Below are 144,179 nucleotides of genomic sequence, written 5' to 3'. Positions count from 1 at the left end.
ACAGGAAGCTACCATTCGAATAGATCAAACATCAGCAATATATTAAAATATCAGTGATTTCACACGCTCAAGATTATTTTTTAAAAATAAAAAGAGAACAGAATTGATTTAATTTCTAGGCCAGCAACCAAAGAAAAAGCAAGGAATGGAAGATTTTACAATTATATAGTAATAGCAAGATCTTGCATTTCTATTGAGCTTTAAAGATTACAAAACACATCAATATACATTGCCTTGTTTGACCTTTAAACAACCCTATAACTGTAATTAATATATCTAAAAATTAACTATTGAGAAATCCAAGACGAAATAAATGAAGCCTAAACACAGCTTTAATTTGGCAAGTAACGGGTGGAGAAGGGATCGGAATCCGGGCTGACTGACCCCACATCCTCTACTTCCATGACGTAAAAGAAGTCAGCCAGGACAAAACCTTGGGAAGGACCTGAGATAGAGGCAGTGGGAAAAGAGCAGAGTCAAGGATGATCTATAAACAGAGGTAAAAGAAGGAACGTCTTAAATACAAAAACATGTGTCCACAGAGCTGGGAGTTGTATGAAGCCGTGTAATTAGAGAACATCATGTTGACAGCAGACTCTTGACCTAGGGGAAAACGTTCACGACACTGACTCCAAGAAGGATAAACTTGAAGGATTCCAGATGTGAGGCAGTCAAACCCTCACTTGGAAGCACTGTACAAATGTTCATGTTAAGAACTGAAATGCATTTATACCCACATAAAACTACATGTAGGGAAAGGCTTACTTTGTAAGATGTTTCTGGACCCTACAGTAGCAGCTGTGCCGCACACACTTACACAACACACACACAGGCCAGCCTGTCACCTGGGCAGCTGGAGTGTTAGCCTGGACAGGGCGATGACAGTCTCCCCCGAACCCTTCCTTCTCGTCTGTGACTGAATCCTATTCACATGCTACAAGGACCATGCGCTTGTGGAATCCAACTCAGCTCCCTTTGGAACCAAAGGATGCCTCTGACACATGCAGAAATGACTTCCTTTTCATTTTCGTTCAGTTTGTAGGAAGAGAACAGCTGCAAGAGAGAGAAAGAAAATGTACACAGTGGCTCGGTGGAGACGGCACCTGAAGAGCAACCCTCATGTTTAGCCCCCACAGTTTGTAAACATTCATGCGGTGATTAAAGATATTCCCCAAAACCAGAAAACACAACGGAGTCAGCTTCTGTTAGTGAGCTTCACGCTGCAACCCAGAGGCCAGATGTCCCTGGAAAAGATCAGAGACATAACACATCACGGCCTCTGTTTATGCAGCTTACTGAAGTTTACACGGAATCTCCATGCCCTCCCTGCGTTTAAGCCTTCTATGCAAATGACAGAGACTCTCACTAGAGAAGGAGTAGTAGATTCTCGTCCAGTTCCATGAGTCAACACCTGCATTGCCTCACTCCCCATGTTGATGGCTGCAGAGGGCTTTCCATTCTCTGCCCCTACTGCCTCCAGAAACACCGTTTTTACATTGCCATAGCTAATATTAACACCTCCTAGAATAAAGGGGGAGTCACCACCGAGTGTCAGTTCTGGTTCAGACTCTGGAAGAGGGTGTTACTCTTCTTGCATGTAATGCAGTGACTCCACGTTGACCAGTGGCTTGGTCAAGAAAGACAAAATTTCTAGGGAATTAGCGTTGATTATTTTTAGATATCATAACCGTGGCTTTATTGACACCTTATATTAAACGGATCTCACTTGCCAAATGCCACAGGATGCCGACAGACAGGCTCTGAGGGCTCTTGTGAGGCGGAACTGTCATATAAGCAAAACCACGAGACGGAGAACACTGCCCACGTCCAACACAGCATAGCCACCCTGAAAGCCTCAGCGTGTAACCTTTCGTGGCACCACCCTTTCTTCTAGAAATGTGTTTAGATTTTATAGACTTTTGCTAGATTTTGTTATGTAAGCTTTATGCACTGAAAGGTCTTAATTAAAGATTTTTAAATGTTGAGTGAAATGTTCACCAGTATAGTTTGTAATATAGATATAACAAACCTGTCATATAATTTATTTTCTTTAAAAACAAGGCCCTTATACAAATTGCCCATGGAACTTTTATTTAGAATTTAAGGTCATTTGGGGCTTAGTGCCATGTAAACAAAATTCTCCCCATTGCTCGGGTCCTCTTGGGGTGCTGCATTCCTGCAGGCCATGATCATGCCAGGCTTTGTCAGCGATTGGAAAAACAGATCCTTCTCCGTCTGGGAGCTCAAATGCCTCGGGTTATGCTAGATCAAGTTTTCATTACTGAGTCATACATTCCTAAATTCAGTGTATCACAGAAAAGCAGACATACCTTTAACTCTAACAACAGTCTAACCTGACAAAGGTCTCAAATACTTCTTTGCAATAAAATTGTGAAAAGGCTATCTTGCTAGAGATCTCTGACTCTCAGAAGAAAGTGAAGGCTGGGCCCAGTGGCTCACGCCTGTAATCCCAGCACTTTGGAGGTGGAGGCAGGTGGATCACTTGATGTCAGAAGTTCGAGAGCAGCCTGGGAAACACAGTGAAACCCTGTCTCTACTAAACTACAAAGGTTATCTGGGCGTGGTGGTGCTTGCCTGTAGTGCCAGCTACTTGGGAGGCTCAAGCTGAACCGCTTGAACCTGGGAGGTGGAGGCTGCAGTGAGCCAAGATTGAGCCATCACATTCCAGCCGGGGTGACAGAGTGAGACTCTTTCTCCAAAAAAAAAAAAGCCAAATAAATCAGAGCTAGAAGAAAGTGAAGAATCTCAGTGACTACAGTGTTTAGAAACAGAATTTCCTTCAGGGAGGATCAGGGCGCTGAGTATAAAAAGCAGCAGTGGAAAAAAATCGCACAAACCCCTTTTCCATGCACTAGGTCTTAGGGTATAACTTTTATGAACTTTAATTTCCTTCTAGTTGAATAAAGATCACAATATCTACTTGATGTGTTGCCTTGTACTTTGTGTATAAAGAGCCTAGAATGACGATTGACCCAAAAAAGGAGTCAGTATTTTGATCCATTCACTCTTGAGTGCTGGGATCCTCAGGGCATAGGCAGGGGGCACAGCTGGAAAGCCACTGGTGGGTGCACAGGTGCCGCTGGAGAGCAGAGTGAAGGAGGAAATAGGACAGGTGCTAAGGAACATGCAAGTTCAGCTGGAGGACAGAGTGCAAGAGGGAATAGGCCAGGTGCTAAGGAAAACACAGGGCAGCTGAGGGACAGAGTGAAGGAGAGAATAGGACAGGTGCTAACGAGAACACAGGGGAACCTGGGGTTTAGAGTAAAGGAGGGAATAGGCAGGTGCTAAGCATAATGCAGGTGCAGCTAGAAAGCAGAGTGCACAAGGAAACTAGACGAGATGCTACAGGAGCACACTGAGACAGGTCCTGAGGGGTCCACTGAACCATACTTATCACTACATTTCAGAGTTCTTTCTTCTCATGCATCTATTTAAAAGGTGATCATTTGTGCACACGTTCTATTCTGCAGTGCAGCCATTTTAAGTATTCCTGACTAAACTGAGAGCAATTTAAGAACAGATGTCTTCTTGCACACACGTTTATAGCAGCAAAAGTCACAGTTACAAAAATATGGAGCCAGCTTAAATGCCCATCAACCAAGTGAATAAATAAAATGTTACACACACACACACACACACACACACACACACACACACACCATGGCATACTACTCAGTCACAAAAAGTAAATAAAATGGCATTCACAGCAACCTGGATGGAGTTTCAGACCATTGTTGTAAGTGAAGTAACTCCGAAATGGAAAAGCGAATCCTGTATGTTTTCACTTATAGGTGGGACCTAAGCTATGAGGATTTGAAGGCATAAGAATGATAAATGGACTTTGGGGACTTAGAGGAAAGGTGAGAGGGGGTGAGGGATAAAAGACTACACATTGGGTATAGTGTACACTGCTTGGGTGATGGGTGCACCAAAATCTCAGAAACCATCACTAAAGAACTTACGCATGTAAACAAAAACCACCTGTTCCCCACAACGATTGAAATAAAATAAAATAATAAAATAAAATAAAAATAATAGATATATTATTCCTTTGGTAGTCCCCAGGGCCTAGCTCAAGAATTTACTAAATGTTTGTGAAATATAAGAATAAATGGAACAACTGCGTAAACACAGCTCATGCAGAGACGTCTGGTCATTTCAGAAGTGTTAAGGTTCAGAGCAGTGGTCCCTGTGCAGGTCCTGGGGTATGACATTTTCGGGGAGGCACTGCCATCTCAAGCCTCTTGTTTGTGGTGTGTGTTCTAACCCTCACACAGCACAAGATTGTCTTTAAAAATATCAAGGTGAAATGAGCCACATATTAATCTAGGGCAATTAGAGAACCCACATAATTTAGTCATATAATAGTGAACTTCTGCTGCATATTTAAAGGAAAATAGATAACAGACCCCTTTTTTAACCAAAAAAACATGAAAATCATTCCACTATTTCTGAATACTCACTGCTTCCTATTGGAGAAGACGTAACATAAATTACCACCCCATCTTGAGAAACAATTGTTTCCCTTTTTTAGACCTGAAAATTTAGACCTGAAATGATTAACCTGCAACTATAGAGTTAAATAGAGTCCTCTGAAGCTCTCTGTGTCTATTTCTTCATTTTCTTTTTTGCCTGCTTTGAATATGCTACATAGTTATTAAGCTCCTGGTGTTGAGATAAAGCTCACTACAGTACTACGAATTCAAGGTTATTTGGATTTTTAAATACAGTTATCCAGTCCTTTTCGTTTTCCCTTTTTTCTATTCTGGGCTTTTCATAATGCTTAACTCTCATGATTTACTTAGAGAACTCCAGGAACCGACCTTAAAAGATTAAGCATAGAATCAAGGTTGCAGACTACCCTGCCCTGGGAAGAATTCTGAGCAGTGAGTCCGTATTCCTGTCGCAATCAAGCTGATGCCCGGCAGACCATCAGATGGCCGTTGCTCAAGACAGTCATGGAGACCACACACACTGACCCACAAATAGTCAAGCCCTGCACATGATTTCTCCACATCGCCCCCCATAAAAACCTTCCAGCCAGCCTGAGAAACTTGAGATGGTCTTTGCAACACTAGTCCGCCATCTTCTCAGATTGTCAGCTTCTGGGTAAACCCACTTTTCTTCCCATCAACTCTTGTCTCTTGAGTTTGGTTTTCAAGCAGCAAGCAGCCAAACCTGGGTTCAATGACAATTTATGGCACCCAGCATGGTGCTGCGCACCTCAGGTGATCTAGCCTGCCTAGTTTCCAGTAGGTGGAGAAATTGCCCTCAGCAGCATGTCAGAGCTTACCCATGCATGCTACTGGGCAGAGCAACAACTTGCTCAAGAGTGCCAGCTGATCATGGCTATCTGACCCTGTGGCTGAGGCCAAGATTCCAGGAACATCCCAGCAGCTACCAAGAACTCTTTTTCTTGGAGATTTTCCCTTCTCAGCCCTACGTGGCATCAGCTGCCTGCAGCTCCCAGCTGGTGGAAGAAAAAGCAGTATCTGAGGAATCGATGGCTTCAAGACTGGGTAAGTCAAGCTAATGTGCATGTTAGGACTCTATCTCTGACACTGGAGCTTTAGTGCCATTTGGACCTAGCACAGGTCATTTGTGGTACCCGATTGTGAGAGATAATATTCCAGAAACATCTCTCCTGTCTCTCTTTTTGAGAATTAGTTTGGGAGTCCTCCATTTGTGTCAGTTTCCATGTGTTTGTTATTTAATGATCTAAAAACATGGGCAAATTCAAAGGCATGCTGGGTTTTTTCTTTTTGCACATGTTTTAAAACTAATGGGCAAATTACAGTAAGAAAAATTTAGACCTGAAATGATTAACCTGCAACTATAGAGTTAAATAGAGTCCTCTGAAGCTATGTCTATTTCTTCATTTTCTTTTCTGCCTGCGTTGAATATGCTACGTAGTTAACAAGCTCCTGGTGTTGAGATAAAGCTCACTACAGTACTACTAATTCAAGGTTATTTGGATTTTTAAATACAGTTATCCAGTTCAAGCTAAAAGGCAAACATTAAAAGCTCATTTAAAACAGAAAAGAAGAGTTAAAAAGATTTTTAAAAATTGAACTGCCATGAAAACTGCTTTACCCAAAATTGTGGTCCACAGCTTTTATAGGATTTACCCATTTGGGTGAACAAAAATTAGCCATTTGGACAGGTCCCAATTTTGTCAAAAATAATTTGGGTTCATATATCTTTTATATGTTGGTGAGTTTGTGATACTATCTCATGGCTAGAGTTCCAAGCTAAAAGCTACTGGATCTTTGCTAGTGTGTGTATACATGTTTAAATGTGTTGATGTATATGTATGTGTATTACATTGTGTGTTGTATCTAGCATGGACCAAATTAGATTATAAATAAATGCTCATAAATCAAACGAATAAGTTCAAATGCTTCAATGACTTAAGTAAATCTTTAATAAATAAAATGCTTTTTAAATTATTGGTAAAGTAAAAATAGAACTGTATTTAGAATATCAGCATATGTTTTTGCCTGGGTTTAATGATTATTTTGTATTTGCCTTTGCTGGATATTTTAGGATGTCATTGTTTGGCATGTGAGTTATAGGACTGTAAACCCAGCCAAAAACAGAATAATCTTTGTTTCTGTGATTGTTTCTTGACAAATAAGATTGATTTAAAATTGTTGGCTCAATAAAACAGCAGAATCTTCTGAGTTATCAGCAAAATACCAATGTCCTTAACTGTAGGATTCTTACTTTGGTAAACACTTGATGTTCACAGGCTTTATAAATGGTTAACAGAAATAACTTTAAATAATCCCTAGATTTTTTATAAGATCTTAATTTTCAGAAGTATTCTAGATACGCTGTTAAAAATAAAAGAATTGAGTACACATAAATGAGATAAATGCTTGTAGGTAAACTTTCTGTGTAACTTAAAATCTTCAAATTATTTTCAATTAAATGATGGATGCTCATTGGATGTCTGGGTCACGTTCAATTAAGAAAGGGTTACAATATAGAGAAACACATTTCTAAAATTGTAGAGTGGTTGTGTCTGTAAAATCCTAGCATCTGATAGACAGTTCAGGATTTCTTGCTTCCTGGTTTGCACTAAAATTTAAAGTTACTAAAATAAGAATTATAGTTAATATATAATTATGTAAGTTGTGTTCTTATTACAAATAATAATTTTGTGTAATTTGGAGGTTAAGAATTATTTATAAAAAAGATAAAAAGAAATCAGTGGGTAGAAGAGTTGTGAAAAAAATTATAGATATGAAGATGTATTTTTGGTAAGGACGGTTATTAAAAAGAGAATAATTTTGTGTGAAAAAGAATCTTGTATGGCAAATTTTTGTTCTGAAGTAAAATAACTGATTGTTTTAAAAAGAGGAACATGTAGAACACATCAAGAAGTCCAAGCATGTTGTCAATGGTCTGCATAAGTCATAATGCAGACAATAAGTTTTGTAAAAGAAAATTTACAAAACAAATTTTATATGTAATTAAGTTGGCCACAACGAAAAGAAAATTATTTATAATAGTCTTTCTCAGATTGGTCCCCTAATATTAAAACATGGTTTTCTTAAGTTATTAACTTACTCTTAATAAAATCACAAGAGGTTTTGATTTTAATTATATAACCTGTTTCCTTTTGAAAATTTCTCAGATTCGTATCTCAGAAGTTCAACTGTTATTGTATCTTGCTGTTTTCAGCTATTTCTCCCTTTAGAAGCCCTAACATAACTCTTTCCTTCAACTTTTTCATCAGCACCAGTAATTTTTCCTCCAGTTCTAACTGTTGTTGTGGCCTAATGCTGAAATATTTTATCTTAAATGTCTAAGAAAGCAATGTTTTACTGCAGTATAACTTGCTTTTGTACTTTTGGCTTTTCTTGATATGTCTGAATTGTTCCATGTAACCAGAAAACACCTCCTACAGTCACTAAGAGTCATGTATTTCTCTGTTATACTCATAACTTTGAACACTCTCTTCCTGTGTCTTATTAAATTCAAGTACTCTTTTCATCACATTTGACATCCAGGTTATCTAAATGGGCTTCCCATAAAGAGAAGTAATCACACTTCAGGTTTTTCTTTGCCTTTTTAATAACTGACCTAAATAATAAAGATTTTACATTTTATCAAAATAATTTCTATGTTATATTTGAAGGTTTTTATTGCTTAAGAAAATTGAGATTTAAAAGGATTAAAGTTTTTACATCCATGAAACTTTCCGTCTTGTTTTTAAAATATTTTAATTATCACTCTTGGCTAAAAGAATAACTATTATTCTGTTTTGACAAAATGTTTTGAGCCTTTTAACATCTCTGATAAATGTTCTCAAAATACATATTCTAAACTAATTCTTTGACCTAGACTTATTACTCAGGACTTACCAAAGCTATGAAAATTAATCACTACAACATTGTAGAATCGTTTTACACCTTCCAGTCAGGTCATAGACTCCAGTATCATTATCTCTAGCCCCTTGAAAGGGTTCCTATCAGGTGCTATTGACTAATCCTTGTCCTGTTAAGCAACAGGGTTTTGATTCCTGGGTATAGCTATCTCATCTAAAAAGGTACCAACTATTGCTAAATCTTAAATGTTGACACCAGGGTCTGACACCAGACTCATTAACCAAAGCTTTTTCTCCAGACCTGGGAGAAGTAAACTGCTTTTATGAGATGCAGAGAGGAGCCTGTATTCAAATATATTAAGACTCATTTAATAATTTTGCCTCTATCTGAATGCTTGATACTAGATAATTTAAATGTTTAGCTACCTACGAGCTTTCTTCTCCTGCCTTTATCAAAACTAGGGCTTATGACCTTTTTTATTTGAAATGTTGCTAATTCTTTATGTTTTGTTCTTCCAGAGGCAATAAAACTTATTTTTTTCTTTTTGTGCTATTTGAGAATTTGTTTTCTATTTGAGCTTACAGAAATTGGGTAAAACGACAAAGATTACCTTTCTCTCTCCACCTAATATCTCCAGAATTGGAAAGCTGTTCAATCTCACTGGGATAACCTGTTTTGCATTATGCATACACTGCTGCTAAAGCTGTACAATTAAGCACCCTCCCTCTAAGCTGAGGGACTATTACGGAAGAGGTGGGAGCATGAGATTGTAAGGACTCGTTTTGAGGGATAAAATTAGTTAAGACCTGCCAAATCAAAGACTGGTGCCTAAACAACCAATGGCTCAACACATGAAACTTACAAACAAGTCAGTCTTGTAACTTTGCTTTTTGGCTTTTGATTTGGGGCTCTTATGTTGCCATTCTCATCTGGGCTAGAATGTTCCATTGGCTATAAGTCTTTTGACCCAAAGGGGTCCCACTGAGGGACATGATAGACCTGGGGCAGGTAGCATATCACCCTCATATCAAAATGGGACAAAATAAAAGTTTGGCTAGCTATACTACCTCTGGCATATCTTAACAGAAAAGGTGAAATGTAAACTGAAAAACAAAATGCTAAGCCCCCCCGGCTCACTGACTGAATAAACCCCCTCTTGGCCAAAAGAACTCCAGAAAAATAATCTTAAGAACTTAGTTCCCATCCATGATGGGACAAAAGGTCAGACATGTCTCATTATATCCTCTTCCTTTTATGTTTTAGACACAACTGAACATTAATGTTAAAATATAGATCATAAGACTGACAGAATCAACTCTTTGTGGCAATAAGATACCAAATTGTAAATGGGACTTATGGCCATTCCAGGGAAGGATTAAATCACTGATTCAGTTTGGCTATGTCTGCACTCAAATCTTATCTTGAATTATAGTTCCCATAATCCCCATGTGTCGTGGGAGGGACCTGGTGGGAGGTAATTGCCATGATGGATGGGGTGGTTTCCTCCATGCTGCTCTTGTGATGTAAGTGAGTTCTTATGAGATCTGATGGTTTATAAGGGACCGCAGACCCTGGCCGAGCGCCGGATGAAAAAATATCTGCAAACACAGGTTTTTTCATCTGGTCATGTGGCCAGGGGACCGGGCCACTCAAGACACCAAGGAGGGTTCTGTAAGGAGTCATAGCAGCTTCAGAGCCAACAAGCTGGCCCTGTGGGCATTTATTTAGTACAGATTTAATGACAAAGGCTTTGAATCAACACAACTTGTTGGTAATTAACATTGTCACCCCCCTCCACCCTCAACGCCCCCTGGAGAGAGCAGTCCAGTGCACCCACTGATGATTAAAGGCCAGGTTCCGAGGCCTAAGTAAATTAACTTATCCAGATCAATTCCCTTACATACTTGTTATCTACCTATTTTTCTCAGACTCTGGATAAGAGAATTTGGCTGCCTTCAGTCAAATCATCTTTCAAAGCTTTTGCAAAACCTCCCGGCCTTCCAAGAAGGTTTGCATCTTTTCCTATAATTTCTTCTTATAATTTATCCCACCGTCCTGACCCAGCTCCTACAAGCTTTTATTTCCTCTTTAGATTTGTGCATGGAATCATGTGGTCAACTTATCAAAGTTACAGGATGTTGAAAACACTGCCATCATTTCATCCAGGGTAACAATATCTACTAAAAAAGAAGCCTGGCCAGGCATGGTGGCTCGTGTCTGTAACCCCAGCATTTTGGGAGAGGCAGAGGCAGGTGGATTGTTTGAGCTCAGGAGTTTGAGACTAGCCTGGGCAACATGTGAAAGAAAAAGAAAGAGAAAGAGAAAGAACCCCAATTGACATAAAGAAAAATCGCACAAGACAAAAGCATTAGGCAGTATTATGTTATAAACTGAGTTATTAGTTTTAGTTTGGAAAATCTGCTTCTTTGTTGAACAGACCATTGTTATGAGCCACAATGTGTTCATCTTTATACCCATATCTCTATAATTCCAAAAACAGCATTCCTCTTTGTGATGTTTTGGAAACATGTCACATTGGGAATATTTATTTCCACTGGTGAACAAATCTGTGCAACTTGTTAAAGAAACGATTTGGCAATATATATAAAAAGTTTTAAAATATAGCTTTTGATTTATCATTTTAGAAATTTCTCTGGACACCTTGGGTGCCACAAGAAAACTGAAACACAAACATGTTTATAAGGGTGAAAATTTTGAATAATCCATGTATACAAAACCAAGAAATGGTTTAGCAAACAGAGGAAAATAGAAAATCATGCAATAATTAAAATTATGTTTATGGATAATTTTTTAAACAGGAAAAAGATAAAATTTTAAAAGTAATATATAAAATGTATTGCACAATATAATCTCAATCACTTTTTAATTTGTAAAAAGACTTGTAGGAAACATCGTGTTTTTCTTTATACTATTATATATTTCCAAATCAGCCTGTGAAAGAATGATAGACACATACATATACTAAGAATATACAATAATACATAACACTCCACTATCTAGTAGGAAAAATGAGAATGGTTTACCTGATATTTTCTTTAATAATTAAGGCAATTAAGAAGAAGTTGTGTTAAAAAGCATTTGGTAAACTATAGACTTTATTTGCTAAAGTCAGCACCAGGGAAAAGTCGAAAAGAGAGGTTTTGTTGTCATTCTTAAAGAATATGTGTTCATGCTGAAATTCGAAAGCAATTACCTAGAGTTTGTTTTTTAAAGGGTATTTATAAATGGTCTAGAGAGAGATATTTTATTTTTATATTCTTACAGTACACACGTGAAATAGAATCAAAATATCAAGCTAGTTGTTTTGTGAAAAAAAATTGTATGTGCATATGGGTGGGCTTCAAATAGCGTCTTGATAAGATTTTTACAGCAGAAATGACATTTAAGGTCCTCTAAAGTATCAACATCTTCCCCTAAAGCCATTTGTATCCCAGAAGTTGAAGCAACAGCGAATCTTCAGAAGGAGATTTAGCGCAGAAGATCGCCTTCACTCCGTTGTGCAGTGTTGTTCGGGTGGGAACGGAGAAGCCTGACAGTGCTGGATAATGCCCAGAATAACAAGTCCGAGACTTTGGTGACACGACTACTCCTCATCCTTCCACAAAACCACGAAGTCAGTGGTTTTCCACCAGGGACGATTCTGCCATCTTAGAACATGCAGCGATGACCAGAGCTGGGGCATCTGGTGGGTGGGGGGCCATTTGTAATCTCACAGACACCTCACAGCTCACAGAAAAGCCCCCACCACAAAGAACTGTTCTGTTCCAAATGTTGGTTGTGCTGAGGTTGAGAAATCCCATACTAAATAAAACTCCAAAATATCCTTTTTCTTCTTTTCTACTTGTACATACTCCCTAACTTCAGTCCCCAGATTTTAGGCATACATATCAATCACTTAAGGGGAAAAAGATCACCAGACTTCTCCATTAGCTTATGTCATTCGTGTCATTTCAAAGCATGTGTGTGTCAACAATCACAAAATAACAATCTGATTAGAAAATGGGCAAAGGGCTTGGATAGACAATTTTTCAAAGAAGATCTAAAAATGGCCAACAAACCACATTAAAAGATGCTCAGCATCACTAATTATTAGAGAAATGCAAATCAAAACCACAGTGAGATACTACTTCACACTCATTAGTATGGCCACTATCAAAAGAACAGAAGCTGCTGTATGATTCCACTAATATGAAGTATCTCAAGTAGTCAAAGTTATAGAAACAGAAAGTAGAGAGGTGATTGCCAAGGGCTTGGGGGTTGGAGGAAGAAAGAGAATTAGTGCTTAGTGGGCATAAAGTTTCAGTTCTGCAAAATGAAAAAGTTCTAGATATCTGTTGCACAACAGTGTAAATATACTTGACAGTGCTGAACTGTTCACTTAAAAAGTTTAAAACGGTAAATTTCATGTTATATGATTGTGACTACCATTAAAAATAATAAAAATTTTAAAAGCACGTGTGTGCTTGCCTACTTTGGGACATAATTACCCAGAATAGTAGAAGCTTTATGACACCAGGTTAAAAAAATAATAGCGAAACTGAGGGTCCTCTGGTTTCCATCCCTGAACTGCCCTCATCAGTTTCAGGTTGCTACGTGCGCTGCCCGGTGACAGCCGCTCTTCTTTCTGTTCCCCTGCACTTGCTTCCCTCCCTCCTCCCTCCCTCCCTCCCTTCCTTCCTTCTTTCCTTCCTTCCTTCCTTCTTCTTTCTTCCTTTCTTCTTTCTTTCTTTTCTTTCTTCTTCTTTCTCTTTCTTTTCTTTCTTTTTCTTTTTTCCTTCTTTTCCTTCTTTCTTTCTTTCCTCCCTCCCTTCCTTCCTTTCCTTCTTCTTTCTTCCTTTCTTCTCTTTCCTTCCTTCTCTCTTTCTTTTCCTTCTTTCCTTCTTTCTTTCCTCCCTCCCTTCTTTCCTTGCTTCCTTCCTTCCTTCTTTCTTTTTCTTTTTTTAATTGAGACAGAGTCTCCCATGTTCAAGCAATTCTCCTGCCTCAGCCTCCCAAGTACCTGGGACTACAGGCACGCACCACCATGCCTGGCTAATTTTTGTATTTTTAGTAAAGACAGGGTTTCACCATGTTGGTCAGGATGGTCTCAAACTCCTGACCTTGCGATCCACCTGCCTTGGCCTCCCAAAGTGCTGGGATTACAGGCATGAGCCACTGCGCCCGGCCTACTGCACCTGTTTCTATTGGCGTCTTCCCCAGTCCCCATCCCATACTCCGATCAGCCACTGCTACGCTGCCGTAACTGATACAGCCAAAGTCACTCGATGAAGGCAGACAGCTGTGTGCTCTGCCAGGCTACCCAGGGGAAAGTTGGGTGGGCTTGAGGATGGAGCGTAGTGGCCAGATTTGTGATTGGTGAAGATATTAGAAAACTAAGCCAGAGAGAATTTGTGTTGTTGTAACTATCATGGAAGAAAAATAAAGAAAATTCGGCATGTTTTCTCGTCCAGAGACTAACACAGAAAGAGGAAACACATATCTAACACCTGCCTTTATTTTTTTAATATGCCTTTGTGCTCTGTGAAGAAACCCGGTGATCTGTTATGGAAAGAGATTTGCCTGAGGCCACCTGGCTGCCGTCAATGGGGCACTCGAGTCTTCCCAAATCTGAACTCTGCACGTTTTCCATGTTTCCACACTAAGGGTCTTTAGCTCTTTGAACACCTTAGCAAGTTCTCCATTTTAACCAAATGGTGCAAGACCAGGGAGGGTGCTGTGATGTTAACACGTTTACCACAGAACACGTCACAGCCGACGTCTGTTCATTCCGTGGTGATGCTTGGGGTTTTCCAGTTCTCGCTCCTGGAAAATTAGCTGTAAAGGTTTTCTTGCTTGTGGTGGCAGCCGAGGCCGTGTCAGACGTGTCAGCCAGACGCAGAAACTGACTTGCGCCTCATCTGGCAGCCTGTGTGGGCACCTCCAGGCTGTTTTCTGCCCCGAAATCCGTCAGCCATCCCTGCGTTTTTGGCCAGCCCTCCGTGGGCCAGCAGAGGCCTGTGAAGAATTTAAATCCGTAACCGTGCTGATGCCTGCAGGCTTCCAGAAGCCCCGTCCAGCTGCGTCTCACCCGGAGCCCAGGGCAACTAGAAATAGGCCACAGAGGCCAAGTTCTGCTGCTCAAAACGACAGCTCCTGCCTGGGACACTGTTTCCCTTCTGAAAACATCTGGCTCCCAGCGCTTTCTAGCTTTGGGGGAAGCAAAGAAAGAGAGGGATATTTTAGAAAATTTTTTAACCTTCCAATTTTACATGGTCTTGGCCCTTCGGTGGCCTGTATATGGACATTTTCCCATAACTAAGGACATACCATAAGCCTGAGGAGAAGGTCGCTTTTTATAAAAAATAGTCACTAAGCCTCCAAAAGTACTTTGTTTCTTGCTAGCTCACAACCTGTGTTTCATGGATAACAAAACAAATAGAAATTAATTCTTAACCACTGCCCCTGTGGGTGTTTTGCTTGGCTCTGGGTACACAGGGAAGGGAGAGCTGGGCAAAGACGGAGGCAGCGGTTCCTGGACCACCAAACCACGCACGCTGGAGACCACACCTACCAAATGTGTCCCCGTCACACTACAGCACGAGCAGCTTCTTTCCAGGTTAGGGAGCCTGAAAAGGAAGAACCTTCTGCTGTCGACACGGGCAAATGTGTGACTGCAAATGTCCCAGGAGCCTGTATGGTTCTTCTTCTTGCCCATCTCTGACATTGTACCGCACGTCACATGCTCCTTTAATACATCTAGAGGCTGCACGTTTAGAACTTTACAAATCATCTAGTGCAGAAACAATAATATAAAACCAAACCCAAACCTCAGAATTCTTTTTTAAAAAATCAATGTTAACATTCTTTCTACACTGAGATCATTTGCTTGTGTTTTCCCACCCACACATTCAGTTTGTGATCATATGTGTGACATGTTTTCCTTCATTCTGATCATCGTTTAGAAAAATACTCTGGCATGTAATTTATTTCACTTTTTATTATAAGCATGTTAATGTGTTGCTTCATAATCGACATTTTATTTTGATTATTGAACAAGATCCTAAAGCTTGACTGCAAGACTCTTACATTTACTACTATTGTTGGATATTTTATTATAGTTTTCTCCTTCTCTTTAGATTATTTTTTTGAGATAAATTTTCATATGTCCATATATTTAAGCAAGTAGTGTTAGAGACAGTTACTGTGTTTTTACTAACTACTGTTTACTTGGAAGCCTTGAAATAATGTGAGCTGAAGCATCCTCATTCCTGAGTTAGAGGAAAACTGTCCCTCAAGATATCTGTGCCTTCACACATCCCTTCCTCTTCCCAGCTCTCTCAGCGGCACCGTGTGTCTCCGGTGCAAGGGCAAAGGCCTCTGTTTCTCCTCTCAAAGCACCCCCACCCGGCTGGCCTTCCCCGCTGCCGTCTGCTTCCAGGCTCCTTGCTGCATTCCCTGAGAGGGGAAACGGCCCCTGTGGGGCAAAGCCACGATGCTTTCCGATCACAAATAACCAAAGAATCACCTCTGACTTGGGTCAAGTAATTTGACAATGCTATGAATAAACGATGCATTTTTCAGAGCCTCCCGTTAATCATCGGGAACTTTTCTGGGCTCAGGGTCGGCCTCACTGCAGCTCCTGCAGAAGTTACTGGCCAGGCCCAACCAGACACTGGCTTCCTCTAACTTCTTGACTCAGCTCTCAGAGGCCACTCAGAAAGGCACGACCTTCCCCGAAAACCACCTTCCCAGGCTCCACAGCTGGAGCAACTCAGATCTCACTTTCCTGGGAGAGTCTCCTGGAGGCCTGGAACGTGGCCCAGGCCTGTCGTTAAAGAGTTTTGCCCCAAAGAGGCGTGTGTTTGCTTCCGCCTGGTACTGATCTTTCCATTCTAGAATTAGGGTTCCTGGGCCACAGAGACAGTGTGGACTGAACCCCAAATCAAAGCACTGAGTTGAGGGAGTCTCTGGGGTGATATTTTCGGTCTCATTTCCCCTCCACCAGAATTCAGAGTATCCTGAGGGCCTGTCCCTTTTTCCCATGCGGTAATTGTTCCCTTTGCAGGACTTAAACTTACCCTCAGGTGAGACCTGTGAAACCCCATGTCTCGGCCACATTTTCCTTCTGGGAAAATCACAGGCTCGGCCAATCAAGGCTGCCTGTTCTTACAGATTCAGACCTCCAAGACTCACCTTATTTTTCTACTTACGCAATCATAAATTTTAAAATGTTCTGTGTTTTTATTTTTCTGGCATTTTCTGTGCTGGGAGGGCTTCCCTAGTTCACAGGTTCTCCATGTTGCCAGAACGTGGGGCCCTGTCTCTTGTCCGTTTTCCATTGTTATTAAGGACTTAGAGTAGTTCTCAGCCGGTGTAGTGTCTGTCCTCTGTGTCTTCTCTGTGTTTCAGTGAAACACAAATGCAGACTCAGGTAAGCAGAGACTTTACCTGAAGTTCTCATTTCGAGAGAGGGAGAGGACTTCATGACCCAGGGTGAATGCTTTGACCCCAAGACCTTCAAGCATCTCAGGCAGAAAAGCACTTTTGTTTTAGGAGGAGGGGGTAACCAAGTCTAGAACACCTGGGTGAGGCATGGAGGGGCCCGTGGCGCAGTGGACAGTGGGCAGGAAATGGGTCAGTCACTGGGAAGAGATGGAGGGGAGCGTGGGGTCCTTGTTCCAGCACTCGTGGGTGGGCATGGCCAAGAGGAGAAGCTGAGTCGAAGTTTGGCTAACAAGTAATTTTTTAAAGATAGATCAGGGAGACCAAACCGTTCAGCTATACATCTGTGGGACAAAGAATGGGAATTCAGAGGGTCTGATTCTGGCCCTGTCGCTGGTGAGTCTTGTCTGTGTCAAGTGGGGAAGGTGGCTCTTTACTTTCCCTCTTTTCCCCATCACAGGGCAGGGGGACGTCCAATGTTGGCAGTAGTTACTGAAACAGATTTTTGTCCAGGGCGGATTTCATTCCGTGTCCAGAGTTTAATTGTTGGGAATTCTCTATGCTACAGTTTCGTCGAGTTCATGTTTCAGGGGCCCGGCTGCTGAGCACGGTGGCCTTCAGCCAGGACGTGTCTTGGTCCTGGCGGTGACAGCCATCCAGGCTGGGTCAGGCTGTGCCCACCTCAGAGGTGGGGCCAAGGACCTCTGTCTTCTCTGCTGCAAAGAGCCCTTCTCAGGGTCTAAACAGAAACATGGAAGCTTCTGTGAAACCATTATAGTCTCCTGGGAACAGAAGTTTAAGGGTTTTAGGCTCTTGATTTTTACTATTAAGGAGTTTGGGATTGTATGCATACATCAAGAACTCAGTCTTTCTTGGCTATATATTTTATAGCATTTAAAACTCCTATGTTAAAGAACCCTTCCAATACTGTTGAAAATGAAAAACCTGGACCAAATGGACCCCAACTAAGTACTGCAGCCACCCCTGCTGGGGGCAAGCCAGAGCCCACCAAAGCAGTGCATTTGGCCTACATTTACGGGCGGTTTAAATAATTCTAAGCAACAGATGTGTATACTGATTTGGAAGGTTTTGCAGAAAATTGTGTTTCAGTACTTAAATAGCATACTGTAAATGCTGACCTTGATCCAAGGGTCACAAATGTCACCTCATCGGCAGGTAGGTGTCTTCTCCGGTGTCTGCATCATAATTATGATCTCCTTGGAAGCACCAGGGGAGAAATGCCAGATGGCTTTGCAAATGTTAGCAAGGATAAAGTGAGAGCAAATGAACATCCAGGTTATGTATTCCTACTCTTCGAAAAAAATTAATTTCTACTTGAACTCATTTTTAATGTGTTATTATTAATATTAAGAAAATAAGACATGATATAAAGTGTTGGAAAAGAAAACCCTGACTGCACTCCCCCAGCCCTGTAACACGCCGAGCGTTTTCCCTCTGTCTTCCCTTCCAGCCTCTTAACATAGTAACACGCCGAGCGTTTTCCCTTCTGTCTTCCTTCCAGCCTCTTAACATAGTAACACGCCGAGCGTTTTCCCTCTGTCTTCCCTTCCAGCCTCTTAACATAGTAACACGCCGAGCGTTTTCCCTCTGTCTTCCCTTCCAGCCTCTTAACATAGTAACACGCCGAGTGTTTTCCCTCTGTCTTCCCTTCCAGCCTCTTAACATAGTAACACGCCGAGCGTTTTCCCTCTGTCTTCCCTTCCAGCCTCTTAACATAGTAACACGCCGAGCGTTTTCCCTCTGTCTTCCCTTCCAGCCTCTTAACATAGTAACACGCCGAGCGTTTTCCCTCTGTCTTCCCTTCCAGCCTCTTGACATAGTAACACGCCGAGCGTTTTCCCTCTGTCTTCCCTTCCAGCCTCTTGACATAGTAACACGCCGAGCGTTTTCCCTCTGTCTTCCCTTCCAGCCTCTTGACATAGTAACACGCCGAGCGTTTTCCCTCTGTCTTCCCTTCCAGCCTCTTGACATAGTAACACGCCGAGCGTTTTCCCTCTGTCTTCCCTTCCAGCCTCTTGACATAGTAACACGCCGAGCGTTTTCCCTCTGTCTTCCCTTCCAGCCTCTTGACATAGTAACACGCCGAGCGTTTTCCCTCTGTCTTCCCTTCCAGCCTCTTGACATAGTAACATAGTGAGCGTTTTCCCTCTGTCTTCCCTTCCAGCCTCTTAACATAGTAACACGCCGAGCGTTTTCCCTTCTGTCTTCCCTTCCAGCCTCTTAACATAGTAACACGCCGAGCGTTTTCCCTCTGTCTTCCCTTCCAGCCTCTTGACATAGTAACATAGTGAGTGTTTTCCCTTCTGTCCTCCTTTCTGGCCTGTTGACGTAGTAACATGCTGAGCGTTTTCCCTCTGTCTTCCCTTCCAGCCTCTTGACATAGTAACACGCCGAGCGTTTTCCCTCTGTCTTCCCTTCCAGCCTCTTAACATAGTAACATAGTGAGTGTTTTCCCTTCTGTCTTCCCTTCCAGTCTCTTAACATAGTAACACGCCGAGCGTTTTCCCTTCTGTCTTCCCTTCCAGCCTCTTGACATAGTAACATGCTGAGCATTTTCCCTCTGTCTTCCCTTCCAGCCTCTTAACATAGTAACACGCCGAGCGTTTTCCCTCTGTCTTCCCTTCCAGCCTCTTGACATAGTAACATGCTGAGCATTTTCCCTCTGTCTTCCCTTCCAGCCTCTTAACATAGTAACACGCCGAGCGTTTTCCCTCTGTCTTCCCTTCCAGCCTCTTAACATAGTAACACGCCGAGCGTTTTCCCTCTGTCTTCCCTTCCAGCCTCTTGACATAGTAACATAGTGAGCGTTTTCCCTTCTGTCTTCCCTTCCAGCCTCTTAACATAGTAACATAGTGAGTGTTTTCCCTTCTGTCCTCCTTTCCGGCCTGTTGACATAGTAACACGCCGAGCGTTTTCCCTTCAATCCTCCTTTCCGACCTGTTGACGTAGTCCACTTTTACTCAGCTCCTGTCATAGTGCTTGTAAGATCGTGTATCCTGAATTTTCTCTAAATGATGTATCTTCTCTATGTTGTCATTTAGTTGTAGTAATCAACATTTTAATGGCTAAGTGATATTTCAGAGCATTTAAACATTCCTGAATAAAATGATGATATGGCCATAAAAACAATGAGATTGTACCACAATGGAAGAAATACAACTCCAGTCTTTAGGAAAGAAACGTTACTGCCTGTGTGGCCGACAGTTGCTGCTTTTCTCTATGTTTCTCATACTTTGGAATGAATTAGCTCTAGATGGAGTCAGCACATTGTGTCTGAGTCCTGACCTTCCGGCTGGCGGACACACATCTCGGTTGTGTGCAGCTCTCTTGCTGGCCGAGTAGAGCATCACAGAGACACTGAGCTCATTCTGGCTTTCTCTGTTGTCCAGCCTGGCCCCCGCATTCCCACAGCTTAAAGTTTATTTTAAACTTTATTCTTTCCCACGTCCTTTGTTTCTTTTAGATAACGTTCATGTAATTATGAAAATAAATTCGGAGCAAGGCTGTCTTTCTGAGGGCAGTGATGCGTCGGGAGCAGCTGAGGTCTGCTGGGGGTAGGGCTCCTCCTCGGCCAGTGCTTGTTCTGTGGGAATAAAGCAACACGATCCTTCTAGAATAATTAGGGGAAAAGCACAAAACACTGAGGGCAAATTAGCTCTGCCAATCTGGTGGCCATCCCGTGTTCAGCAAACACGCACCCGTATGTATCTGTGTCTTGTTACTGCACTGATTTGGTTTTCAACTTCTTTGCAAGAACACAAGCTACAGGGAGCCTGGCTCCTCGGTAGAGCCCGTGTTCACTGACGTGGGCTGTGGTAACAGCGAGGACAAGGCAGCAGTTTATCTTTTTAATTCTCTGCTTCGCTGGCATAGCCGTGACTGGCACAGAGTAGCTATTCAATAAATATGGTACTTCTATTGATTGAACCGATGATCGTATTGTCATTTAACACAGTAGATTCTGATATTAGACTTTTAATATACAGTGGTCTTAATATATACGTAGGTGTAACAATTAAAATGGGAATTAGAAAGCTTACCTAACTCCCATTTGTCAACAGCATTTCTTCAATAAAAGTGTATTTTAGTGCTTACGACACACCAGTTAGCAGGCTCAGCTCTGAAGACACCATGTCAGCTTCTCTCTTTTCGGGGAGTTGATTGCTGTCTGGTGGGACATACAGAGTGGAGGCAGGCACAGGCAATACCGTGCATTAAAGGTAGGCTCAGATTGAGTGGAGCAACTTTAAAGGACTACGTGTGTGGCCAGTCTTCAATAAACATGAAACTAAAGTTAGAACCAAAAAGTATCCAAGAAATCACCTGGTGCAGCAACACCGGAACTGACAGCCTGCAGGACACTCAGTGGGCTCCTGGTTCCATGACGCAGACATCTACTGAGGACCATGCTAGACAGTGGCAAAGGCCAAAAAGAGCTCCACGACTTGACTTCAGCTGGAATCCAAGCAATCAGATGTGCTTCTACATGTCAATTGTATGCAAACCACCAGTGCAAGTTTGAAGTGTTATGTGGCAAGAGTAGTAGGAGTCACCTTCAATAATGCTTAGGGAGCATTCGCACGGGCCCAGCACCCCACAAGACCACCTGTATGCATGATCTTGCTTTGTGCCATTTGGCAGTGGAGAAACCTGAGATTCAAAGACGGCAGCCGCTCAGACAAGGTCAGGGAGCTGGTAGCCGCAGGGCCAGGGTCCAGCCCCGACAGCCGAGCTCCAGCTCTGGCATTTGACCACCCTGCAAATCCTCTTATATCACTTGACCTAAAATTCATGTGAAAATGCAGAAATTACTTCACGCTCAGGACTCGGAGGATTATTATCAAAGGCCCCTGCGGGTAGGTGATTGAGAGTCATGGCTGGGAAGAGCTGAACTCCTCACGTTCTCATGGCTGATCCGAGACCCCTGGGTTTGGAAGCAGAACAGCCACCTGTTTAGAGCTGTGATTCTTTCACTTCCTAGGGGTGTGATGCTGGGAATTAACCAAGTTTTTTCACCAGTAATATTTGCACAATAACCCCGTCCTCATTCCGTTGTGAGGATTCAGTGAGAGAATGGTGTGGAAAGTACCTGGTAAACCAGGAGGCCTGAAGCACACGTGTACTATTTTCATTTGACTTAAATGAAAGCATGGCTATTTTTAAAGTTTAAAGAAAAAGTTCACCATTTTAAACTCATGTAAAATCATTACATAAAATTATTGCTTTTAACTGAGTTCTTGAGTCATTTTCTTCTTAACTCAAACAAGTCATTATTCTGTGACCAGTAGGAATTTTTGAGATCGGTCTATTGCCTACTAAATTTGTCTGTACTTGGGACTTCATTCAAGAGGAATGCCAGCTTTCCTGTGTGGAACTAGAGGCAGTCGAGGCCTGAGCCAGCAGCACCACCTGATCAAGGAACAGGTGCACTGAGAAAACAGAGAGAAGCCACTCAAGACTGTTAACTTTTTGTTTGAAACCGGCATCAAAGTCTGGGTAGCCTTCCCAGAAATACTATTAGGTACGTGAGCACAGCAGCCTGGGACCTGCAGGGCTCCACAGGTGACTCTGGCTAACTCCACTGGAAGGGCCCCGCCTCCAGCAATGTCTTGCTCAGTTTCTACCTTCTGTCCTTTGCTGATTTAGTCCCACAAGAACTTGGGTCTGAAGACAGCTCTGTTTTCACTGCTGTGATAACAAAAACACAATTATGAAATAATGTAAACGCGCATGCAAAAACACACAGAAAAGCCAAACACAACAGTGGCCCAGCCAAGCTCTGCGAGCTTAGTCCTGTGGGCTGGGAATGCCCTGGGCCCCTCCGGATGCCAAGTGCCGTGGGCTCAGGCCTTAAAGGAATTTTCAAGCAACACTTTAAATATACGCATTTCAAACAGCGGCTTGTACACAGAATGCAAGTGTGATGGTGTACCTTTTGTTATTTTTACTAACTAGAATATAGGGCTTGTGCACATTTCACAAATTTGTTTTGCTTTAGCCTTTTGTCATCCCATCAAATCACTGTCAGAGTCACCAGGCCGGTCCTTTTCCTCCTGCCTGCTGTGTGTATGTGATATGCATTCTCTAAAACAGGTGTGTGGAATGGGTTTTGTTCTCATTGTTTTGCTTTTATGTTCTTTGAGATGGTTAAACCTATGTTTTGTTTACATGGTGGCTGACGTGGTTTGGTTCTTACTCCTGCTCAAATCTCATGTCAAATTGTAATCCCTGGTGTTGGAGGAGGGTGCTGGTGGGAGGTGACTGAACCATGGGCTGCATGTCCCCCTTGCTGTTCTCGTGATAGGGCTCTCGTGAGATGTGGTTGTTTGAAAGTGAGCAGCACCTTCCCCGTTGCTCTCTCTCTCCCGCTTCGCCATGTGAAGAAGGTGCTGCTTCCCCTTCCTTCTGCCATGATCATAAGTTCCCTGAGGTCTCCTTACCATGCTTCCTGTACAACCTGTTTCTTCCTAGACTACCCAGTATCCGTTAGTTCTTCACAGCAGTGTGAGAATGGACCAATGCAGTGGCTCTCCAAAACCGCAGGTGAGTGTAGAGGCAAGTCACTCTTAGCAGCCGAATGTCATAGTCACAGCACCTTCGATGCACACGGGGTCCTGGTGTGAGGCGGAGGCACTTCCCAAACACTGCAGCCAAGACCAGACTGCAGCAGACAGCCCTGTGTCACTCGAGACACACAGCCAGACATCATCATAGCTCCCCAGCTGTTTCCAGAAATGCCTAAAGCACCCACTACGTTTGGTCATTACTGCTATATAAAGAAATTCACTTGTATTCGTCTTTTTTTTTTTTCTTGTTATTCCCTGGATGTTCCATTAGTAATTTCACAATTGGGGATCTCTGTGAACAGTGTGCAGTAGCTTCACATTCCTAGGGAGACATGAAGGATAAAATTCTGGGTCCACGGTCCGGCATGCCAGGTGAGCAAGCTTCTCATGTTTAGTGAATGTGAGTTTCCTCCTGCCCAGCTCCGTGCTCACGAGAGCCTCTCAGAGCACCAGGAACATGTGGGAGGTTATCAAGGTTCTGTCTCACTCCCCAGATTTCACTTCCAATTTTTCATCTTGTCTATTGTCAGGCTACCCAGGATCTCAGCCTCAGCCGCTGTGACCCTGCCATGCACCAGGCATGGGTTTTTTGTGCAGCCTCCTGTCAGCTTGCCGCATGCCTTTGGTTAATTTTCAGAGTTCTGAAATGGTTGTTTTTGGCAGTTCTGTCAAGCTGTCCCATTGCTTTCTGAAGCAGGGATTGGCTGAACTTCTTACTGTGCCATTTTGGGAATCCCCAGACAGCACAATGACTCCTCCCGACCTAAGATGGACATTTCACTGAAGGTTTGCATGAGTTAGGGCACGGAAATCCTCAATTCCCTACGTTTTGCTATTTTAAACGATTCCTTTCTCACTTGTATGTAATCAGTTTGGGCAGTGGGTTGTGAGGAGGGGAAATGCTGACTCGTCTATTCTGATTGAATTATATTAGATCTGTGCCTTTGTTCTAATTTATAGAGACATTTAGAACTTCCATTTTACATAACTATAATCCCTGACAAATTTGCCTAGTCTAAAAATATGATACTCAGGACTTTAATATTGAAACCCAACATGCTGATGAAAATCTAGGGCAGGAGTAGTCCCTGAAGGACCAAAGATTATTCTAACCTTTTATCGCATCTGATATGTTGGAATCTGTGTCCCCACCCAAATCTCATGGCCAGTTGTTATCCCCAGTGTTGGAGGAGTGACCTGGTGGGAGGTGACTGGCTCACGGGCACGGATTTCCCCCTTGCTGTCTCATGATTGAATGAGTTATCACGAGATCTGGTTGTTTAAAAGCATGTAGCACCTTCCGCTTCTATCTCTTTCTCCTGCTCTGGCCAAGGGAGGACGTGCCTGCTTCCCCTTTGCCTTCTGCCGTGATTGTAAGTTTCCTGAGGCCTCCCCAGCTATGCTTTCTGTACGGTCTGTGGAACTGTGAGCCAATAACCCTCTTTTCTTTACAAATTACCAGTCTCAGATGTTTCTTTATAGCAGTACAAGAATGAACTAATGCACATCAGAACAGAATCAGTAGCAACGCATTTCTCAGCTCATGTTTATTTTATAAGCCCCCCAAATTTAATATAAGTGAAATTCAATCAACAACATGTTTCATTGATTTCAGACATAGCATCATTTATTTTATAGCTTATAAAAGCTCAAACCACAGAACTTGACTTTCAAATTGTTCTATGTCAATTTTTATGGAATTGTCTAAAACAATTCTACTGCCTGTATTAGCATTTCTCTTCCATAATGCCGGCTTTAAGAATCTCATGAATCACAGATATTTGGCATATTTTCTTAAAAGCAGGTGCCTAACTCTCTTATAGTACCACTTTTGAAATATCAGTCATTCATGTATAATTTCACATTTTTTCATACGAGAGAATCACATTCTCTTCATCTTTTTCAAAAGGAAATCTTATACTGGTAACTTAAATGAAACATTGGTATAATTTGAAATAAATAAAAACTAACTAAAATATTTACATGTAACTGGGGGCTTATATGTGTCATTTAACAAAAATAAATAGAAGCATAACCCAAAAGTAAAATTCTAAGCCCCCCAACCATCTGAAGGAACCCTGTCTCTCCATAAAAGGCATTCCAAAGTTAACCCAGAAAACTATTTCAGGCCGTGATGGGAAGGTGGGGGTCAGACATGCTTCATTATGCTCTCCCCCCTTTTGGAATTCAGGAAAAGCTGACCAGCATTAACATTAATACAGATCTTAAGTCTTTACAATCTGTTCTCTCTGAAGCCTGCTACGAAGGCTTCATCTGCATGATAAAACCTTGGTCTCCACAACCCCTTATCTTAACCCAGACAGTCCTTTCTTTGATTCCAAGTCTTTAGATAATAACTTAATTCTTTCAATGAATTGCCAATCAGAAAATCTTTTAATCTACCTGTAACCTGGAAGCCCCTGCTTCCAGTCGTCCCACCCTTCTGGACCAAACCAATGTAGATCTCACATGTATCGACTAACGTCTCATGTCTCCCTAAAATGTGTAAAACCAAGTTGTGGCCTGACCGTCATGGGTGCAAGTTTTCAGGATCTCCTGAGGGCTGGGTTACAGCCCATTGGTCACTTATTTGGCTCAGAATAAATCTCTTAAAATATTTTAGAATTTGACTCTTTTCATTGTCAGAAGAATTGAACATACCTTAATATACATGTTGGATTTTACAAAATGAAACTTTAAAGATAGTTTCCGAATGAAAAAAAAATGGAGATTTATAATGTGTTAGCAACAAATGGATATTTGAGTAGATGTCATTTAGGCTAGGATGAGGATAAATTGGTTTCCATTTCAGAAGACAATTTAGTGTTTTGGTTTTTTATGCTAAGCCCTTCTCCAAATACCACCTCTTATATTTGAAAAAATCACAATTATTTCACTATTTTCTCATGCTAATTTCTTAACAAAATTAAGACAGTAACTATTTTTTCAATATACCTTTGTTTCCAAACGCCTTCATGAGCAATATACTGTTCTCTTGCTGGGTATTGTTATTTCATCATGTACAGAAAGAGTACGAAAAGGTTTGTTTTTCACCACTCCACCACCTGTTTCGAAAGGAAATTTACAGAGTCCCAATTTCAAATGTTTCATGTGACTTTCTATAAAACTGAGAATGCAGTACTCTGCCCTTAAACATAATTGACAATTTTCACTGTCATATTAAAAATTCAGCATAATTTCAACGGCAAAGGTATAGTCCTTTGTAACAGTAAGGACATTTTTATTGTGTAACTGTTACTGTAGCAACAGTAAGGACGTTTTTATTGTGAAACAACTTGAACATTTATGATAAAAACCATCCACATCCAGATTTGATGTTTCACATATCATGGTATAGATCTCAATCATGGGCATGGAACGGAATCTTGGAAAATATACATTTTTAATTTATTTTGTTCATATTACCCCAAATTCAAAACATATGTAGCAGCTGATTCAATTGCTGAAGTTTTCAAATATTTACATGTATTCTTAAATGTACTTGCTTATAGTTTGTGTAATCTACATAAAGTACAATTAAAATTACTATGTTTTATCTTACCCTAACTAACTCTATTCGGAAAACAATGAGTTTGATGTGACAGTTGTATATGTTTTCTAAGTCACACAAAAATGTCGCCCCATTAAAATTTGAACAGGTCAATGCAGACTTGCAGAATGAATATTGCTGAAGAAGTTGGCATTCTCTTCTCTCTTCCCAGAAATCAGTGAAAAACACCATGGTAATACATTTGTTTTAAGTGACTGAAAACTCCATTATCAGCAAAACAAGGATCAGGTGTTAATATAATCCTCAGACTCCACATGAATTCTAAGGGCTGTCAGACCCAGCTGAGGTCAGGTACGAGCTGTGTGGGAAGAATCAGAAACTAGAGAAACCCCAGTGACCAGAGACCCAGGACTGTGAGGGTGCTACATGCTGAGGGCCAAAGCCACATCCCTTGCATGGGAAAGAGGGAAATTGGGGTCGGGGAAATACTAGTTGATACAAAGGATCAAAGATAAACCATATTTGCATAAAGCAGTGTCTGTCGCAGAAGGAGAATCTTTGCGTTGTGAAAACTACATAAGGAACAATCCGGACTTCTCCAAGTTCATAGGAAACTGGAAAATATTGGCATGAGGAACGCAAACTCATTCAATGATTAAGACCATAAAAGGAAATAGAAAATTCATAAGAAAGACAGAAAAAAGAAAAAGGAAGAAAGGAAGGAAGAAAGGGGGGAAGGAAGGAAGGAACAAACGAAGGAAAGTTGTAGAACTAAGTAGCATCCAAAATTGTTTCCACAAAATAAATAATACAATTAAATATTTCATCAACCACAAAAATTAACGCAGCCATTACTACTATAAAAGAAGATTACAAATCCAGAACGCAGCATTTCAAGGGAGAGATGGTGAGACACAAGAAGACAATGAAGCATGAACTGATAGAAGTCAGAAAATAAATAGAAGAAAAGCAGACTTATCTCCCAAAGGGTAACAAACACAGATACAGGCCCACGAAGAGCTATTGCAGGAAACTCCTTAGAAAACAGAAAATGAAAACAAAGCAAACTAACACAACAAAACTGAAATAAAGGGTCTGTTGTGAGCTAAATGTTTGTCTTCCCCCCAAACTCCTAAGTTGAAGTCTACTCCCCAGTTTGATGGTGTTAGGAGGGGCGTTAGGGAGGTGACGAGGTCTGGAGGGGAGCCCCCATGGATGGGATCAGAGCCCTTATAAAAGAGGCCCCAGAGATACCTCACTCCTCACACCACGTGAGGGAACAGCAGGAAGGCACTGCCTGCGGCCCAGAACAGGTGCTCATCAGAACACGACCACGCTGGCACCTTGATCTTGGACCTCCAATGAGTATCTGCGTTTACAGCCACCGAGTCTATGGCAGTTTGCTGTAGCAGCTTGAACTAAGGGTTAAAAAGAGTCTGTTTCCAACAGTAAGCCAGATTTTATACTTTTAGTAACTATGTCCATTAAAACACAGGAGGAAATAGATATTTTTAAAAGCAATGCTGAGCTGGCACAAAAATTAGGAATGCAGAGAGCAAAAACAAAGTGAAGGCAGGAATCCTGTAAGATAATGCCTAACCCAGATTGGGTGCAGATTGCAGACTGGACTCTACTTTGAAGGCTACGCTGGATACGAAATCCGGGAGAAAAAGTCAAGGGCTGTGTAAGGTGGGAAAACGAATCAGAGATCCCCAAATAATCTGAGACTCCGAAGGCCATGCACTCTGTGTAAGAATAAAAAGAAACAAACTTTACACACAAGAGAAAAAATGGGAAACAGTCCTATATCAGTGCTGGCATAGGTCACACACACAGGCTCGTGGTCCAAAACCCCGTTAGATGCACCAACGTGAAGCAGTTCTGGGTTACTCGAGCCCCAAAGCAACTGGCAGAAACAAGTTTCATCTGGAAATCTGCAACATTAAACCCAGACATAATTATAGTACTCAGGAAATTGATCAGTTTCCTATAAAAATGACAACAAATAAAGAAGCAAGGCACCAGGAGAGAGAAACAGCAAAGAAACGCTCAGGCTCTGCAGGGCTCGGGATGGGGTTACCAGACATGAAACACAAAACAATTGTGTCTCGTATGGCTACAGAAATAACAGGAAAAAAACCTGAAAATATAAGCAAGAACAAGAGACAATAAAGGGATAATATTTGAAAAAGACACTAGAACTTTCACAAATAAAAGCTGTAATAACTGACATTTAAAACCCAATGAATATTAAAAAGCAAATTAGAGACACTTGAAGGTGAATCAGAAAACTGGAAGATATGTCTAAATTATCCAGAATATTGTCCCATGAGACAAAAAGAAAATATAAAAGAGTGTAAAAAATATGATGGTCAAAGTGAGAGGGCATCATAAATGTTTAATTAGGTTTAAAAGGAATAAAAGAGAGAAAGTGGGAAGATGCATAGAATCCACTCAATTCTCACCATCTCCATCCTTTCTTCTTACAGCTGATTTTCAACACTGCAGCCAGGAAGAGCCTCCTGAAAGATAAATCAGATGGCAACACTTCTCAGCTCAAAACCTCAACAGCTGTAGCTCATTCGGAGTAACACTCAGAGCCCTCCAGCCGCCTCACATGCCCTCCCTTCCTCTCCTCTCTTGCCTCTCTGCCCCTCCCTGCCCCAGGCACAGGGCAGGGAAGGCTCAGCTGATCCCCGCACTGCAGAGTGGCCTGAGCCTGGGCTCCTGCTGCTTGAGATGTCTCCTGAGGACCCCATTTTAAACAGCAAGCCTCCCTCTACACATCTTCCTCCCCCTCCAATTTATGTTTCTCCAGAGCAGTTCTCAGATCTTGATATGCTGTAATCAGACTTTTGTTTGTTGTGTATTATGCTCTGCGATAAAATGTCGTCGTCTCCTTTGTTCACTTCTGTATTCCCAGCACCCAGAACAGGGCTTGACGCATAGTCGATACTAATGGGATATCTGCTGAGAGATGGGTGGATGGATGAGGACAAATTCCAAAACGTAGGGCAGAAAGTTGGAATGTGCCTGGGTTTCTGCTCCATCAGTGCCAGCCTCCAAGCTTTGGGTTTTGTATCTCCCTACTTTTTGTTACACAAGAAAAAGAAATTTCTGATATGTTTAGTCTAATATTTTCATGTCTTCTATTACTGTTATTTGCAGTGGCAGAATTATTAAAGCACATTTCTGTCTCATTTCACAAGGGTTATCTGTGCCCACATGCCTGGGAGGGGTGCAGCAGGTCAGAACAGCCCAGGAGTAGGGAGTGACCAGGCCAGGGCCCTCCCCACACTCAGTGCAGGACTGTGCCCTCATTTCTCACATACACTCACCTCCCAGTGTGCAAATCTGGCATTAGCCTTTAGGGTGTGAGGACAGAGCATAATCTCATAGTGTATTTTAGTTGTTCCTAACTTGTTCTTATTTCACTAACACACATTTCTGTTTCCCGAATTTCGCTCTGAGATACACAGCTAACATTCTGTACTGGCTCTTCTAATGGGCAAATCTGGAAGCATTCCAAGTTGCTAGGTCTTCTGTCCTGACAGCAGGGTCATTTCCTCAAAAGCCAGTGAGCACCCCACCCCCAGAGCTCTGCCCCTAAAGATGAGGCTTCATCTCCCCCCATCGAGCCCTCCCAGTCTACATGGGACAGCAGTGACAGCCCACAGAGCAGGGACCACCAGCAGGTGTTTACGTTCTGAGCTGGAGGCAGCTCTGTTTAGACAGGCCTCCGCGGTGGGGCTGGCTCCCTGCACACGTGCACACTGGGCAAGAGGAATGCAGGCAGCAGGACTTGTAATTGATGATGTCCCAGGTGACAGGTGAGAGTGCTCTGGAGGCAGCTCTGCACTCCGAGTCAGTCAGGCCTCCGCTCCCTCCTGCTCCACCTTCCCCTTCATCAGATGCCTGGTGAGTGAGGCAGCCCCTGACTCAGAGGACAAGGTGTCGCCCTTCCTGGGGAACTTCAAGACTGTTCTGAGCATTGAGGACCTGGAAGCCTGTGGAGATGTAAAGGAATCCATCTGAGCTGCTGTGGGGGCAGAGGGCTTGGCAGATTTGGGTCAGGGCTGCTGCTGTGCCCTCCCCAGCTGTGTGGTCCGTCTCCCAGGGCCACCTGCGCAGACGTAAGACAGCAAGGATATGCCAGCCTCGCTGCCATCAGCCCCTCGGGCACTTCTGTGACCAGCAAATCTGTTTTCTTCTCTCCTTCATAGGATACTGGATAGGAGACCTGGTCCCCTGTTTGTTCATGGGTGGCTTGTCAAACAGATTTCTATTTTTAATAACTATTTTTATTAATAAATATTCAGTTATAGTTGATTAACACCATGAAGATTAACTAGCTCTAACCATTTTAGCAGTTTGAGTTCATGCTTTCAATTCTTTCTGTTAAATGTACATTTTAAAAATAAATCACATTGATATATTTGGAACTCTGATTTTTAAAATTCTGTAACATATCATACCATCTTTCCAGATTATTATTTTCATCATCTTAGTATGTAAACTTTACTGTGTCAAGCACGGAACATATTCGATCATATTTAATCATCACCACGATACCTGGAGGCACCTCTTAGGGCCCCTGTTTTTAAATTGAGGAAGGTGAGCCCAGAAATGTTATTTTGGCTGAAATCACCCAACTGATCCTTGGCACAAGCAGGGTTTACGTCCAGACTGCCTGGTCTACAGCAAACAGTTTTCCATAGTAACTTAGGCTATTTTTATAATTTATTGTTATACACAAGTGGCACTAAAATAGTAATCAATATGATTTCTAACCAGTCTTGCACCTTTCAGAGCCCTACATGTTTTTCAATTGCTGAACTTAAAATGAAACAAGCTTTCTTGAGATTATAGTGAAAGCTTTAAAAATTGTGCGGTTTCACCTGCTGACTTCCCACTAAGATTTCTTTTAAGGAACTAATAAGAACGTAAACACAGAGGTGGCACAGAGACTCTGACCTGCTCCACACACTTCTACAGCGTGTTTTCTCCCAGCCGCCTCCGTCTCAGGCTCAGCCAAGGACCCCACTTCCAAATTCATGGAATTCCCACATCTTCCTCCAGATCCGCCTCCATCAGTGCTGCCTGTTTTCCATCCTCTTGGGACTTTGGTGCCTACACTTGGCGCTATTTCTGATGTCTTTTTTGACATGGGAAACTGCTTCCATCTCTTGGGTCACTCCCCTGGGCACCGAGAGGCTCCTTCCAGCTCTTTCCCTGCCTTTCAGGCACACTCTTCTCAAGGACGGGAGGTGCTCCACCCTCACATCAGAGCTTCCCCTCCCCTCTCTTCATGTTTGACCACAAACAACCTGCGCAGCAACTGTTCCCAAAGCTGCTCCCAAACTTCTGTTCATGTTGATCTTGTGACCCCTTCCCCTGAGTCATGAACATTCTGAATGGCATCTAGAACAGTGAATCCTTTCCACAAGGTTTTCAATTGACTTTGCCCAGATCCATCAGAGGAATCACTGTCTATGGCAGATGTAGCCTAATGAAATATATTTCTTAAATAATAAGGCTAAAAAGTCACAATTACTCCTTGATGCATGGGGTTGCAGAGTGGATGTTGTGTCAGCAGACATGAAAACAACATGCATCTTCTTGTACATCTCCATCAGCATTGTCAATGAAAAATATTTTGGAAGGATTTTTTTCCCTAAGCAGTAGGTCTCAACATTAGGCTTAAAATATTCAATAAACCATGCCATAAACAGATGTGCTGTTATCCAGGCTTTGTTATTCCATTTGCAGAGCACAGGCAGAGTGCATTTAGCATAATTCTTAAGGACTCTGGGATCTGGGGAATAGTAAATCGGTATTGACTTTAACCAAAAGTCATCAGCTGCACTAGCCCCTAATAAGAGAGTCACCCTGTCCTTTGAAGCTTTGAAGCCAGGCATTGACTTCTCCAGCTAGGAAAGTCCTAGATGGCATCTGCTTTCCAATAGCAGGCTGTTTCATCTACATGGAAATTCTTTGTTTACTGGAGCCACCTTCATCAATGATCTTAGCTGCATCTTCTGCAGAACTTGCTGCAGCTTCTCCATCAGCACTTGCTGCTTCTCCTTGCACTTCTATCCTGTGGAGTTGGTTTCTTTCCTTAAACTTCATGAACCAACTTCTGCCAGCTTCAAACTTCTTCTTCAGCTTCCCCATGCCCACTTCATAGAATGGAAGAAAATTAGGGTCTTGCTCTGGATTAGGTTTTGGCTTAAGGGAATGTTATGGCTGGTTTGAGTTTCTATCCAGCCACTAAAACTTTCTACCCCAGAGAGTAGCTAACTACAGGTAGCTCTGTGAGTCATCCTTAGAGCATTCTCAACCCGTTACTTATAACTTTCTTGAGAAGTTTAAACTACATGACATAAATATGAGGGTTTGAATCTTGAAAACAGACGCCAATGCTGTCATATGAAAGTGGAAGCTATATTTTTTCTTTAATGATAAACATTTTATTTATAAGTGGATTAAATTATAAGATCAAATGGTAGTTTCAGATAATATTTTTTAATTAATAGACTTCATTTTTGGAACAGTGCAGGTTTACAGAAAGAACTGAGCTGCGAGTACAGGAGTCCCCATATCCTCTGTCATCACCTCAAATTTCCCTTATTTTTAACATTTCACATTAGTGGTGACATATTTGTTAACAATTCTATTTTATGGCTGTGAATAGACTGGATCTTCTCTGTAGTGCTGTAAAATTCATTTATTTTTACTTTCTAACCAGGAAATGAGCTGTTACATCCATAGTAAAAGACACGACAGTTACTTCATTTGGGATGACTCTGACTGTAGGGAGGTTCTGCAGTGTGAGGGCTGCTTTTATTAAGGGACAACCTTCTGTTGGTAAATGTGAGGCTTTTCCTTATGTAATGTGAGAATTATTTAGTCAGTTTCTAATTTAGCTAAACAAATAAATAAGTAAATGTCCGGGTTACCTTTTCATGGAAATTGGTATGTGCCCTGTAAGAGTCAAGCTTGCGTGGCAAGTTTTGTGTTACTCTAGGGAAGAATCAGGAGCACTTACAAAGCAGGGACGCTTGGCCTCCTTCCTCCCGAGGCCCCTGGGAATCCCAGCATGTGGGTGCTTTACAGACGAGGCTGGGGGTTGAGGCCGCGTGAATCTCCCCGTCTGTGCAGCGGGAGCAGCACGGGCCTCGGACTGAGCACTCCAGAGCCCGTGGTCCGCCCACACCACCAGTCAGAAGTAAGTGGGAATCCGACTCAAGGCCGGATTCACATTTCAGACTTTTGAGAAGTGTGACCGCCCAACACACTCTCTGTGGCAGTGGATTGAAAACTGCGCCATTTCCAGGCCGCGTATCTGACGTTTGCTGTGCAAAGTCCGTGGCTCTTTGGAGAACGCACAGCGCAGCTGCTGGGCCTGTGCTGGGCCGTCCCGGCTCACAGGCCCCGGCCGCCCCCGGCTCACAGGCCCCGGCCGTCCCGGCTCACAGGCCCCGGCCGTCCCGGCTCACAGGCCCCGGCCGCCCCCGGCTCACAGGCCCCGGCCGTCCCGGCTCACAGGCCCCGGGGTGCCCCGGCTCACAGGCCCCGGCCGCCCCGGCTCACAGGCCCCGGCTCACAGGCCCCGGCCGCCCCGGCTCACAGGCCCAGGGGTGCCCCCGCTCACAGGCCCCGGCCGCCCCGGCTCACAGGCCCCGGGGTGCCCCGGCTCACAGGCCCCGGCCGCCCCGGCTCACAGGCCCCGGCTCACAGGCCCCGGCCGCCCCGGCTCACAGGCCCAGGGGTGCCCCCGCTCACAGGCCCCGGCCGCCCCGGCTCACAGGCCCAGGGGTGCCCCGGCTCACAGGCCCCGGCCGCCCCGGCTCACAGGCCCCGGCTCACAGGCCCCGGCCGCCCCGGCTCACAGGCCCCGGCCGTCCCGGCTCACAGGCCCCGGGGTGCCCCGGCTCACAGGCCCCGGCCGTCCCGGCTCACAGGCCCCGGCCGCCCCCGGCTCACAGGCCCCGGCCGTCCCGGCTCACAGGCCCCGGCCGGCCCCGCCTCACAGGCCCAGGGGTGCCCCGGCTCACAGGCCCCGGCCGGCCCCGCCTCACAGGCCCAGGGGTGCCCCGGCTCACAGGCCCCGGCCGTCCCGGCTCACAGGCCCCGGCCGCCCCCGCTCACAGGCCCCGGCCGCCCCGGCTCACAGGCCCAGGGGTGCCCCGGCTAACAGGTTTCCTTTCTTGGAGATGTCAGAAAATCCCTATGGCCTCATTTTAACTTTCTTGGAAGCAGTTAGGAAATACCACATTTACACAAAATTAAGACAGCTGCGGAAGGAAGTGGTTTGGTTAGGAACATTTGGGGAGTAGTTAAAATTTAATCCGCATCTTCGTGAACGTCCGTGGCTCTGCCCCATTACACTCAGCGTTGAGTCTGTAGAGCCCTGACCAACTCAGTGTGGCCTTCAGTGGATCTGGTGATCAAATCAGCAGGCAGCTGAGGACCCTGAAATGGAAGACAGGGAGGCACGGTCTGTACTCTATATGGCAAGAGACCGAATTCGAAAGAGTTAGTGCCACTAGCGGCTTTTTCTCAAGCATTTTTAATTTTATTTGAAACCCTCAATAAACTTCTGAATGGTAGATAACACTGAAGACACATATCTGAGTATTTTGGATGAGGAAGACTATCTTTTTTACAAAAGTGGACTGTTAGTGATGTTTAAAATGTAGGACAAACATCTTATGATACATGAATAATGTTTGGAGAATTTGGCTTGATTCCATTAAATATAGAATATTTCTACAGATTCAGAAGAATGTGTCTTAAGTTCTCGACTTTCAAGAGTATGCAGCCCTTGTCAAACTGCTCAATTTTCCTATGCTTTGTCTCTCTTTCTCTCCTGAGGATGATATGGTTTGGCTGCGTGTCCAGTGAGGACAGCACCTGGTAGGAGGTTTTGTGGCCGTTGCTCCCTCCCTCCCCTCAAATAGCCCCAGTGTCTGTTGTTTCCATCTTCATGTCCATGACCCAGTGTTTAGCTCTCACGTATGGGTGAGAGCAGGCAGTGTGTGGTTTTCTGTTCCTGCATTAGTTCGCTTAGGATAATGGCCTCCAGTTACATTCATGTTGCTGCAAAGGATGTGATTTCATTCTTTCTTGTGGGCATGTAGTATTCCACGGCGTGCGTCACCTCATTCCTTTCTGCAGTCCACCGCTGATGGGCACCTGGGTTGATGCCATGTCTTTGCTAGTGCTGTGATGAACATAGGAGTGCATGTGTCTTTTTGGTCAAACAATTTATTTTCCTTCGAAATGTCTCCAAACTGCTTTCCACCATGGCTGAACTAATTTACATTCCCACCCAACAGTGTACACATCTTCCATTTTCTCCACAGCCTCACCAGCACTTGCTGCCTTTTGACTTTTAGTAATAGCCATTCTGACTGGTGTGAGATGATATCTCATTGTGGTCTTGATTTGCACTTCTCTGATGATTAGTGATTTGAGCATGTCTTTTATGTTTGTTGGACGCTTGTATGTCTTCTTTTGAGAAGTGTCTGTTCATGTCTTTTGCTCACCTTTTAATGGAATTATCCACTTTTTGCTGGTTGAATTGTTTAGTTTCCTTGTAGATTCTGGATACTAGACCTTTGTCAGATGAATAGTTTGCAGATCTTTTCCCCCATCCTGTAGGTTGTCTGTGTGCTCTGTTCATAGGATGTTTTGCTGCGCAGAAGCTCTGTAGTTTAATTTGGTCTCACTTGTCCAGTTTTGTTTTGGTTTCAATTGCCTTTCAGGGTTTAGTCATAAATTTTTTCCTCAGGCTCATGTCCACAATGGTAGTTCCTAGGCTTTCTTCTAAGATTTTATAGTTGGAGGTCTTACATTTAAATCTGTAATCCATCTTCAGTTGATTTTTGTATATGGTAAAAGGGATAAGTCCAGTTTCAATATTCTGTACATGCTAACCAGTTTATCCCAGCACTGTTGATTGAATAGGGAGTCCTTTCCCCATTGCTTGTTTTTGTTGACTTTGTAAAGGTTACATGGCTGTAGGTGTGCACTTCACTTCACTTCTCAGTTCTCTGTTCTGTGCCATTCGTCTATGTGTCTGTTTTTGAAACAGCATCATGTTGTTTTGGTTACCGTAGCCTTGTAGTATAGTTTGAAGTTGAGTAATGTGATGCCTCCAGCTTTGTTCTTTAGTTTAGGATTGCTTTGGCTATTCAGGCTCTTTTTTGGTTCTACATAAATTTTAGAATAGTGTTTTCTAATTCTGTGAAAAATGACTTTGGAATTTTAATAGAAATAGCTTTGAATCTGTAGATTACTTTGGGAAGTATGGCCATTTTAATGATATTGATTATTCCAATCCAGGAGCAAGGAATGTTTTTCCATTTGTTTGTGTCATCTGATTTCTTTCAGCAGTGTTTCATAGTTCTCTTGTTTCATGGCGCCAGAATTCTTTTGCTGGTTCCTTTTCATCTGGAGATGCTGCTATCTCTAATGTAATTATTTTAGTGTGGATAGGATTTTTTTTTCTTTCTTTCTGCCTCTATAATATTACTATTTCATTTTCTCCTTCCCCTCTCCATAGGTGGGTGACTGTAGAGAGTACTGAGTAGGGTCTCTTGGCTTTGGTTCTGTAGCCCTATGTCCTTCTGTCAGTAGGTTTTATATTGGGTTGTGCAGTTTGATCTACAGGCAAGTAGATGGTGTTTATGAGTAACAGCTGGCTGTGGCCAAGTGGCTAGGTATATTCTGGATCCTTGTTTACTGGGAGAAGCTCTCTGTTGCCTCTGGCAATGGGCTGATCCATGGAGTACACAGAGGTCTGAGCTCCTTGCCCAGCCCGGGTTGGAGGAGCAAAATTGGCAGGGCTGGATCAGGCATATTTGCCTGTAGTTCCCATAATTGCAGGCACAAGCACCAGTGCCAAGGGAGAATCCAGTGGGTGGCCACTAAGTGCCCAGAGGCATGCCTAGGCATGGAGGCGGGAAGCCTTTCATCCTCAAGTTCTCTGTATGGGGAGGGGGTGTGGCTGAAACTCCTAATCCAGCAGAGTGAGTACTCCAGATCCCTGCAGACCTGACTGGGCATACAGTGGAGACAGCCCTGCTTCAACATGGTCTCTGCACAGAAAGAGTAGGGACTTCAAATGCCTGGAGATCTGGCTGGGTGTGGGGCAGAGAGGGCCCCCTGCACCAGGATCAGGTGCTCCCAGCGCCTGGAGATCTGCCTGGGTGTAGAGTGGAGAGGGCCCCGTTGCACCATGATCTATGCCCAGGAGGGGTGGGACAGCCCAGGCTTCTGATCCAGGCAAGCAGGTGCTCCAGTTGCCTGGAGTTCTGCCTTGGGGTGGAGTGCAGAGGGCCCTGCTGCATCATGCTCTCAGGAAAGCGGGCCAGGGCACCAATCACACACACACACACACACACACACACACACACACACACACACACACACACACACACACAGGTCCCAGGTTGCAAGGCTGGCCCTGGCTCCAAGTCTTGTCACCCAGGAGGAATCAGGGTTATAGCAGCTCTCCTCCTGCTCCCTGCCTGCAACGGGGGAGAGCACAATTTCGGCACCTGTTGCCAAGGTGCTTTCCATGATTCTGTCCATGGAGGTCCCTACCCTACTCCAGAGCAAGTGTTCCAGTCTCTGGCCTGAGATTAAAATGCCTGCATGGCCGCACTGCTGGGTCACCAAGGAAAGGCTGACTTTGTCTGCACCGGATTAAAAATGGCCTCTTGCTCTTGGTCCTAGGTCTAGGAAAATGCCTGCAGCTCTTCTCAGTGTGTTTCCCTCTCAGGCTCTCCAAGCCTCTCCCCAAGTCAGTTCCAGGACTTGGGAAAAACAAAGGTATGGCCTGGGTTGCTGAGGTGAGTCACAGAGGGTCTTCCTTTGCTCTCTCGTCCTGGGGCTTCACTCGATTTTATCTGCTGAGTGCCATTGTGGGGGCTGTTTGCCCTCGTCCTCTCTCCTAGGAGCTGGGGTGTCCTTCATGATTCCAGTAGATTCCCATTTTCTTTCTTGAATTAAAGCACACAGAGTTGATCTTTATGTACTATTTTGCTATTTCCAAGTGGCTGAGATAAGCTAAAAGACTCTAATCTGCCATCTCAGGAAAATAAAAAGGTGGATTTTTTTTAAATAGCAAAAAACACTGTAGAAAAACAAAAACACACTGGGAGAAGATACGTGCAACTTATAGAAAACGGTGATCATCTCTGTAATGTAAAAAAACTCAAAAATCAGGAAGAAACAGAAACTTTAACAATGGGCAAACTAAACAGCTCACATATTCAGCAGGAAACACTCATTTTCACCCTTGATCGGAGAGAAGAACTGCCCTGTGAGCTTGCTGCAGCTTTGGGGTGTGTTTCAGAGTCTGGTAGGCTCGTCATCCTATTGTTTTATTTTTTCAGAAAAAAAAAAATAGCCCAAAGAAGCTTGCTATCTTTGTGAGGTTTCTTATGCAGAATCATCTATGCTTGTCCATTTGTTTAAGCTTTGTGTCTGTACAGCGCGTCTTCCTCGTTAGGCCTTTAAATTTTTTCTATTTTATTTGTTTTTAGGTATTTAACACTTTTGGTGGCATTTTGAAATTGAGAGGTTCTTTTCATTATGTCTTCTAACTGATTGTGCTTGGTAAATATGAAAGCTTTTAATTTTGATTACTAGTTTTGAAAATTATTATATTTCTTTATTATTTATAGCACCTGTTGTTTTCTTTTTAGCTGATTCACTTGGATTTCCCAAGTAATCCATCTTCTAATCTGGAAAAAACAGTTGTTTATCTCCTCCCTGCTAACTTTTGTATTTCTCGTTTCCATCTCGTCTAATTTCACTGGCAAATGCCTCCAGGACGACACCGACTCACAGTGGTGATGGTGACTTCTGCTGACTTACCGTAAGGGGCCGTTTCTCATGTTTTCCAGTGATAGAATAAGCCTAGTTTTGTTAAGAAAGTATCTAGAACATTTTTTAAGTGTGTTTATAAAAAATGGAGTTGACCGGGCGCAGTGGCTCAAGCCTGTAATCCCAGCACTTTGGGAGGCCGAGGTGGGTGGATCATCTGAGGTGAGAAGTTCAAGAGTAGGCTCACCAACATGTTGAAACCCCATCTCTACTAAAAATACAAAACAAAATTAGCTGGGCATGGTGACGTGCGCCTGTAATCAATTTTAATATTATGAAGCAGACTTTTTATACTTTTGAATTTAATTGGAAAGGATTAAGAAACATAATCATTTCTCTTTTATTTTCTTTGATTAGGATTTTGTGTGTGTTGTGTGTGTATACACACAAACTCACTCGACACACACACAGGGGTGCGCATATATATGCCCTGAGTTATTAAGAGTTTGAAATTTTCAAGCTAGTGTGGATTTTCTTATTTGTAGTACAGAGCTAGGAAATGTTATCTATACTATTTCTTATAGTGGCATAAAAGAAGTTTTCTTTGTGGTATTATGGTCAACTTTTGGGAATATTCTGTGGATACTTGATATAAATAGGCAGCCTAAGTTCAGGGTACAGTCTCAAATCATTGGATACCTTTTATTTTTATATAGTATATATATTTATACATTTTTGTATGCTTGATCTACAGTATGCTGAGGGGTGGGTTAATCTGTTTTTTTACATTTCTCTGTTTCTGTAATATACTTTAGCTTGCTAAATATTAACAGGCCCATTGACAGCCACACACATTATGTATTTGTTTTAGATTTATTAAATTTAACATCATAAGATGTGTCCTTGTCAACCTTGGCAGTCAAGCTCTTCTTTCAACCTCTGGCACCTGGCAAATATTTATCTGCTTTTCATTATTACAATTTTTCCTTTTGAGAAATTCTATGTGAGTGGATTTATGTCGCCTTCAGCACGTGACTTCCGACACGAAGCAAAATGCTTTGAGGATGCGCCATGTTGTTGATGTGTCAACGTCCATTCCTTACTGCTGAGTAGTGTTCCGCGGGATAGGTAGAGCACGATGCTTTTCATCCATTAAACAGATGATGAACATTTGGATTTCAAGTCTGGAGTCATTATGAATAAAGCTCTTATGAACATCATATAATACTTTATGTGGACATGTACTGTTATTTCCCCTGGACAAATACCCAGGAATGAAATCTCTGGGCTAGGAGTTAAACTGCCACATTTGTTTTCCAGAGTCACCATATGCCATTTTGCATTTCCAGCCACAGTGCCTGGGAGTTTTCAGGGCTCTGTCTCCTCATTCACACTTGATAGCGTCAGTTGTTTGCATTTTAGCCATTTGGAGGTTGTGTGGCAACATCTCACTCTCAGTTCCTATTTGCTTTCCTTAATGGTTAAAGATATGGAACATATTTTCCTGTCCTTATTTGATATCCATATATGTTCATTAGTGAAATCAATGAAATCTTTGATCTATTTTTTGATTGTGTTGTTTATCACCTTAGTGATTTGTAACAGTTCTCATCTACGTTTAAAAATTGGTATATAATAGATGTGTATCTTTTTGATATACATGTGATAATCTGATGCATTCGTATAATCAAATCAGGGGCATTGGGATATTCATCACCTTGAATATTTATCTTTTCTTTATACATATGTCTTTATGTATATGTATATACATATACATAAATATATATCTTTTATATCAAATACACAAAATATGTATCTTTTCTTTATAAGAACATTCAAATTATTCTCTTTTAGCCCTTTTGAAATGTATAATCCATTAATGTTAACTGTAGTCACCCTAATGATCGATAAGCCACTTGGTCTTATTTTTTCTAAGTGTGCGTTTTTACCCATTAACCTCTGATCTACTTTTTAGATTTATCTTTGTGGTTTTTAGCAGTTTTATAACGATGTGCACATATGTGACTCTCCTTGTGTTTATTGTGCCTGGAGTTCATAGTAATTCTGCAATCTGTAGTTCAATGTCTTTTTAAAGTTTTGGAATATGCTCTGGCATTTGATCTTCATGTACAGCATCTGCCTGATTTTCTGTCTACTTTTTGACTAGAACCTTCACTACTCATTTTCTATACCTTCTTGCCTTATCCCATAGTTTCTTTTGGTTTCTCTAGTATTTTCAGTCCTTTCAACTCTCAGTCTGGATGTATGTTTCTGATCTGCCTTCAGGTCAATGATTCTTTTTTCTGCTGTGTCTAAATTACTGTCAAATCCATTGATTGTCTTCTTAGTTTATTTTACTTTTCAGTCTCACGTTTTTCATTTAGTTCTCTCTTATAGTGTCAAATTTCTGCTGAAGTTCTCCACCTTTTCTTTTAATTCCTTGAACGTATAAAGCATAGTTTCTTTACAATAAGTCCATTGTAAATGAGTGAATTTATCGTATCTTTTGTAAATTTAAAACTTTAAATTTTGTAAGTTTAAAAGCATGGAAGGAAATACCATATAGTGCTTAAGGACACAAACATATGTAGTAAAAATGTAAAGAAAAGTATAGCATTAAAAACAGCAGACTCAGGGTGATGATTCCCTTTGAGTTAGAAGGAGAAAGTGGTGATTGGAAAGGGCTCAGAAAGTAGGAAATAACTGTTTTATTCTCGCTGGGTGAAGATAACATGGATCTTCATTCTCCTTTTCCATGTCTTAAGAAGGTACAATCAATAAAAAGGCCAATGCACAGGTGTGTGTATGACATAAGGCAGTGAGGAGCGAATAGCAGGACAAACGGTGCAATGTGCACCTGCTCCTCTCAGCAGGGTTCGCTGGGTGAAGCCAGGGCTGAAGCAAGGAGTCTACGTGGGAGCTGGGGCTGAGCGGGCAGCTCACTTCAGGGTGGGCACAGGGGGAGTGCAAATATTGGGTCAGCGAGTGTCTGAAAGGCAACATAGTCTCTGGTGGATTTGACAGAGGGCATGAGATAGAAGAACGAAAGTTGGCTCTGAAGTCACTCTAAGGACCAAGGAAATCCAAGGATGGAATTTCCATTTACTGAAGAGGAACACTGTGGGAGGGGCAGGCTAAGTGAGGAGAAAGAAGAGCTTGGATTTAAACCCATGAGGGCTGAGGTGTTGTTCCTTGTCCAAATGGAGCTCTCAAGTGCATAGCTGGAGAGGGGAGTCTAGAGTTCAGGGAGGAGCTCAGGTAGCCCAAAACGGAGGTGGATTTCACCCTGCATATGAGACACAGGACCTTTGCCTACCTTACAAAAAAAATAAGAACAAAATTGAAATATTAAGTTAGTAAACTTTTAAAAATTTTATTTACAGACAAGTCTACCACATCACCATAAGTTTATGCTACTGATGGAAATGAACAAATGTAGCCCCATAAGGAAGAAAAGTTGAGGGTGTCATATGTCTAAAGACACGGTATCAGACTTCTTTGTAATCATATTTCTATGATAAATGCATAGTACAATTTTTGAAAGCATAAATATGATTTCTAAGGATTCATATTCTAGTTAATAGCTACAACTCTAAACATTACTTCATACGTCATTTAAGCTGATTTCTTTTTCTCCAGTCACTTTGCAAATGGAAATGTATGCATTGAAATTCGTGGCTCTATCCTCAAGATTCTCAAATTAAAATACAGCTACCATATACATTGCCAGATCAAATGCTTAGTGATGTTTGAAAATGTTCACAAAAGAACTATGAGCACATAAATTGTAGGATAGTCTATGGCACAGCATGTGTGATAAAGTTAGTACAAAGTATTTAAAGATATGTCAGTCAACTCTTTTTATATAGAAAAACAAGATCTTTTACATACTGAATGGAAATTGCGTAGAACAGAAGTTTTTAAAATTTATATTAAACATTGCTTAACTAGTAAATCCTGTCAGTGTAGAAATAATTTTTTTTGGTAATTCTCAAAGAAGAAAATAGTATACACTTTAATTCATGGTTACATAGTTGGCTGGAAAAATGCCAGTCTGACCTCGAAGCTTTCCTTCCCACCAATCAAAATGTGAATCTGTTTTTGATATAACTGTGATTCTGTCTCCAGCTTGAAAATTCAAATCCCCAGGCTGCTGTCCTTCAAATGAATACAGTGCTGTCACTTCTATGGGTGGATTCAAATTGCCTGAAACAAGAAAAAGTATTCACATATTTATGTTCTTTAAGGGAGAAACTGGGGTATCTGCTGGTAAGATACAAATTAACCATTTAGGGCTTGGCATGCTGGTGTCTTGGAGGCTGGCAGAAACCACAACACACAGTCTGTGTAATTTTCATCACATTATTAAACTTATTTTTCTCTGCACATTATATACCTAAGGATTTAGCACATGCTTCTGGTTATAATTTTCTAAATTTTGAATCATCTATGAGATAATACAATTTATATATTTTTCCATTTTAATAGAGTAGTCATTGCTGTAGTCTGAATGTCTGGGTCCCCCTGAGATTCAAGTGTTGAAATCCTCAACCCGAAGGTGATGGTGTTAGAAGTGGGGTCTCCAGGGGCTGATGAGGTCATTTGGTTTCCCCCTCAAGAATGGGATCAGTGTCCTTACAGACAGAGCCTGAGGGGAGCTTCTTGCAACTCCCTCCTTGTGAAGACGCAGTAAGATGGCACCAACTCTGAAGGAGAAACCAAGCCCTTGCCAGACACTGAGTCTCCTGGAACCTTGATCTTGGAATCCAGCCTCCAGAAGTGTGAGAAACAAAATTCCATTGTCTATGAGCTGCCCGGGCTATGGTGTTTTGTTACAGCAGCTGGAAGGGGCTAAGATAGCTGTGACAGTTTCATGGATGGCAGATGTGGGAGAAAGGCAGATATGTAAGCTCATGATCAAACCCTAGGGGAGTCAGCTTTAAAACCTGGCTCTTTACTCACTGGGCTTGAAGATTGCAGCCTAGTTATATTTTGCTGTTTCATCAGCAGACATTTCTTCTCCCTGGGCTTTGTGGCTGTTTACATTTCTGTGCTTAATTGATCCATCCTCTCAATATCAGAGATAAATTGGAATTAGCACAGGCAGGAGCATTTCTACATGTTTCACAAGTACTTCAATGCAATGTGTATATCCACATATTGTAGAAGGAAGAAAATACTTTGAGAATTGAGCAGTTAACATGAATAAAGGACATTAAATATTATAAACCATATAACATCATAAAAATATAATGAAACAGACAGTTTTTGAGCACTCAGCTAAATTGAGTTTGATGCTTCTACACGTCATATAATTCTGTGCATAAATTAGGCAATTAGATGCACAGACATAGAGAAAACACCAATAATCAGACTCTAGAGCCAGGTCCTATTTCAACCCATAAAACAATAATAATAATAATAAAGTGAATTTGGTCCATCCGTAAGAAATAAAAATAGTCAACACTTTAAACTACTCTGACTAAAATACTGAATTTGTAGCTCACACAAGATGGTGCTACCGTTCTGTCTTTAAAGTACGTGCCATCTAGTTGAGTTCTAAAGAAATAATCCTAATAATAATTTCACTAGAGATAATACTGGTATAACTACTTTTTTCTATAATACAAATAATTTCTGTATATTTTATTTCATCCTATATTTACTTTTAGTTTACCAATTTTAAGAAACAAGGTTAAAAGAATGTCACCAAAATAAAATTTTGACATAGTCTAGAAACAATAGAGTAAGTTAAACGTTCTGAGTATACGATTAAATTCCACACATGTTAATGAGCAGTCACTGCCAGGCACTACGAAAGGGGCTGTGCTCTGCCCTGGACGGGGCACCCTAGACAGGGCTCACGCCATGCTTCCCTGTCATCAGATCAGGATGCAAGCTCATGCTAAAGAAAAATCCATCCTGGAAATCTCTCATTCATGATTATATTTAGGATATCCACTAATAAAGTTGAATCTTAATTAACCAGACCAAATCAGTGAAGACCCTCCAGGAACTCTGTTCTCCTCCCTCTTGTCTCCCAGACACGTTAGATAACAGGAAGAAGTGAGTTAAAAGAGCGCTTGTGAACATCAGGGAATGTGCTGGGAGCTGTAGCCATCTTAGCTACCATGCATTTATACATTGCAGTCTCATTTGTAAGATCAAAAATGCATAATAAGGACGATGACAATGATAACAGCACCAATCGATGTGCATCTGGGAAGAGCAGCCACCGCGAATTGCTCAGGCACGTGGCAGACACTCACACACGCTCCACTTACACCGCCCACTGCAATGAGCCAGCTACTCCTATCCCACGTCACAGAATTTGAAACTGAGCCTTAGAGATGCCGAGTAATTTGTCCAAGATCAGGATCCAATGAAACTTGTCTCCAGGTCATCCAAGACCCTCAACAACCTCACAAATATTAAATTGTGCTCAACAGACCAAACTGACATTTATCACAGCATTTTACTTTTATGAGGCAAATGTTCAAGGAGGATTAGCATGGTGCCCTGCATCACTGGGTTTCCAGACTGTACAAATAACAGCATCTGCTGCTATGGTTCCGGGTAATCCCTGATAACTGGATTGGTTCTAAGTGGTTCCGGGTAATCCCTGATAACTGAATTGGTTCTAAGCAGTTTCAGGAATATATTTTATGATGAATAATTAGAGAAATAAATATATTATGAACTAAGAAAGAGAAAGAAGGAGAGATCACAGACCTGGTTTGGTCCCTGCCCTCACATTCCGGTATTGTCTAATTTTCTCTGAAGTGCAGATTCCAAATGAAATGAGGAGAAAGCAGAGTGGGAGAGGAGGGTAGAGGAGCAACATGGGTGGTTTCCAGGTGCAGCTGAAGGCAAGGCCACCACTGAAGGTCTGAAGGGGCCGGGATCTCACATTTTTCCTTTACTGAGGCTAAGATGTGTGTTGACTGTTCCTTGTGCTGAATTCCTCACCCAGTTCCTCACCCAATTCACCGTAAATGCCTCTGCCTCCTGAGGAGGAGTACAGGAGCGTCAGGAGTTGAGCAGTTGTTGGAGAAACTCCATCCACATGAAAATCACAGGAGTGAGGCCAGCAGATCCAGGAGCCTACCTGCTTTCTGAGATAACAGTTCACAAGCCAGTTAGTGCTGTGCCCTGTTAGTTTTTTCTTTGAAAAACTCCAAATGACTTAAAGTTCCCCTTTAATGTAAATATTAGAAATAATTTTAACAAGGAGAAGTTTAATGCCCACAAATGAGTTCACTAAAAAAAGGTGAACCAAGTAATGATTCCTTCCACGAAGACAAACCTTCCTGGTTACCGGGAAGCAAACCCCACTGAGTTACTGAAAAGCTGGGCGTTCACAGGGGCCTTTCCTTCTGCACAACATATGCCTTTAAGCTTCATACTCAAGAGCTTACAAAACCGGAAGGATCTTTGAGGGAACTGGCCATTTCCTTCATAATGTTCCAGTTTAGTTCTGGTAGGGGTTATGTTTCCCAAACAGGAAGCAGAATTAGATTCCAGTCAGCACTGGTGATTGGCAGCTGCCCTGAGGCCCAGGATTAGAAAGGCTGGTCTGTGGATGTCCCTGTTTCACGTCCAGTCCACTTTCTCACGAAGCCTGCATAAGGTGGCCTCCTTGCAGCCAGCACCCCTGGCCTGACCTGTTTCAGGAGAAAAATCACAGCCTTGGGAAGGTCACGACTAGGGGAACACAGCCTTTGCCAAGAGCCCTATGAGGCAGAAGACAGCCCCTACAACAAAGTGTTATCCAGCCTAAACTGCGCGTACCGCCCCGGTGGAGAACCCCCACCCCGGACAACTACGGGATGGGTAAGAGGAAGGGGACGAATGCCGACGTTGGAGGGTCCAGGCTTTTGGTTATGAAACCATTCCTTCCAGAGTCCCTAGAGGGAAGATCAGAAAATTGGACGGTGTATTTCCAAGTCTTGTCTCCCTGAGAGGCCCAAGCACTACGCAGCTGGACCTTCCAAAGGGCGAAGCCAAAAGATGGTGGGAGGAAAGTACAGGTGATGAAGCGGATCATCACGCCTGACAGCCCCTCTGTGGGGCTGAGACAGACTCAGGAGCTCGCACGTGGAGGACTGAGTGTCCTGCTTCATCAGGTTTTCAATTTAAGGCTCGGGCCCTGGGGCCATGTAACTGTGACTTTTCTCTGCAGTGATGGTAAGAAAACATGAGGAAATCCTTGGTAAGAGGTTAATGCCTTCACAGCTGCTTTTAAAAAAATACAGTAACGTAAAGTAAGTTTTATTTAAAAAGTGGACTATAAGTCTTCCCTTTTATTTTTTTTCTTTAAGAACCTCTTTGGAGAATGGGCTAAAGGAATATTATCTCAGTCGTAACTGAGTTACAATTTACCTTGCCCTGTCCTCAAATACAAACACAGAAGCAGCCGAGAAACCAGCCATGGCAAGTGAAGTTACCTTTGGGTCCCACAGGTGGTAAGTGAAAGTACGGGGGTTCAAATTGGAACCCCTGTCGCCACAGCACACTTAAGAGTTTAGTTTCTTATCATGAAACATTTTTCCTTGGTGCCAGTTATAGGAAGTTTCCAATAGAGAAAGGAACTCTAGTTCCCAGCGTCACATTACCACGGCATTCTTTGCGGGATCCGTGGCCTCGGCTCTCTTGCAGCCAGCTTCCCTGAGCTCCGTCTCTCTGTAGGGACCCTCCCTTCCCAGGCAAGTGCAGCCAGTCGGCTGACCTTGTCAAGTTCAGGAGTGCTTTACCAACGAGGCACCTAAGTCTAAGTCTAATCTTGAGTCTTTAAAAGTAAGAGGCTGTGTAAGATAAAAATTGAGGTGTTTACGCTGTCTTGGTGTCAACATTTACACCTTAATCACTTTTGCTTCTAAAGGACCTGTATCCAAAGGCCAAACTGTTCATGTCTCTTTAACGTGGCCTGTAACATGGGTGTGAAGCACAAACGGCGAAACACATTTTTAAACCTCTCAGAGCTTTCTCTGCACACCTAAAACCACGGCATCTTCTGCAGGTGAGCCAGACCGTCACACCTGCTCTCCGTACAGACTCCAGGAGCAGACGCTCAACCCCCACAGGAGAACCAGCTGGGAAAAACACCGGAGCGGGCTCCCAGGAGGAGAGACCAGGGTGAACAGAAAGGTCACCAACCCTAAACCCGTCAGGAACACGCTGACCTCGCTTCAGGGGATGCTGCTTAACAGACATGTTCGACATATTTTTATCTGCATGATATAAATTTTTAAAATATGCTGGAGTACCTAAGTTTTTGGAATTTTATTTACATGAAATGTTTAATTCTCCGACAGGTATATATCCAGCAGCATACGGCTTTGTGACTCCAGTGACGAAAGTATTCAATGTGAAAAAATAAACAGGCTATTTTATGATTGTTTAACTTTGCCCTCAATTTGTGTCCCACTCACATTTGCTCAATTCTTTCCAGGGAACCTCTGAAGAGTATTTAAGACAGGTTGAAGGACCATTTTCACTATGGTAGATCTTAACAAGTTTTATAAAGCAGCTCCCAATAATAACAAAACATTTGAATGTGAAAAATAAAATTCTTAGAACTATAAAATTTATGGTGCTAAAACACAGAGAAAATGGAATAAGGATCAAATTGTAATTCAGAATTAGAAAACTTTGGCATTTTATCTCCATTGTAAATTCAAAAGCTTCTGGACAGCAAGTGTTAAGGAGATCACGTGCTCCTCAGAAGACGCTATAGCTCCCGGGGCTCAGCAGCGCTGTCCCCAGCACACGCTCCTTACACAGACGACACTGACCCTACACAGGTGACACTGACCCTACACAGGTAACATTGACCCTACACAGGTAACACTGACCCTACACAGGTGACACTGACCCTACACAGGTAACATTGACCCTACACAGGTAACACTGACCCTACACAGACGACACTGACCCTACACAGGTAACACTGACCCTACACAGACGACACTGACCCTACACAGGTGACACTGACCCTACACAGACGACACTGACCCTACACAGGTAACATTGACCCTACACAAGTAACACTGACGCTACACAGACGACACTGACCCTACACAGACGACACTGACCCTACACAGGTGACACTGACCCTACACAGACGACACTGACCCTACACAGGTGACACTGACCCTACACAGACGACACTGACCCTACACAGGTGACACTGACCCTACACAGACGACACCGACCCTACACAGGTAACACAGACCCTACACAGACGACACCGACCCTACACAGACGACACTGACCCTACACAGACGACACTGACCCTACACAGGTAACACTGACCCTACACAGACGACACTGACCCTACACAGACGACACTGACCCTACACAGGTGACACTGACCCTACACAGACGACACCGACCCTACACAGACGACACCGACCCTACACAGACGACACTGACCCTACACAGGTAACACTGACCCTACACAGACGACACTGACCCTACACAGACGACACTGACCCTACACAGGTAACACTGACCCTACACAGACGACACTGACCCTACACAGACGACACTGACCCTACACAGGTAACACTGACCCTACACAGACGACACCGACCCTACACAGACGACACCGACCCTACACAGGTGACACTGACCCTACACAGACGACACTGACCCTACACAGGTGACACTGACCCTACACAGGTGACATTGACCCTACACAGACGACACCGACCCTACACAGACGACACCGACCCTACACAGACGACACTGACCCTACACAGACGACACTGACCCTACACAGGTGACACTGACCCTACACAGACGACACTGACCCTACACAGACGACACTGACCCTACACAGGTGACACTGATGCTACACAGACGACACCGACCCTACACAGACGACACTGACCCTACACAGACGACACTGACCCTACACAGGTAACACTGACCCTACACAGGTGACACTGACCCTACACAGACGACACTGACCCTACACAGGTGACACCGACCCTACACAGACGACACCGACCCTACACAGACGACACTGACCCTACACAGACGACACTGACCCTACACAGGTAACACTGACCCTACACAGGTGACACTGACCCTACACAGACGACACCGACCCTACACAGACGACACCGACCCTACACAGACGACACTGACCCTACACAGGTGACACTGACCCTACACAGGTGACACTGACCCTACACAGACGACACTGACCCTACACAGACGACACTGACCCTACACAGGTAACACTGACCCTACACAGGTGACACTGACCCTACACAGACGACACTGACCCTACACAGGTGACACTGACCCTACACAGGTGACACTGACCCTACACAGACTACACTGACCCTACACAGTTAACACTGACCCTACACAGACGACACTGACCCTACACAGGTGACACTGACCCTACACAGGTGACACTGACCCTACACAGACTACACTGACCCTACACAGGTAACACTGACCCTACACAGACGACACTGACCCTACACAGGTAACACTGACCCTACACAGGTGACACTGACCCTACACAGGTGACACTGACCCTACACAGACGACACTGACCCTACACAGGTAACACTGACCCTACACAGGTGACACTGACCCTACACAGACTACACTGACCCTACACAGGTAACACTGACCCTACACAGACGACACTGACCCTACACAGGTGACACTGACCCTACACAGACGACACTGACCCTACACAGGTGACACTGACCCTACACAGGTGACACTGACCCTACACAGGTAACACTGACCCTACACAGGTGACACTGACCCTACACAGACGACACTGACCCTACACAGGTAACACTGACCCTACACAGGTGACACTGACCCTACACAGACGACACTGACCCTACACAGGTGACACTGACCCTACACAGACGACACCGACCCTACACAGATGACACTGACCCTACACAGACGACACTGACCCTACACAGGTAACACTGACCCTACACAGGTGACACTGACCCTACACAGACGACACTGACCCTACACAGGTGACACTGACCCTACACAGACGACACCGACCCTACACAGATGACACTGACCCTACACAGACGACATTGACCCTACACAGACGACACTGACCCTACACAGACGACACCGACCCTACACAGATGACACTGACCCTACACAGGTGACACTGACCCTACACAGACGACACCGACCCTACACAGGTAACATTGACCCTACACAGGTGACACTGACCCTACACAGACGACACTGACCCTACACAGGTAACACTGACCCTACACAGACGACACTGACCCTACACAGGTAACATTGACCCTACACAGGTGACACTGACCCTACACAGACGACACTGACCCTACACAGGTGACACTGACCCTACACAGACGACACTGACCCTACACAGGTGACACTGACCCTACACAGACGACACCGACCCTACACAGATGACACTGACCCTACACAGACGACACTGACCCTACACAGGTGACACTGACCCTACACAGGTGACACTGACCCTACACAGGTGACACTGACCCTACACAGACTACACTGACCCTACACAGGTTACACTGACCCTACACAGACGACACTGACCCTACACAGACGACACTGACCCTACACAGGTAACACTGACCCTACACAGACGACACTGACCCTACACAGACGACACTGACCCTACACAGGTAAGACTGACCCTACACAGGTGACACTGACCCTACACAGACTACACTGACCCTACACCGGTAACACTGACCCTACACAGACGACACTGACCCTACACAGGTGACACTGACCCTACACAGACGACACTGACCCTACACAGGTGACACTGACCCTACACAGACGACACTGACCCTACACAGACGACACTGACCCTACACAGGTGACACTGACCCTACACAGGTAACACTGACCTACACAGGTAACACTGACCCTACACAGGTAACACTGACCCTACACAGGTGACACTGACCCTACAGAGACGACACTGACCCTACACAGGTGACACTGACCCTACACAGGTAACACTGACCCTACACAGGTAACATTGACCCTACACAGACGACACTGACCCTACACAGACGACACTGACCCTACACAGGTAACACTGACCCTACACAGGTAACACTGACCCTACACAGACGACACTGACCCTACACAGACGACAGTGACCCTACACAGGTAACACTGACCCTACACAGACGACACTGACCCTACGCAGGTAACACTGACCCTACACAGGTAACACTGACCCTACACAGACGACACTGACCCTACACAGACTACACTGACCCTACACAGACGACACCGACCCTACACAGGTAACACTGACCCTACACAGGTGACACTGACCCTACACAGACGACACTGACCCTACACAGATGACACTGACCCTACACAGGTAACACTGACCCTACACAGGTAACACTGACCCTACACAGATGACACTGACCCTACACAGGTAACACTGACCCTACACAGGTAACACTGACCCTACACAGACGACACTGACCCTACACAGACGACACTGACCCTACACAGGTAACACTGACCCTACACAGATGACACTGACCCTACACAGGTAACACTGACCCTACACAGGTAACACTGACGCTACACAGACTACACTGACCCTACACAGACGACACCGACCCTACACAGATGACACTGACCGTCAGCTTCTATCTGGGGCTCAGCAGCGCTGTCCCCAGCACACGCTCCCTACACAGTCAGCACTGACCGTCAGCTTCCTGTCACCTTCACTATCTTAAAGGCAAGTAAGACAACAAAAGCATAGCATTTTCTAAATGAAGTACTTCTCAAAATAATGTGAATATTCTATAAATTAAAGAAAAGGGTTGAAGACTTCCCAGAGATTTTCATAACCTATCAGATTAATTAGGAAGTTTGTGATCACAAAATGAATATGAATAATTTAAAACATATAGATTTATTGATTTACCAACTCTCTCGTGATAGCTGGAAAGTCCAGGATAGAGCTTATATTCATTTCTGTTACCTGCCAAAAAAGAGAATGGTGATTTTGAGAACTTATTAGTACATATTATATAAAACACACAAAATTGCCAAATCCTGCCCTGGCTGAGCCAATATTTTAAATCACTAAATTGATAGGATCATCATTTGATTGTGCCTGAATAAAGCCAAAAGATACATGAAGTGTGAGGTAGATGATAAATACCTGATATCTGTATGACACAGAAGTACACACACTATTCTCATTAAATTCAGATGATAATCTACTAGGTCCTTCTTCAATTGCGTTGAAGGAGAAGAAACAGAAATCACTGATTCATGGAAGGATTTACTGTGCACAAGAGCCATTCACTAACCGCATCCACATTTCACATTGGATTCCTGTTCTGACGCTCTGGGGGCAACATAGTGTAGAAAGAGGCAGGATGGTCTGGGGGTTTGCTTTTCTTCTTCGACTGTAGAAAAACTGATTCTAACAGTATAGAAGACAAACAGTGAAAGGCAGATGGTCTGGGGGGTTGCTTTTCTTATTCAAATGTAGAAAACCTGATGCTAACAGTATAGAAGATGAAGAGCACACCCTGCACATGGCGTTCAGCTTTGAAAAGAACTTATCCAGGAGCTGGAGATCTGGAGATGGTGTGTCTTAAGTGACCTGTGCCCACACCCACTTTTGCAGTCTCCGCGTACTCCTAAAGACAGGCATACACCAGTTTGAAGGTCATTGGCCTAAGAAATTTGTGAAAGTAAGAATTTAGAAATAAACATTGGTGGGATGGGGAAAAGGATACAAATATCTCATGAGAATCTATTTTAAAAATGGATTAGAAATATTTTTGGGCAAGTGACCAGATATAAGACAAACAAAATATAAGCAAATTAAGATTTCCTTAACTGTGAAAATCGGTATTTAAGTAGAAATAGAAAAGTGCATTTCATTCGCCATAGCAAATCAAAATCGCAAAGTACTTGGGAACAAATTTAACATAAAAGGCACAGAAATGACAAAATCTTATTGAAAGACATAAATAAAATCTCAACAAATGGAAAGCATGAAATGGTAAAATTATTATATCTCAAATTAATCAATGTACACATGTAACATTATGTAATTAGCATTGAAAAATTATAGAATGGATGCAAGTACATAATACTATTTCAATTAGAATTGCATATTTGGGAGGAGGGGAAAATTGGGAAAATGATCTCAAATTATATGAAGACTAAGTGTCCAGTAAATGCAAAGATAAAAAAAATCACAAGAAAATCTAGGATCCTATGAATACACTCTTGTATAGGAGGTGGGAAGACCTTAACCATGACCAAAGTATCCAAATCTATAAAAACTAAATGATAGACATATATTTAGATAAAATTTAAAACTTTCATATAGTAAAATTACAAAAAACAAGATCAAAAGAAAAATGATAAATGTAGAAATATGCTGCAACCCAAATGTCCAACAAAACCTGTAATATAGATAACGTTTCCATAAATTGCGAAAGCAACAGATATCCCAATAGGAAAAACAGACCAATGAGATGAAGAGACTTTTCAGATAAGATTAAATCCAAAGCACCAGCAATTTATATGAAGAGATGTTTACATTCACTAATGGGAATAAACATAATCCAATTAACAAGGAGATGTGATTAGCCTTGACTGGCAAAATCTTCTAGATGCTTCTGCACTAATAGTGGTGAGGAAGATATAGCTGAAGAATGTCATAACGGATGTAATAGTTGAAAATGCACACAGTGGGGAATGAAAATGGTGGAGAATGTGTACAGTGGGGAATGTGCATAGTGGGAATGTCTATGGTGGGAAGCCTATATAATGGGGACTTGGTGGGAAGGTTACGGGGGAGTATAGATACTGGGGAGGACATATGGTTAGGATTGCACATAGTGGGTGGTATACATGGTAGAGAGTATGGTGGGCAGTATACACGGTGGAGAATGTATACAGTGGAGAATGCATATGGTGGACAGTAACCATGGTGAAAAATGCACATGGTGGGTGGGACACATGTTGGGGAATGCATATGGTGGAGTCTAGTGGGAAATGTGCGTGGTAGGAAATGCCTATGGTGGAAAGCAACTATACTGGGGACTATCATGGTGGGAAGGTTATGGGTGAGTATGTATACATGGTGGGGAGTATGTGTGGTTAGGATTGCGCATGGTGGGTGGTACATACGGTGGGGAATGCCTGTGGTGGGGAACGCATATGCAGGTGAATGTTATGGTGGGGAATGATTGATGAGACTCTAAGTAGTAAAAACTTTTGAAAAGTAATCTGCTAAATCTGTTAAAACTTTAAAAATATATTATTTGACCTATTATGTCCACTCATGGTAACTATCTCAAAAACATAAAAGTGCCAGTATATATAAATATTAATTTAGAAGTCTATCAATTGTGGCACTGTTTGGCATGGAAAAAATCTGAAATAAAGTTAATATCCATTAATAGGAGAGTGACTGAGTAAACTATATACATTTGTGCCATGGAATATTAAATAATTACTAAAAAGAAGCAATTACAACTATACCAGTTGACTTAGGGATTTGTATGTGGAGTTGTTGAGCAAAACAAACCAACAAATAACAAATAAATAAATCAAGAAGATACAGTAAAGCACGTATAAGATGATAGCATTTTTATGAGACAAAATAAAACTATTCTGGCCATGTTTATGTATATGTTTGTACATGTCATGTGTAGGACTACACAAGAATGGAGGAAAAAAATGTGGAAGTTCATAATTTATGTTGTGAACCTGGTTTTCCTGAAATCAGGGTAGAGGAGGATATCTTGTAAGTTAAAATACAGGTGAAATGGAAAAAAGGAAGCAACATGACAAAGGAAAAGAAAAAAAATACTGCCTTCACTGACCATCCATATGAACATATGTGCATTTATATAAAATTATGTGTGTGTGTATATATATGTAAGGATATGTAAATAAATTGAAAATACTTAGTTTTTAAATAAAGAACTTAAGAAAAGGTCAGGTTTAACATAAAAGGTTAAAAGTAGACACCAGTTTTAAATTTTTAGTTTACTGAATTAAAAACTGATGTTCAAAACTTGAGAGATACAGCACATGAGAAACGATGGCATTGCACGGAAAACCTGTAGGGCCGTAGCCACAAAGGATGAAGCCGAGAAGGTTTGTCGAGTGAGGCTGAGGCTGCAGAAACGTGGCCAGGCTAACTTGTACACCGGCAGGGACACAGCTGTGACTGCAAAATGGGGAGGGCACCGCTCGTCTCCCCAAGAAAGGGTTCGGGGAACACACGAGGTCACGGTGGGAAACACCCAGAAGCCGGCACAGGCAATCGCTGAAGGGGATTCTACAGCAGAAACAGCCTTCGGAGCTTTTCAATCGTTAACTGAAAGGCATTTTTTACGTTAAGGTCCACAGTCATTTTTAAATCCACACTGATAAGGACTTGATACTAAGAGGATTTTTATAAGTGAGAGGATTTTATACATGCATGTGCAGGTATCCATTCTCAGTGAGGACATTTTATATATTTTAAAACATACATATGGGTCAAATTTTATATAATCACTGAGATCTAAAATAAAAATAAATTAAGTGCTCACATCTCATTAGTCACTGCAAACACGAGTTTCAATAAATCAATCATGTGAACATGAATCAGCAGTGGGCCGACCACCCGAATCCCAAAAGAACAGGGGACAACGCAGGGGCAGGGGCAGGTGGGAAATGAGGAACAGGCCTGGCTCCTGAGCATCTTCCTGGGAGGGCCACATCTAGACCAGACAAAGGCACAGCCAAAAATCATATGAGGGACTTGGGCTCAAAGCTGGGGAAACGAATACAGAAAATTAAGGAGCAGCCCGAGGACGAGCTTCCTGCCTGCTGCAGAGCTTTACTATTTACTCCCCGCAAAACTCAGCATATGCCTTCTCCTACTAACAGCAGTTATGTTTCTACATGTAATCTCTCTCCTCCTCTTCTGAAAGTTCTCTAAAGGCCAGATCTACGTTGACATCACCTCTGTGCACCCAAAGCCACAGCACAATGACTCTTGTGTAACAGTCAACCATCACCTCCAAGTCCCTACTTCAACATCCTCCTATTCACTGGTGACCTCCATATATAAAAAACAGACACACGAGAGTGATTCACAAAATGAATGATAGAAAAAAAGATAAAGACCAAAGCCTGGTGCTTTATAAATGTCATCTAGTTTAAAAACCATCTTATGAAATCCTGAGCTCCAAAGAACATTATGTCGAAACCGATATTCAGAATTACAAATGTGTGAGTATATAAGAAAAAAACAGGCTTGTTTTGTTGTCATTTCAAATCAGGAGGATAACGGTTTCTGAAAGAAATGGCAAAGAAAATAAATGAGAAAATCTTTAAAGATAAATATCTTTGTAGATTTAAGAAAGTATCTTATGAATAGAAACAGAAGTTTTAATAAATTATAGCAATGACAATTTGTCTCATGTATTTAGAAGAGGCTGAGCACTTATTTTACTCTCTTAAATATGTTAGTTCTTCTATTTAACTCTAAAGTTTAACAATGTATTTTGATTTCTTAACAATAACATTTAATAATTACTTAATTACAATTGCATTTTAATTGCAACAAAAATATTTACTTTGAGAGCCAGAGTTCAGCTGGACTAGTGCAGGTGACTGCTGTGGTCTCGACAGTGGCTTTGGAGGTAATTCTTTAGCCTGGGAGAAACAAAAAAATAAATACACGTAATTTTAAATCTTGTTTTTACTTAGGCACACATAACTCTTTTCTAATGAGTTTATTTAGCAAACTTTTATTATATGTGCTTAGTAATGAGGCACTCTCAAAGCTCATATGCATCCCTCTGGACTCTGTGTAACTGAACTGGACGACAAGACTCAGATGTGGACCGGGTGTGCTCCTCTCATGCCTGGAAGCCAACGTCCCCCAGGCACCTCTGACCATCTGTGCAAGGTCTGAGGGAGCTGCGAGTTGCAGGGATGGTAACTGTAGTAATTGGCTTAGCAAGCAACTGGCAGAGGCAGTGGCAGACAAACTCTAGGCTTCAGTTTTTACTCCATGAAACAGGCATCAAACCAACTCTGAAAGGGCTGTGGAGCCCCATGAACAAGGCACACGAACTCCTTGGTGCCCCAGGGCCTAACGTACCAAGGCGCCAGGATCTGCAACTATTATTCATGTCATTGTTATTACTGAGACAAGGTCTTGCTCTGTTGCCTAGGCTGAGTGCAATGGCATAGCGTGATCTTGGCTCAGTGCAACCTCACGGGCTCAAGTGATCCTTCTGCTTCAGCCTCCTAGTAGCTGAGATTACGGGCACACGCCACCATGCCCAGCTACTGTTTCTATTTTCATGATAGAGAGAGGGTTTCACCATGTTGGCCAGGCTGGTCTCACACTCCTGATCTCAAGTGATCCGCCTGCCTCGGCCTCCCAAACATTATCTGTATTATTGATACAACCAAGTTCCATCCTTGGAGAAATGCAACCACAAAAGACAAATGACATCTTTCCCTGAAATCTGTATAGAGGAAATGTCAAGGTAGCATGACCTTTTCACAAGAATGTGAAGTCAGTGAAACTACGAAGGAGGCTTAGTAGGTTCTTGGGAACCTGGGATCAGGGACAGAATGTTCTACAGAAAGAGATTTTCTGAGAATACTGAGTGGAACATAAAACCAAATGGTACAGAAGACTTCCTCTGCTCCCTTGCTGCTTTTCTTGCATTGATTCGTTGTCCTTCATTTTCATACTTTTCGGTAAAGGAATCAAGAATTTCATAAAGATCTTCAGCTTGAGCAGGCCGCGGTGTATCTCCAAATAAAATATCATAAGCTCGGATATCTTGACAATAAAATCTAATAGGAAATATAAAATTAAAAACATTTCAATATACACAAATCTTTTCTAAACACAGCATGTGTGCACACACGGTGTGTATATATAATCATTCATATATAGCACTTCATATACACTACTTTTTAAACATTAACTTTAAGCAATATCCTATGTTCAAGTCTTAAATGTACCCCAAGTTCACCTCTACAGGCAACTACCGTAAATATCCTTATATGGATCCTTTCTTTGTTAACATAAAAAGCACATCCACATTATCATAGAAATACTTATACTTGCACATATATACATACACACACACTCATATATAAACACATATAAATATACATACAAGCACATACATTTTTATAGGTTTTTACTTTTTAAGTTTCTTTAAAAAAGGTGCCTATAACCGTGGCTTTGTAATTTCCTTAAAATATTTATTTTTATCAAGATTAAATAAACATTTACCTTACATGCTTGGAGGCCCTGTCATTCATTAAGCAACATATTTGTTTTAGTTTATCCAGGGTTTAGTTGAACTTTAGTGGGAAGGCCTGCCAACAGCCTCAAACCAGAAGTTTCTAAAAGTATTCTTTTGTTAACTTTTCTCAAATTAATAAAACCAGGAGTCAACACATCACTTTTGATTTTATAAGATGAATAGTTCTTCAAACCTTATTTTTCCCCATCCCTCCTATTTTCTACCTCTTGTGGTTTATATTTAGCTTTATCAAATAGTGCTGTTGGATTCCTGAGTGAGTCAGTGAGGTAAACACTGGGTGCTTTGTCTCGGATAGTGGCGGGTCTGTCTGCCACGCGTGGCGAATGTTAACGGCCAATGCCAGCGGGGCCAGCCTCATCAGGCTGGCAATTAGTGGAACTTCTGCAGGTTCTGGAAGAAGTCCTGCTGTCAGTCTTAGCTCTTTATCTCTTTCTGGGCCTTCACACATATTTTAGTGGCAATTTAGAGCCACTTAATTTGCATTTTAGGAAAAATTAGCCAGATGCAATTTAAAGTAGAAGCTTTCCTTTACCTCTTAGGGTACCTCCAGATTCTTTTTTTTTTTTTTTTTTTCAATCAAACTGTATTTCTGTATTTTAAATTGTTCTCTATTTGACATAGAGAAAAGACAAAGGTGGAGTATAGAACAGGAAACCTCACAACAAGGAACACCGACTGACCCATGAGTTGTAACTGGTGTGCCTTCCACAAACATCTGAAAATCACTGAAATCGGTGCATCCAACTAAGGGTATTACTACCTTACGCTTACGTTTCCTTTTTTTTTTAATACTTTAAGTTCTGGGGTACACGTACACAATGTGCAGGTTTGTTGCGTAGGTACACGAGTGCCACGTTGGTTTGCTGCACCCACCAACTTGTCATCTACATTAGGTATTTCTCCTAATGCTGTCCCTCCCCCAGTCCCCACCACCCCCGACAGGCCCCGGTATGTGATGTTCCCTGCCCTGTGTCCAAGTGTTCTCATTGTTCAATTCTCCCTTATGAGTGAGAGCATGTGGTGTCTGGTTTTCTGTCCTTGTGACAGTTTGCTGAGAACGATGGTTTCCAGCTATCTTAAAATGCGAAGTGGAAAAACAGCATTTACAGTTGAATATATATGGTGATTACCATCATATATGGTAAGACAAAAAAAATCACGCTTAGGAAAATGTTGGAAGGCAGTAAAGCAAAATGTGAATTGTGTTAGTCTTTCAAAGGGATCGAATGTTTTTTCTTTTATTTTTTGTGTGTCTTCTGCATTTTCCATGAGCATATATTATTTATATATTTAATTTTTAAACGTAAGAGACACACTTATAACCACGTTGTAAAAAGGATATATAAATGTACTCTGCAAATTATATCAACTCTTTAAGTATTATTTTCTCATCACACTTTCAATTAAAATCACTTTAACTTGAACTGACTTTCTATTAGTTTCTTTCCTTTCAATCAAACAGCTGCCTTCTAAAGACACGCCTGCGAAGAGTCCCCTCGACTTGCAGTACGTGAAGACGGCGGCCGAGCTTCTCAGGGCCACGTTGCCTTCCAAGTTCCTGCAAAGCACAAGATTTTGCGTCACAAAGCTGTGAGCAGCTCTAAGCCCAAAGATAACTATTTAAATAGCACTCTTCTTCCAGCTCAAATGAATTATCTTGTTCTGTACCTTCTTCAGCTGTTTCTATGTTTTACTTACTGTAGGCCTAAATTAGATGTTTTAATGTGGCCTAGAGGAAAAACAGGCCAGGGGGAAGAACATACATGAAGTTATTACAGAAGGCTGTGATAATATAGAATTGTGTTGCAAAAAGTACAGTGCAGAATGTGTAAATATATTTTAAAAATTTGTAAGTCTGATATTTTCCAACTGGATCGTCCTGTCTTAAAACTGGGAAATACATCTCAAGAGTGCTAAATAATTTGGATTCTTTTTGCATTGAGTATTTTCATGGAACCAAGAACATTTTTAGATGATTTTACTGTGTAATTTCTATAAATAGTGTGGGTATAAAATATTTCTACATTGCACAATTAATCCAAGACTAGCATTTCATTAATAGAGAAGAAAAATACACTTTAAGTACCGTAAACAACGGCTCAAAAAAACACATCCATATCCAATTTTTATGATTTACTTTGAAAAAGCTCTTTCTTTCCTAATGGAAGCTGAACTTTATCATAAAATCTGACTTGCCTTTGGCTCTCTCAAAGCTGAAGGTGGATTTTATGTTCAAGCCTGACAGATACAATGGCCTATGGTTCTAAAACATTTCATTATTTCTTGTGTGTTCTGGTTTCAGATTTTCTAGCTTATCTCACTGGCTGTGTTTTGCGAATTTCCTATTTGTGATGACCTCGAATCTTCTGGGCATGTATAAATCTGGAGATGTATAAATCTGTTCATTTTAATTAAAGTTTCCTATTAATGCAAAATAAAACATGCAGTTGTTAAACCTTTACTGTCTAACATCTATTTAAAGAACTCACCTTCCCAAGGGCCCGACCGCCACAGTCAAGTTCCCTCCAAGGGTTAGATTTCCGCCTTTCGCAAAAGCTTCCACAGCACGGTCATAATTCAGAATTATCACCAAGTCTGATACCTAAAGTGTAGAAACCCACTGATTTAAAAATAGTTAAGAGTAAATATCATTTAAAACTCATCTTGACTAAAACTCAACTACACCGTATGCATTGCAGCAAAACACCAATAGAAACAGGAAAGAATGTGAGACAAGAGCCATCTTTTTATTTTGAGCTGATGAATTTTGAAGCCAATATTGCCACAGGTAATTACAGCAAACCCCAGTGAGCGTTTACTGTGCGCCATGTGGATACTGTGAGGTTTGCCTGCATCTTGTCCTTTAATCTTCCACAAAACCTGGTCGTGTAGGTGGTGATCCTAGGGTTTAGTGGGGTTAGGTAAACTGTCAGTGCTAACAAGTCAAACGAAGGTTGGAGGAAGGGATCCGACATGCTCTCTGATCTCATCAGACTAAACACTTCGTACAAGCCAAGCCCGAAGAGCACAGCACCAGGGATGACGGAGCTGAAGGTCCCGAGAGACTTTCTGTACTTCCCTCCTGGCCAGTGGTGTGCTCCTTACTGGAAGCTGAACCTGGGCCACTTCACTATAGGTCACAGAAGCTCAACATATCAGAAAGCAAAGTAGTTTCCACTAGGAATGCCTATTTCCATTACTTAATTTTTCTTTTTTTTTGAGAAAGAGTTTCATTCTTGTTGCCTAGGCTAGAGTGCAGCGGCATGATCTGAGCTCACTGCAACCTCCACCTCCAGGGTTCAAGTGATTCTCCTGTCTCAGCCTCCCGAGTAGCTGGTATTACAGGTGTCCACCACCACACCCGCTAATGTTTTGTATTTTTAGTAGAGATGGGGTTTCACCATGTTGGCCAGGCTAGTCTTGAACTCCTGACCTCAGGTGATCCACCCGCCTCAGCCTCCCAAAGGGCTGGATTACAGGCGTGAGCCACTGAGCCCAGCAGACTTAATTTTTCTCTAAATAAACGCAGAAACTACAATGAGATTCAACTGAATGCTCAAGGCAAGTCAACACAGCGAAATCATTTGTTTCTCAAATTCATTACTGCAGTGTGGAAGCACAAAGTTAGACCTGAAAAATAACATGACCCATCAAATGAAAGGCAGCATGGGTTAGAGGAGGCAGCATGGGCCAGGGGAAGCAGCATGGGCCAGAGGAGGCAGCATGGGCCAGGGGAGGCAGCATGGGCTAGAGGAGGCAGCATGGGCAAGGGGAGGCAGCATGGGCCAGGGGAGGCAGCATGGGCCAGGGGAGGCAGCATGGGCGAGGGGAGGCAGCATGAGTCAGGGGAGGCAGCATGGGCCAGGGGAGGCAGCATGGGCCAGGGGAGAGAGCATGGGCCAGGGGAGGCAGCATGGGCCAGGGGAGGCAGCATGGGTCAGGGGAGGCAGCATGGGTCAGGGGAGGCAGCATGGGCCAGGGGAGAGAGCATGGGCCAGGGGAGGCAGCATGGGCCAAGGGAGGCAGCATGGGCCAGGGGAGGGAGCATGGGCCAGGGGAGGCAGCATGGGCCAGGGGAGGGAGCATGGGCCACGGGAGGCAGCATGGGCCAGGGGAGGCAGCATGGGCCAGGGGAGGGAGCATGGGCCAGGGGAGGGAGCATGGGCCAGGGGAGGCAGCCTGGGCCAGGGGAGGCAGCATGGGCCAGGGGAGGCAGCATGGGCCAGAGGAGGCAGCATGGGCCAGGGGAGGGAGCATGGGCCAGGGGAGGGAGCATGGGCCAGGGGAGGCAGCCTGGGCCAGGGGAGGCAGCCTGGGCCAGGGGAGGCAGCATGGGCCAGGGGAGGGAGCATGGGCCAGGGCACCCCTGGTGTGGAGAACCAATGTCCATCCCAGCTCCGTTTCTCGAGAGCTGTGGACCTTGTGGTCTTCTAACCAGGCTCTGTGTCTCTGACCACTCTGTGTTTAATATTTGCTTTACCAGGACCCACACCTCATGGAACGATCGTCAGAATCAGATAGAGGTGTCAGGTGCACCTGGAAGTTGACAGAGTGCTGGCATGGGGCTCAGTATTTGGGCTCAAAAGTAAAACTAGTTAGGTGGGAACTCCACAACTCCCTTTTGCATGCTGTGCGACCTTGGGCAAATCATTGAGCTGCTGAAAGCTGCAATTTCCTTCTCTGGAAAATGGGTGTAATAATAGTGGCACACATTCAAGGCTGTTTAGGGATGAACTGAAATCAGTTCAATACAACATGCAAAGGTCAAGCAGACTCGTGTTTAAAATATGCCTTCATTATACAGTTATTCACATTTTTTAATCAAATCAATGCTCTCAAGTCAACATTTTCATATGAGTGACAGAAAAATCCTGTTATAACCAAATGAGATTATACTTGAAAGGCCCTAAGAGAGTTCCTGATACAAGCATGTTCTTAATAATGTTCAATTTGAATCATTTTATGAAATAAAATACACTTAAGATCTGTAGGACAAACTAAATCTACCAGATAGCTGACCCACACCCGATGCTTCAGCTTGATGCTTGCCAACTGTTCATTTTATTTTACATATAGACAATTTCTGAGGATTATGGTGCTGAATGACAGATAATTATTTAGCTTTTCTTATGCAAAGTTAAGCATTTTCGCCAATGATTGTATAACCTGTGTCTTATATGTATTTTTAGATAAGAAATTTGCCTTGCAGAATACTTGCCACTTACACACTCAGAAAATACACATTTCTGCCCATGACCTTGTAGCTACACTGGCTCTTATGTTCTACTTCGGCTTGGTGCATCGTGGTACAGTTAAGTAAGGCCAAGCTATGAGAGGCAGCTGAAGGAAAAAAAAATTTTTGATTTTTTTTTTTGTCTGATCTCTCTTTAGTTCTTTTGAAATAAGAATAAGACAATATTGCGTTTTTTGGTGACACTACCGATTAGCCCAAGAACCAGGTCAAAAGCTCTGCAGACAGCTTGGCGAGCCTGTGAGCAGCAATAGCCCTCAGTTTATTTCCACAACGTAGAACAAGGAGCAAGACAAATTTCCTGCAGGAATCTGGATCAGCTGAACAATACATTGGGACGGCACTCTCAGAAAACCCTGTAAGTATTTGACAAGACTTCTTTAGAAGTTTGCATTAAAACTCAATGATATCACAGTCTGATCAAAGAAATAAGACTTGTGTTTTATTTATGAGATCAGTAGGGTGACTATGGTTCACAACAATCTATTGACTAGTTCAAAGTAGCTAGAAGAGAATAATTTGAATGCTTCCAGCCTAAAGAAATGACAAATATTTAAGGTGACAGATATCCCAATCACACTGATTTGATCTTTACAAATTGTATGCATGTATTAAATTATTACAAGTGCCAGGAAAATACGTACTCCACTATAAATCAAAAAATAAAATTAAAAAATAAAACAATAACTCAGATGCAAGTGTTTCAATTAAATAAATTCTTAAATACAAGAACGTGAAAAACCACAGCTGCCATGGAGCGGAAGCTGCGGGACAGAACGTCCCTCTTCTCTGCGACTGAATGTCCCGAAAGCAGCTCCTCGGAAGGTGCCACCCCATCTCCCTCTCGTGTGGTCAGCCTGCTTCACACCACACAGCTGAGTCCTGGGCAGTTATCCTGTCAGAGCCTCACCCCCTTTTGGATGATTGACTGCTGTCCGCCTTCAAGCCCCACATTTGGACAACCGGCTAAGAAAGCTGGGCTCCCCCCTCCGGCCTGCAGTTCTCTCTTGCCACTCTTGGGCTGGGCTTGGAGCTTGCCCCATGCTCCCTACCCCACTCTCCCTAAAAGCCTCACTGCAAGGGGAATAAACCTTTCCCTCCCTCCTTGTGTGTGGCATGACCAGTCTCAATCTCTCAATATGCAAACCAAGCCTAAGTGGAGGCCCTCCCGGCAACTCCCTCCATGCCTCGGACCAACAGATCTTTTCCTTACATCCCATTCTTAGGGGGCTTAAAAACTGGACTCTGGTCTCTAACAATAATTTATCCTCAACTGTAACCCAGATACCTTCCTCTTCAGTAAGGTGAAAGGGCCCATCTAAATTCTCCCTGGAAAAAGCTGAGTAATTTTTGTTTTTTCAAATTCCAATCTTGAGTAAGAGCCAGACTGCTCTGGCTTGATGGCCCAGTGTGAGCTCTGGCGCTGGAAACACAGCAAAGGACTGTACACGTCCAAAGCCAAGGCAGCAGCAGGACTTTCTGAGCTTTGGGCTTTGCTACAACTGTTATCCAAAAAGAATCCGTAAGTGGTATTTAAACAAAATGTAGCATTATCTTTCCTCAGACTACCAACTTTCACATCTTCACTTCTCACAATCACAACTCTCTTTACCAATCTCTCTCTTTATCACAAAAACTTCCCCCTCCCCCAAAGGAATCCCTAATCCAGATACAGGTATTCAGTCACTAATTTAGACCATTATTCAGTACCTCTGATGTTCCAAGAACAGGGAACTCTCCGCCCTGTAGAATCTGGGAGTCTAAAGGTTGAGATTGTCAAACGTAAATTAACCCATGCCAGCCTTCTGGCTAAGCTTAGGGTCACTTACACTTACGGCCCCGGAAGAATGAGTCTGACATTCACTCTCCAGTGAAACCACGGCACAATGCAATAAGCTATCCAGAAGCAGCCTCAGGCAGCAGGGGCTGCGAAGCAGCATCCTTTGCATAACTAGATCTTGTTAGTTAAGAGAACTGACCTTAAGAACACACAATCAGACCTTAAGAACGACACTAGAGCAGAGTACGAGTCTGAGGCAGAGGGAGTCATGGCAGGACAAGCGTTTAGAAAATTTCTTCCACTCTTTGACCGAGTAGTATTGGTTGAAAGGACTGCTGCTGAAACTGTAACCAAAGGAGGCATTATGCTTCCAGAAAAATCTCAAGGAAAAGTATTGCAAGCAACAGTAGTCGCTGTTGGATCGGGTTCTAAAGGAAAGGGTGGAGAGATTCAACCGGTTAGCGTGAAAGTTGGAGATAAAGTTCTTCTGCCAGAATGTGGAGGCACCGAAGTCGTTCTAGGTGACAAGGATTATTTCCTATTTAGAGATGGTGACATTCTTGGAAAGTACCTAGACTGATATAAGTCACTATTGAAATGGCATCAACATGAAGCTGCCCATTCCACTGAAGTTCTGAAATCTCTCATCATGTAAATAATTTCCACATTTCTCTTTTATAATAAACTAATGATAACTAATGAAAAAAAAAAAGAACACACAATTAAGATTGCAATCTTTTTCCACCAGGATTCTCTAAGAGAATTAAGCTCTAATGTCCTAAGGCATCCATTGCAACGAATAGGTTAGCATCTCCCCAGATATTCTAGAGTAATAGCACAAATAATTAAGAAGGTGGTACTCAAATCCCTTTCTGTGTTTGGAAGATCAGATGAAGAACCTGGAGCAAATGTTAGGGTTTTGCAGCATTGGACAGGTGGAAGGTGTGGGAGGTGTCCGAAGGAAAACTGAGACTAACCCAGGCACAAAACAATGTGCCACAACTTTAGCCCAGAACCAGCAAGATTTGCTGCCAGTCACAAGTATCCAAAGGGAAAGAGGGTACTTAAAGATCATTTTATTCAACTTTAAAATTTTTTATTTTACAGATTTGATTCAGGAAGATTAAGTACTTTGTTCAATGTTCTGTAACTAATAAAAGAAGAGCTAAAACTTAACAATTACAGTTGAATCTCCATTCCACCGTAGAATGTATCTACAAATCAGAATGCCACTGCAATGGTAGCATAAAGAGGCCACAGACCCTCTCGAGAGCAAAATAACCACAACTGGTAAAAATTATTTTAAAAATTAACACTTCTGGAAATTGTCCTAAGGGCAAACGGCAAGTGAAGAAAATGAAGACACAATGATTCAATGAACACTATTAAATATTGGTAAGGACAGAGAGAGCTGGTGACATTTGCGCTACAACCTGTGCCCTGCTGCAGGTCAGCCTGATGGAAGCTCCTCTTGGGGAAGGGGGTTTGCAAGAACACAGACTTCCTTCCCCTAGCCCCTGGTCAGGGCTGCAGTATCTCCACAGGAGAAGCTTGCTGCCAGCATTTCTCTTCCCACAGCTCCATGTACAGAAGCTCCATTCCAGGCAAGAGCAGCTGAGAGGTCTGGAGCTTCCTTCCTCCACCCAGAACCCATGTATAAGTGGAGGCTCCAGCCCAGTACAACAGTCCAGGAGCACCAGGGCCCAACCTACTCTGGCTCCAGTTCACCTGTGAGGCAAAGGCTCCACGCTGACAGAGGCAAGCCACGCCACTCCCCTGCCCAAGGCTGCAGGGATGTCACTCCAGGAGAAGTGAGCCCCTGCCCCAGCCTCCAGCTCTGGAGCAACAGCACAGAGATCTTGGGCAGAGAGAGAGACAGGCTGCAAGGGCAGGCAGCTCCAAAGCTCTCCTCAAGGGAAGTGAAATTTTTTGGAACAGAGAGTGGGTGATGGTTTTGGTGATAAACAGGTAAGATGAGGTATTCAGTTCCATGACAGCAACAAGCAAAACCACGGGTGGTCTAGAAAATCATCAGGGAGAACCAGCGACAGAGATAGCTAGGAAGAGCCCTCCTGAAATAGAAATGAGCCTCAAAGACCACCTGGGCACAGGAGCACAATTTTAACTGGATCAAACTGTGGAGCAATTTATGTCCCCACGGCATTGTTGGAAACAATGGACTGATCAGCAGGCAGTTAGCGGAGGCTAACAACGGTGTGTAATACCAAGGGAGACAAACAGCTTAACACACAGGTCAGGGACAGGGACAGTCAGAACATCTGTCATCTCAGGAAAACTGTATGCATGCCTGTAGACAACATTGGAGGCTTCACAGTAGTGGGGCACAGAATTCATTCAAACGGTCCAGCCAAATCTCTAAACAAACAGCAAGCAAACAATAAGAGGCTCCTGGGGGAGAGGTTGAGCATCCAGAGTTGATACAATATAATATCTAAAATTTCTGATTTTCAACCAAAAATAAGAAGACAAACAAAGAAGCGAGAGAGTGTGACCCATACATAGAAAACAAATTAAAAACAGAAGCAGGCGAGAATGACTGCCTTTCAGATGGTCCAGCTATCAGATTTAGCAGACAAAGACTTTAAAACAGTTGTCATAAATATGTTCAAAGAATTAAAGAAAACTATGGTTAAGAAGTAGAAAAATGTACAATGAGAATATCTTATCAAATAGAGAATATTAATAAAAACATAAAATTATATAAAAGAACCAAATGGAAATTCTGGAGGTAAAAAGTGTATTAAGCAACAAGAACAATTTAATTTACTATAGGAGTTCAACGGTAGATCTGAGCATGCAAAATAAAGAACTGGTAAATTTGAAGATAGATCAATAGAAAGTCTTAAAAACTAAGAGAAAGAGAGTGAAGGAAAATTAACAAAAACACAGGAAACCTCGGACACCATTAGGTGCACCAACATATGTGTGATATAAGTACTAGAAGGCAAGGAAAAAGAGAAAGAAGCAGAAAATTTTTTCAAAGAAATAATGGCTGAAAATTCTCAATCTGATGAAAAACATGAATCTACACTCAAGAAGCTCAACAAATTCTGAGTAGAATAAATGTAACAAGATACACTCCAGATAGATAATTGTAAAAAATCTTAAAACTCAAGAGAAAAATCTTGAGAGAGGCAAGGGAAAAATGACTAATCACATAAAAGGAACCCCAGTTAGGCCGGGCACAGTGGCTCACGCCTGTAATCCCTGCACTCTGGGAGGCCGAGGCGGGCAGATCACGAGGTCAGGAGATCGAGACTATCCTGGCTAACACGGCAAAACCTCATCTCGACTAAAAATACAAAAAAATTAGCCGGGCACAGTGGCGGGCGCCTGTAGTCCCAGCTACTCGGGAGGCTGAGGCAGGAGAATGGTGTGAACCCAGGAGGTGGAGCTTGCAGTGAGACGAGATCACGCCACTGCACTCCAGCCTGGGCGACAGAGCGAGACTCTGTCTCAAAAAAAAAAAAAAAAAAAGGAACCCCAATTAGAATAACAGATAGATTTCTTGTCAAAAACAGTAGACTTCAGAAAACAGTAGGATGACAAAATGTTGAAAGAAAGAACTGGTCAACTTAGAATCTTATAATCAGTAAAAGTCTATTTCAGAAACGAAGAGGATATAAAGACATTCCCAGATTAAAAGATGTTTTATTTAAGTTGATGGAATTTGTTGCTAGTAGAACCACTTTACAAGAAATATTAGAAATTCTAAACAAACTCTTTCAGGCTGAAAGCAAGTGACTCTAGATAGTAATTTAAATCCACATTTTAAAAAATCACCAGTAAAGATAATTATCTATAAATAATAGTATAGATGCATACATAGTTCTTCTCATCAGTTTAAAAATAAATTTTTTCTATATGTTAAGTCTGTAACATATAGAAATATTATACACTTGACAATAACCGTACAAAAGAGTCAGGTGGGAGCAAAGTTGTCTCGGAAATGACACCAGATGGTAACTGGAATGAACAGAAACAATGGAATAGAACCAAAAATGGTAAATAAAAAAGGTTAAAATGGCAAGTTCAATGAGTAAATACTTGCTCTCAATTATTCTCTGAGTTTTCTAAAAACATAAAATTATATAAATTATTAACTATAATCACGAATTGCTGAGTGTGTATCATATATAGATTTAACATATATAACAGTAGTGGCATAAAAAAGGAGAAAAAAGACTAGAACCATATGAGAGTAATGTTTTTGTATCTTATTAAAACAAGTTCCCATAAATTAGAAATATTTAAGACATATTGTAAGCTCTGGAACAACCATTAAGAAAATGACTCAAAAACACAGTTAAAAAATCATAAAAGGAATCAAAATGCTATAGTACAAAACATTCACTTAATTGAAAACAGTAAAGTAGAAACAGAGGGACAAAAAAGGCATGGGATATAGAAAAAAGTAAAATGGCTGATACAAATCTAATGATATCAATAATCTATTAAATGTAAATTAATTAAACAACCAAATAAAAAGGCAGAGATTACTGGCATGGATAAAACAACAATAACAACACAACAACATCCAATTATATGCTCCATAGGAGACACGCTTTAGATTCAAAGTTACCATTAGATTGACAGTAAAAGGATGGAAAAAGATGCATCATGCAGATGGCGACCATAAGAAAGCAGGAGTGGCAATATTTATATTAGACGAAATGAACCTCAAAACAACAAAAAACATAATTAGGAATAAACAGGGACATATTATAATGATAAAATGGTCAATCAATTAAAAAGATATAAGAATTATAAACATAGTAATATACATACATTTATATAAGCACATAATATCAGAGCCCGAAATACGTGAATCAAAAACTGACAATCTAGAAGGAAGACATAGACAATTTAACAAAAATAGCTCGATGTGTAAATAACCCATTTTTAATAATGAAGAGAACAATTAGTCATAAGATTTTCAAGGATATTGAACAACTAAACAACCATGTAAACCAACTAGACCCAATGGACTCCTGGAGAACACTTTACCCAGTAACGCAGAACACACATTCTTCTCCAGCACATGTGGAACACTGCACAAGACAAGAGTCTATATGTGAGGCCATAAAAGAAGCCTTAACCCATTTAAAAAGACTGAAATTATACAAAGTATTTTCTTTGACCCCAATGGAATGAAATTTGAAATCAAGGACAAAATAAATTTGGGAATTTATAAATATGTGGACATTAAGCAACACACTCCTAAATAACAAATGGATCAAAGAAGAAATCACATGAGAAATTAGATAATACTTTGAGATTAAGGAAAACGAAGACACAACATACCCACACTCATGGAAGGCAGCCAGGGCAATGCCTAGAGAGAATATGTAGCTGTAAATGTGTCTATTGAAAAAAAACAGACCTTGAGTCGGTAACTTGAACTGCCTTTCAACACGGACGAAGACGAGTTTAACTGAACTTTAAGCAACAGCCTTGCTTGGACCTTTCCCCTTCTTTACCCTGCTTCCCTTAGTACCTTCAGTTTCTTTCCCCGAAGAACATTGGCTCAGTATATCACATGTACTTGAACTGGTATCAGGCTCCGCTTCTAGTGAACCCAATCTGACAACCACGCACTAGCTATGTGATCTTAGGTAAGCCCTAATGTCTCTGTATATTGAAAATAATGTGGACTTTGCCTACCTTGTACAGTGCCCTGAAAACGATGGCTTGTTATGCAGATGAATGTTACAGTGAGGTGGCCTTTACTTTACCACCCAAGCACGTGTGAAACCAAGATCAAGTAACTTTCCTGAACCTTCCTTTTTTCCCCATTGAGGGATGTGCAGACAAGACAGACAACAGGAAACTCTGTCTTTTGAATAACATGCCGCCTAGATGTGGGACCAGACGCTTCCCAATCTGCCACTCTCTGGCTACCTCCTACTGGAGAATTCCCATGGCTTGGTTATTTTACGAATAAAATGAGAGCAATGACGACCACCTTCCATGGCTATGAAAATGATTCCGTACGAGCGTGCGTACAACTTTTGTAAAAAAATGGCTGGGCGCGGTGGCTCATGCCTGTAATCCCAGCACTTTGGGAGGCCGGAGCAGGCAGATCACGAGGTCAGGAGATCGAGACTATCCTGGCTAACACGGTGAAACCCCATCTCTACTAAAAATACAAAAAATTAGCCAAGCATGGTGGCAGGCACCTGTAGTCCCAGCTACTTAGGAGGCTTGAGGCATGAGAAAGGCGTGAACACGGGAGGCGGAGCTTGCAGGGAGCCGAGATTGCTCCATTGTACTCCAGCCTGGGCAACAGAGCGAGACTCCACCTCAAAAATAAATAAATAAATAAATAAATGAAAATAGAATGGCAGATAGTTATTCAACAAATATTGGATAGTACGAACCGAGTATGTGCGTGCCCTCTACGTGCTTGAAAGGAAAACCCTGTGTGGTTACAGGCCCGGCCATTGTCCCATTTTACAGAAAGGAAGTATTCACGGGTGTCTCCTCGGTCTCTGTGGACGTAGCTGTGAAGTTTGAGAAAGTCTCTGCCCTGCCGGTACTCACAGTCCACTTGAGGGCTGGTCCTTACTATTTGTGGCTACTAGGACATGGTAGAAGCAAGTTCCAAGAGAAGCCAGGCCCAAAGGGGACGCTCACTCAGCCGGTCACCTGAGTCAGAAGTGCCCTCAGAGGTTGGTCCCTTCAGGAAAGACGTGTCCACCCTCCAGCCCCCCAGTGGTCTCGGTGGGCACCAGACCTGCTGTGATGAGAACAGCCTGAGGGAGCCGCTCTGGAGCCCCATGCTCCTGTTCTGACTCCCTCCCTCATTCAGACAGCAGGCCGGAGTGCTCCGTTAGGATGGAGGCTTAGACAGAATCTGAGGGTGCTTCATGGAGAGCAAACAGTGCTTTCTGCTAACATGGAAAACCAGCCGATGCTGTGACATCACTCACACTCACAGTTACACGCAGACTTATCTGTGGGGCTCTGAGAAGCAAAGTCAGGTCATAGTTAAGAAGTTTAAAGCTCATGTCTCCAATCCCTAGGAGATGCTTCTTATCTCTGTTTGAAACTGACATGTAAAAGTTGATAGTTATGTTATTTAAATGAAATTCCATAGTTAATTTCCATACTGTCATAAAGACAGGCTTTGCAATAAAGTTTCTGTAAATGGCAAGCCTAAATAAGCGGCAAAGATGAAGAAGATATTAACAATAAAATTATGTTTTGTGTCATTTCAAGTGCTTTGACTGTAGAAATCCATATTTAATCACCAATATAAGCCCAGAGACTTATATAAGGCTATTTTTAACTGTGTTTTGCAGATGAAGAAGCCAAGGTGCGGAGAAGAAAAGGTACTTCCTAACGTCACAGGGTGGAAGCACCCGAGTCAGAATTGGAGCCAGAATGGTCTGACCCAGTCTTCTCTCTCATAGCTCACCACTATCTCATACTGTCTTTTAAAAATATTACTGTGTATCAGTCTAAGGCTGGGCACAGTGGCTCATGCTTGTAATCCCAGCACTTTGGGACACCAAGGTGGGCAGATCACCTGAAGTCGGGAGTTTGAGACCAGCCTGACCAACATGGTAAAACCCCATCTCTACTAAAACTACAAAATTAGCTGGGTGTGGTGGCGCATGCCTGTAATCCCAGCTACTCGGGAGGCTGAGGTAGGAGAATTGCTTGACACCGTGAGGTGGAGATTGCAGTGAGCTGAGTTCGCGCCATTACACTCCAGCCTGGGCAACAAGAGCAAAACTCCGTTTCCAAAAAAAAGAAAAGAAAAGAAAAAAATACTGTGTATCAGTCTATAAAATGTTTAAAGTCTTTCTATTTCATTTACTGGATCAAGAGACTACATTTTACTTGTACTTGTTTTTCAGGGCTATTAATGTGCCCTATGGCTAAAAGTCCAAAATATTCAAAGAATTACCATGGAAACTCAATTTTTGATCTTTAATATATTGAAATTTAATACAGACATCATTTCTGAGTCTCTCATCATTTTTGAAATAAATGCTCAAAGCATGCCCCCAGCCTCACAAGGAGCCAGAGGGTTGTGGGAAGAACGGGTTGTGACTCAGCCCAGTTTAGCAGTATGATCTGTTGACAGAAAAAGGCCCTTCTACAGGGAGGGCCAGGGGACTGGGTGGGGGTGGGGAAAGGGGAAGAGAGGGGAGGGAGGGAAGGGAGAAGGAAAGGGAGGGAAGCCACAGTCCCTGATGAAAATACACTTTCCACCAGAGGGCGATATTTTTGAAAGCTTTGATTTGGTTGCATATGGTACAAAAATGCAGTCATGATAAGCAAAACTGAAATATGTTTCTTTTATACTACAGATTTATACAGCAGTGAGTAAGAAAGATTGAATAAAGATGAAAGAAGAGTTAGAAATACTTCGTCCTAATAAGGTTGAGGGAATTTAAAACTATGTCAACAGGGCAAATCTACAAAGGATAGTTTAGGAAGAAATGGACTGAAATTTGAGAAGAAAATGAATTGAGCGTACCAGGAGATTCGATTTCCAGTCCCTTGCAAAATGACAGACTGAAGATGAGCATCAGCCCTAAGAGGATCCCTGCGTAGGAGACCTCTGTGAGCATGCACATCCGCCCGACAGACGCCGGACTCCCAGGAGCAATGTTATAAACTGAAATAACGTGAAGTTCTTCTCTACTTAAAGAATTTGGAGGGATATGAATATCATATGTTGCAAAACTGGATTTTTCCACAAATGATGATGCACTCACTGCCCACGTGATTTCAATGTCCACTGAAGGAGAAGGGTGGCTTTGCCATGAACAGTCCATAAACTGCCAATGACAGCTGGCCGGGTGTTGAGATGTGCCTGTTACACAAATGTACATGAGACAGAAGCAGATAAAATGGCAAATGAAAGAAACCCTACTCCTAATGAAAAAAAAGGAAAGAAAATGGGAACCATCAGATAGCTTTAGTTAGACATTCATTGAGAAAATAAAGGAAACATTTTTTCCTAGGTGCCAACGGTAACAACAAGAACACTAGGAAACCTCTCAGTTTTCACGAATTGCATCTTAGGTGTCTTCAGAGGATATGGCAGTTGTATGGACAAGTACAACCTACTTACCTCAATTCCTATTTCAAATCCCCCACCAAGGCCAGCTATTCCAATGGCTGAGGGTGCAGACCATTCTAATAAAAAAAACAAACAAATGTTATCCTAACATTAAAACACCCTCAATATGTGAATATAGGAGGGAAAAATGCTAAAATCTAAAGAGTGCTTCTATTTAAAATAATGAAACTTGGTATTTCCCCCTGTTTTAAAGTGTTCTTCAAAAAGAATATGTAATTTTTTAAAAGTTGAAAATATTTGAAAAGTATTAGATATTCATTACCAGTCTCATAGCCTTACAAGCCCACGTCCTCTAATCTTTCTCTACCAACATGCATAAGACCAAACTATTGGTTCCCTAACCATTAACCATACAGAGCACCTGGTAACTTCAACTGTCAATACTTTTATAAAACAACTTAGCTGTAGCTCCAGTCTTCAGCTAGAATTCTGTCATAGATTTAAGAGATCAGAAGGATTCAAGAGTTTATTATCTAACAGTAACATAGTAATTGTTTCCATTGTACATTTCTGAGGGCAAAAACTATTCTAACACCTCTGATGCTTAAGCACAAGAAATAGGCTACAAATTCAAGGTTGTTAAAATTCTAACAAGATAAATTACATTTAGTACAGTAATTCTATTTGCATGATATGGCTCATTTTAGGATTACTATATGCTTATTTTTCTTGATACAGAAACAGTCATGTTAAACAAGTCTAGAAAAATATATTTTCAATTTGGTGGGGGGATGGTCTGGCCAAAGCACTTTTTGAAAATGGTTGCTACCATGCATACTAGATAATAGAATACTGCTGGAATATATCCAGAACTGTCCTACCTAGGCTTAGAGAAGTACGGGTTACAGAAATCAGTGTCTGATAATTTTTTGTTCCCTATGTTAGGAACTGTCCCCGTGTTAAGACGCTGGTCTTGGCCGGAATCCCGGGGAACGTGCCGTGCCTTATTTGGACAGTTTTGAAATTACTGTCAGCAGAGTCAGCAGCTGCAGCTCAGGAAGAAGGGAGAGAAAAGTAGGTTTTGAAACCAGTAGGAAGGTTTGCTGGGGCTCTGAGACGAGCTCAAGGCTTCGTATTGGCTGTCCCTCCCCTTGGTCAGCAAGTCACCCCGTCAATGGAGCAGCTGGGGACCTGAGACATGCGGGGACTTTCTCATAGACTTTGAGTCTCATCTGACAATGGGCCCCCTTGGAATGTGCCTCTACTTTGTTTGGTTTTACTGCTGAGAAGTCTGCCCATGGAAATTTGGATAATGCTTGAGAAAAAGAGAATTGTTTTCTTCCTATTTTCAAAGCCACACACTGAGCTATGAAAACTGATCCATATAATAAGGAAGAGGTTCTTGCTGACTGTGGGGATACCTTGGGAAGAAATGGTGAATCTGCTGACTGCTAAATGGTGAATCTGCTGACTGCTATTTCCAGGCCATGTTTCACAAATGCATATATTGTACACTTATTGTCTGTGAGTGTCCCATGCTCTCTCAAAATAAAATAAAATTATGCTAAAAAACTGCTACTAATAGAAAATGTGTGCACTGAACAGCCAATGTTAAATCAGTATAAAAAACATTCTAGTTGGTTTTGACACACCTGTGTGCATTTTAAATATTACTATAAATGTTAGTACTTGGGATTCATGGCAAATATTTTCATTCATCTCTGAAGAATCAAGTAGTAGATTTCATCCCAGAAAGTAAAACCCGATGATACTGCTCTTGATATGATTCTGGCTTGGGAAAATTCTTCAAATGTCACAGTTTTTATGATATACCACAGAAACAAAGAAGTTCACACATGGCCCCTTATTTTCACATCAATTTCCATAAAACAAAAGAAAGTAGCATACCATGAAGCTGAGGAATAAGAATTCATATTAAACAAAAGAAATGCACACGCTGCCATATTTAAAGATTTTCTCCATGGAAGAATTACAAAATGCATGCAAAACAAAGTTAGATCTATCTACGTGTCGTGTCTTGTCTAATATTTTGAGGACAGAGAGAGACAGAAAGGCTAGTTCCCGTGGCTTGTTCACTGACACCAAACTGCACGTTCAGTCGAGTAGCCCTGATTACGTAAGTTTTAGTTGATATGCAGGAAACCTGTCCTACTCGCTATGCAATGTGTTCACATGAAAACAGACAGAACAAAGAACGAAGATTCTCTGCTCCAGTGAACAGACGCCAACTTACTTCCATCTGGAAGGCGCGCCAGTACAATCCCGCTGCCTCCTCTGGCGGTCACCAGGAAGCCGGCTTTGATCACAGACAGAATTGCAAGGCCTTTAGCCTTCGCAATTACATGAGCTGTTAACGCGGAAAACAATGGGAAGGTAAGTATTTTGATCGATGTGCCTGGATAGACGATCGAGTGTTAAACAGAGTCAGAGTTAGGAAATATACCTAATGTAAATGAGTTAATGGGTGCAGCACACCAACATGGCACATGTATCCATATGTAACAAACCTGCACGTTGTGCACATGCACCCTAGAACTTAAAGTATAATTAAATAAATAAATAAGTAAAACAGAGTCAGTGTACACAGAGGTTCTCCCTAGGAATTCAGGGCACACAGGAGCAATGAACAAAAGTCAGTCACTCAACAAACGGGCACGAGGCCTCTCTATTCCCACGTGTTTTTTGTGTTTGCTATTTTTGCAGTGCTAAACACAACATCAGAAATATTCTCAAATCCTGTAACTGACAAAATTAATTAGATATTTGAATGAGATTTTATTGATATCTGCTAGCATTGCAAATATTTTGGCAATTTCAATTAATTTAGGATATAGTGCACAACATAGAAGATAAAAGTTACATTTTCAATGAAATTAAGATCCATATAGTACTAAGGAGAAACTTTAAAAATTACATAAAGGCAGCATGAATTAGAACTTTGATCTTAAAGCCATGTAGCTAAATTAACCTTGTATTAATTTAAAAAGTTGGATTCAAAACCAGAAAAATTAAGTAATTTTTCAATGTTAAACCATTTTTAACTTTATAAAATGATCTGCTATAGCATTTGAGTACCACTTAACTATTAGTACACTGATAATATAATTCCATTTAAAAATATTGGTTTATTCACATTTCAGAAATGTTCATTACATAAAATGAGGGTTATTAGTATATGTATCCAATGAATACAGTCCCACAGGATTCTGTGAATTTGTGACACAATGATACCTCGTTCAAACTAACACGGGAAGCCTATCATATAACTTTAAGGTACCTTAATTTATTATTATTTTTGTCAAATATTCTGCCAAGGAAGTGAAGTCAGACATGGGGCTCTAGTACACAGAGCAAAGGCTTTGCAGATGCCCCAAGAGAACACTAAAATTCTCATGTAATTATGCCACCATTTCAAAGTTTAAACTAAGAACCGACTCTTAGAAATAATTCATCCAACACCATGAAGTTCACATGCAGAACATTCGTGGAGCTGTTCTTAATAAGAAAGCTACAGAAAATAAGGTTGCATCCTGGATGGCTGTCTACTAAGTGTACTTTATTTTTGTATTTTAAAAGGTTATAATTATATTGTAATAAGATTAAAAGCTGTATAATATGTCATGCAGGTTTATTTTTATAGCCACTTGTTGGCAGAATGTCTTCCTCACATTCTATTCTCAATGCTTCCAGAGTTGCTATTGCCCCTATTGGGAATACTAGATATTAACAAAAGCATGTTTTAAAATGAACATATTTCACATGTCAATTATATTTTTATAGATTTCCACTCAAATTCAGGGACACTAAAATAATAATAATCACTGAATAATCTACCAATTAGCTTTTGATTTATAACATAGAATGTACCAATTATAGATTTAATTGCTAAATTAAGTTTCACTTACTTCTTAGAATCCTAACATTAGAGGAGGCCAAACACACCACTGGGAAGGTCTCAAGATCTAGATGTCTTGCTTAAATGTTTTGTAGATTCAATTGCTTATCCTATGAAATAGCATCTTTGTTTTAATGTAAATATAATGCCCCCCACCAGACTCTAAGGAGATGTGGGCCTGGATCTCTGTTGGCTGTGGAACTTCTGTCTTTGCCACACCCACGCCTTGGGGTAATCTATTACTTAGACTAACATGCAAACAGAATTTCTTTTTCTGAGCTTCACCCACTGACAGGGGCTCCTTCAGAATACTGATACTGAAAATCTAGTTTTTCTTGTTGAGTTTTCTTTAAGCTCTAAAGCAGCGCTTCTGAAACTAGTGTGGTTGTGTACTTCACTGGGACCTTGGGAGGAATGCAGACTGATTTGTGACATCTGACCAGATTTCTCACAAGCTCCCAGGGGATGTCAAGCTGCAGATTCAGACTGCACCTGGAGTAGCAAGGCTCTACCAAGCACTGTTTCCTCAAGACAGGAGGAGTCACCGGGCCAATGCAACAATAATTAATATCATGATTAAGATTATTAAAATAATAAATTTTTAAAATATTATTTAAAGTTTTATTACATAACTTTAGATATCTGGCTTAGAAAAATTAAACTTATCTCTTTAATGCAGGACCCAGAGTCATGTACTCTGATTAAGAGGGAGGCTGGTCTGTAACAGTGTCCAGGCTAATTGGCATGAGACAAGTATTCTGTGAACACCCTTTGGAAATAACTAGAAGTGCTGATGAACAGATAGTGGTTTTCAAAGGCTCCCCTCTGGACCGATCTTATGTGTCACTGACTACTTAAGAATTACATGAGAAACACGTTTAAAACATGCATTCCTGGACACACTGCACTAAAAGTCTGATTCGGCAGGTTTGGAATGAGGCTTAAGAACTGTGCTTTTACGGTCTAGGGGATACTGATGCACATCTGTGTTGGGAATTACTGATTAATGTCTTAAACCACTAGAGAATGTAAATGTCTTATGTGGAAGGAGGAAACACAAAATTAAAATTTATGTATGAGATTAGCTGGTGAGTTTGCGAGGTTAGCTTGCAGAGTCCTTAGCACGCAATGCGAAGGACAGACAAGGCTGCAGAGAGCTGAAGTGGAACAGAAACATGTGGTGTTTGGGGCACTGGCACCCCGGGGTGGGAGGCAGGAGAAAAAGCCTAAGCAAAAGGGAGAGACAGGGAGGGAAGAGGCCCTGCTGGTTTGCCTGGTCTGCAGTTGGCCCTGTCCAGACCCCTTGCACCTGGAGTAGCAAGGGTCTATGAGGACTGTTTTCTCATGATGGGAGAAGTGACAGGAATGCAAAAATAATTACTATCATTATTAAGATTATTCTATCAATAACAAATTTTTAAAACAGAGCTCAGAGTCATGTGCTGTGATTGATTAAGAGGGAGGCTGGTCTGTAACATTGCCAAAGTGAATTGGCATTTGGATCTCCTTGGCATGAAACAAGTTATGCTGTGAACACCCTTTGGAAATAACCGGAAGTGGTAATGAACAGGTAGTGGTTTCCAGAGCATCCCTGGATCAGCCATGAGAAAAAAGGTGGAGGAACTACTTGTTGGCATTGATAGAGGCTTCTGCCTGAAATGGAGTGTTGAACAATGCAAAAAACAACTTAGGAAAAAAACATTTAGAGATGAACAGCACTCATCCTATTTACCTACCAGGAATGATCTTATCAGGTCCATTTCTGGAAGTTATTTCTGTGAATTCTCTTAATATTTTGGCAGCCTTTTTTGCTTCTGATTTCAAATTGGAAGGTATAGGGTTATTCACTGAAAGATAAAAAAAGATATTTTAATCAAAAATTCTGCTAAATAGAAGTGAGAAATTTATTATAATTTCATTCTTCCCATATACAATTGTCAGAAGTGTTTGAACCAGAGAGACTCCATCTTGAATAGGAGCTGGTGAAATAAGGCTGAGACCTACTAGGCTGCATTCCCAGGAGGTTAGGCATTCCAAGTCGCAGGATGAGACAGGAGGTCCACACAAGATACAGGTCATGAAGACCTTGCTGACAAAACAGCATGCAGTAAAGGAGCCGGCCAAATCCACCAAAACCAAGACAGCAATGAAAGTGACCTCTGGTCATCTTCACTGCTCATTATACACTAATTCTAATGCGTCAGCTGCCAACAGACACTCCCACCAGTGCCAAGACAGTTTACAAGGGAACATGTAGGGAAGTTACCCTACATGGTCTAAAAAGGGGAGGAACCCTCAGTTCTGGGAATTGCCCACCCCTTTTCCAGAAAACTCACAAATAATCCACTCCTTGTTTAGCATGTAATTGAAAAATAACTATAAGTATCCTTAGTTGAGCAGTCCATGCCACTGCTTGCCTATTGAGTAGCCCTTCTTTATTCCTTTACTTTCTTAATAAACTTGTTTTCACTTTATGGACTTGCCCTGAGTTCTTTCTAGCGCGAGGTCCAAGAATCCTCTCTTGGGGTCTGGATCGGGACCCCTTTTTGGTAACACAATGAAGCATTAACACAGCATAGCCTATCAAAGGAAATGAACTGGAAATGCTCATTGACAATATCATCTCTCTTTCTACTAATAAATAAAATCTATGCTGAGAGTGGGAAACTCTAAACTCTCAGAATCTCAGAAATTATAAAATCCGTGGGCCCCAAAGGATGTTAAACAAAACCTGGCCAAACCTCTGTTATGTATCTTCTTCCTGCAATTAACAGACTTCAATACTAACTTAAAATAAGAATTTAAAATTTAAAAATAAATATATTTTGTATCTATAATATGTAGTATAAAATTTAATATATTTTGTTGTTCTTGTCAAAAATGTTGGAACTGGCTGCCTGTAGACTTTCCGATGAGTAAAACTCTAGGAGACTTGGGAATTGAGTCTACAAGTAATGCTGGCCTGCATTTCTATGGCACTTTACGTTTTTAGTGTCACCTGGACATTTATACACTCATTGGAGGGCTTGTCATTAAAAAGCTCACATAATTCTTCCAGCTCTGAAGTGTATCAGAGAAGATGGACTATTCTTTTGTCACTGGACGAGGAATCAGCAGAGCGAAGAAGCTGAGTGTTTCAGGGCAGGACCACGAGAGCCCTGAGGCTGAGAAGTTCTTGTCTCACTGACTACAGTTAAGAGGCTCATGTGTGACTGTACTGCACGATGTCAGGATCTAGAAGGTTGAAGGCATTCATTTCCACTGTTTCACCTCAGTAATTTACAGAATGTAGATGAAGTACGCTAATGGAAGCTTGCTTTTGTAAAAGGAAAATAAATCTCAGGACCCCAAAATCACCAAGCCAAGGGAAAAGTCAAGCTCGGAACTCTGTTAGGCAAACCCGCCTCCCATTTTGTTCCTAAAAAGATAGCTACAAAGGTAAGCTACACACTTCCCTCACAATTTGCCACAAGGAAATTCCCTGTGGACAAAAGATGGAACTCAGACTCTTCCCTCTGTTCACGTGAGACAAATGCATATCTATTGTTTCCTTTGCACTGTTTGTTTCACTAAGCCAGACTAAGGCGTAAGTGACTATTCCTGTAAATCGCATACTGAAAGACTAATCAGAAACTCAAAAGAATGCAACTGTTTGTCTTTTATCTACTTATGATCAGGAAGCCCCCTCCCCACTTCGAATTGTCCCGCCTTTCTGGATCTAATCAATCTTACATATATTGATTGATGTCTCATGTATCCCTAAAATGTATAAAACCAAACTATACTCAGATCATCTTGAGCACAGGTCGTCAAGACCTCCTGAGGCTGTGTCATGGACCATCCTTAACCTTGACAAAATAAACTTCTAAAATTGCTTAAGACCTGTGTCAGATCTCAAGTGTAAACTCATGGTTTACTCTTTCAACAGATCAAATGCTCAAAGAGCATAGGGGAAAAAATCACTTTCTTTTATTTAAGAAAATATAAATATTTCTAATAAAATGTGATGTATTTTGGTGCTTGGTATGTTTGAAAGATGTAATTTATTTTAAAAGTGAAAACTGGCTGGGTACTCCCAGCACTTTGGGAGGCCAGAGGAGGAGGATAACTTGAGGCCAGGAGTTTGAGACCGGCCTGAGCAACATAGTGAGACCCCATCTCTACCAATAAAACATTTTAAAAATTAGCCAGGCATGGTGGCGTGCACCTGAAGTCCTTGCTACCCAAGAGGCTAAGGCAGGAGGATTACTTGAACTCAGGAGTTTAAGGCTGCAGTGAGCTATGACTGGGCTACTGCACTCCAGCCTGGGCAACAGGGCAAGGCCCTGTCTCAAAATAAAATAAAATTTTAAAAAGTTAGAACTGATTTAGGGTCATTTTGGAGTTCTATTTTAATTTATTTAAAAGATGTCAGTATCAGTTCTTTGTGGCTCAACACAGGAGTATTACTATCAAATCAGGAAAAAAATCCATCCCAAGAATCATCAATGGCATTAAGTAAGATAGAGGAAGGTATTTCCATAGATACTTTATGCAAAATTAAGTGTGCATGATGCATGTGTGTAGCTCTTTACTCCTTTTAAAAACAAGTGGCATCACAGCATTAGTGTATTTTGGCACGTTGCATTTTTAAATAATCTCAGAATGGTTAAAATATTGCCTCTTAGTGTAGGCTTTTCAAATCAACTTCATGAGACACAATTTACAAAATGAAACCTACCTGTTACAGGTATAGCTCAGTGGGCATGGACAGAGAGAGGTAGAGACCACCCCTGACGACTCCATCCATGCCCTCTGCAGTGGTCACTCCTGTACCCAGTCCCTGCCTCAGGTTGGTGCCAATCTGAGTTCTGTCACTGAGTATGAATTTTGTCTGTGCCAGAATTTCCTGTAGTCATCAGTGTGTGTTCTTTTCTATCTAGCTTATTTTACTCACATGAAATTACTGAGACTCACTCACATTGCTGCATAGATCAGCTCTTCCTTTTTGAGTGCCAACTGGTATTCTAATGTGTGGACATAGCACAATTTGTCCTTCCAGTCACTGTTGATAGACAATTGGGTTCTTTCCAGCTTTTGGCTATTATAAATAAAACTGCTATAAATATTCCTTTGTAAGCCTTTTGTGAAAAAATGTTTTATGGCCGGGCACGGTGGCTCATGCCTGTAATCCCAGCACTTTGGGAGGCTGAGGCAGGAGGATCACCTGAGGTCAGGAGTTGGAGACCAGCCTGGCTAACATGGTGAAACCCCATCTCTACTGAAAATACAAAAAATTAGTCTGACGTGGTGACGCGTGCCTGCAATCCTAGCTACTCGGGAGTCTGAGGCAGGAGAATTGCTTGAACCTGGAGGTTGCAGTGAGCCAAGATGGTGCCTTTGCACTCCAGCTTGGGCAGCAACAGTGAAACTCCATCTCAAAAAAAAAAGAAAAAGAAAAAATGTTTTATTTCTCTTGGGTAATTACCTAAGATAGGAATTGCCAGTTCATGTGGTAAATGTGTATTTAGCAATGTAAGGAGCCACGTAAGAGTTCTCTAAAGTGATTATACATTTTAGGCTTCCACCAGAAACTTATAAGAGTTCTGGTTATTCCATATTCTCACAAACACTTTCAATGTCCAGTTTTTAAAATTTTAGGTATTTTAATGGGTACATAGTGGCCTTTCATTGTGGATTTAATTTTCATTTCTCAGATGACTAATGATGTTGAACACTTTTTCCTATTCCTATATCTCGTAAAGTGTCTGTTTAAATCTTTTGTCCATGTCCTTTAACCACTTTTTAACGGAGTTGTTTTCTTGCTTGTTAAAGTTTCTTATAGATTTTGGATATTAGACCTTTGTTGGATATATAGCTTACAAATATTTTCTTCTATTCTGTAGGTTGCCTGTTTTCTCTGTTGATAGTTTCTTTTGCTGTTCAGAAGCTCTTTAAGTAGGTCCCATTTGTCAATTTTTGTTTTTGTTGTAATTGCTTTTGGTATCTTTATCATAAAATCTTTGCCAGGGATTATGTCCACAATGGAATTTCCTAGGTTATCTTCCAGAGTTTTTATAGTTTTAGGTTTTACATTGTTAAAGCAGGCTAAATATGACCTGAGGACTCCATACTTCAATATTTGAGTCCTTGTAGACAAACTGCAACCTAACTTAATATGTAGACAAAATTGAGAACCTAACTTAGGAGTATGCATCTGTAACAATAGCTCAGTCTTGGCCAATCCCAGCAGCCATACTTCAACCACTCATACACTGCTGAGTGTTCAAATAAGGCAAATGATGAGCTGTACCCAATCCAGTTGTTTCTGATTTGTTACTTCATTTCTGATTTCTGTATATCACTTCCCCCTTTTTTTTTAAGTCTATAAATTTGTTCTGACCATGAGGCATCCTTGGAGTCTCTCTGAATCTGCTGTGATTCTGGGGACTGTCCAACTTGCAAATCATTCATTGCTCAATTAAACTCCTTAAAATTTAATTCAGCTGAAGTTTTTAACAACATTCAAGTCTTTAATCCATCTTTATTTTTTTGCATATGGTGTAAGGAAGAGGTCCTGTTTCAGTCTTCTGCATATGGCTAGCCAGGTATTCCACCACCATTTATTGAATATGGAGTCCTTTCCCCATTGCTTATTTTTGTTGACTTTGTCAAAAATCAGATGATTGTAGCTGCGTAGCATTAATTCTAGGCTCTTGATTCTGTTCATTGGTCTATGTGTCTGTTTTTGTACCACTACCATGCTGCTTTCATTACTGTAGCTTTGTAGTATAGTTTGAAGTCAGGTAGCATGATGCCTCCAGTTTTGTTCTTTTTGCTTAGGATTGCCTTGCCTATTTGGGCTCTTTCTTGGTTCCATACGAATTTTAAAATAGTTTTGTTTTCTTTTCTAATTCTGTGAAGAATGGCATCGGTAGTATAATAGGAATAGTGTTGAATCTATAAATTGCTCTAGGCAGTATGGCAATTTTAATAATATTGATTCTTCCTATCCTTGAGCAAGGAATGTTTTTCCATGTTTGTGTCATCTCTGATTTTTTTCAGCAGTGCTTTGTAATTCTTGTTGTAGAGATCTTTCACCTCCTTGGTTACCTATATTCTTAGGTATTTTATTTTTGTGTGTTAAATAGGTGTTTTAAATTGCATAATCTGCCATTTCTAGATCTGTTTTTGACTGATTCTTCTAGCTCTGCATTATGTTTTCCTGTTTTTACTCCTTTCTAGTAAAACAGCATTGTAGATATTACCATGTTGAGTGCCTAGATTTCATTGCTTCCCTTAAAAGTGTTGACACTTGTGTTAGCAGGCAGTGAGTTACTTGCAGATCAGCTTGATCATTTGTTGGCTTATTGTTGTGTTCTGTTTGTGTGTCTAGAGTAGTCTTTAGAACTATTTTACCCATCAGGTGTGTCCCTTCTGGGTTCTCTCCTGGGTGCCCTGGTTGTTTAATAAGCTCTCCCCATTGTGGCTGTTTGGAATGGCTGTCCCCAGCCTGATGCAAGCACTGTGAATAGTTCACCTCAAAACTTCATGGCAGTTGTTCTTGCCCTGCTTTGCAAATTTCACCCTACACAGATAGCACTTAATATTCAGCCGAAGGCTCAGGGGGATCCCTTTGCAGATTTCTGGAGCTCTTTCTCTCAGCCGTCCCTCATTGCTAGTAACATGCTCTGCAAATTCCAGTTACCTCAGCCTCTTCAGACTGTTTCTGCCTCTTCGTTTCAGCAGGAGCCTGGGCTCTAGGTGCCCCCTCCTTGTCCTGCAGTTTAGGAAGTGCTCCAGGCAGAAAATGATCACTAATGGAGTTCACCTCCTGTTCCCCTTATCTTATGGATCTCAGACATGTCCAACATGCGCAAACAGTGCTCTACACACAGTTGCCTATTTTCCTAGCTGTTTACCATGAGTGTAACAGGAGCCGTTTCACTGCCATGGCCAGTAGCTCTCAGTGCATTTTCCATTTGTTCTTTTATGATGAGCAATGCTGACTACATTTCTAGCAAAGGTTTTTCATGCACCTTGTCTATTTACAGGGGGTTTCTCTCTGTTTCGTATTATACATTAAAAAATTAATATTTTTTCTGGAATATGATTTAAAAACATTGACTCCCTGTTACTTGTCTTTTGAATTTGCTTTTTTTTTCTGTTTTTTCTTAATGAAATCAAATCTGTCTTCTATCTTACAAGGGTCTTTTAAAAAAACACAGTAATTTTCAATTTCAAGTGGGAAAATAAGCAAGAAGAGCTAGGAAATAATACGTAAAGAAAGAACAACGAGAGCCCAGCCTTGACAGAATCTGTGACACATTACAAAGCCTCAGTAATTAATACATAATAGCAGATGCAAATGTAGGACAAAAATTAATGTACAAAGAAGAAAATTCAGAAATTGACCCAAATATATTTTACAAATTTAATATATAATAAAAATGACATTTCAATTCTATGTTGAAATGATGTATTGCATACTAGATAATGTTCATTTGGGGAGAAACACAAAAAATTCATTCATGGCTTTGTGTTACAGAAAGATAAACTCCAAATTCATTGAAGATGAAACTCCAAATTCATTTAGAATGTCAAATATCAAATTATAAAAGAACCAGGAATTATAGAATTATTTTTCAACTTTATAGTGCAAAAGACCCAAGTATGGCAACAAAATTTCTATATTTCTATATTTTTACATGATCAGCAATTATTTGTACAAAGCACAAGTACACTGTAAAATACAGGAAAAAGTATAGATATGCAAATATGAAGGATAAAAAGCATCTATAACATTAATACCCACCAATACTACTGCCTGCATTTTGATGTATGCTTCAACTGATTCCTATTGCTAAACATGTAGACTGATTCCACTTTTAGCTTTTATAGCCATTACTGTCAGGTGGTAATTATCTTGGGAGAGATGCTCTAGATGTTCAATACATTTTAATTACATATATACATATTATACATATATGTAGATGCTGGATACATTTGAATTAGTTCACTGGAGTGGAAACTTGTTCTTTCTGCTGCTGAATATTTCATCTACTTTATTTCAGAGGCAGCACAACTTGTCTGCTTCCATTGATGCTGCAGCCATAGTATCCAGAGTGGAGTGGGTGACCCGAGGCTGCTGTATCAGGACAACATTCCTCTTTGTGCCACAGCAGGGCTTTATAACCAAAGCTGGTCCAATACCAGCATCTGATGCAGGACTTGTGTAGGAGCTGCCAGAAGAACTTTTTCCAAGGCACTTCTGTTTCCACTTGCTGTGGGATTTTTGTCTCCACGGGGGTAGAGTCTGAGAGTAAAGCCTTGGTAGGGGAGCCTGGCAGGAGGTGGAGAGAGAACCTGGGCTCTGCAGAGCCAGACTGAAGTCACAGCAGCTCTAGACTTCTTCGTCAAATGGACCAGCAACATCTTTTTCTGTTAAAGCCAATTTAGACTAGATTTTCTGATACATGCAACTGAAGCACTGTAAATAATACATAAATCTTATCCCCTCAGAAGACTTTCTACTTTGAACTCTCAACCAAGCAGTATTAGAGCAGTCAAATAAGCAAATTCCTCAGTTGAGAGTTGATCTTGCAAACATCCTGCTGTAGGGAAAGGTCATGGCCTGATTTGTAAACACGAGAAGAGAGCCATTGGACTTGGGAATCAGATGCAGCCTCGCACAGCTGCAGACCACAAGACTCATCCTAGACACAGCCTGTGTCACTGTGATCCAGCTGTTGACAAGGCTGGGCACAGTAAGGACATCTTCAGTGTGTCAGTTGAACTACAGAAAACGTTACAGATTCTAATCAACTTCTGATAAAATCATGCCTAGTCATAGTTACATGCAGTGAATTTCTCTGTCAGAACAAAAACATATGCAAATAAAAATGTAGATATAAGCCTCAAATCCCATCCTCAGCATTAAATGATGGCTCACCCATTTTTCTTCTGCTATACCATAAGGCATATAGAGCATGACCTGTTCAGAGTGCTGATGTCCCATTCTATCATATGGCCAAAGTTACGAAGACACAGGTCATTACTAATGAAGCCTCTTAAACCTCATATCGTGGTTAGAATTTGCACTCTCATAAACGTCTTAAGCCCCTTGAATCATGCAAAATCTCTATAAATATTTAAGTTTTTCCCTAAAAAAAAAAGGGTGGCTGCCAAACCTCAAGCTAATAAACTTTCAGATAAAGTTTTCTTTAAAAAAAAAGTTAAAATGTTTGAAATTTTCATAGTAACACATTTTTTAAATTAGAAGGGCTTATAAAATACGGTAAAAAAATTTTTTTCTTTGGAAACCTCAAAAGTGTAAATCAGCTTAAGATCTGGAAATAATTTTAGGTATTGATCACAGGTCTATAAACTTAATGCTAGAGCCACTGGGGGCAAACACGGACATGAGAATCCCACTTGGAGCCAACTGCCACCTGAGGTGAGAAAGTTGACTACGGTTTCCAATCTAGTCTTCCACGGAGGGTCAGGAATGAAAGCAAGAAGACCCAAGGGCCCCTCTCCACCACTTTCATTAACAGAGTTCAGATTTCCAAACTTTTGCTTCCCTTATATTATTTTCTTCAACGGACTCTAATTATGAAACGAATACTTACAGGAAAGCAAGCTTAGTAAATTTGGTTTTCCAAGTTCTTATTGATTACATATTCATCAAATTATTAAACCTTATAATTAACGTGAAATGGAGATTAACTCACTAAACTGATAAAATTCCATCTAAGATCAAACGAACTAGAATGCTGCTAAAGATGTATTTAGAGTAAGTTGAAGAAATCTTAGCCAAAAGAAAGTGTTGTATCTAATCTTTGAAGAGGTTTTCAAATGTTGCCTTAAGCTACTTTTATTAACAAAACTGCATTTTGAACCTCACTGCTTGACAACTATGGCCTTTGTTTCTCAAGTCAATTCTTACCTTTCTGTGGCCTTGGTTTAACTACTTCCTTTGTTTTAAGGAAACAAAGTTTGTCAGTTCTCAAAATAAAAACCTGTCTCTCTGGTCAGATCATTAACTTCCCCAGTCATACTTTAAACCAGACTACCATTTGAACATCAAGTGCTAGCCTGAGCTTGTTTCCAGTCCCCGGAACCCAGCCACAGGGGAAGGAAGAGGACAGAGAGAGGTTTCTCTGCTCCCTCGGGAGATAAGAAAGCCTTTATTTATCCCTGCCATCCCTCTTCTCCAGCTGAAAAGTGTGATCTTGGTACAGAGCAGGTCCACACATGCCACACTGGTCTGATCTTTTAGAGTAAAGAAAATCTTTTTAAAAACTTCATGTACTTAGGTCTCAAAGAGCAGAGAATTATGTCTCATCATGACGCCACTCACTGGCAAATAAGCTGGCGTGCACAGGGACTTGTGAGGCTCTCAGCAGAGTCAGGGCAGCAGTTATTTCCCTTTGACTGCATCAACGTCCTATGTTTGTGTTGACATGCCAGATCCTTATTTCTGCGGAATGAGAAATCTGAGAATAAAGATTTCCTAAACAGAACAAAAGTATCAAATCACTTTTGATGAGCAAACATTAAACTTTTTTTTTTTTAACTTACAAAGAATGTGGGGTAACATTTACTAGTTTTACAGAAATTTTGTTTAAATAGAACATTAGTAAACTAAATAACCAATTCTCCTTAAACATGATAGACAGGATGGAGGCTATCACTCTGATCATTTTAACCTCCAACATAGTAATTTGTAAACATCAATCGCTGCCCAAGTATTTTAATAAGATGCCAGCCCATGGGAGTAAACAGCACCTTAGCCTCGAGACCTGTTATTTCTCTCAACTATGTGTACAGATTTTCTAAGTCGTTATGAATTCAGATATTCCCTACATCTCAATAAAAACACCTAGGAGAACGAGAAATCAGGACATGCATCTCCTGTAAGCAGAAGAGAAACCGAGCACCTACTCTCTTGCGGGGGCAGCTTCCTATCACTTTCCAACTCAGCCTCCATGGGGGCACGAGCATATTGGTTCAAATGAAGTAAAAAGGACACATCTCTGTCCACAGTGTAAATCCCATTTCCTTACGGTGGTCAACCGATTCAGACCAGTTTCACACTTCCTTAACGAAGGAAAAACTCAGCAGCCAGCGCTCAAGCCCAGCAATCTGAGAGGACCCCTGCTTGCCACGACCCCGCGGCCCAGCGACCCCCGGCGCCAGGTGTTGGGGGCACTGGCCCTTCCCTTCCGGGTGTGAAGGGCTGGCCCTTCTCTTTCAGGTCGCGGGGCGGGCAAACTCGAACCTCGCCGGAGCTCTACTCAAGGCCTCCACGCGCATTCCAAGCGCGCCATCCGACCCAAACTTCAGAGCCGCCTCCGTGGAAAGGAAGGATGGTCGCTGACACCTGGCCATTCAAATATCAGGAAGTTAAAAATAACACGACCATCGTCAGCATTCCAAACTTCGGGAAAGCTTTTCTAAAAATGGAAAAGACGGTGGCTACACTTCAATCAAAATCGCTGTGGTCAAGAAAGTCCTGGGAGCTGCTCTAGCTCAACTTTGGGCGGTTTGCGGTTAACAGACGCGCGACCTAGAAACCCCAGAGGCATCGTCGGTGTTCCCGCCCTCCTCCTCCCACCACCGCCCAGCTCCTGAGAGGGGAGGGGGCAGCAGGACAGGTGGGACCCCGGTACTCACTGGTGCCCGCCCGGCCGTGGCGCCCGGTCCCAGGAAGAGGAAGGCGCGCCGCCCCGCCCCGCGGACTGGGAGGCCCCAGTGAGGGCGTACCTGCGGCAGGTGAGGGAGGCGGCGGCGCAGGACACCTGCCGCGTATGTTTGGCGGACAAAACCCACGCGCCCGCCGGGCCGCGCTCGGGCCTTCGCCCCCGGGGACTTCGGAACCGCCCCGTGCTTAAGATCGAAAAGCCCAGGGCCCCGCGGCGGCTCCAAGCACGGCGTTGGGAGTGGGGGTCCCGGGGGGGTGCCCAGGCTCAGGCCCGCCCTGGTCCGGCGTGGACCCTGCGGGGCTCAAGCCAGGTTCCCCCGCCTGACCCAGCCAGCCTCTCTCTGCGAACTCGGACGACGCGCGCCACAGCCAGCCACGTGCGCGGGACTCGCGCTGTGCCCCAACCCAGGTGGGCCGTCCGCGGAGCCGCCGAGCCTGAGCCCGCCCCGCAGGTGACTCTCGCCCTTTCTGGTAACCTTTATCTCCCGCGGCTCCTTCCTCTCCAAGCGACCCGCAGCCCCGCCCCCTCCAGGTGACCCCCGCCCCCTTTAGGTGACCCCCGCCCCCTTTAGGTGACCCCCTCCCCCGCCTTCTGCGGCCCTACTCCCTCCAGGTGACCCCACCCCGCGGTTCCTCCTCCTTCGGACAACCTGCAGCCCCGCCCCTGCAGGTGAACGACGGCCCAGTCCTCGCAGCTAACCCGCGGACCCTCCCCACCCGCCCTCAGACCGTCGCAGAACCGCCCCCGCAGGCGCACTGCAGCCGATTGCGCAGGCGTGGCTCCAGCACGCCTTGCCCTGGCGGCGTTGGTGCGGGACTGCGCCGGCGCGCAGGGCGAGAGGCTGGCAGTGCGCATGCGCCGCGTCGGCGTGCGGAACGCCGCGGTCTGTTGGCGCTTTTGCGCGCGGAAAGATGGCGGAACAGGCTACCAAGTCCGTGCTGTTTGTGTGTCTGGGTAAGAGGGCGCCGACTTACTCATGTTCTGACGTCCCCTCGAGGGTTGGATTGGGCTTGGGCGCTGTGGATTATGCCGCCGGGCTAGGAACAATAAGGGGGGGAGGCCAGGGACTGGGAGGGCTAGGGTGTTCCAGGAGTGTCTCCTAGCGCCCCCGTTCCCCATCCGCCCCGGGCACCGGCCCAGCCTGCCCTGTAAACCTGGGTCCCCTCGCACCTGCCGTATATCCGGGGCTTTTGGCATTTGCAGCCACAGCCCCTACAAGCCAAGTTTCGTTCTTTGCACCTACTAGAATCCCTCTCGTTCCCCTCCAATGGGCCCAGGTAGGCCTGGGGTTGTTGGACTGATGTGGTCTCTTAGGGGCCTCCGGAGTCCTATGACAAAATTGTTTTGCTTGCTGGTTTCCTTAGGCTGTTCTTAGATATGGATCTGAGCTAAACGGAGATGAAGTTTTACGGTTTCGGGTTTCTTGATTGTAAAACCCAAGCCAAGGAGACCTGGAGGTCCCTATATAACTTTGCCCATGAAAAATAAAAGTGTATTTTATTAATGGCTTTTAGGAACTTTCTAGCTTAAAATATTTTAACTCCCGGAATTTCAACACTTAGCTTACCTTACTTCAAACATAATTTACTTTCCATTTGGTTTTCAGGGATCTTCCTTCGGTGTAGTACTACAAGGTTATATCCTCGGTGCCTCCACCCTGAGAGGAAGGCCTAAATTGTCAGTAGTCCAGTTACTTAAAACCTTCTGTGAGTTTACATTTCCTGCAGAGTAAAATTTCTGTTTATTTTTACAGACTCCTCACTTTATCTCCTGTACCTTTTCCTGCTCACACTCTCGGGACACAGGCTTACAGAATCTTTCGTTCTGTAGCACTTCACATGCTTACTGAGCCTCCATGGCTGGGTGCCCATTATGCATTTTGCCTGGAATGTCTTTTTATTTTATAAAGTCAAACCCAAATATTTCCTCCTTTGCTTTCCCAGACCATGAGTTGCTTCTTGTGATTGCTTATCGACATCCTTTATTACACAAATTTTACTATAATTATTTGGTAGTCTGTTGAAATTCCAGCCAAGTTTAATTTTCTGGAGGGCGATAACTGTGGCTTATTTTTCATTTTGTTTCCAGCTTTAGGACAATATATGATAAACGCTGACTAGGTTTTGTAGAAGTTAATTTCTGTGAAAGAAGAATTGGAAGGCTCGCCTTATTTCACATTGGTAGTGGGCATCATTTGATTTTTTTTTTTTTTTGAGGCGGAGTCTTCACTCTGTCGCCCAGGCTGGAGTGCAGTGGCGCCATCTCGGCTCACTGCAAGCTCCGCCTCCCGGGTTCGCGCGATTCTCCTGCCTCAGCCTCCCGAGTAGCTGGGACTACAGGCGCCCGCCACTGCGCCCGGCTAATTTTTTGTATTTCAGTAGAGACGGGGTTTCACCGTGTTAGCCAGGATGGTCTCGATTTCCTGACCTCGTGATCCGCCCGCCTCGGCCTTCCAAAGTGCAGGGAATACAGGAGTGAGCCACCGCGCCCCGCCCATCATTTGATTTTTTAAGACTCATTGAAGGCTGAATGGAATCGACAAGTTTATTAAATAGTAGTTTGGTTAAGGATGGTTACCAAATACTATTCCATTCCCTTGTATATTTCTGGTTGGTATTGTCGATTATGCTGGTATAAGGTATCATGGTTGCTGTTAATGGGGAGGTGGATCCTTGCATATGCAGTAGTCCCACTTTAGCTGTAGGTGGTACATTCCAAGACTCTCCAGTGGATCCTGAAACCGTGGATAGTACCAGACCCAATTGCTGTCAATTGGAACATGTGTCTGCTCATTTCTTCCACCCGCAAATGTAATGCCGTTTCCACCTTAACTAAGCACTTACAACTGTGGTCGCAACTTTCGCAGTTTGAGGCGAAACGACAAACTGTCAGGAATTTCTTTTTCCTTGTTTACATTTTCATGGATAGAAGATTTGTTCGTACTGTAGATCTTAGTAACCTCAGTATAAGATTTTTTTTTTTCTTTCCATAAGAAGTCAAAAACTTTCACCTTTTTACTTAAAGGTAGTGCTTATGGCCTCTCTGCCGTATCTGAATTGCTAGCTTCACTACTCTTATGCTTTGGGACCATTATTAGTAAACTAAGGGTGACTTGAACTGAGGAACTGTGATAGCATATCACAATGGATCTGATAAGCAAGAGGGCAGTAGGTGGATAGACAGCATGGATACACTGGACAAAGGCATGATTCACTTCTGGGGCAGGACGGAATGGGATGGCATGAGAATTTATTCTGCTACTTAGAACAGTGCACAATTTAAAACTTAGGAATTATTTGTTTGTGGAATTCTTCATTTAATATTTTCCAACTGAAACCACGGGTTAACCGTGGAAAGCAAAGCCTTGTAAAAGGGGGGAATACAATTCAATGATTTGTTGTTGTTGTTGTTGAGTGTCTACTATATGACATGCACTCCTCTAAGTGGTAGGGATATATGGAGTGGTGAACACAACAGACAAAAATCCCAGCCTCTCTGGAGCTCACGTTCTCTCAGTCACCAGCCAGTGTTAATCGATGCACTCAGTCGGTTGGTATGAAGCATTAAGAAAAATAGAGCAGAAAAGGGGAATGAGAGTGGAGTGCAGTTTTGAGTGGGGTGGTCAGGGAAGGCCCCACCTGATAGATGACCTTTGAGTAAAGACTTGAAGGAGGTGAGGAAGCAAGCCTAGGATATTTTGGAGAAGCATCCTGAACCCAGAGGAAAGCAGGTAAAGGTTTTGAAGGGAGAATACTGGCCATGGTCGTGAACCACAGGGAAGTGGCTGGGCCTGGTGGCTGCATACCTTTTCTCAGTCGAGATTCCTCATCTATACCGGAAGATTTAGCAGATAATTTGAGTGACTGTTTTCTCAGTGCTTCCATTGTAGATGTATAGGGAGAAGTTAATTCCTTACATACACTGGTCCTTTAGGGCAGGAGTCTGCAAATTCTTTGTGTAAAGAACCAGATTATAATTATTTTAGATTTGCTTCACATGCCATACAGAAAGGGTGTAGCACAAAGTACCAATGCATGTGGTGAATCTGGCTGTGTTCTAGTGGATCTTCATTTATGGACATGACAGTTGGATAGAACTCCATATAATTTTCACATGTCACAAGATACGCTACTTTTGGATTTTTTCCAACTACTCAACAATGTAAAAATTATTCTTACCGCTGTGGGCTGTACACAAAGGTGGACCATGAGCCAATTTACAGACCCATGTTTTATATCCAGATCTTGGGAGGCCATGTGAAGACTTGGGCTTACTCTAAATAAACATTGGAAGGCTTTGAGCAGAGGTGGGAAATGATCAAATTTAAGTTTAAAAAGAAGAGTTTCAGCTGTTGTTTTGAGATTAAACTGGAGGTGGAGCATGCCCTTACTGGTTGGGTGGTGAGTAGTTGCATTCTGAGGGAATTTGAGCGGTAAGTGGCATTTTATTTGGTAGCCGTATAGAGGACAGTAACAGTTGTATGCTTTTGAAATGTAAAAAGTTTTGTTCCTTCAAAGCATTTATTTGGATCCTTTTGAGACTGAACTGTAGAAAAGCATCAGAGGTTTTTCACCAGGGAAGCTAATGATGGGAAATACTTGAGCTGCTTACTACAGCCCAATCTTGAAGGGTGCTTTATGTTTTTGTAAGATAGAGACTTACCAGTGAAGATGATGCAGGAGCCATGACCCAGCCAGCGTGGTTGGTGGAGATAGCACATGCTGGTGGAGTCACGTCACTTCTGGGCTACACCCATACTGGGTGCTGGGTCTCTTACCAGGTATAGCAGACACAGCCCTACCCTCCCAGAGCCTACCTGTTGCCTTTCATGAGTCTCCATCCTTGAATTGAAGATGCTGAAGAAGGGTATAAAATAGTCTGCCTAATTTGGAAAAGACAAACTTGATACTTTACAGATTGAAACAGTTTTTAAAGGCATTTGAGGTTGGAGTGTTCTGTTTTTAGAACTTGTTCTGTAGGTGAAGTGCATGCAGTGTTTCACTGAGGACCAGGGTGCTCCATTTTTTCATGACACAATTTGGTGGCATCAACTTTCGAAATCAACAGAGCAAACTACTACTAGCCTTCAGGACAGTTAATAATGCAAGTTTTCATATTGTGGGGAAAGTGAACTGTTATTTTACAGTTAATGATAATTATTTGTAAACGTGTGGGGCTAGTCTTTATTATTATATTTTTAGATGCTGAGATATTAGGCATCTGTTGTACAGTTCCAAAATAATAATAAGTGTCTTAATTTAGAAATACAATGTTTGCTGTTAAAAATATTCCCAGGGTATATGGTGACAAGTAAAAGAGTGACACACCCATGGGAAGCCTTTCAGTAATTAAAATAGTGCTGATGACAGTACCTGTTTAAAAAACTAAACAAAATTTAGAATGTCGAAAGGAACAACCTCACAACACAAATTGGCATAGAGAGGGCATTCAAGGCTAATTTGTTGTCTCTCCCTTTATGGTTTGTAGGTAAGATTTTTTACTGCTGTGGAAACTGCAGTCTTCTGTGAGAAAAAATTACATAATGTGCTTAGGTCTTACAATGTAGAAACTGAAGGCTGTAGTAAGGCAATAAGTTGGTTTTCTGAATTAGGGAATTAGCTGTGTTTTACAACACTAGAAGATCCTCATTGTACTTGTTTGTCATAAACAGAAACCCTAATAATGATAAAGAGTAAACTCTTATTTAGTGCTGTCTATTCTCACAGTTCTTCTTTTTCTTATCTGTTTCCTAAATTCAGTTCCTAATGTTTGGACTCAGTATGGTGCTTTGGCATTAAGGATACTTGGAAGGCCTCAGAGTAGCCCCAGAAGCAAGGTCATAGAAACGGTCATTTATCTTCCCCAACACAGATCATAGAAACTAGAACTCCTCTCCCGCAAAGCAAGCCATAAAACCTACAAAACCTCTCTCCCTTCTGCCTTCTCTTGAAGACACCATTCCAGAGGGGCCCTGCCTCATTCCTGGGGGAGGAAATGCTGTGGCCCTGCTGGGTTTCCCTCCTCAGTCCACTACCATTGGATCATTTCCTTTTGTCCAGTTCCATTTCTACATGACTGTGCATTGGTCATCTAAGCATCAAAACCATTTCCCTGGGTCTTTGGGTCTTCGTTTCTGAAGGCTTCCATGTCACATAAAACTGATTAAATAGATTTGCTATGTTTTTTCTCTTGTTAACCTGTCTTTTGTTACAGGAGTATCTTCCATGACCTTTATGATGGTTGAGGAATGCTGCCACACCTTTCCACTCTGACACTGTCTTGTATTTGCTCCTTCATAGGAGCCTCTTACAAGGTCTCTCCAATTCAGTAATGTGCTCTTCTAGCGTTTCCTTAGCCCTGCCAGTAATTTTGGTAACTTGTAGGAAGGGTGTATGTTTTAAACAACTTTCTGTCTTCAGGTTAGGGCACAGTGCTTGGCACATAGAGTGGGCATACAAAATATGTTTGTTGAATAAGTCATATTACCCTTTTCCATAGGACTTTCTATTTCTCCTCATAGTGGCTACGCAAAGTCCAAGTCTTGGCCCTTTGTTTTAGGCCTCCTGTATACCAGCCCATCAGTTTCCAGACACTGGCTGTCTATACCTGAAGCATCGCAGCCTCACCTGCTTAGTGCCACAATCCCCCTGAGTTAAATGCCTTTCCCTTCCTCTGTCCATTAAGATCCTGATCATCCTTTAAATATCATCTCTAATCTTTCTTTTTTCTGGTAGGAAATTTTCTTACGTCTTGTTTTTGCTTTGTAGCATCGTTCTTTTTCTGTGCTACTGTAGTATATTGCTTATTAGTATTCATTTTCCCACTTTTATTATAGCCAACTGTGTACCTCCCATAAGTACATTGCTTGTATATGGTAGATCTATTTTGGGATGAGATCTTATGTCTTTTTCCTCTGGGTAGTAATGAATTTGGCCCTTACCTTAGCTCCTGGGAGGTAACCTCTAAATGCCCTGGAGTTTTCTAGGAGTGATGGGAGTGTCTTAGTTATTGAAGGTGGCCCCCATAGTATATATGCTCATGATATGACTCAGGGTGGGGGCTTTGAGCCACGGGTGGGAGGGTGCCTGGAGATTGAGTTCAGCTGAATGGTCAGTGGTTGAACCCATTGTGTCTCCCTCCAAAAACCCCATTAAAACCTCAGAGCACCACGGCTCTGAGGAGCTTCCCGGGTTGGCAGTACTCTTTGAATATTGCCCCATGTTGATGACAGGAGGGGAAGGTGTCCCAGAGGACAGTGGAGCTACCCGTCAGGAAACCTCCCAGAGTGTGCCCTGGGGGTCACTTGCTTTGGCTGGTTTTTTTTTTTTTTTTTTTTTCATTTTTGTTTTTGTTACTGTTACTATAATGAAATTGTAATGGTAAGTGTTCTGCTTTCCTGAGTTTGGGGAGTAATTCTGGGGAATTATCAAACCTGAGGGAGCCCTGGGGAACCTGGATTTCTCACTTGCTGTCTGAAGTAGGGGTGGCCCTGGTGTCGACATCATGGTCTGGAGAGTGGTGTCCCCGACCTTGGGCTGCTGATGCCTGGATCTGTGTCCCTGGGCTTCGCATGTGATCGCTCAGTGAATGTCGGTGTTGAATCACTGTTTATGCTTAAATGCATGTTTGTGTGTTTGTGTGTTGTTTTGTGAAACAATAGTCATCCTTATGTGTGATATACTTGAAAATACATAGTTTACCCTTGAACCACAGGGGTTTGAACTTCGAGGGATTTATTCAAGTAATTTTTTTAACCAAGCACAGATGGAAAATACCCTGTTGTCTGAATGAAAAACCCATCTATATGGAGGGCTGACTTTTCCTATACTTGGGCTCCAAATTCGCAGGGGCCCCCTGTGGGACCTGAGTATGCAGGTTTTGGTATACTGGGTAGGTGTGGGAGGGTGTCCTGAACCAGCTCCCTGAGTCTGCTGAGGGACAGACCACTGTATTTTATTTTTATTCTGTTGTATTTCATTTTAAAATAAGCTGGTTGCAACCCACTTGATTTTCATGATTCGCTCCTGGATCTTTAGTAGCAGCTCTTTAAACAATAATTTTGGTTGAAATTGTTATTCTGATATCTTTATCATCTATACTTGGAGTACTTGGCCGGTTGGTGTCAAGTCACTGAACTTGAGCCTGATGGGCTGTTCTCCAGCAGGGTCTACCCTCACTGGTTGGACAAAGGCATCAAAGGATAGTGTTGGTGGCCTTTATTTTTCCTGAGGGATAGCACAGCCCCTGCGTGTCAGGTGTGTGAAGAGGGGGAACTGGACTGTGCCCTTCCGTCCAACCTAACCCTCTGTTTCCCCAACCCCCCCTTTTTTTAAAGGTAACATTTGTCGATCACCCATTGCAGAAGCAGTTTTCAGGAAACTTGTAACTGATCAAAACATCTCAGAGAATGTAAGTACCATTCATTATCTTAAAGAGGCCAACCTGAACTCTTCTGGGCAGGAAAATGCCAAAAAAAAAATTCCATGTTTCTTCCCCTGCAGTGGAGGGTAGACAGCGCGGCGACTTCCGGGTATGAGATAGGGAACGCCCCTGACTACCGAGGGCAGAACTGCATGAAGAGGCACGGCATCCCCATGAGCCACGTTGCCCGGCAGGTACCGTCCTTGGACTTGAAGATGTGTGTTTTGTGTTTCAGTGGGTCATTGACAGCGGTGCTGTTTCTGACTGGAACGTGGGCCGGTCCCCAGACCCAAGAGCTGTGAGCTGCCTAAGAAATCATGGCATTCACACAGCCCATAAAGCAAGACAGGTAGACAAGCTCTTGTTCCATTTCTAATATGTAGAGTCCGGTAACTTGAGAAGTAGTGAAAGGATTAACTAGACTTGTATATTAATGAATGTGTTGATTTAGGGTGAGCTTAACCAGCTACAGTGTGTCCATTTTGTTTCACTTCTGGTTGCACAGTATTGAAAGACTTGCATGACTTTGGAATTTATTTATTAAAATGCACATAAAAGCTAGGTAATTTATAATGAGAGAGCCTGACTGCGAGCTTGGGCTGAGCGGTGCTCTGTCTTCTGTTCCTTCCTGCATAATTTTTATTAAACATTTAGGCCATAGTAATTATCCTGCCTATATTGCAAGTTTGCTGCTAGAATTAAGTTATATAACATATACAAAAACATTTTTTCAACTGTAAAGTGCCATAGTAGTATAGGGTAATACCAACAAGGTTATGGACACATAATTATAGTGTGTTGTGCCACACTTGAAGTTTGGAGTCTAATAAAGTCACAATCAAATTCTGCAATTTCAGTTGAAGATAACCTTGTATTTATATTATAAATTATAAGCTAAAGTTGATTTTTCTAAGGGTTCTTTATTTAAATGAAGTACTGTGGGACTGACCTTTTCTGAAATGGAATTGTCATTGGTCAGGTGATTAAACATTTTTATACAATTTATCCATCCTAATCTCTTCAGGCCTTTGCATACCTTGCCAGTTTCTACTGGCCATTGTTGAAAATAGATTTATTTGGAGCAGTCCTTCAGAATATGAGCACTCATACTTTGAAGTTTTATGTTTTTAAGGTCAGTTTTTTTTTTTCCACTAAGTGTGTAATAAGAGTGGATGCAAATGAAGTATTTTAAAGACATATTAGGAACTTTTTTAAAGAACAGTTTTAGAAGCAGTATTTGCACATGTTTCTTGCTTTTTCTTTCCCGTTTCTTTTAAGAAATTTTTAAGGTATGTTTTATGAATCAGTATCACATCAGATCTTTGTTTACAAGTTCTTTTCCTTTACTAATGTCACAATTTGTGTGATAACTATTGTACATTTCTTAAAATCTCAATTTTCTCAGTGCCTTTCAACCTGTGTTTAATAAATGAAATATTTTTAGGGTGCTTATTTTTAACTCTTATAGTTAGTCTTTTAGAATACGTGAGCTTTCTGCCCAGTTAGTTCAAAGGAGATTTTTTTACTTTATTATACATTATGTTCTCTTTTCGGTAAACTTTTCATTGACTTGTGTACACAGATTGTGAGTGCAACCCTGAGGTCCCATAATATCCCCCTCCCCACTCCTCCAGAAATCCCCACAAAAAATTGGTTGTACTTTTTAACTTCATAGAAGTGGAATTATAGTACATGCTGTTGTCTGTCAGCTTTTTTTGCTTGTGAGAATCTCCGTGTTTATTGTAGCAATATAATTGTCATTGCTGGATACGATATCATTTCACAGTTTGTCCGCTCTCCTCCTGGTGGGGGTTTGGGGAGTTTCTAGTTTGGGGCTACTGCAGATAGTGCTGCTGTGGTAACGGTGTGCACCTGCTGTGTTCTGTTGGAGTCATGCCCAGCAGACACCATGTAGTGGGGTACACATCCTCATGAAACAGATTGGGGATGTTCCCTCTTTTTCTTCTCTAAAAAAAGTTTGTTGAAGATTGATAGTATTTCTGCTTATCATTTGACAAATTTGTCTAATGGGTTGTCTTTTTGTTGTCTATTACTTTCTCTGGCAGTCTTTCAGTTTTTCTTTCGGAATTTGGTTTTCAGCAGTTTCGGTGTGGTAGACCAGATATGATCCTTGACGTTGTGACTTGATGCTTTTCATCAATTTTGGAAAATCCCAGGCTGTTATCTTTTCATATTGTACTTCTCTTTCTCTTTTCTCCTGAGATTCACCTTATGTGTATATTGAACATATATTTCTAATGCTCTTCTATTTTCTATCCCTTTCACTCTCTTCTTCAGTCTGATATTTTCTGCCGACCTGTTTTCTGATACACAAATCTTTCTGCCGTTTTCAAACAGTATCAAGATTGTCTGTTATTTACTTAATTCTTTAAGTTTCTTTTTTTTTTTTTTTGTAGATTCTATTTTTCTGGTGAAATTCTATATCTTGCTCTATGTTTTCTTGAGCATTCTATCACAACTGCTTTAAATACCGTGGCAACTCTGATTATCTGATTTTCTGATTATCTGGACCATTTGTGAGTCTGCTTTCCTTTTCTGTTTTTTTCTCTTTGTTTTGTTGCTTGTATATCTTTGTCCGTTTGTGCTGCTCTAACAGTACCTGAGACTGGGTAATTTACAACGAACAGAGATTTATTTCCTATAGTTCCAGAGGCTGTGAAGTCCAAAGTCAAGGGGCTCATGGGGCTGTGAGGTCCTTCTTGCTGCCTGATCCTGTGGTAGAAGGTGAAGGAGTCGAGAGGGTCCCAGAGTGAGTGAGAGCGAGAACTAGAAAAACAAGAGGAGGAAAACAGAGGAGAGAGAGAGGACCCATCAGCGTCAGGAGCCCACTCCCAAGCTAGTAGCATTGATCAAGATCCTCCCTCTCACTGTTGTTGCACTGGGGATGAAGTTTCCAGCACAGGAACTTTGGGGGACACATCCAAACCATAACATAGGATTTAAATAATTGTAAAGAGGTAAAGAGTTCTGCTACTGAACTGTTTGAGATCCCTGTTCTGAGGCCTCGTCATTGCCCAGTTTTAGCGGGAAGAGAAGTGGCAAGTGGCAGGAGTCTACAGGTTGGGGACTGCACCTTTTTTTGAGGTACCTTTTTTATGAACAGTGTTTATTGGAACACGGCCAGACTTGTTCATTCACCTGTAGTGTGTGGCTGCTTTTGTGCGAGAGCTGCAGAGCTAGAGCGGCCTCGTGGCCCCCAAAGCCTGATGGTCACTAGAGCATTGGTTTTGTATATGGGGTTTCTAGTTGTTTTTAGTAGTAGGGATGATTTGCCACAAGCTGCCGCAAGTGGAAATCCTTTACTGTGCATTTGTTACATAAGTTATAGCTGTTTCTTTTCTTTCTCAATTATTGTAACATCTAAAAATTATGTAACAATTACTAAGTCTTTTTTTATGAAAAATTTACAATTAGTCCAGAATTTAAAACAAGTTTAGTATTAAATCTTAGGGCATTTCTCACATAACTAATTTGGAGAAATAATACTGTTCAGGCTTGGTGGCTCACACTTATAATCCTAATAACACTTTGAGAGGCTCAACATTGCTTGAGCCTAGGAGGTCAAGACCAGCCTGGGTAATATAGTGAGACCCATCTCTACAAAAATTTTAAAAATTAGCTGGGTGCTATGACATGTGCCTGTAGTCCCAGCTATTTGGGAGGCTGAGGTAGGAAGATGGCTTGAACTCAAGAAGTTGAGGCTGCAGTGAGCTATGGTCTCACCAGTGCACCCCAGCGTTGGTGACAGTGAGACCTTTTCTCGAAAAACAAAAAAGAAAAAAGAAATTCAGTATTGTACTTATTCTCGATTTTGAAATAAGTCAGTGCCATGGGAGTGTTGACGAAATACAGTCCTTTCTAGTTTCTGGAAGTGCATGCTAAAAGCTGAAGTTTCTCATTTTTTAGAAGAACAAGTGTATTAGGAAAGTTACACTTTCCGCCTTTGTTCTGCAGTACGTATGTTTATGTTTCTTATTCTGCCATTATTTATAGTAGTTGAAATTCACAAAATAATCTTTTTATTTATATTTTAAGTAGGTATATTTATAGATTATATCAGAAAACAATGATAAGCTTTCAGGTTACAATCAGTAGAAATACTGAGTGGCATTCTCTTCTGTGTCAGGTTTAAATTATGGATATTCGATCAAAATAAAGGAGGACTGTCGGTTATTACTCCTGTGTCTCTTTCTTAGTGACCACCTCTGACCATCCAACTTAATACTTCTCCTTCTCCCTGCCCCAGACCTGTGTGTACCTCCTCTCTGCTTTATTTCCTCCGGGGCATCTGTGCCTCCTGTGTGTTGCCTGCCCCGTGTAGAAAGAAGGGCAGCTCCACCAGACACGGCTTATCCGCTTAGCTTGGTGTGTGTCACTGGGGCCCAGGATGTTCAGTGCTTGTGGAATGAAAAATAGAGTAGAATAATGAAGGGGATTAAATATGTGACATTTTAGTATGTTGACTGTGTTATATGTTACTAAGGAATTGAAGCTGATGTATAAACATTGTGTCTACACATTATACTATTTTATGATTATTGTATGGAACTTTATAATACAAAATTTCTTTGCAGTACAATTTTGAGAAGTAGGTTAACTCTCTTCTAACTTAAAAGTATCCTAAAAATTATTTATTTAATTAAATTGTTAATTAGTGAATAACAGGCTCAAATATAGCAGTTTTTTTTTCTTTTAGTATTGCTTTGCATACTCTAGGCTTAAATGGTATAAACACTGTATTTTGACTTCTTATTCAATTTTAGATTACCAAAGAAGATTTTGCCACGTTTGATTATATACTATGTATGGATGAAAGCAATCTGAGGTAATCCTGTTTTTGAAGAATATGTCTGTTCAACTCTCAGTTCAGTAATGGGCCAAGTAATTTGTTGTCCAGATTTACTTTTTCTATTTTAAAGGTTTTAATAGTGATGGTCACTATATGTGGAATTATTTATTTAGAACAGCAAAAAACCTTAGTAATCTAGAATTGTCCCTTAGGTATTTTCAAGGAAATACACCTTAGAAAAGGGAAAGTCCAGTTATTAATAGCATCATTTAATTGGAAAACTAGCTTGACTGTGATAGTTTTGTATCAGGCACATTGTTCTACATGAGAGCAGTTTTGTTATTTTTGCTGTAGTGATTCCTGGACAGGGCAGTGTTTTATTGATTCTTAGGCCAAAGCTCTGCAACCGTAGGTTCCTATTATTACCCCATCTTGTGAAAGAAGGACGTGAGAAACTTTAATGTTAGGTTGTGTCCCCAAGTTCACACAGCTAGCATGTGGTAGATGTGGTGGGATTTAAGCCTAGGCTCAGTGAGGCAGAGCCCTGCCGTCCTGCCTCAGTCACCACTCTCCTGACCTGCCCCAGTCCTCTACTTAGGGCGTCGTTGGAAAGTAATCATAATTTAATGTCACTCCAGGATTCTGACTTACATCACTACTTTTTCATAAATAGTACTTGTTTTTGATGAAGATAAACTATTTGTTCTTTTAATTACTTTTGTACAAATGAACAGATAGGGATGCACCAGTTTTAATTATTTTTTATTAATCAGGACCTTCATTAAAATGCACGCATTTTTAAATTTTATTTTTCAGTCCTTATTCTGTTCTCATTGTTTTCGCTGACACCATAGCTTATAGGTATTGTAAAAACACCTTTTTAGGAGACCCCATTTGCTTTGATCAGCACTGAGCACTGTGTTTCTTTGTGTGTGGGGCAAGCAGAGTTCCTGCAGCCTCACGTTTGCATGTGCTGTTCCTCTGCCTGGAAGCTCCTCCTTGCTGCTTGGGCCATTCGGCTCCTATTTGCCTTTCGTGGGTCAGCTTAGATTCATTTCTTTGTAGAGGTATTCCACTACCCTGTCACTAGGCCAGATTGTGCATTAGACTTAGGCCTGCCCGCAGTTCTCGTCCCTGCGCCTACTCCTGAGCTGCTGTGAAACTTCACGCACGGGGCTCTTGGCTGTTCCTTTCCCACATAAAGCACATGCCTGACTCATCGACTCATCTTTCGTAGGTGCTCAGTCGAAATGTTAAATAAATGGAGGCACTTAGTTCAGTTTGCCTTTTTCTTTTGTAGCAACGTGAAAGCTAAAGGTGGAAGTCTAGAGTGAAGCTGAGTTTTCAGCTTGGGCAGAGGCTTGAGGAGTAAAAGAAGGAAGAGTAATTAAGGAGTGGGTCATGCTGCGGGAAGTGCTGTCAAGACACCTGAGGATGGAATTGGTAGCCCTCTGTTTGGGGACTGGTTCAGATGGTGTTTTGGGTTCCTTTCTGTCACCTTTGTTTAATCTCTGAAACTTGATTGATTGTCTCAAAATATATTTCGTGGGAGAAAATATAATTATTGTATATTTTGTGTAACAGAATCAGTGAGAATAAGCTGCTGTCGCAAACTCTCTTGCCTAGAGAGAGGGCAGTGGCATACAGCTGCAGAAGGGGCCACACGGGCCTGCTGAGTGTTCTGTTTCATTTCAAATTAGGTCATCCTGTCTTGATTTTGATATGGATGTTTCATAAGACCCTAGCAGATGTCCCTGTTTAACTTGAAACCATAGATCAGAAAACTAAGTTCATGTTTCAATTTTACAGAGATTTGAATAGAAAAAGTAATCAAGTTAAAACCTGCAAAGCTAAAATTGAACTACTTGGGAGCTATGATCCACAAAAACAACTTATTATTGAAGATCCCTATTATGTAAGTACAGTTCACGTTTTAGGGCTAATGTGATGACCCACCACGTCGGTATCCTGCAGTATTAAATAACAGAGTAGATTGTGGTAAGGATGTTTTTGTTATGCAGGTTTTGCCATTTTCTTCTTTTCCTGTCCATTTAGGGGAATGACTCTGACTTTGAGACGGTGTACCAGCAATGTGTCAGGTGCTGCAGAGCGTTCTTGGAGAAGGCCGACTGAGGCAGGTTCATGCCCTGCTGTGGCCAGCCTGACTAGACCCCACCCTGAGGTCCTGCATTCTCAGTCAGTGTGTAATCATGTTCCAGAGCCCAAAGGCCCAGCTCTTTGTTCAGTTGACTTACTGTTTCTTACCTTAAAAAATATTGTAGATGGAAATCAGTTATGTTTGGCAGAAGAATCAATAAAATTATTTGATTCTGACAGTTTATGGGGTATAGTAAGCATTCTTAGACTAGTTGAACATCTCACTTTGCCCCAATTACAAAAATAGTAGAACAAGCAACATAAAACATAATGAAGGAAAACCTCACTTGAAGGCCCAGGTCAGCATCTAAGCCCGCTGAGACTTAGATAGTCAAGTCTACCTCTTCAGTAGGTTCGTGTGGATGGCCTGATGCGGGGCAGGTGCCCTCTGCTCCCTGTGCTACCTCTCTCTTGCCCAGGGCCTTTTATGGATTGACAGTAGCCCTCTCCATAGGAGCTCACAGTCTAGATTAGAAGTGTTTTAATTTATACACACCCATAGTGCACACTTGTATATTGAAAAGATAGGGAAGAGAGAAACATTTATGGAAACAGTCGTTAGCACCTTCAATACTTCATGATTTTTGTTGAGTTTACTTCATGAGGAAGTCAGCTCATTTGCTCCCATCTGAACCACTTTGCCTCTGAAACTTAATTATATCCAGAAAGAAGGACGCTTGTATGCTAGTCTAACTATGGTCAGTTGAGGAATATGACACTTTTTATATGCACATGTAACCCAAATCTCCAATATAAATTGGCTTATTTTTAAAAATAATTTTAAAAGTTGGGAAACGCTTTATTATTTGGCATGCTTAAATATTAAGTATTCTTCATCAGCATTTAATAAATGTATAGGCAGATATAGGTAATTTCTGTGTATTGAGATAATGTCGAAATCATGAATATTTCAAAATAAACTGGGGAGTTATAAAAATACAACTAGAGATATAAATCTGGTGTCTGCCTGTTTTTTTTATTGACAAGGAAGCATTTGAACACATCGTTTTGTCCCTTTTACATGATCTATGATGTTATGTGTGCATGTTTTATCTTCAGGATGAGAAAGTAAAATGATGAAAATAAGCACATTGCTGCCGCATATCATCATGTCTAGTTTCTGAAAGAAGTTTGAGGTCCTACAGCTGGAAATGTCCTTGCCTAATACCATCCTCTGGACATGTTGCCTCTACGCTGTGCCCTCCTGTGCAGTGACGCACAGCTGCCTGGCCAGGACATCTGCACTCCTGACCAGTATCGTCAGGGTCCCAGGCAGTGCCAGGGGGAGGAGACATGTTTGATCCTTGACTCACTAGTGCCTGGAGGATGAGCTGCTGCCAGATGAAAGTGAGTAGTTTCCCCACTGTATCATGTGGAAGTGCCACGCTGTCTTCATAGGAAGAAAGTTTGCAGACTCAGTGAGTCTTGCTCTTGTTGGAATTACTCAGACATACAGAAAACTTAGGGGATTAAATATTAATAGATTGGATATTTGAACATGATATCCTTAAAACATAAAAAATTGGGAAGAAAAGGTCAAGTAATGAGCTTAATTAGAAAACAGAATTAAATAAGAACACTTCAAAAGTTACACCCTGTTCTCTTCATTCAGTAATTGCTTTTAATTATCTCAAAGTCAAAATTTCTTACTCTTCTATTCCTTTATGTTTGGAAATGAAATCCTATAGTTTTTCTTTAATGTTTATAAATACACATCCTCAAACAAATCCTAGGACTCTTGACTATTCTGTCCTTATGGCTCTACCCAGACAATACCATCTGCCGACAAGGGCTCGTATGAATGGAGAAACATTGCTTTGCTGAATTCCGCTTTTTAAATTGGATCCAGTTAGATCTGTTTAAAATACATCTACATGTAAAATTTTGAGACTGCTTAGAAGTCTTAAGGTTCCTCCTAGTTTTGCATTTTCATGATTACAAAATCACTTGGGAAATAATGGATACAACCTTATTTGGAATATTTCCCAGCAAATCAGGGCCTATCTGAAGAAATTATGTCACCAATATATAGTAGCCTCTACTTTAAAAAAATGCTAATGATCCCTTAGAGAAATTCTTAGGCTTCAAGTTTTCATTTGTTTATGACTTTTATATTCTGTGACCTTTTGCCAGTGTCATGGTCTCAGTAAATCTGAAGACACGAATTCCCAACAGTGAACCTGTTAGAGAGGTAGTCACTTTGAAGACTATTCATTATAACAAACACTTCATTTATTACTTGTTTATTTACAGTATTTACATATTGCACAATAGCTGGAATACTATTTTACATTTATTATACAAAGGACCAACAGAATTAGCCACAGATTTACACTCCACTGTTCCTAAAACATGACCAAAATTTTAATTTTTCATGCCATTCCAAATAATACTCTGAGAATTTAACAGTGAAAGTAATACGGAATATTAAATTATGTTATATGAAAATATACTTTAAGATTCTGCTTATGTTTCTAAAGAAACATTTTTTGTGATTTCAGCTAATCAAGAAAACGAAATATTCTCTGTGTTTTATAGCACTACACATCAAACGTGGAGCATTCCTTTTGTGGTTGTTTTTAAAATAAGAGTGACAGATATCACTGTCAATACACTGATTTATCGAATATGTATCTGCAAACAGTGTCAACAACATACAAAACTCAAAGGACTTATTGAAGAGTCTGTCTGCAAAAATAAATCTCTTGTCCATGAGGGGATGTGTATAAAGATAGTTCTGTTTCCCTGTTGGTTTCCAAGGCACTTCTCATGGCTCCTGGTGTGCTGCTCCTGTACAGTCTGCTCACTGCTGAAAACAAATACATTGCGTTTGATATGACTATCCACACTTCTTCCTGTGAATTCCAGAAGACCTGTCACTTCAGTTAGGGACACAACATGTTTATCAACATAGGCAGTCTCAGAGTGCGTCTGTATGTCTGTGTTACAAAAAGTGTAGTCTACTGTCTTTTGAAAAATAACTTCTTTCTGCAGTTACTACATGGCTGCGATGCTAAAGCAATGAAAGTCATCACAGATACATGTGGATGCTTATTAAAGCTTGAAGAAGAGTGCTTAGTCTTATATGTGCTATCAGAATCCTCAGTAGTCCAGGCCACAGGGATTTACCTGGCAGTTCTGCAACCTCAGTGTTCACAGAGTTGGTAAAGCTAATAATCAAGATTAGACAGTTGTTTCTAGCATTCTTTGTTGAAATATCTAAACCACTGGTATTCTGTTTATTTTTAAAAGAGTGATAAACTTCGAGGTTACTAAGATGAGGCTGCATTTGGGAGAGTGCACTGGGCACTCACTACTCAGAACTCCTTTTCTTTGACAATATTCCAGAGCTCAGGCTTCTGATTGACTGACCTGGAAGTCCAACAATGAAGTGCGTCTGTGACTGTTAGGGAGGGTAGGTGGGGACATTGTTCTCTTTGGCTGAAGAGGTCTATTAATGAGCTTCAGAATGTGGCAAATGGATTTGCTCTGAGATGAGGGCATAGCCCTTCCTGCTAAACACCTGCTTTTCTCAGGCTCTGGGCCTTTACAAAGACAAGGTCATGGTTTGCAGTCTTGCCCTGCCGTCCTTGTGTGTCAGGACAGAAGTGCGTGTGGCAGGTTGTTAACCAGCAGAACCGGGACTGCAGGGCCTTCCTGATGCCACACCGTCGCACTAGTGTGGGCACCCTGGGATGCCTGCCCTGCCCTCTGGTGTCTCACTGAGGTCTGCAAAGCACAGAGAAACCCTGGACTGTATCTACACTGTGGTGACCAGCTAGGTAACAATTTGCTGTTGCCATTTAAAACTTTTGGACTTTGAAGAAAGTATCTTTAAAAAAAAAAAATGGAAGTTATGAAATTATAGTTAAGAGGGTATCAATGTTTTAAACTATACCTATGTCTTGGCCAAAATGAACCCAGTTACAGCTGCGACACCTGTGGCTGTCAAGCAGGTGGCCTTTTGGGAACAGAAGCTTGCGAGCCTGGGCCTTGCCCTGTTACCTTTACCTGCATCTCATCGTCAGTCAGGCTCTGATGTGATTGTCCGGTGATGGGGAGAATGATGTAAAGGGTGCTGGAGACTATCAAGGGGATTCCGCCACAGCTTTTCTGCGGGGCATCACTGTGGCATTTGCAAAGCATGAAGTGCCATGCAGAGACCCATCCAGGAGCCTGAGTCCCACTGAAATGACCATGTCCTTCAGTGTAACTGCAGCTGCCTCCAGCAGCAGCCAGCAGAGGGGAGGCAGGGGTTGGCTAATGGACATGTAGACAGAGTAGCTCTTCGAGTGGCTAAAACAGTGGGGAACTGGCTCTCCTCACTTGTAAGTAAGTGGAAAATTTCCAAGGATGTCCCTGGCTCATCTCTGGGAACAATGGGATTTAATTATAAAGAAATACCTAAAAAAAAAAACTCATCTCCCCTGGCATATCACCTTGGGTGACAGGAATATACATCTGTTCACTGATTTAAAGAGAAGAAAGTCCGTGTGACATACAGGCAGTGGATGAGCGGCTCGAGAGAACTGGAAAGAGCAGGGACCTGGGGGGACATTACTACACAGCACTTCCCAGCTTTGCCTGGCATTGAAACCTTCACTGTCTCCAAAGAAAAAGTGCAGTGAAACTGCAAAACGCAGTCTCAACCCGCCATTACCCACCGGCCTGCCTCCCCCAGTGCCATTCCTCTCATTAGCAGCAGTTTCTTCTACTGGGAAAGATGCTTCCTGCTGGTGTTGGGGTCATGCAGGCAACCCCTTCTGCTGCTGCTACCTAAATATTCATAAGCACTGCTTCTCCACAGAGAGCACATCTGTATAGGAAAGACCACTACCTACCCTCATCCATTTTACATGAGACAAACTAGAGTAACCACTAGAAAAATACTCCCTTTTCATGAATGTGCTCTGAACAGCTGTCAATGGGCAGGAAGCCTGTCTGTCTTGTGCTGGTGTAGCCAGCATCGGGCAGTGCCCACACATACAAGACGTAGTAAGTATAAAATGGGTGAAATTACAGTGGCATCCTGCTGTCTAACGTGACTGAATTCTGTGGCATTTGTGTCAGGAAAATAAAACCTTACCCTTCAAAACATCCGCTGATGGTTGCTGTTACATGTTGCATATCAGCCCTCGAGGGGCCAAGGTACAAAGTTCAGTTCATAAATGTGGTATGCATTTACGTTTTTACTATTAGAGGCTATGGAAAAAAAAACCATTGATAGAAACATTTAAAGAGGATAGCTGTTCTTTATGAGCTTACTGTCATGATAGACTACAACTCAAACATTTACCAGATGTGATCATTTGAATTTACATGGACAATGTTGGTCATCTACTTAACTTGTGAGTGTTAGTGAATGAATGAATGCCTCAAAGTAAACAGGGACAATTTTAGTCTGTTCCTGGCTTATGCACTCAGTCATATGCTGAAACTGGCGGATTTGCTGTGTTTCAGAGCAGGACCCACTCAGTGCCCACGTGCTGTGCGGTGAGCAGTGAACAGCAGCTGCCTGGGCAGTGTCGACAGGTCAGTAGGGCAGCTTTCAGCACTGAGATAAGAGTGTTGGACCTTCTCTACTTAGAATACGGCTACCTCAGCCAAAGAATGAGTGTTCCTAAACTCCTGTGAAGTTTTCATGTCCCAAGCGGGATTCCCGTCTTTGGGATGTGCTCCAGTGCACTTCTGTCCAAGCTTACCTTATCCTCCATGCACACTGGACTGACAGCCAGCCGGGTAAGAAGCCTGGCGCATCTTTTATAGTCTATGGTGAAAATAAATCACAGACCCTTGTCAGTTACTTAAACAAATAAATCACTTTTTTTTTTTTTGCAAGTATATCAGCTACTAAAGCCGTTTATTTCTTTAAATATCTGAATTCCCTGGAAGCAATACGGAGTCTAATCTGCAGGCATGGGTTCTAAGTTGTTGACTTAATAATTTATGGTACTTCAAGGGCTTAAGCTTCAATGGCAGAAGTGGGATGATGTAAGTGGGGCTGCGGAGGGAGGAGGGACAGACACGAAGACTGCATGGCTGAGCTGGCTGCCCATTGCTTCTCTCAGAAATAGCTTCCTACGTGACAATCCTTCCATACCCTTGTGCTACTTTTGGGTCATGTGCAGGCTGAATCCCAACTTGAGTTGACCATGGGACAAAGCCTTCTGCCTGTAAATTGTAAAGAAAGTGGGTCAAAAGTCAGCAGAGCAGAGGCCTGGAGTGGATGGCGAGCAGAAGCAATGTGCCCATTTCTAAGCGGAGACTAATACTCCTTGGTATCGTACACAGTCTCCCATTCCACTATTCTGGCCATGCTGCCTGTAGAAATTGAGAAGGTGTAGTGGTCATGGCCATAAGGGAAAATATGTCCTCAGGGTGAAGATCTATGGAAAGCTGAAACCATTTGTAAATTATTAGTTTATTTCTCAAGAATAGAAAAATCTTATTAAAAGGAAGAATTTATACCCAACTGAAAATCTGAGTTGAACGGGTAGATTGACAATGATAAATGTATACAATATGTTAGATAAGTAGCCAGCTCTACTTTCAAAAATATGCCTCCTAAATACTTATGGCACATATTGTTAGGGATTTTTCAAACAGAAAATGTTTTTCAAAGGGAAAAAGGATGCCCAAACAGTGGCCCTGGGTCATCTGAACGCCTGGCTTTCTCTTTCACAAGCAGCATCATGCCTTTTAGAATGTAGTTTTCCTAAACAGATTCCACATCATGAATGCAGTGGATTGTGTGATTTCAATGGCTGATCTAATCAATGAATTGTAAAGACTTCCACTTGTGTCATGTCCAGGCTCCCGGCTGACCACATCCTGCTTAACCCAGGTGTTTTCAGCAATGTCTTGCAAACCTTCATGTGCAGACCAATCATCTGGGGATCTTACTAAAATGCAGATTTTGTTCAACAAGTCTAGATGGGACTTACTTCTGCATTCCCAGCAAGCTCCCCATAGGACCACACTTTGAGAAGGCACTAAGTTCCTTCAGGTCTGATATTCCAGGATCCCAAGGACTTTCTTTTATATGGCCTAACGCAGTAAAGAAGTGGTCCAACTTCAGCTCTCCAGTTCTTTATGGGCTAAGAAGAGGCAGAAAGCAACAAAGTAGCCTCCCATCTCAAGGCACAGATCTCTCCGCCTTCTCCCTCTCCATGGCCCAGGCTGAGCTGTGATCAGGAGCTTAGTATCACAAAGCCGAGTTGCTATGAGCAAAAGGAGGTATCGAATGGGGGCGCAGCTTGATGCCCTGGAAAAAGGCCTGCAGAGTCAACCATGAGATCTGTGCCTTAGCTTTGCTGATATCTGACAGCACAAAAGCAATTCCTCATCCATAAATGAAGAGATGAGACTGAATGACTCAGAGGTCACTTCCAAATTTGGAATCTGTGATCCTATTACTGTAAGGAAATATGTAATATAAAATATATGCACATCAAAACAATACAAACGATAAAATTTTCTGGCCCCAAGAGCCACATTAATGATTCCCAAACAGGTGATTACATTCCAAAAGAAGAAAACAGAGTACTAGTGTGCCAGGTCCACATGGAAGGGTGCGGCCCAGCACCAAGAATATGAAAACGAAACTCTTCAGGAAGTGTGTGCTGCTGGCCTTGGCGTGAGGATGGTGTCGCTAAAGCCATGGTCAGAGGGGCCGAGGCTGCATTCCATGTGTCTTCGTGCTGTTGGTGCAAATGCCAAGCATGCATGTGCCTCAGCCTTGTCCAAAACGTGCTGGTGATACTACTTCAGTGGGCTGAGGCTCACTGGCATGCACCTGGCACACAGAAGAAGCCCTATACATGATGGTTATTATTATTCGAAGTAATTTTGCTGCCTAAACAAAGAAAAGCACTTATACTTTGTGTACATTGGCTTTTTGTTTGTTTGTTTTTGGAGGGGGAAGGCAGGACAGCAAGTCTGGTCTGCTGCCTGGTCCGGCGGGAGAGCCCTGATGACAGCAGTTAGCAGGATGCCTAGTGTCTCTGCGTGACTTTTCTGTAATCCTTAAATGAAATGAAAGTTGGAGTCTGAATTTTTAAAAAATGAGTTAGGGCCCTATCACTGTAGCTAATAAAGCTTCAGTGAAGAGAACAAGGAGCTGCTTTTGGAGAAATAAAATGTTTTGTTATGAATAAATGGGCAGAGGCAGGTTAGGAAGACTGAAAAGAAACAGGAGAGAAAGCTACTGCTGAGAGCTAGGTTGATAAGGGCAACTCTGCATTTCTGAAGGAGTGATGGAGCCAGCCAGAGAAACAGTTTTGAAATCACAATGAAATTCTTGGGTGATGAGGTTATAATTACTGATGGGAAGAAAAAGTCTGCTCAGAGCAGTGGAGATGATCCAGGTCAATCTTATTCTTGGAGTCATTTTAGCAACTCATTCTTAACATCTGTTTGACTGCCATAGTAGAGTACGCACAAACATGGGCATTGGAGGAGAATTAACAACAGAAGGAGAATCGGAGTTCAGCCCATCCCAAGAGCCTGTTATTCCAGTGACTGTAAATAATTTCCAGTTTGGCGTTAGCTGATGCAGAAGTTAGTTATCTTCTGCAATGGTCTGGCCATCTTGGCCCCTAACTCCATAGTGAGGAAGGAATAGGCAAATTTGAGCTAAGAAGGCAGGGGCCTATATGAGGAAATGGAAAGAGGTGGGAACCGCTCCCTGCACTGCACTTGCATTTTATAAAAATTCAATGCTGTTACTTACATGCAGGAATGGTGCAGTCTCTGGTGTTGTGATAAAGTCTATGGAAGTGTTTGCTGCACTTTGGACTAAAATAAAGAGGGCCTGGAACATGGAAGAAGAAACAGATCATAAAGACTCACAGGTACAAAGGAACTCTGGGAGATGTGAGGAACGAGGAGGAAACTTACCTGTAAGGTGTTTTAGAAACTTGTCCTTCATCCTCAGATCTCGAGGAACAATTTCTGTTTCAGGGAAAAGAAAGTAGTATATTACCTGAAGGAAGCATTTTTTAAAAATGTGATCTTAAGTGAATGTTGAAGAAAATTGGAAACTCCACATTAGCCAAGTTGCTTTACACAAAATAAAAAAGGCTGGGGCCCTGGATTGCAACACACGACAGTGAAGAAGACTCAGTCAGTATCAGGGACATTTACTTTCCTTGAAATAACAGTAACTACTCCTGAAACTCCAGGATTATGTCTGCTCTCTACCCCATGGGATGCAGACAGAGACCACGAAGTTATAGAGGTAAGAAAACGTTTTTTTTTTCTTTTAAACATTTAACTTCCAGTGAATAAGTCACTTTTAGGCACTTTAATTTTGAGGACCTTGGGAATCAAATCCCACAACATTTCAGAGTTTTTAGAGAACACTTGACCCATCAAAAAAAAAAGGGGTTATAGAATATTAATTTTTCTAGATAAATATTTAGAATAAGGATTAAAAGACCACGTTTCAGTGAGGTGTAAATTAGTGGGAATATGCATTAACCTGGTTTGTAGGGTAAGAATCCTAGGGAAAGACTCAGTCAGGCAAACTTCCACCACCAGGGTTCTCCGCAGACAGTGGGTGGGGAGAACCCTGCGGGTGTTCTTGAGTTCAGCTTTGTTTTTGCGTGTTTACAGCCCTCTCCATCTTCACTCCCCCGTTCAGGGCTCCTGGCTGAGCCCCGACTGTGTGAAGTCAGGCCCTCTGAAGAGGAGCATTGGCATCCCTTGCAGAGCATCCCCTAGTGAGAGTCTTCATTCACTCCTAACTTGACGCGGCCGGGGTAAAGCTGACCTTATCATATTTGACCTGATTGTGTCACAAAAGCATTAGAAGCTTTCATGCTTTCCTGGGAAATTCCCCGTGGGCCGCCACTCTGGGCAGGGCCACGAAGGAGCCTGGATGCTTCCTTCTCAGTTGGGAACGCTTTGCTGGAAATGCTTCCATTTCCAAAGTGACGGGTGACAGTTCCGTGCGGAAAGCACCAACCCGCACAGCAGCTCACGCGCGCCAGGAGAAGACCGGGCGCTTCTCTGCCAGGCCTCATGCGCGGACCTATTGCTATTTTTTCTTAAAAAAAAAAAAAAGGAATTCTGCTGTTCAATGGTCAAAATTGATGTCTCTTTTTGAAACGTGTTTCTCAAAGACAATTCTATTTCCCAGCAGCCCCGGCCCTCGGGCGCGCTCGGCCCCACTCACCCACTCGCTGCTCCGGCGAAGGCCCCAGCCCCGCCGCCTCCGCGCGGCCCAGGGCGCAGTCCCGCCCGAGGAGCTGCAGGCCCTTGTGCTCCGCCGAGTGGTGCTTCCGCAGCTCCTGGACGAGCTCCACCACCAGCCGCAGCAGCGCCTGCCCGTCCGCCGGCTCCCGGGGCTCCGCGCCCCCCCGGCCGCGCCCCGCCGCCCCCAGCACCAGCAGCAGCCCCAGGAGGAGGGGGCGCCCGGGTCCGCGCATCGTGCGCTCGGGGCCGCGGGGCTGGGAGACTCCGACACGCGCCGGGAGCTGGGCTCGCTGCGGGAGAAGGGGCGCGGGGGGCCGGAGAGAAAGTCAGCGGGGGAGGGGGACGGAGTGCGGGGCGGCGGCGGGAGGGGAGGCGGGAGGATCCGCTGGCGCTGGACCCGGTCCCGCACCTTCGCGGACCCCGAGGAACGAGCCGGCAGGTGAGGGGGCCGCGGTCTCCTCGACGATCCCGCCCGAGGTCCCGCCCACGGGGAGCGACCGCCGCTGGTGCCGAAAGGAGCCCCCGGAACCCGCCCGCCCGCCCGCCCGGCCCCTCCTAACTTTCGCCCGAAAGGCCGCGTCCGCCGAGCGCGCTGCGCCTGGCGCGGGCACAACTTTCTTTCCCCTTCGGAAGCCCCGGGTGCCAGGCAGCTCCCCGGCCGCGGGCGGACCTCGGAGGGGCCGCGCCCCCGCGCCCACCTCTTTCCAAGAACGCGGCGCCGCGCGCCGGGCCCGGCGGCAGCGCTCAAGTTTCCAGCGTTGCCTTTGTGCGGTGGTCGCGGCGGGCGCCGAGTCCCCGAAGCCCACGGAGGAGGCCGGGTGCGGACCCTCGCGCTGGCCCCGGCCGCGCCACGTGCTGGAAGCCCCTCGCCTCCGGGCCGCTGCGCCCGCCCGCACCTGCCCCGCGCCCCCGGGGAGCCACCTGCGCGTCGGGGTCGGGCCGGTTACCTGGAGCCTCTGGAGCCGCCGGAGTCGCCGCCGTCTGTGCGCACGTCTGTCCCCGCGCCCCGAGCTGCGCCACTACTCCATGCCCGGCGGGCGGAGCGCACGGGACGCGGGGACTCGGCCGCTCCGAGCGCTGGACCCGCGGCCGCCCTGGGGTGCGCCGGCTCCGACTCCCGCCTCGGACCTCGGGGCCCTTCTTATCCCCGCGCCCGCCGACGTCAGGCGGGTCCCCGAGGGCTCCGAGCGGGGCTTTAATTAGAAGCCGCTGAAGTGTTCGTACCCCCATGCGGATCTTCGTCAGTACCCCCGCCTCACCTCGCTCTCGCCTCCCCCCCGTCTCCCGCCCCCCTCCCAATCCGCCCCCGCCCCCGCCCGGTCCCCCCACCCGCATCTCCACCGCGTCTCCCCCTCGCCCGCGCCCCTTTCCTCCCCACCTTCCCCGTCTCCCGTCTCCTCTCCTGCCCCACCTTCCCCCACTCCCCGTCTCCTCCTCTTCCCCCCTTTCTCCTCCCCCCGCCCCTCCCCCAGCCTGTTTCCCTCCGTTCCTGTCACTTGTGACAGGATGAGAAGAAACGCCTTTACCAGGAACTCGGTTCTGTTTTTGTCTAAATGTAGATCTTGGGCTATTAAAAAGGGAGCTGCCCGATTGCTTCGACATTTAATAAGTCAATTAGAGTCCATCCGTTTTGGAGGGATCCGCTTTCGGGAGCCCGAGGGGTCTGCCCCGCCCGAGCCCAGTCCCCAGGTTCGGGTCCCCAAGCCCCGGTCCCCGAAGCGGGGTGGCCAGGAGGCAGGAGCTTGGCGAGCGGGGCGGGCTTGCACCGCCTCCCCAGACCCCCCGCGACAGGACTAGTGAAGGTCCCTCCCCCGCAGGGCCCGCGCCGCCTGCGCGCTCCTCTGCGCTGGACCCTCGGCCGGCGGGTACCTCGCGCCCCGGCAGGGAAAGCCCGCAGGAGGGCACTTGCCTCCCGGGCTCGTCTTTAAGAAAGTTTGGCTCTTTGGCTGAAGCCCGGCACATCTGTGGAAGTTCAGCAATTTGCCTCTTTTGTTTTATTCTTGTAAAATGTATTATCCATCAGTTGCGCACTTTCCCATTCAATTGGTGCTTTCTGGGCAAGAGCTGGACGTCTTCCAAGTCCGCGATCTGGTTGGGAAAGGTGTTCTGAGTACAATCAGAGAGGCGGAGTGGGCGAGAATTAAAGGCCTGCACCAGAATCGCAGCAGTCGCAGGACCGCGGCGGGAAGATGCTGGCCCAGGCGCACGTGCGCGCGGGCGGTGCGGGCTGGAGGCTGCGCGCCCCGGTCCCCTGAGCTCTCGGCGAGGCCCCGTCTACGCCCGTGTCCGCGTCCTTTCTCTCTCCCTGCACCGGGTCTGTTTCCTTAGGAGGAGAAAGTGTCCGGCACAACTGGGCAAGGAGGCAGTGTGGAGAGGGAAGATATGAAATGTGCCTGTTCAGGACCCCGCCCCACGCCCTTGGGATGTGCTTTCTCTCCGCTCTCTTTAAAAACAGATGGTTTGATTTCACAGCGAGGCTTTTCTTCTTTTTCTTTTTGCAAGCAACATGACTGAAATGTGAACATTTCTGCTAAAATACACTCAGAAAAAAAGTAAAATTTTATGTCAAACAGACCTTAAGCACTTGAAAGGAGGCATTTTTCCTTTCTCCCTTTCCCTTTAGACACTTGAGTTCCTCTGGCGAGAGCGACGCCTGGCGATGGAACCGGCCCTTCCCGGCCCTGCTCCCTGTCCTGCTCGCAGGGCCCACCTCGCAGCTGGTGGACACCGCAGTTCCCAGAAAAATAGAACCATGAGAAGATTTTACTGTTGTAAAATAGCTTGGTGTAAGACAGTTTTTCAAAAAATCTTTGTATGGTAAAAAGAAGAAAACACATTTTCACTTATTATTTTAAATTTACGTACGTAGACTCTATTAGAATAGTATTTTATACAATCAAAAGCTAAATTTCTTCTATAAAATACCGGTAGGATCTATTCCCCCCCCCCCCCCCCCAACGCACACACAAATTCTACCTACCGAGGAAGCCTTGCTAGTAATTAATATTATCTCTTTTCTTTTGCAGTTTTTATTGGGACAAATGGATTCCTTGAATGAGCCCTTTCTACCATCCAAGTGTGGGCCAAGACTTTTGCCCAGCTCAGCAGAGGTTTGGTGGATAATCAACAGCAGCAGAGCTGATGCTTGGTTGGTCTTTGGATTAATGAGATCTTAAATTAAGAGTCAGGCAATTTATGTGTGCATTTGTTTTTACAAAGTTCCGTGCTAAAATTATCTAGGTGCTGCTCATTTTATATTACAGAAACAAATTTTACAGATTTTAACAAACTTAGAGTGTACCACTGATTTGTTCATCTTTATTGAACTTTTAAGTTAATGGTATTGTCAAGATGAACCCCTTGGAGTTCTCCAGTCACCAGAAATACATGTGCAGTCATCCCTTGGTATAGCGTGAGACTGGTTCCAGCAGATACCGAAATCCAGGCACATTCACGTCCCACAATGGGGCCTGTGGAACACGCAAATACGGAAAGTTGCCCTCCCTCTGCGTGCGTTTCGCATCCTCCAGCTGCTGTGTTTTCGACCCACGTTTGAAAAAAAAATCTGTAAGTGGACCCCTTCAAACCCGTGTTGTTCAAGAATCAACTGTGTTGTGTCAGTACAGTCTGATCTGCTAAATCCATTGGCTATGCCGGTTAGTGCAAAGTAAAGCACCCCAGTGCAGATGAACATATGAAGCTGTATTTAACAAATCGCTTAGTCTCTCCTCTACTTTTTGTGTAAAATGAGGTGATTGGGCTAGTTGGTCTCCAAACTCTAAAATTACATAATACTAAGATTATTACCAAAACAAGTCTTAAAACAAGATGCCGTGTTCCCTACAAAAAGCTGAAGATAATTCACTTGAGATCATCACTATGGGTTTCACCATCTATTTGCAGACAAGAAGAGGTGATATATTTATATAAAATCATTTAATTCCTTCCTTTAGAACGTGAACAACATTCTACTGTCAAGGGTCCAGGAAGCCAAAAAGAAAAGAGGCAAAATTAGCAACAAACTATATTCTAGGATTACTGGAAAAAAAATTTTTTCTAGATTTGATTTAGTTGTTTATCTTTTTGAGAAAACTGTGTTGGATCATAGGAAGAAAACCGAGCAGAGAAAAAAAAAAACAAACCTGTATTTAATCTACTCTAAGAGTACTACGTATAGGTCATGAGATGGGTGAGTTATTTTTTTCAATTCATAAACAGGTTAAAGTTCTGATGTTTTGTTTTGTTTTGTTTTGTTTGCGACTGAGTCTTGCTGTCTCCCAGGCTGGAGTGCAGTGGCGCCATCTCGGCTCACTGCAAGCGCCGCCTCCCGGGTTCACACCATTCTCCTGCCTCAGCCTCGGGAGTAGCTGGGACTACAGGTGCCCACCACCACGCCCGGCTAATATTTTTGTATTTTTAGTTGAGACGAGGTCTCACCGTGTTAGCCAGGATGGTCTCAATCTCCTGACCTCATGATCCACCTGCCTCAGCCTCCCAAAAACTTCTGATGTTTTGACTGCAGTCATTTTTTTCTTCATCCAGAGGGTATGTATTTAATTTTAGATGAATATTAGCTGCCTTCAAAGACTTCTAAAATACGTATGTATTAACCACATGCTTTAAAATGAATTGTTATATTTTTCAATCATTATGTCAATCATTTAACAATCTAATGAAGTTCGTATTGTAGAATAAAATAATCACCTTTCATAAAGGATAGCATCATGTACTATAAGCAAATATTGCTTACTCTTTAATATTTACCAATTCTGTTTTTTTTTCAAGCTATCAAAATGCTATTAGTATGCTAGGCACGTACTAAACAGTGTTTAAAGCATTTAGGAAGACAAGCTTTCTAACAGGATTAATTTTCCTAGTATAAATGTAATAAATATAGACTCTTATAAGTGAAAATGTATGCATGATATCTGCTGCTTATTCTAGATCAATGAAGTACAGCATTCTATGGTAACGCTTCTCTCCTTCTAGGGAGGAAGAAGATCATTCCAAAAACATGGTCATCTACTGCCGTCCCATTCTTCGACACCGCTTTTGCATCTACAAATGCACGCTGCTATGCAGAAATCAGGTGAAAGTTTTATTTAAAGGGTTGGGTTAAGATAGCATGGCTGATTTGCTTTTTTAAAAAATTTATTGTTCCATGGCCAAGATAAAGAGGACTTTTCATGGGGAAAGGCTTAAAGGTAGTATGGACTTTACCTTGTTCCTTCAAACTGAATTTTAGTTATAAAATCTAAAAACACTGTGATGCTTACTTGCCATTTGGAGGCACCAATCTGACATCTTTGATGGAAGCAGTAAGAATAAATTTGAAAGAACACACCCATCATCAACATATTTTTAAAAACCCTTTTATTTGGTATAAAGGCTACATCAACAGTCAAACTCATCCATGACAATATTTCAACAAACTATATTCATAGATGCTGAGTAACAACAACGATATATCTACATTCCATCTGTTTTCTGCAGGAAAGCAAATATCCTGATCAGAAGTGACACACACAATGATCTAGGTTCATCGCAGAGACATCCAAAGTGTCATAAAGGAACCACCTACCAAAGTATGTTTTTGTTTGTTTCTAGGATAAGCTAACCATGGTGATGGGGGTGCCTCCTGGATAGAAGGAACTGCATCTGCAAACTCCCAAGGAGGAGGCACCAGAACCTCTTGGATCTGCTGGGAAGACGGGCTGTAGGAAGGGGGTGGGAGGAACAGATGGAGAGTCACCTCCCCTGAACTCCACTTTCTTTCAAGAACACAGCACAGCAGAGTGCAAAGGATGTGGGCTTCAAAGTCACAGAAATGGGCTCAGGTTCTGATTCTTGCTCACATATGTGTGAACTTGGGCAAGACAACTTCTTTGAGCCCAGTTTCTTCATGTCTAAAGTGACAGGAGTATGTACAACCTCAGAGGTTTTATAAACATTACATAAGGTAAAGTATGTTAACTTTTTAGTGTAGTTTAAATGTCTTGTAACTGATCAATTATTGCTATTACTGCCTTTCAGAGTGTCTGCTGTCATAATGGTCTATTTTTTTCCTATATTTTATCCCTTACAATATGGCATGAAAGAGAGCATTATCCAATCCTGGAGAATGTCTGGGGCATCAGAATTTGACTTGTTCACAGCTGCATAGAAAATCTATAGTTAGAAGTGGACTGAAACATCCTGAATTAGTAAGTTTCCATGTGACCAGCACTCAGAACAGTGGGTGAGGGCTCAGTCCAGTGCAGTCGGATTCAGACCTGTGCGTGAGGGCCCCTGCTGCTGCCTGAGGCATGGTACCTGTGCTGTTAGGATGGTATATAAGTGTGGCTGGCTGGGATATGCTAGGGCTAGGAATTCATAGCCCTAGTTAAGAACAGTGTATGTTTTGCTCACCTGACCCTTCCCTAAAACCATGGGGACATTTCAAGACTGCTTTCTCTGATATTTTTGCCACTATTGTAATGCAGTCCATTAGGCAGAGTGCTTGAGACACTGTCTTAGTCCATGTGTGCCCCTAGAACAATATATCATACACTGGTAGCTTATAAACAACAGGAACATATTCCTCAGTTCCGGAGGCTGGAAGTCCAATATCAAGGCAGACTGGGTGTTTGGTGAGGGCCCGCCCTCCTCACCAATGGCGCTTTCTCACCGAGTCCTCACATGGGGCCCGCCCTCCTCATAGATGGCGCTTTCTCACCGAGTCCTCACGTGGGGCCTGCTTTCTTCATCGATGGCGCTTTCTCACGGAGTCCTCACGTGGGGCCCGCCTTCCTCACAGACGGCGCTTTCTCACCGAGTCCTCACGTGGGGCCCATTCTCCTCATAGATGGCGCTTTCTCCCCGAGTCCTTACGTGGGGCCCATTTTCCTCATAGATGGCGCTTTCCCACCGAGTCCTCACGTGGGGCCCGCCCTCCTCATAGATGGCGCTTTCTCACCGAGTCCTCACGTGGGGCCCATTCTCCTCACAGATGGCGCTTTCTCACCGACTCCCCACGTGGGGCCCATTCTCCTCACAGATGGCGCTTTCTCACCGAGTCCTCACGTGGGGCCCATTCTCCTCATAGATGGCGCTTTCTCCCCGAGTCCTTACGTGGGGCCCATTCTCCTCACAGATGGCGCTTTCTCACCGACTCCTCACGTGGGGCCCATTCTCCTCACAGATGGCGCTTTCTCACCGAGTCCTCACGTGGGGCCCATTCTCCTCACAGATGGCGCTTTCTCACCGAGTCCTCATGTGGAGCCCGCCCTCCTCATAGACGGCACTTTCTCACCGAGTCCTCACGTGGAGCCCATTCTCCTCATAGATGGCGCTTTCTCACCGAGTCCTCACGTGGAGCCCATTCTTCTCATAGATGGCGCTTTCTCACCGAGTCCTCACGTGGGGCCCATTCTCCTCACAGATGGCGCTTTCTCACCGAGTCCTCACGTGGGGTCCGCCCTCCTCACAGATGGCGCTTTCTCACCGAGTCCTCACGTGGGGTCCGCCCTCCTCACAGATGGCGCTTTCTCACCGAGTCCTCACGTGGGGTCCGCCCTCCTCACAGATGGCGCTTTCTCACCGAGTCCTCACGTGGGGCCCATTCTCCTCACAGATGGCGCTTTCTCACCGAGTCCTCACGTGGAGCCCATTCTTCTCATAGATGGCGATTTCTCACCGAGTCCTCACGTGGGGCCCGCCCTCCTCACCGATGGCGCTTTCTCACCGAGTCCTCATGTAGGGCCTGCTTTCTTCATAGATGGAGCTTTCTCACCGAGTCCTCACTTGGTGGAAGGTGCAAGGGAGCTCTCTGGGTTTCCTTTTTTAAGGACACTAATCCCGTTAATCAGGCTCCACCCTCAGGACCCCATTACCTCCCAAAGGCCCCACCTCCTGACACCATCAGTCTTGGGATTAGGTTTTAGCACAAGCACTTTGGGGAGACACAGACACTGAGACCACAGCAGATAGGCAGCACCAGTATAACGCAGGCCAGTTGCTGGTCCCAGGAGAAACCAGAGGCAGAGATGCCCAACCTTTTGGCTTCTCTGGGCCACACTGGAAGAAGAAAAATTGTCTTGGGCCACATGTAAAACACACAAACACTAACAATAGCTGATAAGATTTTTTAAAAATCACCAAAGAAATACCATGTTTTAAGAAAGTTTACAAATTCCTGTTGGGTGCATTCAAAGCTGTCCTGGGCTGCATGTGACCCGCGGGCCACAGGTTGGACATGCTTGGAAATGGACATCCAACAGAAACAGTCTGCACCTCCAGGAAGGAAGGGAGAATTCGTGCTAAAAAGCTTTGATTCACTCACACGTCCCATGGCCATTGCTTGGGTCCTCAGGTGCTCAGGGGACAGAGGGAGAAATTCTGTCCACAAGAAACCGGCATTGTTTGGTGCAGTGTGTCCCATGTGTTGTGTGCTCCTGGAGACTGGGCTGAGTGTAGAGTGGGGGCCACTCCCTTGAGGCTGGTTTATGGATGAAGGGGGCAGGGAAGGCACATGTAAAGTAGCCAAGGTGCCAGGTCCCAGCGTGCTTGGAATGTGTGAGGGGCCCTTCTGGAGCCGAGTGTAGGAGAGACAAGGGGAGAAGAGGCCGTTGTCAGTGCCACTTGCAGTACTCTGAACTTCGTCCTGCAGGCGGTGGGAAATGATTGACAAGCCTTGAGCAGGGGACCAACATGATCAGATCTGTGTTTTATGGAGGTGGCTATGGATGATGGACGAAAAGAGTTTGGGGCCGTGGGTAGACAGACCAGTCCTGCCTGCCTCTGCCCACCCTCCCCAGTGGGCAGACAGGCAAGCCAGGGGCTTTCTGACCTTCCCTCCTTCCATCAGATGCTGTTGCTAAGCAGAGAGATGAGAAGTGTCCCCCACGTCCAGCACTGCACCAGGTGCCACAGGTATGACAGTCCCTCCTGCATGGTTTCCTGCTGCAGAAGGTAAACACCAGCAAACAGATAACTATATAAAACAGTAGTTATAAAAAGAAGTTATAAAAAGAGCATGGAAGAAAGAGGGAAGAAGGAGAGAGACAAATGCTGAGATAGAGATAAGATGGTGAGGGTAGAGGGGACCTGCATCTGATAAGGTGGTTGTAGAATCATCTCTGAGGACATGGTATTTGAATCGAAACCTCAGCATGGACGCAGCCAAATTTGTAGTTGATGCAGGCGAAAAAAGGAGGAGGCTCAGAACTGGGGCATGGAGATGAGGATGGAGAGTAGAGAAAGTGTTGGCTTCCTAAGAGAATCATCTTTTATAGAAATCACCTGTTTCATCCTGACATTGGCATTCCCAGTATGAACATTTCTGTAAGAGCATTTAAAAGTACTATTGAAAACATAGCCTTGAGCTTGGGACCATGTGCAGCCTCCAAAAGTTAATTCTTCCCTCCATTCAGCAAAAACTGACCACGTGCCAGCCACATCCTGAGCATAGTTTTAGGCGGAGCAGGCACTGTGGTGAGCAAAGTAAGTTCCTATTACTTGGCTTATTGAAGATGTAACTTTTACCTACGTGAAAAAAGAAACAGACAATTTATAAAAACAGACACAATACAAAATAAAGCTTTAAATATGAGCACAACACCCTGTTCTGCTTTGTCTGGGAGCTGAGAATGGCACTTGTTAAGCCAGACATTTTTTGTTGCTACACATGTGAAAGGGAGGGCATCTCAGAGGTGACGCTGTGCTGACAGCCGGTGTGATTCCCTCACAATGTGCAAGTACTGGGCATTTCAGAGGTGGCCATGTGCTGACAACCAGGTGTGCTGCCCTCACCATGTAAAAGCACTGGGCATCTCAGGGGTGACCTTGTGTTTACAACCAGGTGTACTCTTCTCGCTGTGCACAGTTAGGCACTGGGGATCTCAGGGTTGACCCTGTCCTGATCACCAGGTATGCTGTCCTCACTGTGCACAGGTTGGGGCTGGACACAGCAGGGACCCAGGTGTGTGCAAGGTGCAGCGTTTGTGCTATGGGGAGGACCTGCAGATACATCCAGTTCCTCATTCCTGTCCTCAGAAACACACTGGGGCACAGTGGCAGTGGGACAAAAAGCTGCTTGTGTGCTGTGATGTGAACCTCAGGGTGACTCAAAACCTGATCGTGCACCATGTTCTGTTAGGCTGCTGTCAATAAATGAACAATTTCTCGTAGATGTCTTTGGATATTTCTATGTCTGTACCTCCTCTTTTGGCAACAAGTTCCATAAGTTTACTCTTCACAATATAAATTACTTTCTTCAATTTGTCCTCAGTATAAATCAGACATGTTTAAACACGACTCTGAGGTTTTCTCTTTGTCCTTATGGGCTGGGAGTTGACACCTTCAAACTGAAGAAGGAGACTTTTGTTTTCTCTCAGAATGAATGCATGTACTATTTAATTTTTAATTGTGATAAAACATATGTAACATAAAACTTACCATTTTAACCATTTTAAGAGTGCAGCCCCGTGGCATCAGGTAAATTCACAATTTTGTACAACCATCATCATCACTGTTCAATTCCAGAACTTTTCATCATCCTGACCAGAATCTCTGGACCTGTTAAACACTAGCTCATCATTTCTCTCTTCCCCAAAACTCTGGCAAAAGCAACTCTACTTTTTGCTTCCATGGATTTTTTAAATTGACATGTAATAATTGTACATATTTATGGGGTACAGTGTGATATATTGGTGCATGTGTACCATGTGTAACCATCAAATCAGTCTAATTAGCATATCCATCACCTCAGTTCTCGTTTCGTTGTGTTGAGAGCATTCAAAATCCTCTCTTCTGCTGCTTGAAAACAGAGTCAATTACCCTCTGAGGAGACGAGAACTTCTTCCTTTGTAATTGTAGGTTTGTTCGTGTTAACCAAGCTCCCCCCGCCAGCACCCCACTCCCTCACTGTCTCCTGTAACCACTGTGCTATTCACCACGTCTGTGAGCTCTTCTTTAGCTTCCACATGTAAGTGAGGCCATGCGGTGTTTTTCTTTCTATGTCTGGCTTATTTCACTTAGCACGATGTCCTCCAGGTTCACCCATGTTGTTGCAAATGACATGATTTTCTTCTTTTTAAGGCTGAGTAGTATTCCAGTGTGTATTTTGCCACATTTCCTCTGTATTCACCTGCTGTTGCTGTCAACTTGGATTGAATCTGCATTGTGGCTGTTGTGAATAGTGCTGCAATAATTGGGGGGTGCAGACATCCCTTCCATATCGAGATTTCCCTCCCCTTTGATTAACATTCAGTAGGAGGTTTGTTGGACCATATAGAGGCTCTGTTCTCAGTTTTAGCTTTTAAGTGGCTGTACCAGTTTACACTCCCATCAGTCGTGTGTAAGAGTTAAGGAAAGGCTTTGAGTCAGAGGAGACCAGGCAGGGCAGCTGATTTTGAATCCTACTCCGACACTCACTGTAGCCACAGCCAGTCCCTGTGGCTCTGGGCTTTTAATCTCCTCATGAGCAAAGTGGGGCTGCTTTCCCTTTCTTTTTAGTGTGTAGGTCTTTTTAAAGGATTGAATCAATTAGTAAATATAATTGTCTCTATAAACTAAGCAGCTGGCTGTGTTATTTTTTTTCATGCTGTTCATAATTTAGTTGACTTTGACCAAATACACTCCTGGTTTTTCTTTCAGAATCCCATGTTTCAGGGACTGTGTTTATGTGGTAACATTTTGGGTTTTTGTTGTCTTAGAACCTGTCATGGTGAAGTACTGATTACAACTTCATTCAGAGTGTCACAGTGCATGTGCCACCCTCGTTCTGACTCAGGAATTTGGGTCCCATTTAGTTGTCATCTCTGCTTTCACAGAATCTGGGGCCCCCATCAGTAGTGACTCCCAGGCTCTGCTGCTGAATGGTCAAAAATCAATACAATGCATCAGATGTATTTCATGTATTTCTCTCTATATATATTCAAATGGAAATTCTCCTTCTTTCTTTATAGTTTTGAGGCAGCATCAGCAATATTTCTGCTGTGCCGACGCCCTCAACAGGCCTGGCTTTCAGCGGTGCACTCCCTCCCTCAGCTCACAGGTTTAAAACCTCCGTCACTGACATGATTGTATATTTAGAAAACCCCATCTTCTCAGCTTAAAATCTCCTTAAGCTGATAGCAACTTCAGCAAAGTCTCAGGATACAAAATCAATGTGCAAAAATCACAAGCATTCCTATACACCAATAACAGACAAACAGAGAGCCGAATCATGAGTGAACTCCCATTCGCAATTGCTTCAAAGAGAATAAAATACCTAGGAATCCAACTTACAAGGGATGTGAAGGTTTTCTTCAAGGAGAACTACAAACCACTGCTCAACAAAATAAAAGAGGACACAAACAAATGGAAGAATGTTCCATGCTCATGTTATGTTAGAACAAATCAATGTCATGAAAATGGCCATACTGCCCAAAGTAATTTATAGATTCAATGCTATCCCCATCAAGCTACCATTGACTTTCTTCAAAGAATTGGAAAAAACTACTTTAAATTTCACATGGAACCAAAAAGGAGCCCACATAGGCAAGAGAATCCTAAGCAAAAGGAACAAAGCTGGAGGCATCATATTACCTGACTTCAAACTATACTATAAGGTTACAGTAACCAAAACAGCATGGTACTGGTACCAAAACGGATATATAGACCAATGGAACAGAACAGAGGCCTCAGAAATAACACCACACATCTACAACCATCTGATCTTTGACAAACCTGACAAAAACAAGCAACAGGAAAAGGATTCCCTATTTAATAAATGGTGCTGGCAAAACTGGCTAGCCATATGTAGAGGGCAGAGGCTGGACCCCTTCCTTACACCTTATACAAAAATTAACTCAAGATGGATTAAAGACTTAAATGTAAGACCTAAAACCATAAAAACCTTAGAAGAAAACCTAGGCAATACCATTCAGTTCATAGGAATGGGCAAAGACTTCATGACTAAAATACCAAAAGCAATGGCAACAAAAGTCAAAATAGACAAATGCAATCTAATTAAACTAAAAAGCTTCTGCACAGCAAAGAAACTATCAGCAGAGTGAACAGGCAACCTACAGAATGGGAGAAAATTTTTGCAATCTATCCCTCTGATAAAGGGCTAATATCCAGAATCTACAAATAACTTAAACAAATTTACAAGGACAAAACAACCCCATCAAAAAGTGGGAGAAGGATATGAACAGACACTTCTCAAAAGAAGACATTTATGCAACCAACAGACATATGAAAAAATGTTCATCATCGCTGGTCATTAGAGAAATACAAATCAAAACCACAATGAAATATCATCTCACGCCGGTTAGAATGGTGATCATTAAAAAGGAAACAACAGATGCTGGAGAAGATGTGGAGAAATAGGAATGCTTTTACACTGTTGGTGGTGTAAATTAGTTCAACCATTATGGAAGACAGTGTGGCAATTCCTTAAGGATCTAGAACTAGAAATACTATTTGACCCAGCAATCCCATTACTGGGTATATACCCAGAGGATTATAAATCATGCTACTATAAAGACATATGCACATGTATGTTTATTGTGGCACTATTCACAATAGCAAAGACTTGAAACCAACCCAAATGTCCATCAATAATAGACTACAGAAAGAAAATGTGGCACATATACACCATGGAATACTATGCAGCCATAAAAAAGGATGAGTTCATGTCCTTTGCAGGAACATGGATGAAGCTGGAAACCATCATTCTCAGCAAACTATCACAGGGACAGAAAACCACACACCACATGTTCTCACTCACCACATGTTCTCACTCATAAGTGGGAGATGAACAATGAGAACACATGGACACAGGGAGGAGAACATCACACACTGGGGCCTGTCGGTGGGGTGGGGAGGCTGGGGGAGGGATAGCACTAGGAGAAATACCTAATGTAAATAATGAGCTGATGGGTGCAGGAAACCAACATGGCACATGTATACCTATGTAACAAACCTGCATGTTGTGCACATGTACCCTAGAACTTAAAGTGTAATAAAAAAAGTCAACATCATAAAAGACATAAATAAATAAATAAAACCTCCGTCACCATGTGCGTTGTCACCACCCATATCCTCTTAGGTGCTCAGAAAAGATTCATTTTATATCTACCTTTTTCCCCCATCTATGAACGATTTACCACTATCATATGGCAGCTGTTATGCCCTTGGATCATTTTCAAAGGCTTTCAGAAGATGGGCAGTGGCCTGAGGATCTCCTGGTTCCTGCTATCTGCACATTGACGCTGGGCTCCCGAGTGGGACATGACATGCCCTTGTTAGGCATTAACATTCCTTGCTATGCTGATGTATGACAGATGTTCACCGTTTCCCATGTGTTGCCTTATTGTGCTTCACAGACAGTCTCCTTTTAACAAATCAAGGGCTTGTGGCCACCCTGCATCCAGTGAGTCCATCAGTGCCATTTGTCCACCGCACGTGCTCACTTCATGTCTCTGTGTCACAGTTTGGGAATTCTTGCAATACTTCAAACGTTTTCATTTTTATTATGTGTTTTATAGTGATCTATGATCAGTGATCTTTGATGTTACTATTGTAACTGTTTTGGGGCACCATGAACTATACCCATATAAGATGGTGAATTTAACTGATAAATGTGTGTGTTCTGACTGGTCCAATGAACAACCATTTCCTTTTCTCTCTCTCCTCTCTTCAGGCTTCCTTATTCCCACAGACACAGCAATATTAAGATTAGGTCATTTTTCTTTTTTTCTTGACTGAGTCTTGCTCTGTCATCCAGGATGGAGTACAGTGGCACAATCTTGGCTTACCGCAACCTCCAACTCCCAGGTTCAAGCAATTCTCCTGCCTCAGCCTCCCGAGTAGCTGGGATTACAGGCATGTGACACCCCACCCAGTTAATTTTTGTATTTTTAATAGAGACGGGATTTCACTATGTTGGCCAGGCTGGTTTCGAACTCCTGACGTCAAGCGATCCACCCGCCTATGCCTCCCAAAGTGCTGGGATTATAGGAATGAGCCACCACACCCAGCCTACGATTAGGCCAATTGATAACCCTGCAATGAAGTCTAAGTGTTTCAGTGGAAGGAAAAGTCTCATGTTTGTCACTTTAAATCATATCTAGAAATGATTAAGCTTAGTGAGGAAGGCAGGTCAAAAGCCAAGATAGGTTCAGAGCTGAGCTTCCTGCACCAGTTAGCTAAGTTGTGAGTGCAAGGAAAAGTTCCTGAAAGAGATTGAGAATGCTACTTCAGTGAACACATGAGCGGCAAGAAATCAAAACAGCCGGGTTACTGCTATGGGGAAAGTTTGAGTGGCCTGGACAGAAGATCAAACCAGCCACAACACTCCCTTCAGCCAAAGCCTCATCCAGAGCAAGGCCTCTAATTCTTTTCATTTCTATGAAGGCTGAGAGAGGTGAGGAAGCTGCATAAGGAAAGTGTGAAACTAGCAGAGGTTTATTCATGAGGTTTAAGGAAAGAAGCCATCTTTATAACATAGAAGTACAAGGTGAAGGAGCAAGTGCTGATGGAGAAGCTGCAGCAAGTTCTCCAGAGGATCCAGCTGAAATCACTGATGAAGGCAGTAACGCTAAACAACAGATTTTTCATGTGGACAAAACAGTCTTCTACTGGAGGAAGATGCCATCTAGGACTTTCATAGCTAGAGAGGAGAAGTCAATGGCTGGCTTGAAAGCTTAAAAGAAAGACTGCCTCTCTTGTTAGGGGCTAATGGAGTTGGTGACTTTAAGTTGAAGCCTGTGACGATTTGCCACTATCCAAATCCCAGGGCCTGTAAGCATGATGCTAAGTCTGCTCTGCCTGTGCTCTATAAATAAAACGACAAAGCCTGATGAAAACACTTCTGCTGACAGCATGGTTTAGTGAGTATTTTCAGCCTGCTGTTGAGCTCTACTGCTGAGACAGAAAGGTTCCTTCCAAAATATTAATGCTCATTGACACCTGGTCCCTCATGAGCTCCAATGGGGATGTACAAGAAGACGGGTGTTGTTCTCATGCCTACTAAGACATCATCCACTCTCCAGTCCATGGATCAAGGAGCAATTTTGACTTTCCAGTCCTATTATTTAAGAAATATATTTTGCTAGGCTATATCTACCATAGATAGTGATTCCTCTGATGGAGCTGGGCAAAGTAAATTGAAAACCTTCTGGAAAGAATTCACCATTCTAGATGCCATTCAGAACATTTATGATTCATGGGAGGAAGTCAAAATATCAACATAAACAGGACTTTGGAAGAAGTTGGTTCTAAATTTCATGGGTGATTTTGAGGCGTTCAAGACTGCAATGGAAGAAGTAACCAGATGTTGTGAAAATAGCAAGAGAACTAGAATTAGAAGTGGAGCCTGAAGATGGAACTGAATTGCTTCAATCTCATGATAAAACTTTAAACTTTAACAGGTGATCAGTTGCTTCTAATGCATGTGCAAAGAAACTGGTTTCTTGGGGTAGAATCTACTTCTGGTGAAGATGCTGTGAACATTGTTGAAATGATCACCAAGGGTTTAGAGTATTTTATAACCTTAGTTGATAAAGTAGTGGCAGGGTTTTGAGAAGATGGACTCCAATTTTGAAATAAGTTCTACTCTGGGTAAAATGGTATCAACCAGCATCACATGCTACAGGGAAATGGTCTATGGAAAAAGAGTCGATCTATGTAACAGACTTTATTCTTGTCTTATTTTCAGAAATTGCCACCACCACCCCAACCACCCGGATCATTCATCAGCCATCAACATGGAGGAGACCTCCACCAGCAAAAAGATAATGACTCACTGAAGGCATTGTTAGCATTTTTAGCAACACATTTTAAAATTAATGTTTATACTTTTTTCAGACATAATACTATTGTGTACTTAATCGACCACATTATAGTGTAAATATCACTTTTGTATGCATTGGGAAACCAAAATATTTGGGTGACTTACTTTATTGCAATATCTCTTTATTTGGATGACCTGGAACTGAGCCTGCACTATCTCCAAGGTGAGCCTGGATATTGCTTTTATTTTCTATGTAATCATTACTTCACATTAAAAAATAGACATTAGAAAATTGTCATACTAAGAATAATAATGGTCAGCTCTAGCACCATCACATTGAGGTCTGAACACTATCTGGTTTGAGTGGGGTGTTGGCAGATGGCAGTGGGTGATTACTGGTTTCCCCAGTGGGACCATTTGAGTTGGAGAAGAGATTCCTCCTTTAAAAGGGACATTTTTATGGTAAAGCCTGTATCTTTAAATTGCTTTAACTTTACTAAGATTAAGATATATTTTAACTACTTGGCACATTTTAGTAATTGATCTTATATTGCATTTATATTATAAATAGTATTTGTATAGCAAGAAGTAAATGCGACTTGCACAATTCAGTACATTTGATACTGATTTCTTTAGGAGGACCCTTACTCAGTGCCACCAATAACCATGACATTAATGCGGATGTGGCCAGTCCGGTGGAGTCCAGACTGAAATGACACCTGACACCGAAGAGTGTCATGTTAAAGGCTTTTCTAGTTGAAATATTAAAAATAAACAGTTCTCAAGGGACTGTTTTTGCCAAAATTAATTGATGGCTGTTTAAAATGGTTGACAGCTCTTCTTATGCTTGTGATTTGACCTTATTCAAACCTTAATGAATGTTTTTGTTTTTTTTTTTTGAGACGGAGTCTCGCTCTGTCGCCCAGGCTGGAGTGCAGTGGCCGGATCTCAGCTCACTGCAAGCTCCGCCTCCCGGGTTCACGCCATTCTCCTGCCTCAGCCTCCCGAGTAGCTGGGACTACAGGCGCCCACAACCGCGCCCGGCTAATTTTTTTTTTGTATTTTTAGTAGAGACGGGGTTTCACCGTGGTCTCGATCTCCTGACCTTGTGATCCGCCCGCCTCGGCCTCCCAAAGTGCTGGGATTACAGGCGTGAGCCACCGCGCCCGGCCCTTAATGAATGTTTCTAATGGAGAGTTTCATGTGCATAACACCACAGGAAGAAGTTCCGCTCTTATTGTCAGCAGATTGAAATCGCAGTCAAAGACAATGGTGGAAACAAATTCATAAAACTCTCAAGTTGTAGCTTTCATTGGGCCCAGCTTATTTCTTATATTAGTATAACTTGTATGTACAAAAAGGGAAAGAGCTCATTACATTTTTGGCTTTTACTTGAACCCTTATGATTAACAGATTTATGAAAAATAGTCCCATACGCAGGGGTTTGGTAATTATAATTTCCTCCTTCTTTTAAAATGCAGTCAGTTCTGAGAAACTGTTATATGCAATACCAGTGTCTATGCCATATGACGCAAGAGCGTTCGGACGTAAAATGAAACAAGGGACTCATCATCCTGATGCTTCCCAATGTTTGGCACCCCTGAGAAATCCCTCCTGAGCAACTGGCTGGAGTCTTTACAGAGCATTTCTTCAGAGTTGACCCAGACGACATGCTCATAATTACTTATGTGTGTCCCTGAGAAATGTAGGTGAAATTTAAGTTGAATTGAACCTCAAATGTGCTAAGGATGTTTGTTATTTAAAGAGTCTGTGGTCAATTTATTTTTAAAGCCAATCAGTTCTTCATAAGGAAAATCACTATTCATTATTTCTTGGGTACATCTAAATTTCTTTATGTCACTGTGTAGATATGGAGTTTCAAAAGCATTTGTGGATGGTTTAGAATTATTTTGATCATTTTCTTACATTTTTACTTTATTTTACAGTAGTTATTTTAGTATTAATATTTAAGTTTTAATGACTACATAAGAACATTAGAACAAGGAGATGTTTACTGCTCTGAGATTTTGCATTTCCAAGCCTCATTAATTCCAAGCACACTTTACCTAAATTTGACCTAGCGCTTTGAAAAAATAGGTAAAAGTGTACTGTAACTCCTTTTCGTTATTCAGGAAACATGATTTATTATAATCCTCACCATCATCATTACTTTCTATAAAACATTTGAGGGTCGAAGAGAGACTCTGTTCACAAGACGTAAGTACTCATTGTCTTTCTATATACATCGTCCTTTCCAAAAAGTGGGGAAATATATCGATCTCATCAAATAGAAACTCTCGAACAGATCTAAACCAATACACACACAGACACACACAAACACACATGCACAGACACATACACACATGTGCACACATAGAAACACACATGCACAGAGCCAAAAACAGGCCCACACGTGCACACACAGAGAAACACACACACGCACACACCCTGATTTCTTTCACATTCAACATGTGACTTAGAGGCTGTTCATTTCTTGAGATGATTCCTACAATGTTAGTGTCTGCCCTGCTGCTGGCAATGCCATTTGGAACCTTGACCCTCAAAGTCTGGTTCAGGGTCAGCTTGACACCCTCTAAGAGCTTCTCTGCCCTTAACTCCCACCCCAAACAGATTTAGTGAATTGGAAACTGGCTTTTAATAAGATCCCCAGGTGATTTGTGTCACACTGAAGGTTAGCAGCACAAATTTAGATTATTTCAAATAGTGGCTGTTGATTTCTGGGTATAAAAATGATGTAGCTCCTGCACCACCCACGCCTGCACCCTCCCAGCGCCAAATGCGATTCTTTCTCCATCCTTTGCTTCAGTGAGGTTCTCTTGGAAATTTCACGATTCACACACCTTGATAATGTTCATGACAGGCAAGGTCGCCTGACCTTCCCTCTGTCTGCTCTCTTTTCTTCTCACATTTCTGCATTTGGATTTACATATTTTTATTTTCAAAGTTGAAAATAATATATTCTGTTTAAAGCATGGATAAGTCTATCATACTCAGGCCATAGTTGATCTGAAAGTTGAAATGGAAACATTTAGCAATGATTTTGGTGATAAGTAACAGGAAATTCAAAGGTGGCTTAAAGTAGACATGTATAAAGCACGTGTGTCTAACACACACACAGGTAGTGAGGAGGCCGGAGTGTGTAATACACAGGTAGTGAGGAGGCCGGGTGTGTTAATACACACACAGGTAGTGAGGAGGTGGGGTGTGTAATACACACACAGGTAGTGAGGAGGCTGGGGTGTTAATACACACACAGGTAGTGAGGAGGCCGAGTGTGTAATACACACACAGGTAGTGAGGAGGCTGGGGTGTTAATACACACACAGGTAGTGAGGAGGCCGAGTGTGTAATACACACACAGGTAGTGAGGAGGCCGAGTGTGTAATACACACACAGGTAGTGAGGAGGCCGGGGTGTGTAATACACACACAGGTAGTGAGGAGGTGGGGTGTGTAATACCCACACAGGTAGTGAGGCGGTGTGTGCAATACACACACAGGTAGTGAGGAGGCCAGGGTGCTAATACACACACAGGTAGTGAGGAGGTGGGGTGTGTAATACACACACAGGTAGTGAGGAGGTGGGGTGTGTAATACACACACAGGTAGTGAGGAGGCCGGGGTGTTAATACACACACAGGTAGTGAGGAAGTCGGGGTGTGTAATACACACACAGGTAGTGAGGAGGCCGGGTGTGTAATACACACACAGGTAGTGAGGAGGCGGGGTGTGCAATACACACACAGGTAGTGAGGAGGCCGGGTAATACACACACAGGTAGTGAGGAGGTGGGGTGTGTAATACACACACAGGTAGTGAGGAGGTGGGGTGTTAATACACACACAGGTAGTGAGGAGGCCGGGTGTGTAATACACACACAGGTAGTGAGGAGGCCGAGTGTGTAATACACACACAGGTAGTGAGGAGGCCGGGGTGTGTAATACACACACAGGTAGTGAGGAGGCCGAGTGTGTAAAACACACACAGGTAGTGAGGAGGACGGGGTGTTAATACACACACAGGTAGTGAGGAAGTCGGAGTGTGTAGTACACACACAGGTAGTGAGGAGGCCGGGTGTGTAATACACACACAGGTAGTGAGGAGGCCAGGTGTGTAATACACACACAGGTAGTGAGGAGGCGGGGTGTCTAATATACACACAGGTAGTGAGGAGGCGGTGTGTTAATACACACACAGGTAGTGAGGAGGCCGGGTGTGTAATACACACACAGGTAGTGAGGAGGCTGGGTGTGTAATACACACACAGGTAGTGAGGAGGCGGGGTGTTAATACACACACAGGTAGTGAGGAGACGGGGAGTCTAATACACACACAGGTAGTGAGGAGGCGGGGAGTCTAATACACACACAGGTAGTGAGGAGGCCGGGTGTTAATACACACACAGGTAGTGAGGAGGCCGGGTGTGTAATACACACACAGGTAGTGAGGAGGCCGAGTGTGTAATACACACACAGGTAGTGAGGAGGTGGGGTGTTAATACACACACAGGTAGTGAGGAGGCCGGGTGTGTAATACACACACAGGTAGTGAGGAGGCGGGGTGTTAATACACACACAGGTAGTGAGGAGGCGGGGTGTCTAATACACACACAGGTAGTGAGGAGGCGGGGTGTTAATACACACACAGGTAGTGAGGAGGCCGGGTGTGTAATACACACACAGGTAGTGAGGAGGCCGGAGTGTTAATACACACACAGGTAGTGAGGAGGCCGGGTGTGTAATACACACACAGGTAGTGAGGAAGTCAGAGTGTGTAATACACACACAGGTAGTGAGGAGTTGGAGTGTGTAATACACACACAGGTAGTGAGGAGGCTGGGGTGTGTAATACACACACAGGTAGTGAGGAGGCCGGGGTGTGTAATACACTCACAGGTAGTGAGGAGGCCGGGGTGTGTAATACACACACAGGTAGTGAGGAGGCCGAGTGTGTAATACACACACAGGTAGTGAGGAGGCCGGGGTGTTAATACACACACAGGTAGTGAGGAGGCCGGGGTGTTAATACACACACAGGTAGTGAGGAGGCTGGGGTGTTAATACACACACAGGTAGTGAGGAGGCCGAGTGTGTAATACACACACAGGTAGTGAGGAGGTCAAGTGTGTAATACACACACAGGTAGTGAGGAGGCCGGGGTGTTAATACACACACAGGTAGTGAGGAGGCCGGGGTGTTAATACACACACAGGTAGTGAGGAAGTCGGAGTGTGTAGTACACACACAGGTAGTGAGGAGGCCGGGGTGTTAATACACACACAGGTAGTGAGGAGGCCGAGTGTGTAATACACACACAGGTAGTGAGGAGGCTGGGGTGTTAATACACACACAGGTAGTGAGGAGACGGGGAGTCTAATACACACACAGGTAGTGAGGAGACGGGGAGTCTAATACACACACAGGTAGTGAGGAGGCGGGGAGTCTAATACACACACAGGTAGTGAGGAGGCCGAGTGTGTAATACACACACAGGTAGTGAGGAGGCTGGGGTGTTAATACACACACAGGTAGTGAGGAGGCCGGGGTGTTAATACACACACAGGTAGTGAGGAGGCCGAGTGTGTAATACACACACAGGTAGTGAGGAGGCTGGGGTGTTAATACACACACAGGTAGTGAGGAGGTCGAGTGTGTAATACACACACAGGTAGTGAGGAGGCCGAGTGTGTAATACACACACAGGTAGTGAGGAGGCTGGGGTGTTAATACACACACAGGTAGTGAGGAGGCCGGGGTGTTAATACACACACAGGTAGTGAGGAGGCCGAGTGTGTAATACACACACAGGTAGTGAGGAGGCCGGGGTGTTAATACACACACAGGTAGTGAGGAGGTCGGGGTTTCTGCTGCTGTTCTCATGGCCCCGCTGTGCTGCAGGACAGTCCCTCATGGTCACAGGTTGGCTGCCTCACACTTGAGGTTTTGTTTTTCCAACCCTCAGTCTTCATTATTCTTCTGTAGCTGGACCTGATCCAGCCACAGTCAGCGTCCACAGCACGTCCCTACACCTATTCTCCCGCTCAGGGCTGGACATGTAGCGTGTGGCACTTCCAACGCCTCCAACAAAGCACATGCTACTTCCTGACGGGCAGTGGGCCTCCCCTGAGGCTTGCAGGGCAGTGGACTGGAAGAACGGCACCTGGTCCCATGAGAGCACTTCCCTTCATCTGAATTCCTGGAATTTGAACTAAAAGCAGTAGGTGGGTGAGCGTTTTGTGAGGCGATGAGGTCTGGCAGTAGGTGGTCTGTGCAAGAGTTTTGTCTGCTGGCTCCTTTGTTGCCAGAATACTCAGGGGAGGGGTTGGTGATGTCATCATCTACAGAGTGAAGGGGCAGGCTATGGAGAAACAGAGCTGCTGTAACACCCAGGGACCCCGCCCACTTCCAGACCAGAAGGAGTGAGGGAGGGAGTTTCCGGGAGGGGTGATCTCCAGTGTGGAGACAGTCCGCTGGGGTGGCTCTCCAGGGAGCAGTGAGAACAGGCAGCAAGGTTTGGGGACCTGTTTAGCCCACAGGAGCAGCCCCAGGGGACATGGGCCCGACTGTGGTCGCACAGGGGACGTGGGGCCCGACTGTGGTCGCACAGGTGTTCAGCACACCTGCTGGCAGGTAGCCCTTGCCTCCTTACTCACTGAAGCCCAGTTGTGAGGGTGGCCTTTGGGCAGCTGCACACATGATCTCTTATCACGCAAGTAAGAGCCGCTTTAAAACCATTAAGACAAAAACTAAACCCAGAGTATATGAAGCAGAGAAACGTTGGGACTTAAGTGAATTGTGGACCTCCTGTTTCAATCTGGCTTGCCTAACTGTGGGCTGCTGGTTTTATGCAAAAGATAATTATTGATTTGGTCAAGCCACTGCAAGTTGGTTTTCTGGTACATATTACCAAACTCAACCCTAATATAGACGATTTTAACCTATCAGTGAACCCACTGACGACTCAATCGATTCATGTGACTTAGCGCTGCTGCTGCAAGTAGGAGTCTGGGTTACTGCCTGTGAAAATGACAGCTTACTCTTATCTTTTCTGTGGATATGAATCCAGGTGACTACTTATGAAAATGACAACTACTCTTACATTTTAAGTCGTTCATCAAGAGCTGAGGCAGCTCCGCTTTGCAGGCAGCAGGATTTCTTTGTGCTTGAGAGTCTTTGTGTAGGAATCTCCATATGTCTCTCTTGTTGTCGAGTTAATTGATCTGATCCTAGAACTGCACAGGAACCGAAGCTGGGGGTGCAGGAGCTCCAGGAAGCCCCTGTCTGAACGGGGAGATGGCACATCGGAATCAGGTCCCTAACCCTCGCTGAATCTATAACTCGGCTTTTATTTTTAAATTGGGTTTCTGCCTAATATTGTACCTAGAAAAAAAAGTTTCACTGCTTAAAAAAATATTTACTGATTTATTCTCATGCTCTCAGAGAAGTTAAATTACTTAAGATGGCACCCTTTACTAAGTAGCAGAATCAAGGCTTTTGTTTTTCTATGCTGGCTTTTAAAGGTAACTACGTAAACAAAATGGTAAAAAGGCTTATTTTATCAAACAAGGAGGCTGGGACAGCTGAGTGGATAATGATTATTTTGGGGGACCAGCCGGGTAAAGATGGAGGAGGGGCCCAGGTGGTGGCTCTGGCCTTCCAGAAAAGCTGCAGAAGGAAAGGTGAAGTCCAGAGTCTCCACAGGTGAGCACAGCAAACCGAGAATGGGACTCTGGAGCTTGAGCAGCCGAGAAGCCAAGGCTGCCAAACAGTGAATTCATCCCATGGTGCTCACCATCAGCGGGACGTGAAGTGCATGAGTTTGAAATCAGCGGTCCACCGAACTCATGTTGTCTTATATGAAAGTAGTAGTTTCTGAGTTTATTTCTTAATATAATCTACAAAATGCTTTGTTCCACTATGACCCCACCTGTTTGAGAGAGGGTAATGTGCTGTCAGGTAAGGGTTGGTGCAATGGATTGTGAAGATAAAGGGATTCAACAGGTGTGCAGTGTGGGGACGCAGACACCCTTCGCTGCTTCTGTTGCTATGGTGACCACTTATTAACTCACCTTTCCTGTTAAATGAAGCTTTAATTAGCATTAAGTTCTGCTCTTTCTGCTGACCACGAGACTTCGATCTGGGGATTTTACAGTCAGCTATTGCTCTGCTTAATGTAGCATGTTTTTCCCTCCTATTTTTTTTCAGTGTATACAGTTATTTTTTATGCTGTGTTGGTGGCTGGCCTTCACAGAGATATGCATAAGAGAACACAGCATGATATAGTGTTTAGTTTTGTATGTTGGTAAATAACACCATAACATGAGGAATACATTTTCACTGTAAAAGAAGCACACAATTTGTATTTACATTGAGTACATCAGGACTCTCCCGTCCATGGTCCCTGCACTGGTCTCCACACGAGCAGCAGAGGCAGATGCAGTTCCCCTGCATCTTCTCCATCTCTCTCTTCCGCTCCTATCTTGCCGTGTCCACCACTCCAACCACAAGCACTAAGTCCTGAATCTTTTACAGAACGAAACTCGTCTATTTTGCCCAAGCATTTCTTCCGCACATTCCAACTTATCCGGAGACCAGTATTTCTTCTTGTCAGGCTGTGACTCGGAATTCGATTGGAAATCCATGTTGGACGAGATTGACCATTTCATTCAAGAACACGCCTCTGGTGTTCATGATTTTCCTCCTCCAGAGTCTAACATGTCTCCTTAAACGGTTTCATAAAAATATCAAACTAATAAAATGAAAAGGACATTAATCACTCTCACTGATGATGGAGGTGGTGTAATTCTGCGAGTTTTACAAAGTGAATTGATTCCCTTGGAAAGGTGATGATATCCGAGGTTCGGGGCCGAGGCACGGCTCTACTTCTCAATTTCATTTCAGATATCCGACCAGAAAGCATTTTGTTCTCATCAGAAATGTTACCCACCCCCGTAAAGGTGATGAGAGAATGGCAAGTTTTCCTTAAAGTGGATTAGAAATAGTCAATGTTAGTCTCAAG

General features: G+C 43.0%; 3 protein-coding genes, 1 long non-coding RNA gene and 1 pseudogene across 30 annotated transcripts; 3 read left to right on the top strand and 2 right to left on the bottom strand.

The window, feature by feature from the left end:
- Positions 1-43,085: 43,085 nt before the first annotated feature.
- SH3YL1 (SH3 and SYLF domain containing 1) lies at positions 43,086-93,266 on the bottom strand. 20 transcript variants are annotated; one of them, XR_012422730.1, is made up of 12 exons: positions 92,769-93,266; positions 91,453-91,572; positions 81,848-81,958; positions 78,450-78,563; positions 76,247-76,311; positions 62,593-62,705; positions 61,533-61,661; positions 59,453-59,621; positions 58,382-58,460; positions 53,701-53,757; positions 46,470-47,401; positions 43,086-43,943 (listed from the first exon to the last, which is right to left on the bottom strand). XR_012422730.1 is itself a non-coding variant. In XM_005576657.5 (12 exons), coding segments are annotated over exons 2-11 (927 nt in total). In that variant the 5' UTR covers positions 91,454-91,605; positions 92,769-93,266; the 3' UTR covers positions 43,086-43,943; positions 44,700-44,718. The 20 variants fall into 20 exon arrangements, 14 of the variants coding, with proteins under 14 accessions (XP_005576714.3, XP_073868601.1, XP_065383575.1 ...); XR_012422731.1 differs by having other exon boundaries at positions 92,859-93,266; XM_005576657.5 differs by lacking the exon at positions 46,470-47,401 and adding an exon at positions 44,700-44,807 and having other exon boundaries at positions 91,453-91,605.
- Positions 67,364-67,820, top strand: LOC123568453 (10 kDa heat shock protein, mitochondrial pseudogene; annotated as a pseudogene).
- Positions 92,866-109,140, top strand: ACP1 (acid phosphatase 1). 6 transcript variants are annotated; one of them, XM_074012509.1, is made up of 6 exons: positions 92,866-93,248; positions 101,133-101,206; positions 101,299-101,412; positions 106,003-106,064; positions 107,838-107,943; positions 108,084-109,140. In XM_074012509.1, the coding sequence occupies exons 3-6, from the start codon at positions 101,371-101,373 to the stop codon at positions 108,159-108,161; spliced, it is 288 nt and encodes a 95-aa protein (XP_073868610.1). In that variant the 5' UTR covers positions 92,866-93,248; positions 101,133-101,206; positions 101,299-101,370; the 3' UTR covers positions 108,162-109,140. The 6 variants fall into 6 exon arrangements, 5 of the variants coding, with proteins under 5 accessions (XP_073868610.1, XP_005576727.1, XP_005576728.1 ...); XR_283660.5 differs by lacking the exon at positions 92,866-93,248 and adding an exon at positions 93,685-93,751 and having other exon boundaries at positions 101,299-101,567; XM_005576670.4 differs by lacking the exons at positions 92,866-93,248; positions 101,299-101,412 and adding exons at positions 93,685-93,751; positions 101,454-101,567.
- A 104-nt stretch (positions 109,141-109,244) lies between these two features.
- LOC141408383 (uncharacterized) lies at positions 109,245-117,423 on the top strand. Of its 2 annotated transcripts, XR_012422741.1 has the most exons (3): positions 109,245-109,532; positions 116,923-117,037; positions 117,147-117,423. It is a non-coding gene; the product is annotated as an uncharacterized lncRNA (long non-coding RNA). The 2 variants fall into 2 exon arrangements; XR_012422739.1 differs by lacking the exons at positions 116,923-117,037; positions 117,147-117,423 and adding an exon at positions 110,687-113,282.
- Positions 110,400-119,499, bottom strand: ALKAL2 (ALK and LTK ligand 2). Of its 2 annotated transcripts, none has more exons than XM_045369923.3 (6): positions 119,330-119,499; positions 118,363-118,672; positions 117,084-117,137; positions 116,917-116,997; positions 113,888-113,952; positions 110,400-110,994 (listed from the first exon to the last, which is right to left on the bottom strand). In XM_045369923.3, the coding sequence occupies exons 2-6, from the start codon at positions 118,613-118,615 to the stop codon at positions 110,989-110,991; spliced, it is 459 nt and encodes a 152-aa protein (XP_045225858.1). In that variant the 5' UTR covers positions 118,616-118,672; positions 119,330-119,499; the 3' UTR covers positions 110,400-110,988. The 2 variants fall into 2 exon arrangements, with proteins under 2 accessions (XP_045225858.1, XP_045225859.1); XM_045369924.3 differs by having other exon boundaries at positions 110,708-110,991.
- Positions 119,500-144,179: the final 24,680 nt, after the last annotated feature.

This window comes from Macaca fascicularis, chromosome 13 (assembly GCF_037993035.2).
Source record: "Macaca fascicularis isolate 582-1 chromosome 13, T2T-MFA8v1.1".
In the NCBI taxonomy this organism is placed as follows: domain Eukaryota; kingdom Metazoa; phylum Chordata; class Mammalia; order Primates; family Cercopithecidae; genus Macaca; species Macaca fascicularis.
This window is presented reverse-complemented; position numbering and strand designations above follow the sequence as displayed.

What these genes read in the sequence shown, in the direction of transcription:
- ALKAL2 (XM_045369923.3), bottom strand. Translation starts at nt 118,615, where the DNA reads ATGCGCGGACCCGGGCGCCCCCTCCTCCTGGGGCTGCTGCTGGTGCTG. An exon ending in GTTTCTAAAACACCTTACAG is followed by an intron (nt 116,998 to 117,083) that starts GTAAGTTTCCTC and finishes TCCATGTTCCAG; the next exon opens with GCCCTCTTTATTTTAGTCCA. An exon ending in AGACTGCACCATTCCTGCAT is followed by an intron (nt 113,953 to 116,916) that starts GTAAGTAACAGC and finishes TTTTCACCATAG; the next exon opens with ACTATAAAAGATGCGCCAGG.
- ACP1 (XM_005576670.4), top strand. Translation starts at nt 93,709, where the DNA reads ATGGCGGAACAGGCTACCAAGTCCGTGCTGTTTGTGTGTCTGG. An exon ending in CGTGCTGTTTGTGTGTCTGG is followed by an intron (nt 93,752 to 101,132) that starts GTAAGAGGGCGC and finishes CTTTTTTTAAAG; the next exon opens with GTAACATTTGTCGATCACCC. An exon ending in ATCAAAACATCTCAGAGAAT is followed by an intron (nt 101,207 to 101,453) that starts GTAAGTACCATT and finishes TTTGTGTTTCAG; the next exon opens with TGGGTCATTGACAGCGGTGC.
- SH3YL1 (XM_065527503.2), bottom strand. An exon ending in ACCTGATAAGATCATTCCTG is followed by an intron (nt 78,564 to 81,847) that starts GTAGGTAAATAG and finishes CCGCGTTAACAG; the next exon opens with CTCATGTAATTGCGAAGGCT. An exon ending in CAGCTATCACGAGAGAGTTG is followed by an intron (nt 43,944 to 53,700) that starts GTAAATCAATAA and finishes TTCTTGTTTCAG; the next exon opens with GCAATTTGAATCCACCCATA.